Source organism: Orcinus orca, chromosome 15 (assembly GCF_937001465.1).
Source record: "Orcinus orca chromosome 15, mOrcOrc1.1, whole genome shotgun sequence".
Lineage (NCBI taxonomy): Eukaryota > Metazoa > Chordata > Mammalia > Artiodactyla > Delphinidae > Orcinus > Orcinus orca.
The window spans coordinates 43,020,735-43,164,913 of record NC_064573.1 but is presented as its reverse complement, the minus strand read 5'-3'; the positions used below and the strand labels follow the sequence as shown (position 1 = coordinate 43,164,913).

The 144,179-nt window shown below is 41.8% G+C and overlaps 2 protein-coding genes and 1 pseudogene across 6 annotated transcripts; 2 read left to right on the top strand and 1 right to left on the bottom strand.

Annotated features, from left to right (window-relative positions):
• Window positions 1-23,753: 23,753 nt before the first annotated feature.
• On the top strand, window positions 23,754-30,439 carry TTR (transthyretin). The gene is given in 6 exon segments (XM_004273720.3): window positions 23,754-24,260; window positions 25,271-25,401; window positions 28,943-29,010; window positions 29,013-29,077; window positions 30,331-30,342; window positions 30,344-30,439. Coding segments are annotated over 6 exon segments (441 nt in total). The 5' UTR covers window positions 23,754-24,191.
• Window positions 30,440-38,022: 7,583 nt separating this feature from the next.
• B4GALT6 (beta-1,4-galactosyltransferase 6) lies at window positions 38,023-104,721 on the bottom strand. Of its 5 annotated transcripts, none has more exons than XM_049698149.1 (9): window positions 103,554-104,718; window positions 85,521-85,637; window positions 77,897-78,010; window positions 59,869-59,993; window positions 52,754-52,870; window positions 45,830-46,017; window positions 42,527-42,649; window positions 42,135-42,236; window positions 38,023-41,558 (listed from the first exon to the last, which is right to left on the bottom strand). In XM_049698149.1, exons 1-9 carry the CDS (start codon window positions 103,666-103,668, stop codon window positions 41,411-41,413), a joined length of 1,149 nt encoding a protein of 382 aa, XP_049554106.1. In that variant the 5' UTR covers window positions 103,669-104,718; the 3' UTR covers window positions 38,023-41,410. The 5 variants fall into 5 exon arrangements, with proteins under 5 accessions (XP_049554106.1, XP_049554108.1, XP_049554107.1 ...); XM_049698151.1 differs by lacking the exon at window positions 103,554-104,718 and adding an exon at window positions 95,384-95,574; XM_049698150.1 differs by lacking the exon at window positions 85,521-85,637 and having other exon boundaries at window positions 103,554-104,721.
• Window positions 104,722-128,297: 23,576 nt separating this feature from the next.
• LOC101283597 (gamma-secretase subunit APH-1B-like) lies at window positions 128,298-135,558 on the top strand (annotated as a pseudogene).
• The last annotated feature ends 8,621 nt before the right edge of the window (window positions 135,559-144,179 follow it).

Sequence of the window (144,179 nt, the reverse complement as noted above, 5' to 3'; positions counted from 1 at the left end):
CTTAGTCTTTTATTAATTTGACAGGCATCATGAATTCACATGGACCTGTCTCTTCTCCAGGTTCAATTTTTCAATCATTCATTAGAAAGACATTTACCGGGCCTGGCACTAGACTAAATCCTGGACATACAAAGATCCTTACAACACGGTCCTCACTGGCGAGGAGCTTATGGTCTCCTGCGGTGACGCAGATACTTAATGAAATAATGGCAGCAGACTCTGCTGTGTGAACTTCGGGAGTGTTCTGTTTTTGAAACTTTGCATTTTAATGAGCGACCATTCAAAACCACCTTAACTTTTCCATGTCAAAGTTTCAGCTCTATTTTTTTTTTTTTTTTTTTTTGCGGTACGCGGGCCTCTCACTGTTGTGGCCTCTCCCGTTGCGGAGCACAGGCTCCGGACGCACAGGCTCAGAGGCCATGGCTCACGGGCCCAGCCACTCCGCGGCACGTGGGATCTTCCCGGACCGGGGCGCGAACCCGTGTCCCCTGCATTGGCAGTTGGACTCTCAACCACTGCGCCACCAGGGAAGTTCCCCAGCTCTATTTTTATCATTAAAATCCAATTATTTCTTAATTTCCACTGGGAGAGGGAGGGGTGGGGCCGCCATAGCAGATGGGCACGCCCTCTAGGGGCAAAATGAGATAAAATGAACGTCAAACTGTGTCCAGTTCCGTCGTACGTGTATGGAGTGGCAGTAAATTAATCTTTCTCCTGGATTTAAGGTACCATAAATTATAAGATGGACCTTTTGCTTTAATAAGAGAACAAAGAGGCCAGAAATGGGAGTGAGTACGACAACATATACACCCTCTGGATTCTAGAAACCCAGGGAGAGTGCAAGGAGATACAGTGGTGCATTTTTACTGTTTTCCTTTCTGGCTGTTGCCGGTTAATGATGCGTCATGAATGTAGCTAATGATGGATTGCAGAGCACCAAGTACCTGCTGACTATTTCACAAGTCATCCTGCGGAAGGGACGTCATGGGCCCCATTTAACACTTGGGGAAAGAGAGGCTCAAAGAAAGAATCTACCTCGACCTTAGACCCAGGATTTAAACTCAGGACGTTAACTTACAAAGTCCACGATTCTTCCACTCTCCTGAGCTTCTTTCTGCTCTTCCCCCAAATCCTGGGGCTTCCTGCCTGCTCTCCTTGAAGCCTCTCCCCAGCATGAGCACGAGGTAAGTTTCCTGTGGGCTCCGTTTCAGGGTCATTTCACTCCATCCCCACTCCTGGGGAATGTCCTCGAGTAGGTCAGCTCCAGGAACCTACCTCAGAAACATGTATCTCAAGTCCCCGCTTTCCCAGGCATGTCTCCATCCCCACTGCATCTACTCTTCAACATTCTGGAGACTGGAAACCTCTTCCCTGCTAGTGGATTCTCCCTAAACTTCTAGACACTCCCAAAATGGTTCTGATAGTGCCCTGATTCCCGCAGAGCCTAGGCGTGGAATTCAGGAAACCCACAATGTCAGGGGCCTTGGAATCCAGCAGAAGATTCCAGCACATTGGCCCGAAGGACCATATGGAATTAGCCACATCTCAAGGGAGAGCAGTACAGGGCCTCCAGGGACAGCCTGGCTATACCACCGTGGAGATCAACATGCCGGGAGAGGGCCGTCCCACCAGGAGTATGGGTGTTTTCCCTCGTGCCCAGGGACAGGGCACCCAGGAGAAAGAGGAGGGAGAGAGATGCAAAACAGTTTAAGTTAACCCAGAAAATGAGTGTTTTAAACTATAAGAGACAGGATTTCCTTAATTTGGCAAGTTTAAGTAGCATCCCACATCCTCTTATCCTGGGGAGAGATGGGGGCACCAAACATGCCTTAGAGAAAAATAAATGAAGGCCAGCTTTGTGCACGTTTGAGTAGCATGTGTCTCATCCAGGCTGTGTTACGAGAGGAGAGTTGCCATGGGTGCTGTGGGATAAGATTTAGTCTAGGGAGTGGACCTGACCCTACTGTGGGAGGAGCTCGGAAAGCAAGAAACTGGAAGGAAAAGTGAGACAATCAGAGAAAACGCCCTGTCCAGGCCTCGTGAAGCACTGGCTGGGTGGGCTGACCAGAGCTGGCCAAGTGGTGGTCGGTCAGTGAGGAGAACAGCAGTAGGGTTGCTTGTGTGGTGAAGAGGGGCACTGCAGATCCCCAGCCACATGGCTGGTGCTAGATTGTCGTTCAGCTGGGCCAACAATCAGGAAGAAGAGCTGCACCCCGGAGGGGTGTAGCAAGGACAGGCTGAAGCCACTGGACACCACCCATCCGTCTGCCACCATATCAGCCTGCAAAGAGCCTCAGGGCAAACCAGGCACGACTCCCCGGCTGCCTCTCAAATCTCATGCAGGTGTCTCTGTTGGCCAACTCTCACTCAGACCATAGAGGGAAGGGGACGCTGGAACACATAGGGGATTCTGTTCCTCAAGCAAAAATGTGGCCATTGAACAATCCAGTACACTGCGTATACATTTCCATCCTGCTACGGAATAGCTTGAAGCTTACTAGACACATGCGCACAGAGCAGTGTCAAATGAAATCGGTGGAATTCAGAGAAAGCCAGGACAAAAGCTGACACGGAGGGCGGATCTGATACTAAAAATCATGTCGTAGATGGAATATCTGTCACGTGGTAGCTGGCGTGTGACAGATTCTCTGACGAGCAATATAGTTCATGACCCACACATGTTCCATTCCTGATACCAACACTTCCGCAAAAACCTTCACTCTTCCTTAGCAGAGAGTTCTCGACCTGGTCCTGCTGTCTCCAATTACTCCACAAACAGCAGCAGGATATGGGAAACAAGAGGATAGGAAACACCGGCTTCCTGTTTGGCTCACATTTAGGCTTCTCAAGAATAATTGGGGTGCATCTATAACTCCTCTCTCAACCAGGATGGAGCACAATCAAATGGGTTGGCTGAGATGTGAACTAGCCATGTGGCTGAACTTTATATCTTCTGAAAGAGACCTAAAAGACCCCAGGGCGTGAAAACGCTGCAGCCGGCACTGTCTGCAGAATTACAATGGCCACTCCTTGGACCGGCTTCTTTCCTGGCTGATAAAAGCCGAAAATGCCAGACACCAGCTTTACTGCCCTGCCTTGTGGCCAGGTCCTGAGCTTGCGGCTCCATCCTGGCCAACAGGCTCAGAGGGAAAGTCATGGGAAGGCTTTTCCTCCCAATCAGCAGAAATGCCCTTCTTCTGCTCAGGTTTCTGTTGTCTGAAGACACGATGGGGACAGCCAGTGGGTGGGTGACAGCCCTCAGGGAAAGCCAAGCAAGTGGCAGAGAAGCTGGGCCCAGAGCAGTGTTGAGACAACCTGCATTCACCTACGTCTGACCCCTTGCAGGTGAGCAGAGAAGCATGTGTGCTCCGGCCACCCTTGCTCAGGTGTCCCATTCCACACAGACTCACCCCCAAGCTTGATACCATCTGAACATTCCCAGTTTTGCAAGGAATCCACTGCCCTTCGCAGACTGAACTAGGACATCCGAGCAAGCCTACGAGGGGCCACACACAAAGGCCCCAGTGGCCTGCTCTGGGCCTCCAGGCTTTCCTCTCATTCTCCTGGTCAGATTCTGCTGACTCCTGGCTTTGCTGCTTTCTCTTGCCAAAGATTTGCTGGCCAGCTAGTCTTTTACATCGGTCATAGGCCTTAGGGGTGTTAACACATGTTGACCTTTGTTCTCCTTCTGAATACTTCCAGCTCTTGCCCAGAGCATCCTTGCACCCCAGGTAACCTCATGCCCCGGGCCTGATACTTCCAGGCTGGGCCACCCCACACCCACTGAACCTGTCTCACTCCTCCATCCACAGGCAGCAAAAGGGTAAATGGAGACCATGGGATTTGGCCCAGAGGATTGTGTGTGGGAAAGCCTTGTGGGATTTTTCTAGATTTACAATATACTTTCCCCTATGTGATTCCTTAGAGTTGAATGTATGTCCACCAGAAAAGAAGGAACTTTGAAGATCAGGTATAGTACCAAGAAGAAATCACTGCCCCGAGAAGAATAATATGAAATTCATTAGAGTCTTAGACATTCTTCTGTATCAACTCTAATCAAGTATTTGTTTGCATGGCGGTCTTCTGCAGTAATTATTGCAGCAATACTGATACCTATCAATGGATACTGCATTCAATAAATAATTCTTATCCTACTTTGTGCTAGAGGCTGTCGTTATCGATATAGAGAATGTAATCAAATTTTCATGGTAGGCACAGGTGAGAATTTCACTGCCACCTATTGCAAAGCTAAACACTAATTTCAGCCATTATTTATAAATTATAAGTAAGGCATCCAATTGGCCTTGAGTTTGTGCATACATGTACTTCACAATACAAAGTAAACAGGATCTTGAGGCAAGAATTTTGTTAATCACCCTTCTTGGTTGAGGACCTCAGTCTTGGCTTCAGCTCTGACATTAAATACATTTGGACACTCACTATTCTGACGTCCTTATCTATGCAGAGAACAGGCCCAGGCCTCAAGCACTTTCCCGTCACCTGTATTGAACCTGTTCCTGATATAGGGTGGCAGCTTGGGCAGGTAGGTTTGCCAAGGGTTATATGCGGCCTCTCGGCCCCAGGAATCAGTATCAGGCCATTCTGAGTGCTGCCCCTTCACCTGGGCCCACTTTCCACTGGCCACAACCCCACCCCGTCCCTCTACTCCACCTCTAATTGGGGTCCTTTATGTATTTATTTCCAAGTGTTAAGCTGTACCTGGACACCCAGGCTTATAAATGTGGACACATATATGAGTGCACTTTCACATGTGGTTTATTAGAAAATATGCATGTCCCCAGGGCTCTTTTATCAGTAACACTAAAAAGAGTCTGCCTCGGTGCTGTTTACAACAGCCAAGACACGGAAGAAACCTAAATGTCCATCGACAGAGGAATGGATAAAGAAGATGTGATACATATATACAATGGAATATTACTCAGCCATAAAAAGAATGAGATAATGCCATTTGCAGCAACAGGGATGGACCTAGAGATTATCCTACTAAGTGAAGTAAGTCAGACAGAGAAAGACAAATATCATATTATATCACTTATATGTGGAATCTTTAAAAAAAATGATACAAATGAACTTATTTATGAAACAGAAACAGTCTCACAGATCTCAAGATCAAACTTACGGTTACCAAAGAAGAAACGTGGGGGGAAGTGATAAATTAGGAGATTGAGATTAACACGTACACACTACTATAAATAAAATAGATTACTAATAAGGACCTACTGTAGAGCACAGGGAACGTTACTCAATATTCTGTAATAACCTATATGGGAAAAGAATCTGAAAAAGAATGGATATATATATATGTATAACTGATTCACTCTGCTGTACACCTGAAACTAACACAACATTGTAAGTCAACTGAATGCCAATAAAAATTAAAAAAAGAAAAATAAGACATCTTTGATATGAAAAAACAGGGTCTACCTCATTTTATTTTTCCCTCCTCTCACCTCAATCCCTTCCTTATTTCCAACGTTAGCAACTAAAGAAAGGGGTATTTTAATTCCATCACCCAAAAAATTCATTCCCAAATGACTGCAGGAACATATTTTTATTTTCATTTAAAGTTTTGACTAAGGTTACCAAAAAGAATGGAAAGTAATAATAAAATGAAAAGCCTAATGGCTTGAAACAAAACATAGTGCCATCACTAGCATGGCTATCCAGAGGATTTTCTACAGGGCTGTTTTTTATGGAAACAAATAAAGGTGAGAGGGAAAGAAATGGGTGTGTAAAAATAGAAGCAAACAGAACATGAGAATTTTGCGAGTCTCAGTCCACAAGTAAAAGGAAGGGACGGGGCTGAGTCAGCAGGGTGATTGGGAAACGTGTGACAGTCTCCACAGCCCCTTTGCCTAAATAGTAACAGAACACCATTAAAATTCGGGTACTTCCCCCTTGGTCTACGTGTGGTCTAATGGTTCTCACATCTGCTCTCCTAAACCTGAGTTATACTCCGGAGAGCATTAGCTGTTGAGAAACTGTTCTTTCCTGAGTCAACTTTAGAAGAAGGAACAATAGGGTTGTTAAGTCCCGAAGAATCATGCCTGTGACCAAGCTTAGACCCCAGTTTAGTCATGAATTGACTGCAACATTCCAGAACCCTCTATGTGAACCTCGTATTGGTTAAGACTCCATGGTTGCTGATTGCTTCTGAGAGTGATAAGTTCCCCTAAGTCTAATCAAATCTGGGGGCCCCGGGGACATTGTGTGAACTTAGGGTGTGAGAGGTTCCCAGGCTTCAGAGTTCTGTTAGTTATATGATATGGATTGTTCCTCTTTAAATAAGAAAACACGTGCTTGGGGAACCGAGGAATCCCTGTGTGTTATTAGATGAAGTAAACCAGATTAAAATAAATAAATGTAATTGGAGAAGTTGAGATTATTCTTAAAGCTCAGCCAATCATTCTAGCTGCCAATCAGAAACCATTTCTACCACACAAAATCCTGCACACGGATGTGTATAGCAGCTTTATGCATAATTGCCCAAATGCGGAAGCAACCAAGATGTCCTCCAGTAGGTGAATGGCTAAACCAACTGTGGTACATCCAGACAAAGGAACGTCATTCAGCCATAAAGCGAAATGAACTATCAAGTCATGAAAAGACATGGAGGAAATTTAAACACATATTACTAAGTGAAAGAAGCCAATCTGAAAAGCTGTGTATCGTATGGTTCCCGCTATATGGCATTCAGGAGAAGGCAAAACTATGGAGACAGTTAAAAGATCAGGGGTTACTCAGGCCTGGGGGGAAGAGGGATGAATAGGCAGAGCACAGAGGATTTTTAGGGCAGTGAAACTATTCTGTGTGACACTGCAGTGGTGGATACATGTCGCTGCATTTGTCAAAACCATAGAATGGACAACACAAAGAGTGACTCCTAACGTAAACAATTAGTTCATAATAATGTATCAGATTGTACCCATCAGTTGTAACAAATGTGCCCTGCTAATGCAAGATGTTATTAATAGGGGAAATTGTGGGGTGGGGAGTTTGAGGGGCATGTGTGGGATTCTCTGTACTCTGTACTCATTCCCTGTACTCATTTTTTTGTAAACCTAAAACTGCTCTAAAAATACTCTATTTTTAAAAAAAACATTCCTAGGTGTTTCCCTATAGATAATGCTCTTGTGGATTTAGTTAAAAGCCTTTCTTGATCTCAGAGAACACATCGTAACCTTGAGGTACACTGTCCCATTCAGGGTGTTGGAAAGAATCCTTGCGCAGGAAAAAGGTGGAGCCTATTTCAGTATCAGCTCTAGTTTCCTCACTGAAGATTTGTATGGCCTTGAGTGATCTGGTATAGGTCAACTGCCCACATTTTTCTCCATTTCTCATCTATAAAATGTAGATTTAAAAAAGTAACTCTCTCACAAGGCTGTCATAAGGATTTGCTGCACATTGCCAAGCTCACCACAAGCCCTCCATAGATGCCTGCTGGATGTTACTCTATGCACCCTGCCACAAGCATCTCATTGAACCTCCATTGTTTAATCTGTAAAGTGGGAATTTGTACTGGGGACTACAAAGGTGCCTTCCAGGCCAGGAAGTCTAGGTTTCTACAATTAAGGTCTGGCTGAAGGAAGACAATACAGTGAAACTAGGTGTAACTAGAAGCTGTTCAAGAGGAAAAAAGGAAAACAACAGACATGCACTGAGAGCAGGTTCTTGGTTAAGCCAGTGCTTTCCATACCTAGTTTCCCTCGATCCTCCCCAAGCCCCCTCAATCCCCTCCACTCACCCAGAGGGTGGTAAAGGCAGGATTTGAACACAGGTCTGTCTGACCCACAACCCATGTTCTTTCCTGACTCCGTGCTACCCTTATGTAAATACTTCCCCACCTCATCTTCTACTTGGGACAGAAGGAGACATCAAAATGCTGGGAACAACTTAACAATACAGTGTGATTGCCTAAGGAGATTTTCTCTGCAAGAACAAAGCATAATGACTCCTGCTAACAAATGAGAGAAATCCCAGAGGGAAGTAGAGATATGAATACCTAAGAAGGTTCACAGCCACAATGTCACCCCAGCAAGACAGCACTGAATGAGAGTCTGTCCTGTCTTTTTTGAGAAGAGGTGTATGTTCTGAGTGCCTCTCAGCCCTGCTTTCCTGCTGATCCAGCGGCTCCAGCCCTAGAGCTAAGAGGAAACAGCGATGAGAAGACCAATTTTCCTGAGTCCTAATGGCGAGACATGTCTCCCTTGTGTAGACATCATTTCCCTCGTAGTTACTGGCTTTCACTGGCCCAATTTGGCTCCCGCAGCCTGTGTAAGCCCTGAAATTGCAACCCTTATACATTCAAGTCCAGATTATCCTTCTTAAAGGGAATCAACCATTGTTGAAATCCCCAGGTAATCCCCCAACCTCATTTGCACCATTTTTTTATACTGCTTTCCCAGAAAGCCCAAGTTCTAAATTGAAAGAACAAGCAAAGAGAGGTTGATGGCTTTGAATGTCAACTCTAAGCCAAGAAGCCAACCAAACGTGGTACCAGGGCCCCAAGGAGTTCCCATATTCCCCAAGAGCTCCCAACTCTCAAGCCCATTCCTCTTCAGAAAGTCACAGACCTGTGCTTACAGCCCCAGAAGAAGGAAGGAGGCCAAGCTGGAGGAAGCAGGTGCAGTGCAGCCCCCTCCCATGAGTCCAGGTCAGCACACAGGCTGGCTGCCTCCGAAGTTTGGATCTTAATCTCTGATTTAAAAGCATCCAGTGCAATAACTGTAGGGCAAAACCAGGAAATAACTAATAAGAAAGAACCAGAGTGGTTTCCAGAGCAATTATGCCTGAGGGTCCTAAACACTGAGCAGACAGCCTGGGGACTTTGGGCCAGGATGGTCCCCCATGTCCCTCTCCCCAGGATCCCACCTTAATCTGGTCCCCAGCTAAAGCCGGAAGCACATGGTGGCTGACTCAATATACCCTTGTGTGGGAGAGTTACCTGCCCTGACTGTCTGCTAGAGGTAGTAGCCAGCCACAAAACAGAGACACTGAGCTAGCAGGATGGACAAGAGGTGGGTGTGAGAGAGGAGGGGGAAAGTGAGGAGGGAGAGGAAGGAAAGCCGGGATAGTGAAGATGGGGTCTAGATCGGCAAAGATTCATGGAAACGTCAGGATCGAAAGCCTGTCTTTCTTCTGTCCTCCCCCCGCAAAAAAATACTCCCCTCCACAGTCTTCGTCACAGCCAAAACCCCACAATGGCACCTGTCTTTCCCCCAAGCTTATGGGCAATTTCAGTCAGCATTGCCAGCCAAGCCCTTGATTACATGATTTCAAGCGTATAAATCTCTTTCCTCTCTCTCCTAGCAAGAGGTTTCAGTTGCTTGAGGACAAGATTATGCTTGAAACGTCCCTTGCAGCTAAGAGCTAGTACTGCAGGTAAAGACCCTCTCCGCAAGACGTGTGTTGACTCACTAATTGCACTGGCTCCCGCCAGCACCTGTCCTAGATGAAGGCTTTGGCAGAAGGATGCTCGAGAGTTCCCCCTGCAGGACCATCTGCAGATTCAGGGGCCTCATAGGTAATGACAATAGATAGGGCCTGCCAGCCCAACCATTAAAGGGGATTGACGTTGCTATTTCATCCAGAAATAGATGGCTATTTTTCAAACACACACACACACACACACACACACTTGATTTATAAAATACAAAGTCATTTCAAGGCACTGCTGACCTCTTATTAACTTTATGTCATAGGGTTTTTTTCCTAAATAGGTAGATATTAGAAGTTCAGGTCCAAGACATTTTTTTTACCTTAGAAAAAGAACTTCTACATCATATTAGAAGGGGTTGGAACACCTGAGCCACACACCAAACGCTGAAGCCTCCCCCAGTTCAGTCAGGCAACACGCTGCTCACCGGAGCCCAGGGTCCCGAGGCCCCATTTATGATCTCAACCTGCTGCAGTTAGTGCCTCTGAATGAATATTTTTTGAACCTGCCAAAGAAGCACTTCTGAATGCACAGAAGCCCAAAGCTCAGGGCAAAATTTAAGTATTACTGATGCAGTTATCACCCTTGACCTGTTTGCAGGGAGCTGCAATCATACACAATCTAGAAACGTGATTGAAACACTTCTATTTTAGCTGACAATCAACAACAAGGTCCAGCTCCAACCCATCCCCCTCCCCAGGGCAGATAATTTAGAGCCCCATCCTGGAATTCCCTGGCGGTCCAGCGGTTAGGACTCCGTGTTTCCACTGCAGAGGGCACAGGTTCAATCCCTGACTGGGGAACTAAGATGCCACATGCCGCTCGGCCAAAAAATTAAAAGTTTAAAAATTAAAAAAAAATAGGGCTTCCCTGGTGGCACAGTGGTTGAGAGTCCACCTGCAGATGCAGGGGACACGGGTTCATGCCCCGGTCCGGGAAGATCCCACATGCTGCGGAGAGGCTGGGCCCGTGAGCCATGGCCGCTGAGCCTGTGCATCCGGAGCCTGTGCTCTGCAGCGGGAGAGGCCACAACAGTGAGAGGCCCACGTACCAAAATAAATAAATAAATAAAGATTAAAATAAATAAATAAAAAAAATAAAAAAGAACAGAGCCCCATTCTTGCATGGCCAGGAGGAGGGGACCACGAAGCCTCCTCATATTTCCCAGCAACCACAGAGGCAGCAGAGCTCCTCCCATTCCTTTGACCTAATTTACGACCTTGACTTTTACAAACTATCTGGCATGATATCCATGTCACATAGTGAAGCCCACTGAAATAAATGGACATCACTCGAATGTCATGATTATTACTCACATTTCTACATGATTCATAATCCAAGAGGCAACTACTAAGTTAATAAATATCCAAATTCTGACAGGACTTCCATATTTTATGATGTCAACGTTTGCATTTGGGCAAAAAGGCAACAGGTCTTCAGTTGAGGTATGAAATAGTGATTCGTAGCCTAAAAGAGGGGAACTGGAAACGGACAGCCATGGACTTGCAACAAACAGAGCCAAAGTTTAAATTGCTTAAACAAAATCAAGGCAGGCCAGCCAACCCCAGACCCCATCCACCTCTACCGACTAGACCAGCATTTCTGAATTACTATGTGTCAGTCACCATGCTGTGCTTCGTACCCATTATTGCATTCAACCCTCCCTAACAGGCAGATTATGCTATTCTTATCACTGTTTAGCAGATAAAGACATTAAGCCTCAAGGGTAAGAAAACCCGGGTAAATTACCTCGTAGGCAGCAAAGTCGGACTCAAACCAAGATTTTCGGACTCCAAAGTTCATGCATTGTCTACTATGCTACGTTGCCTCTCAAATAAAATAGTATTTCTTTGCCGAGCAGCCCTCACAGCCAGGGTGGGTGTGGGCAGGTTTGGAGATGGCCCCAGTATAAGAAAGTGGGGAGATGCTTAGAAGGCTTTAAAAAAGCGGTGGCACAAAAATTCAAACCGTCTCCTTCACACATGCCCCAGCCAGGTTTTTAAATCCGTATGCCCTCAACTGGCCCTGATAACAAAGAGATTTCAAAAACCAAATATGAGCAGACGTGTCCCACTTACTCAAATTTGTGACCTTCTTAAAAAATGGACAGAGTCCTCAGTTTGGGGTTCTAAGTACAGGTGCCATGTCTATAGCCCTTGAGGTCTCTAGGTGGAGGCCAAGTCAGAGAAGGACTCTGGCGATGGATGGGCATGGAGCCAGGCGGGCGCTTACCTGTCTCGGGAGCTGCCTTGAGCCGCACAAGGCCCCCAAGAATGGGGATAAGAGATTGGGAACGCTGTGAGCTGCCTGCCACCGTGCAACTAGGAGCACTGCTCTATTCAAATCACCCAGCAGCAGCCCTTGTCTTCATGATGACTTTGGAGCTGTTCTCAGAACTAAGCAGTGGGGAGAAGGCTAAGTGGGGTTAAACATGACTCAGATAAAGCTATGGATAAATTTATTTTGTCTTTTATGAGAACATTTGTCCCAACTGAAGAATTACAGTGTTGGCATGAATATGCATTAAAAGAATAGAAGCTGAGTGTGTTCCAAGGGAGTTGCATTGACTATACAGGCAGCTGATGACATGGTTTCTTTCTCTAGAAGAATCAGCTCATTTTCAGAGTGACCTTGTAGTTTAAACTCTTGAAATGGAGAACACGATGAGCAACCTCCTCCGCTGAATTCATAAGTAAATAACACACAGCAGCACTGAACCACTATCTGGGTAACCCTTTTGCCTGTCGAAATCTGGGTTGGTCACTGTTCATGCATCAGCCCTCCCAAGCTACTAATATCTGCAAATAGTTCTTTCTTTACAGGTTAAAGACTCCCTAATTCAATAGTAGCCACATGTCATAGATCATTTGCTTAGCCACTCTCAACAGAGAACTTGGGTATGGAGGCAAGGAAGCTCTTATTTGCTTCATAGACACCTGGTCAAATGGATTTGTTCCTGAGCAAGGTTAGGGGAAGGTAGCCATGTACCTGGTCACTAGCCAGCCTAGCCCTTTTAACGTGTCTAGCCAGCCCTGAACTCTGGTTAACTGAACCCATTGAGGATTTGTATTGTCTTTGTAGGTGTTCACAGAGCCCAAGAATACTATGACACAAATTTGTGACCAACTGGCCCCAAAATTTGACTCTTATTAAAAATAAAACTAAGGGGCTTCCCTGGTGGTGCAGTGGTTGAGAATCTGCCTGCTAATGCAGGGGACACGGGTTCGAGCCCTGATCTGGGAGGATCCCACATGCCGCGGAGCAGCTAGGCCCGTGAGCCACAGCTACTGAGCCTGTGCGTCTGGAGCCTGTGCTCCGCAACAAGAGTGGCCATGATAGTGAAGAGGCCCGCGCACCGCAATGAAGCGTGACCCCCGCTTGCCACAACTAGAGAAAGCCCTTGCACAGAAACGAAGACCCAACACAGCCAAAAATAAATATAAAAATAAATAAAAGATTATTATTTTAAAAATAAATAAATAAATAAAATAAAACTAAGGATCCAGGAGATTAAGTAACTTGGCTAAGGTTCAGCTAGGAGGTGGTGGAGCTGTTAAAGAAACCAGACTCTGGACTCCATGGCCCAACCTCACTCCTGTGCATGAGTTGATCCAAGACAATGGTTTTCAGACTTTCGGGCACATCAGAATCCCCTGGAGGTGTTGTTAAAACACAGATTGTTGGGCCCCACCCCCAGAGTTTCAGATTCAGTATTTCTGGGGTGGAACTCTAGAATTTACACTTCCTACTAAGTTCTTAGGGAATGTTGATACTGTTGGTCTGGAGCCAACACTTTAAGAACCACTGATCTAAGATGTGTGATAAAGAAGGAGAAATTGCTCCTTGGACCCCAAAGACACAACAGATTCATTCAAAAACTCAGAATAAAGCGTTTGCTCCAGTTTCCAGATCTGTTCTGGGCTAAGTAAGTTAGGTGAAATTGTCTTCTAGAATGCACATTTTGGAAGCAATGAAATGTCAGGGCAAAAGCCTTCTGCCCATCCTGCTGAACCATAGCAAAGGAGTTTGGGATTTGAGTCTGGAATCAATGAATGAAGAAATGAATCCTCAGACAAATGCAGAAGACAGATAGAGGCCCATGGAAAATAATCAGGATGAAGACGGCAGGTGAGCACAGGTGAGTGGGCAGGAAAACAAAGGTACTGGTCAGGGGCTAAAACGAGGAGCACTGAAGCTCAGACTCGGTCTGGCTCCATCTGGCATGTGCAGTCAAGAACATGGAACAATGTTGGTGCAGCCCCTGTGGAAAACAGTATGGAGGTTTCTCCAAAAACTGAAAAGAGAACTACCATATGACCCAGCAATTCCACTCCTGGGTATCTATCTGAAAAAAAAACAAAAACATTAATTCAGAAAGATACATGCACCCCAATGTTCATAGCAGCATTATTTACAATCACCAAGATAATAGAAGTAACCTAAGTGTCCATCAACAGATGAAGAAGATGTGATACATACATACAATGGAATATTACTCAGCCTTAAAAAGGAACGAAATTTTGCCATTTGCAGCAACATGGATGGACTTGGAAGGTATTATGCTAAGTGAAATAAGTCAGACAGAGAAAGACAAATACTGTATGATACCATTTGTATGTGGAATCTAAAAAATACAACAAACTAGCGAACATAACAAAAAAGAAGCAGACTCACAGATACAGAGAACAAACTAGTGGTTACCAGTGGGGAGAGGGAAGGGGAGAGGGGCAATACAGGGGAATGGGATTAAGAGGTACAAACTATGAGGTATAAAATAGGCTACAAGGATATATTGTACAACATGGGGAATATAGCCAATATTTTACAATAACTATAAATGGAGTCTAACCTTTAAAAATTGTGAATTCACCTGTAACATATTATACAGCTGTAACATATAATATTGTACAGCAAGTATACTTCAATTTAAAACATGTTTTTAAAAAAGAACATAGGAAAATGACAGTTAGATTGTTGATCTGCCATCAGAAATGCCAAAAGTTGGGTGTGAAGGGCAATGCAAGTTTTGGTTCACTGAGAGAGAAAGCAAAACCTACCTGCAACTGGAGGTGACTCTTCTTTCATTTACTGAATTATTTGGTCAGCATTTTTGGGGTGTTTCCTGTGTACCAGGCCCTACCATAACTAAAGACTAGGACACACAAAATAATCAGAAGGCATTGCCTCTGTTCTCAAGGCACTAACGCTCCAGGAAAGAGAAGTTGTGAATACACAGCTCTGACAAATGGCATACATGTTTGAGGGAGTAACAGGAAGAAGAGAGGTAACTTCTGCCTCGGAAAAATCTAGGCTTCAGGCTTCTCTTGTTCTTATCATCAACTAAATGTTACTTTACCCCAGAGTTCTATCCTCAGACTTCTTACTGTTAAAGTCTATCGGTGACTTCCAAATGCTGGATCCACCCCTCAGGCTCGTGACCCTGAAACTCCATCTCCAACCTGATTTCTCCCACGCTCCATCTCCCAGGGTATCATTTCCAACTGTTATCAGGGCTTGGATGCCTGGATATCAACCCTTCAACCTCAACATGTCCAAAGCTAGATTCACTTTCTTTCATATTTCTAACTGAATAAGCCAGTGAGTTTATCTTCTAAACAGCCTCCCAAGCTAAAGTACTTGAGTAGACCTTGGCTCTTTCCTCTCACCCATTTTCCGTTCGTGATGTCAGCAGAATCTCTTATTTCTACCTCCATCACTATTGCTCACCTGGCCTTTTCTCTCCATTACCATTATCTTCATCATCACTTCCCTGGGTTACTGAGACCACCTCCTCTCTGAAACCTCTGCCTCAAGTCTCACCTCTCCCTAGCGGGTTGCCTTTCACACACTAAGAAGACTCTGGGCAGCTCTGTTTGCTCCTTCGGGCAGTTAACAGGATGAGAAAGGGGTGAGGGCCCAGGGGTAGAATGTCACAGGATCTGTCCAAGGTCCAGCTAGTGTTTGAAGGACCATTGCTGTCAACAGAGATGGAGTAGAACCGAGTCTTGGCCATCTCTGTATGTCAGGCAAAGGACACTCGACTTTATTTAGCTGGCCATGGGGAGTGAGAGAAAGCTTTTGAAGAGAGATGTGATGTAATCAGAGGTATGCATTAAGAAGATTAATTTGGCAGTAGCTTATAGAAAAGATTATATGGAAAATAGATTAGCAGGAAGGAGACTAATGAAGACATACTTGCAAAAGACTATGTGATGAGCAATGAAGGTTTGAATTCAGTTGGCAGCTGTGGAAACAGAAAGCAAGAAATGGAGGAAATATTTTGGACATAGAAGTGCTATTACTTTTTGAAGTTTGGTGCCAAAGAGGGGGAGAATTCAAAAGTAACTCCTGAGGTTTTAGCCCTAACCAACCGAGCAGAGTAATGTCACTTGGAGAAAGAGTGATGGGGGAGGGGAGAAGGAGGGAGGTGATAGGCGATATGGGGCTCACATTTAGTCATGTTGTTGGAGGCCTTATTGGGATGCCCAGAGAGGCAGGAGATCAGGGGACAGATGAGTCAGGCCAGAAAATGGAGTTGGATGTTCTTACTTAGAGGATATAGAGCAGCTGTGGAGGAAAGGATCAAGATGAAAGGCTGCTAGGATACCTCTGGGTTTAGAGAAGACAAGAACCTTTGGAGTAAAAACTATCTTGTAAGAGGGAAGTAGCAGGGAAACCAGACTGTCATCACTGCCGCGCGTGATAAGAAGGGAGAAGTGACTACTCTTTAGTGGTGATGGGAACGGAAGAATGGGAGGGAGGTGTCACATTGGGTGACGTGAGTTTTCAGGCATAAAGGAAGGAAAGAGGTGGGGAGAAGAGTAGGTAATGGATAATCTTAGAAGAAGACAAATTGATAAGATCAAGATCAAAGTGGGAACATTAGTCTAGAAAGGTGAAAGATGGGGGGGTGATTTAGAAAAAATCATGAACTCTCTCCTGAATGGGGGGATGAAAGCAGGAGGGTCATGGAATAGCTCATAGTAGAAATGAAGGTTAAAAGTTTAACACTAAATTAAAAATACCTAGAAATGGAAACAAGGAATCAGTAAGATTTAGATATGGATATAAGAATAATAGAGCTGAAATGAGGGTTACACAAGAATTAAATGAATTTTTTGAGGACATGATCGAGATAATTCTGTCACTTTTCCCTGAAGCAAGCTTAGCACATTGCCACCTTCCATAGGTGTCCTCCAATCAGATGGTGAGGGGACACTCGAATGGAGAAATGGCAGAAGATTAAGGAGAAGAGGTATCTAGGGTGCCTGGTGAGAGAGACACTGAAGACTGACCATGGGACACAGGCTGGGAGGGAAGGAAACACATCCCCAGTGGGAGTGATGAGGGCTCCAGGGTTTCTTGGTAGATGGGAAATTTGGTACCACTAAAGAAAGCTCAAGGGAAATGCAGTCACTGGAGAGACCAGATTTCAGTTAAGATGAAGAGGTAGATAGAGCACTTGGGACACCAGCTAAGGGGAGTTTGGGCACAGGAGGATTGAAGTTTTCTGGAACTCAGTGGAAGGAACGGGCAGGGGTGTGATCTAAGTGGCAGTGAGCACGAGTGAACAGAAAAGCTGAAAAGGAAGAGAAGAGAGAGGAGTTTGCACCTGTGGGGATGCAGGAGAGCAAGACGATTTGTAGGTTAACCCCTTTTGCTTGTGTAGTAGGTCTCGAGGTCAAGTCAACTGGAAAAATCAATCATACTTCTGCATCTTTAAGTGATGAAGCAGATCGACCTAAGAATTCCCCCATTGTTACATTCTCACGGCCCAGTGGTCCAGGATGGCCTCTTCCAGGACACTAAGGACCTTGTTTTGGGAAAACATGGCTGCTGCTAGGACATCTGACCTGTGTTAAACTTGTATTTCTCCCTGGCCTCTGCCTTTAAACATTCAAATGACTGCTCTTTCCATAAATGAGAACTTCGGTTTACTTGGCTGTTGTTTTAGTTCACTGCCTTCTGTCTTTCTGTTGAGGAGCACCTGTCTAATCTTCTCAGGTTCTAAATACTGGAGAATCATCTACCACTACATCTTCAACACCCTGTCCCTCTGGTCTCTGCCTGCTTAGCACTGTCTGTTGTATCCGTCCCTTCCTTCTAGGTGACACCACACCAGCCCGACTACTATTGTTGACATTGTAAGAGGGGCTTTTGCTAAGATCGGTGTCTCCTGGTGGACCCCAGCTGGCCATCTCCCTAGGGGGCATTTCCTGGGTGAATTTGCCAATTCACATGGGCTGACCAATGTCCAAAGTCAACTGTGCAGGCTCAGAACCACCGTTTCATCTGAAATCTCAGAGATGGACTCTCGCGACCAAGCTCACAAAGACTGAAATATAAATAAGAATTCAGTGTAGTGACATCCCATAAAAAACTTATCAGCCCCACAGGCCAGAATGACGGATAATTTCTGTACTTCTGTGGGAAGTCTTTGTGACACTCTTCCCTACACCAGGGAAAATCCTGTTTGTAAAACTATAAATCTTCATGCTAAACAACAAATATTACAACTTCCTTTTTTTTTTTTTTTTTTGTGGTACGCGGGCCTCTCACTTTGCGGAGCACAGGCTCCGGATGCGCAGGCTCAGCAGCCATGGCTCAAGGGCCCAGCCGCTCTGCGGCATGTGGGATCTTCCCAGACCGGGGCACGAACCCGTGTCCCCTGCCTCGGCAGGCAGACTCTCAACCACTGTGTCACCAGAGAAGCCCACAACTTCCCTTTTACTTCCTTCAACTGCTAACGAATCTCAGGGATAATTTCCATTTTCTCACTTTGTATATGCTAGTAGATTCCATTAGATTACAGCCATGCCATGCTGGCCTGGGGTCCATTCCATCTCTTTCCTCAGAGTTCTTAACCTCATTGTATGTAAAATTAAATACAGTACAAAGGAACTCAATAACACTGAAATGACACTTTAAAATATTTTTCAAATTGTGATATAATATGTGTGCATCTTTATTAATTACAAAATCTAGCACTGGGTCTAATAACTACCATAACTTCAAAGTAGTGATGAGCATAAAGAATATTTTAAAAGATATCCACCCAGTAGATGTATATGAAAATATATGTGATTTCTATTGGTGACAAAGTCACAGGTACTGCTAATAACTACTTTTGGTTTGTTGTCTACATTTATAATTTAAGGAAATGCTGAATTTCAGTCAGGGATTTGTATAAATAAAGATGTAATTTTTTCCCATCCAATATCACAGGTTTTCCGAATTTTACCCACAGACACCAACAGTTTGTGGACCCCAGGTTAAGAATCCCTATTAAGATGACTTGGCATGTCTCTGGTTTTCTACATTACATGCTGGTTTTATAATGTGTTTCTCACATCACAGTTTCTAAGTTCTTTAGGCATTCATTCCAGTCTATATATACTACCTACAGTTCTCAGATACATTCTCCATCTTTTTAAGAACATTGTTTCTTACATGTAAAAAGTATGAGATGATCATCAAAAACTGGAAACAACTGAAGTATCCACCAAATGCTGAATGGATAAACATATTGTGGTATATCCATTCAAATGAGTACTACTCATAAATTAACAGGAAAATTAATGAAACATGCAGCAACATGGATGAAGAAAAAGAATTATATTAACACAAAGAAGGCTACAAAAGGCTAATCAAAAGGCTACATACTGTATGATTCCACTTATATGGTTGCCTGCATGGGCAATGAAAGAATGGGAAACAAAGGAAAAGGCTTTTTCCATATTTATTCAGCCATCCCCGGAGGAAAGACACACTAGATAAGACAGAAACAAGCATTCCGAGCACAAGAAAACTGTAGTCTGTTGTGAAGTAAGGAAATTTTCTAGGCTCTCCCGTAGGCTGGATGAAATAGTCTCAAAAAATTAGTCAAGTCCCTTTGCTCTAATTCCTTGCTTACTCAGCAACCATCTGACTATTAATTAAATTGGTATTATGGTTTTAAAATGAAGCTTTTACGATTATCTTACTATTAATGGAATCCTCAGGGCTTAGTCACCTCAAGGGGAGCTGACGAAATTGAATTCTTCAGCCTGCAAAGATCCAGGGCCCCAAAACACTGTCTTCCCCCCTTACCCATCCCCCTCCTTCATGAGACCCAGTCCAAACTCCTGGTCAACCAACTCTCCACTCTGGCTAATCAGCTTACTCACAAGAATATTAGTGGGCATTTCAGGGTCAACAGAGATCACTGGCTAGCAGTTGACATGCACCCTCAGAAAATAAATGAAGAAGAAAGAATTTATCTATGATATTTTAAAAAATTAATAGATAAACTTGTCCCTTAGAAGGGAGACGGCAGAAGAACCTTAAACAGAGAGCAGTCCTGAGCTGTTCATTAACTACCACATATTTCTGTAGTAAAAGGAGGAATAGCATCATCAAATTAGTCTCTTTTTTACCTCAGCTAAACATCTAGGCTTCAGCCCCATGCTCAGAATGTGAAGAAAAACAGTACATGGCTAAGAAAAGACATACATTTATAGCAGAAATGTTTCACTACTGCACCTTTGTTTTCTGGCGCTTGATCCTACTGCTGTTGATATCCGCCCTACAGAACACTGTTTCTACAGCAACCACTTAAGGCTCCAGGAATGTGGTGACCCTTGACCTTAATTCATCCCTCTTGGTGGACCTCATGTAACCATCTTTCTAAAAGAGCTTTCACAAACTCAGATAAACACGGAAAGGCAGGCCCTCTTATCTTTGGGAGTTTATGTTTATCCTTATAACCCTCTTTCATCACAAATTGCTTGTCAGGTAAGAAACATTGGACTTTTCTTGTATTTGTCACTGCCATTTGTTCCATACCAGCATTCCTTTGACCAAGAATGCATTCCCACTCTCTTCATTTCTTCCTTCCTCCTCAGCTTTGCTCTTCTCTCACCTAAAACACCATAAGCTTCTTCTCCTGAGGCTCTCTTACTTTTACTTCACATTTATCTACATTTGCTCTTTAGGTCTCTGGCAGAATTTTCTCTTCTTTTTATATTAAAAATCGTCTCTATCTCTGTAAGTTGTTGATGATCCCACAATCAGATTCGGGATGCTCCCTGTACTCTCACTTTCCCTCTACCTCCTTATCTTGTTCAAGTTCAAATTCTGCTAATGATTTCCAGGTCAATGATAGTTCAGAAGACAAGCAAGTCAAAGTGGCCAAGGGCATGAGGCTTGGAGGGTGTGCTACTGCAGTGAATAACGGAATCTACTATTAGGGGGTGTAAATGGATGGAGTGGGGGTGTAACTAACATGAGGAGATAGATCAGGCATAAATATAAGTTCCTGTATTTAGGTGAAAATTCATAAATGGTAACCGCAGGAGGATATCACCTCACACCTGTTAGAATGGCTATCATAAAGAAGAAAAGAGATAATAAATGCTTGCAAGGATGTAAAGAAAAGGGAATCTTTGTGCACTGTCGCACTGCGGATGGAATGTAAATTGGTACAGCAACTATGGAAACAGTATGGAGTTTCCTCAAAAAATGTAAAATAGACCTAGCATACAATCCAGCAATCCCACTTCTGGCTATATATCCAAAGGACATGAGAAATGGATCTCGAAGAGATACCTGCACTCCCGTGTTCAGCATTATTCACAACAGCCTAGATATGGAAACAGCCTCAGTCTCTGTCTAGGGTGAATGGATAAAGAATCTGTGGTATGTATGTACACAATGGACTATTATTCAGCCATGAGAAAGAAGGGAATCCTGCCATTTACAACAACATGGATGGACCTCGAGGGCATGATGTTAAGTGAGATAAGCCAGACAAAGACAAATATTGTATGACCTCACTCATATGTAGAATCTAAAAAAGTTAAACTCATAGAAACAGAGAATAAAAAGTGGTTGCCAGGGGCTGAGGGGTGGAAGAAATAGGAGAGTTTGGTAAAAGAGTACAAACTCACAGCTATAAGATAGATAAGGTCTGAAGACCTAACGTAAAACATGGTGACTATAGTTGATAACACTGTCTTATATAATTGAAGTCTGCTAAGAGAGTAGAACTTAAATGTTCTCACTAAAAAAAAAAAAAGATAAATATGTGAAGTGATGGGTGTGTTCATTAACTAGATGGTGGGAATCCTTTCACAATGTATACATATATCAAATCACCACTATGTACACTTTAAATATCTTAAAATTTCGTTTGTCAATTATACCTCAATAAAGTTGAAAATAAGATTCATAAATGAAAAAAGCAGAGATGATGGATAATATATGGTGATTTTTGATCATTGCGACCAAGAGGTCATGACGGGTAGTGTTATGTTGCGGGGAATGTGGTCGCAGCTATTACAGTTACACATGCGTTCAGGATGCATCATTTGCAGTAGAGCATCTTCCAAAGAAGGTTACTGTCTCAAAGTCCCGTGTACTGGCCTGATTCTACCTGGAGCACGTATCCAGTTCACAGCATCACATTTGAAAAGAAGCACTGACCACCGATGGGAGTGTATCAGAGGAGGAAGTTCTGGGTGATAAGGATTCTGGGAAACGTGTCTGAAAAGGAATCATTCAAAGAAGTTGGAATGTCTATTTGGCAAATAGAAAATAAGCTGTCACTCATCACTCAAATGGCTGTCAGGAGACCAGCAATTTCAAACTCAAATTTCCAGGAGGCCAGGCAGGAACATAGATGAGAGAAATGAGACATGTATAAGGAGAGAAAAGAGCTCAAGCGTGAGAGTGCCACTAGAGATGCTACCTAGCCTCAGAGTCGAAGGAGAGGCCTGGTTGTTGTGATGTCTGAGAATGACAGCCTGAAGATTATCGTCACATGTGAGAAGAGGCCTAATGCTACATTCTTTTCTGCTTTCTCAAGAGAAGCCAGAAATCCACATTTTCATGCAATATGTCTCAATTTTTAATTTTAACAACTATTTCAAAAAAACTTTAAAGACAGATTCCTCAGGCCAAACATAACATGTCTATGGGCTGGTGGCAGCCCAGGATTGCCAGGTCATGATGTCTATGGGACACATTTCTTGGTTTTAACAGAAAGTAGCGCAAAGATGCATAGATGGAAGATTGACTTGGGACATGAGAGCACGTTCGAATGTTTAGAATTCACAGTCAGAAAACAGACTCTCCACCCAAGCTCTGAGCATTGGGAAATAGTCCAGAGAATAGTAGATGACAATATATGAAAGATATAAAAGAAAGGATTTTCTCCTTAGCAGAGATGTTGAACTAAATTATAATTATACTTTATACCAGAATAGTGGCTTACAGGTTATCAAGCGCTTTTGTATTATCTAATGTAAAAAGTTATTAGAATAGTTCTTTGAAGTAGAAAAGTACGTATTTCTGTTTTACAAATGCATGAGCTGGGTATCTGAGATATTACATAATTCACAGAAGGTCACCCTGCAAACCGGGCAAGAGAATTAGGACTCAGGTCATCGAACTTCAAATTCAAAACTCTTTCCAGTGCTACTTCAGAGTCAGACTCTAAGGCTATGAGATACCATTCCTAGCTATGCTCTGAACTGGATTTGCTCCTTTGTTGTTTTTCTGTGGTCAGTTTCCTCCCCTGCACATTTCCGTATTCCTGGAATATCTTCCTGTCCCTTACACTACTCCCTGAAAGCCCTTATCCTTCACCACCTCTTGTCCAGTTTCTTCCAAGCTGTCACCTAAAGGAATGCTCCCCCAACTCTCTGTGCTCCAAACTGGACTCACCCTTGACATGTGATTGTCCAAAATTTTTGTCTATCTTCTTTGCATCTTCTACATATACGTCTTTATCAGGACAAAACCTGTCTTAACCCATAACAAAGCCACATGCACTTTTGTGCACACACATACACACAAGAGCTGGTACTTGATCAATGAATCATCAAATGATTATAATTGCTGGACTTGTAAACTGGTCAGGAGAAAGAGAACCTTTTGTCAACCATGGCTTCTAATTCTCACAGCCATTTCTACTTCCTTCCAGAAACTTTGATTCTGACAAAAGCCAGCTGGGTAGCCTTGTTTCTGCACATTCAGTGCAGGAGAGGCCATAAAACCAGATATCTGGCTCTTTGTATTTCAGGCTCGTGGATGCCATTTTGAAAAGTGTCATTATTCCTTGGGTCGAGAACCTGGTCTCAGAAGAACACAAAAATCATGGAGAAATTGCTAAGTTAAGCTTCCAAATGACTTAGTTTGGCTGAAACATAGGTTTTTCAAATGTAAGCACTGCCAAAGGTTTCTCCTCGTTGACTCATGGATATAGCTCGAGTGCAACGATGCTTTCTGGTGCACTGTATTTAAGCCTGTGTAGCCAAATGTCATTCCATGTGAGATAAGTTATTACAGTTTGCATCTATCACTTAAAATGAATGATGAAATGTATAGAAAATGGAAAACATGCATAGAAATAATAGGTAGGGAGGAATAAAATCTCCAAGAATGTTGCTGCATCCAGCCACGCATGGAGAAGGGTATTTTTGTTTGTTTTGATTGTTTTGTTTTGGTCATCTAGCTGGTCAAATGACCTGTTAAGAATATTTCATAGAGCTAATGTTCTGATGCTCTAATCTGTCTAGGCAAGTTTCATATTTGTGTGGGTTACTTATTCTCCCTTTGTTGACTAAGTCAGTAGTCAGAATCAGCAGGTTTGGAGTCAGGTTGGCAGGGCTCAGGAGGCTGGCTGGGGAGAAGTGAGTATAAAAGCCCGAAGCTGGGAGCAGCCCTTCTCAGAGACCCACCAGTCCTCGGCAGAATGGCTTCTTCCCGTCTGTTCCTCCCTTGCCTCGCTGGACTGGTATTTGTGTCTGAGGCTAGCCCTGTGGTGAGTGTTCGACTCTTTGAAATCCTTTCATGTGTCTCCTGTGGACGAAGCAGAAGGGACTCCTTCCTGCTTTGCCAACCAGCTTTTGTTAGTAGGGCCAGGGCACCAGCATCTATTTTTAAACATCATTGATTCAAACTTCAAAAACAATGAAATTCTGCAGAGCTCACTGAACTGGGGCTTGGATCCTGGGCGCTCTCCTTTATGGCTTTGCAGTGGTGCCTCAATTTCCTCAGATAAATGGTAGAAATAAAGATCCGATATTCCAGAAGCTGTTACTATTGAGTTTTCAGAAGCTTGACATTTGGTAAAGTTGATTTCCCTTTAGCTAATCAAAAAGTGTGTAGTGATTAACCTCTGAAAGGCTTGGCAGACAACGTTCTAGTCAGATATCTAACTCTTAAATCCTGAGAATTCCCTGGTGGCCCAGTGGTTAGGCCCCGGCCCTTTCACTGCTGCGGGCCCCGGGTTGACCCCTGGTTGGGGAACTAAGATCCCGCAAGCTATGCAGTACAGCCAAAAAGAAAAAGAAAAAAAATTCTTAAATCCCCTAGGAGAATTAACTAAAACTATAAAAAGGGTCATGAAATCATCTGACATTATTTTACAGCAACTAGTAAGAGGGAATCACTACAGCAACAACTGAGTAAAATGCTCTCAGGAAAAACTATTTAGTCCCATGGCACAGTACATCTTTGCAGTAATTCCACTCAAATGACGAGGCTTACTGAAGCAACTGTTCTCAGAGGGCCTATTTGCTCCCTTCAAGTTCATTATACACGCCCCCGCTGGAGCACAGCATGTCCAGAGGCAGAAACCATTCCTTCTTCGGAGACAATCACGTCTTTGCTACACTGAGTGAGGGAAGCTCATTAACCATCAACACTTCCGTAGCTGGAAATGGGATTCGCGTGTCCTTTCTGCCTCGCTCCAAATCGAAGGTCACAAAGGACGCATCCTGTCACTCTGACCAACTTTGTTGACTTGTCACTTGTTTTCTCTCTGCCCAGGCCTCTGGTGAATCCAAGTGTCCTCTGATGGTCAAAGTCCTAGATGTGGTCCAGGGCATTCCTGCTGTGAACGTGGGCGTGCAAGTGTTCAAAAAGGCTGCTGACGAGACCTGGGAGCCGTTTGCCTCGGGGTGAGCTGCCCGGGGAACCCAGATGGAGGACTTGGTTATACCTTCCCGTTCCCCCGCCACTTGTTAGAGAGAGGGGCTCACATTGTTACCAGAAGGGGGGCCCCTTCCAGGGCCCAAGAGTGGGCTCTCATCTAACACTCGGAAATGAATTGTCCGAGGAGACTTTATTGGGAAGGGGCGCCCGGGTGGAGAGCAGCAGGGTAAGGGAACCCAGGAGGACTGCTCTGCCACGTGGTTCGCAGTCTCAGGGCTTATGGTGATGGGATTAGTTTCCGGCTGTCTCTGGCCAATCATCTTGCTTGTGCCCATATTGGTCTGACTCAGGATCCTTCCTGGTGGCAGGCACATCTCTCTGCCAAGATGGATTCTAGCTCGAGGGTTTCTGGGAGGTCGGCAGGACCTATGGGCTGGCTTCTCCTCCCTCCTTTTGGCCCCTCTCGGGTTCTTCCGATTAGTTTTCTGAGGCAGTGCCGTGTTCCTTATCGGGACCTCCTGTTGTGAGACAACTCATGCAAGCAGTTATTGTCGTACCTGGCCAAGGCGGGCGGTTTCGGTCAAAGGGTCCCTAACAACATCATTCACTAAAGGTCCACCAAGTAAACTGAAAATGTGGGCAGAGGGAAGGTGGATTCTGAGAAGGATGCCCTCTTGCCTTGTTCAGCTGCAAGTGACCAGGATCCTGAACAGCATTCCGGGCAGCTTCCTACTCCCCCCTACACTTCACCACATTTTGGGGTCATGAACCACATGAAAAGGGTGATGAAAACTATGAACTCCATGCCCAGAAAAATACACATATACACACATACAAAAACGTGTATATAATTTCAGGAATTCCAGATGCCTTGATGCCCTTGCATAACACTCCTTGTCTTGGAATGTTAGGAAAGATGTAGAATTTGTGTTGATTTATTAATGAAAGGAATGGAATCGAGGGGCTGCATGGAGGAGGTGACTGTCTGTAGTGTATCTGGATCATCCAGAGTCCAGAGCTGTTGTCTAGCAAACCCTGGTGGAGCATCTACTCTGTGAGGCTGGGGCTATCGAGCTCCATAGGAAAAGACACAGAAGAGAAAGACACGTGACAGCAAGCACAGCCACAGATCAGCGTCACCATGCCCCACCGCTGGGAGCCCAAATGACTTCTCACCTTCACCAGATGCTCTATAACTTTCACAGAGTTCTTCCACCTCCACTAGCAAGAGTTTCAAAGAACATGCACATTAGTAAATTCTAAACCAACCAACTAAAAGAATGAACAACGAAGAAACACTCAGTACCAAGCGATACTGCTAAGTGTTTCTGTCCCCTGAGAAGAGAGTTTCTGTGGGTTTTCAATGAATCCCAAGAATCACATGATGATTCTTGAAATAGAATTTTTTCTTTTTTTTTTTTTTACACATGATGATTCTTCATCCATCATTGGGAAGGTCATTTTCTTTAGTGTGGTTTCCACTGAGTTTTTATTTGTTAGTTCACTTATGTTTCTATAAGATGCCAAGAACACTGTGGAAATGCCAAGTTAAGAGAATATTCTAAGCATGAGACAGAACGGATGCCAAAAACATTCAGATGAAAATAAAGAAAGAAAGAAAGAAAAGAAAAAAAACAACATTCAGATGTTTGTGGGAATTTTTTTTCTGATGATAAGACAAAAAAGGGAAATCCAATATTTTCTTCCTGGCAAGGAAGAAAGGTGGGAGGCTAATGAACAGTCAATAAAGACAACTTCCATTTTTACCTGTCTTAGTTTTTGCTATCTAATGGAGAGTGATTTCTAACACCAGCCATTGAGCAGGTACTTACATGGAAACAGAAATTGCCTAGTTTAAAAACAAAAAGGAGTTACCTAGTATTTGTTGACGGCAAAGAGTTACCAAGGAGCTTAATCATATAAACAATGAAAAAGTCAGATATGGGTTTCTCCTTGTATTTTGGGGTTCCCATCATGTGTACAAATGATACCGCCTCTGGAAGATACCCTCACACAACAGGGGAGAGAAGTGAGGCCCCCAGGTTCCCCAAGGGAACCGCAGTCAGAGAAGCTTATGGCCACTTCCAGGGGTAGTTACGAACCTTCGCCCAAACACCAACCCTGAATCGTAATGACTTTTTTTTTTTTTTAATGTTAACTGTCTGGCAATTAGTCTGCTAAAACCTAAATTGGAACATGTAGACACAGAAGTACGTTGAAAAGATTTTTAGCTTTCGGGAAAGGAAACCCATTGCAATAAAACGTCAAACAGTCTTTTCAACTGACAGCAAGAACTCCTCTCAGTTTTCTACGTATGAACAAAATCCCGTCACATCAAATTATCCAACAAGTTAATAAAAACAGATTTTCCTGAAACTGCACATCATTTAAGTCCTCCAAATTAGCGGCAGTCAGCTCAATCTGCCCTTGGTGGTTCCCCGGGGGCTATGGACCCGTCGGTCAGGCTGGCTCTGCTGCAGGCTACCTGGGTGCCAGGTGGCCCCAGGGAGGTCACAGCTTCAGTAACTGCCTTCCTGAGTGGCCTGGGCTGTCCCTCCTCCCCCACCATGATGGTTAGAGCTTCTTTGACCTTCCCACGCCTCACCCACAAGCCCCAAGTTAGCCCAGTTCAAACGCTTCCCTGAGTTTCTAGATGTTCCTCTATCTCCTGCCATTGGCCTGGAACCAGGGTTTTCATCTACAATTTCCCCCTCAAAACACTGAGGGGACAAGGCCCCTTGCTGGGGAAGCCGTTTACTTCCCTCCTTACTTTGTACTGTATGGGGAAGTGGCCAAAAATGTGTTTTTTGTTTATTAGTAATGGGTCCTGTTGGATTGAATGACTTAAGAATGTGTCTATTGCAATTAAAAGAGGTATCGTGTTTATATTAATGCTTTAAAGTTTGGTTACTCTGGGAGCATCAGTTTACAGGAGTTTAAATAGATGATAATGAATGCAATGAAGGATCCCACGTTAAAAGTGTACCTCTCTAGAAAACGTCAGTGTGGTTTTTTTTTCTTTTCTTTTTTTTTATTGGAGTAAAATTGGTTTACAATGTTGTGTTAGTTTCTGCTGTACAACGAAGTGAATCAGCTATACGTATACATATATCGCCTCCCTCTTGGACCTCCCTCCCACCCCCCATCCCAGCCACCTAGGTCACCACAGAGCACTGAGCTGAGCTCCCTGTGCTATACAGCAGGTTCCCACCAGCTATCTATTTTACACATGGTAGCGTATTTATGACACAAGGTAGTGTATTTATGTGTAATGACTTTTTTGAAGTGAAACCTCATAAGAGAAAAAATCTACAATGAGCTTTTTGAAATATTCCTGACAAATTTCCTGTCAGTTAATTTTACAGTTACTAGAATTTTCCCTGTCCTGACCTAGTTGAGAAAAAAAAAAAAAAAAAAATATATATATATATACACATATATATATAATCACATACACAAACTGCACTTGTGTGTGTGCATGTGTGTGTGTGTGTGTGTGTGGTGTCACCTCAAAATGGCATTTATTCCCTCAATGCCTAACTTAACGTGGACTTTTGCACCTTCTAGGAAAACCAGTGAATTTGGGGAGCTCCATGGGCTCACAACAGATGAAAAACTTGTAGAAGGAATATACAAGTAGAATTAGACACCAAATCCTACTGGAAGTCACTTGGCTTTTCCCCTTTCCATGAATAGGCAGAGGTGAGTGGATGGATGCTTGTGTTGTTTTTTATTTTTTGTTTGTTTTCAATCCCAGAAAATGCACCGTTTGCACTTTGCACCCCTTGGAAAAGTCGGAAGGAACGTACTGTACTAGCACAGCTTCCCTTTCCCATTTCTACAATCAAAAATCCACAAAACTCTGAAAAGCAAACTTTTTCTCTCTTTGATGATAACTCATTTAGTAACATGACCTGAACTTACAAGATGCTCTTTAGAGATTTCATTCCTTCCACTGAATCCTATTGTCTGCTGAAGAAATATTAATATGTTGGATTATTAGGCAACCCTCCAGACCCCACTTAGGGTGTCACACAGCAAAAAATAAGTGCATCATTTTACTTCTCTAAAATCTGACAATTTTTTCATTCCAAAACACATCTGGCTTCCAGAGGTTTGGATAAGTGATTTCGGACAATGCATACAGAGACAGTAAATTCATAATAATAATAGCAACACAATAGATAACAGTTCTCAAGCATATACTACCACTGTTTTCTATATTTAACCTATGTAATCTTTGTAAACAACCCCTTGGAGCCATTCCTATTATTATCCTTATTTTACAGGTGAAGAAAGTAAGGCACAGGGAAGTTAAATAACTTGCCAAGGTCACGGGGCCAGTAAGGGGAAGAGCAGTAATATTTACCACCAGGGCCCAGGCTGGGTTTAGCCTCAAGGTGTGCCTCAGCTTTCTTCCTGTGAGAAGTCACGCTAGAAAAAATAATGATAATAAAAATAAAGCCACATTTGTAACCCTTGTTTCACACTCTACTCCTCTGCCTATGAGGTAGTGGGAACCTCAAAGTTATCCATGGGCCCAATCTCCTTGTCTGTAATAATTCCTTAAGTCGTGTTAAACAGATGGCTGCCATGGAAATAGAATCCAGACATGTCGGTCAGCGTTAAAGATCAACTAATTACATGAGCAATTAGGAGCTCTGTGATTTCCCTCGGCCAGGTTAGGGCCACCCTGATTTTTAGTGTGAATCTCCCAAAAAAAGAGAGAGACCTGATTATACAGGCGGGAGCAAAGAATCTGGTGGAAAGGGCTGCGCAAGGCTCCAGCGGCTTAGCTGGCCAGCATATTTGGAGTTTTGCCTTTTGCTCACACTGCTCCAGAAAACAAAATAAGAAAGTAAAACTAATGTCTTTGGACTTGGAGTGGTCCCTCTGTCTGTGACTCACATTTGGAGGCTCTGCTGAAAAGCAATCCGGTCTGTGTTCCCTCCTAGGTGGTGTTCACAAGCCAACGAGTCTGGCCACCGCCACTATACCATCATGGCCCTGCTCAGCCCCTGCACCTACTCCACCACGGCCCTCATCAGCAGCCCCAAGGAGTGAGGGGCACCTGCTTTGGCGGACCTGCAGGAGGAGGGACAGGACTTCGTGTAACCAACAGCATTCCATTTTTATTAAAGCAGGGCTCTCACTTTATAGGCTATGTTAGAAACTCGGGCAGAGACAGTAAAACATTCCTATTAAAGCACTTCCCATCTCACCATTTGATCTTGCTTTTTTTTATTCCCCTGTTGTCCTCTCGAATAAACAAAAGGAACCAAATTTGACAGAAATGCAAAGGAACTCAAAGAACATCTCCGGCTGAACTCTGGGGGAAATCCAAATTTCCAATGTTTTCCAAGCTAAGCACATATTCGACCTCGTCCGCAGCTATTAAAAACACACATTCTGAAAATGAGAGAGCTTTCTTTTCCTCTCACCTTTGGTGAATAGCAAGAGGCAAATTCTAAGGGTCCTCTTCTTTATTATGTGCATTTCCTTTAAGTGCTTCGCTGATTTCAAGAGTAGCCCAGCTCCACCGGGACAGACTTACAGTGACTCAAGCCCTCTAATCTGGTTCAGAATGACCAGAGCCCACAGGCAGCTGACTGGGGGATGTGATCAGAGAACCCTCGCACCCCCAACTCACTTGGACTAACCCGAAATTCATGTACTGAGAGATTGCTGTACGCCAAGCATTCCTTTAGATGCTTTGAACCTAAATAAGATCCAGTGCCTGCGTATAAAGCGCTCACATTCTTTTAAGAAGATAACTATGTCAACGTGATTTGACAAGGGCTATGGCCCAAGGCACCATACCTTGGCAGGAGGGTGGGAAAGAGGGAGTAGCAAACAGCCTGGAGAAGTCAGAAAGGGACTCAGAGTAAGTTGCGCTTGTTTGAAATTTGACTCTTAGCCATTTATCGGGTAGAAAAGGAGGAGGTATTCTAAGTAAGGAGAGCAGAGATTGCAAGAGCAGGCCAAGGGAAAGAGCTTGATAAATTGAGAGAACAGATGGGGGATTAGAATATTGGATCGTAGTGGGTATTGAGGTGCACTAGGTTGTGCTACCGTAAAAAACAACCCCAAATCTCTGTGCCTGAACACAAAGTTTATTTCTCATGAGTGCGAAGTCCAATGCAGAAGTTCATGTTCTGGTGACCCTCCACATGGAGGTGGCTTTCCTCCACATGGTGACTCAGGGCCCCAGTTTTATTTATTTTGTGGCTTCAAGGGACACCTAGTCAGCAGGCTGGAGGAAGAAATTATGGTATTAGCTACCTCTGCACTGAAGTGTCACACATGATTCTCCCTGACATTTCACAGGCCAGAACTAGTTACATGGTCCCATTCAGATGCACTGAGCAATATGGTCCCCAGCTGAGAGTCATTTCCCAGAACAACTCTACAGTCTGGAAAAAAGCACTAATTTGTTTTGGTCAACAACCATCTCTGTCACAGTAGGGCTGGGAGTGGCGGGAAATGAGGCTGGAGTGGAGGCTGATGGCCCTGATGTCACCTTGATTTGGGGCTTCTACCCTCCAGAACTGAGAGAGAGAACCATGTGTCTCTGCCTTCCTATGGCTGCCTTCTTACTGGATTATAATCTCTTTTATTTTTTAAATATACATTTTATTGTGGTAAAAAAACACATAAAATTTATCATCTTAACCATTTTTAAGTGTTCAGTTTGTAGTGCTAAGTATTTTCACATTATTGTGAAACAGATCTCCAGAACTTTTTCATCTTGCAAATCTGAAACTCTATACCCATTAAACAACAACTCCCCTTTGCCCCCTCCACATGGCCCCTGGGGACTACCATTCTGTCTTCTGTGTCTATGAGTTTGACTACTTTAGATCCTCATATAAGTAGAATCAAACAGTATTTGTCTTTTTGTGACAACTGTGATCTCATTTTAACCAATTACATCTCCCATGACCCCATTTCAAAATAAAATCACATTCTGAGGTACTGGAGGTTAGGACTTAAACATATATTTTGAGGGGGACACAATTTAACTCATAACACTTGTCTTTCATGACACTGACACTTTTGAACAGTACTGATATCTGTTATTTTGGAGAACCACCCTCAGTCTGGACTCACCCAGCATTTTTTCAGGATTGGACTGAAATTACTGTTTTTGGTAAGAATACCACAGAAGTGATATCAGTGTTCATCTGAGTGTGTTATAGTTAGGAGTTGATGTTGTCAATATGTCATATTCTATGTCCCGTTTTTGATCAACAGAAAGTCTCACGTATTGTGCTGGTGTGGGTGGGAAGGAAATATCTCATAGCAGCAAGAAAGAGGAGACAGAGAGGAAGAACCCTGGAACCTGGAAACACAGCCATGACGTTGTTGTTGTAGCTTTATAGGCCGGTGATGAAAACAAGATTCAACACATGGAGAGAAGACAGCGTGTCAGTACTCTCCAGCCCAAATCCACCAGGAACATGTGTGTAGCTGAACCAGTCGGACTTACTACTCATCCCGGCAAGAGAGAACACACAACACTCTCACTAAGACAGTATTAGACCCTACCACAGGGTTTGGGCTTTGCTTGGGTGGCTTGGGGGAGAGTCTAAGAAAGTGGGACGGGCTTCCCTGGTGGCGCAGTGGTTGAGAGTCCACCTGCGGATGCAGGGGACACGGGTTCGTGCCCCGGTCCGGGAAGATCCCACATGCCGCGGAGCGGCTGGGGCCGTGAGCCATGGCCGCTGAGCCTGCACGTCCAGAGCCTGCGCGTCCGGAGCCTGTGCTCCGCAACGGGAGAGGCCACAACAGTGGCGCAAAAAAAAAAAAAAAAAAACAAGAAAGTGGGACTCCACTCTCTAGACTGGACGCCATCAGAAAGTGGGGACAATTTTATGACTGAGATCTCAACAGTTCATCTGTAGGGAAGGCAGACCAGAGCAGACACAAAGCTGTGACTGGTAAAGCAGAAATAGTTACTCCTTTTAGTGAAAAGGGAGGTTTGGGATTTTGTGGGTTTCAGCGATTTCTTTTTTTTCTTGCTTTGTCATGGTCTTAGACCGACACTGTTTGATGTTCTGTGAGACTGTTGTATCCAACAGAGCAACGATGGCCCAAACTAGCTTGTAATAAACTTGAGGCCAGTTCCCGAATGCCAGCAGCTGCTTTCCCACCCTCTTCCTCAATGTCTATAGAGCTGTTGAGAACAAAAAATCAGAAAATAGTGGTGATAGCTTTGCTGTGAATGGGGAGAGAATTAGAGGAGTCAATGAAGTTTTAGGCATCAATCGGTCCTGGCCAGCAGACTGAACGGACCACCCAGTCCCTGAGCTCGGGAATGCGGGCAGAGGGCAGATTTGTAGTCAGCGATGGGTGAGTTCAATTTTAGCCACAGTGAGCTTGAAGTCATCAAGCCAGTTTTCAATCTCATACCTTGGAAGTCAGCATTGTGTGTACACATACAGGCAGAGAACAGAACTCACTAATATTAAAATGCCTCCTGAAACATTTGGATAGCACCTGCCAAACAAGGAAATTTAGGGTGTTTATGCCTTAACCTGTATTTTGTTCACAAAGGTGACACTTCTAAGAACTTTTATTTCTCACCCAAACCCTCAGTCTTATGACCATTCCTTCCTTTTACTTCTCATTTCAGAGAACACAACACTCCCGTCCCTGCTTCAGCCCCACGACTTTTTCCTGCCTTTCAAAATGGAAATAAGCTCAGAATCAATTCCATTTTCCTAGCTTCCCATTCTCTGTGGGTTAGGACTGCCCCAGTTAATTTAAAGCCAAGGCAGATGGTAATTCATCTTTGGCAATCAGTGCAAATGCTGAAGGTCTGTTCCGGAATCACTGTCAGCCAGCAAGGAGAGAGGGGTTACCTGCAGCTGCTGAAACAAACACTGAGATGTGGAGCTTCCCCAGGGGCTCAGCAGTCACCCACCCGCTGCCACTAATGTCACTCCCCGGGACGCTGAAGGTTGGGAAACTGCGTATACGGCAGGAATGCAACGGTGGGCTTGGGAGAGAACACTGGGGCTGGAACAAGCCCTGGCAGCTGCCCAAATGAGGACTCACGCTGAGCTGAGTGGACACAGCCTTCCTCAGGAGAGTGATTTGGAAAATACCCTGGAATATATTTCCAAGTATGTGGAGGACAGTCCCTAGCACATAGTCAGTGCTCAGTGAATATTTGCCAAAGGGATGAATGGAAAGGGTGGATCCGGGTAGGCAAATAGTTCTCATCTGAGCCCTTAAAGTCCCTGGGGTTCTACCAGGGTGTTTTCCCTCTCATATAGACGTGTGAGAAATGGCACCATGGACTGGACCAGTTTGCTGGGAAACACTAAGACTACCAGCTCCCGGAAGTTACCTCGTTCAAATATTCAGTTTCAGGATCTGCATGCCTGGACTGATTTCAAGAACTCAGTCACCGAGAATGTCTACCATAAAATCAGTCGATTTAAAATGGCCCATTGGGAGCTTGGCTAGCTCAGTTGGTATAGCGTGAGACTCTTAAAAGTTGCCACTGCCTAGGCCCAGGGCCAAAAGAAAAAAGGGTTCCTTTACTCAAAACTACAACTAAAGCCTACTGAGTGGATTTTGCCTCATTGTCTTGAAAGGCAGAGACGCTCTGCTATTCCAGGCCTCCCTACAGAGTAGCAGTATGGGATGGGGGTCCTGCCTGGGGCCAACACTGCAGGCGGGTCGGAGCCCTGCATGGAAGTTGGGGCCTTGACAGGAGTCAAGACCCTTCCGGTCTGGACTTCCTCTGTGCAGATGCAAATACCAGAAGCCTACCAGAAGATTCCGAAAGGTGAGGTAAGGCAGACCAACTGCCCAAGGACACAGAGACTCGAGGAACAACCCAGCCATGAGTCCCGGGAGTTCTTTTCTTGCCTCTTTGATATCCCAGCCTGGGTGCTAGAGAGGTCAGCAACCAGAAATGTCCATAACTGACCCAAAGAGAAAAAGCCCCTCAAGAAATGCCTGCTCTCCACATCCTGAGAACCTAGAAGGGTGCAGACCAGCAGGCACCGTTCAACCATACTGTCTATTCTCCAGAAGGGCACCCTAAGAATAGCCAGGGCCTTTCCCACTCAGGAGCAGTGGTGGCCAAACCCTATAGCCCCACCCACTCCCCACCCCCATCTCCTCCGTGGTGTTGAGACTGTGGGTGGAACTCTGGGAACTCCCCTCGTTTATGTGGCCTGAGACTTTTGCCCCTTTTTCTGTTGGGTTTCCAAGTAGGTTATAAGATAGAGGAAAAGAGGTGAGGTTGGCTTCCATGAGAAGCCCTTGGCGAGCATCTCCCTTACTTGGCTGTAGCCTCCTTGGGGGAAGGAATCGGGTCTTAAGTCACTCTCATGCCACCAGAACAGCCCAGTGCCTGAGACACAGCAGGTGCTTAATAAATGCCCTAAAATATTGGGGTTGGAGAGACTAGAGACCAGCCTGCCAGAAGCTGCTAGACAGGCTGAAAGACTGCATAATTATCCTATACAAAATGACATTTATACAAGGTCAAGGGATAATGGAATAATGTGGGGCAAATCTGGTTACCCATAGTGACCCTGTTCTGCCTGAACGAAAGCACTCATGGGATTTCACTCAGACTCCAGGGAAACTAACAGCCACCATGATGTTTCCTGATTCTAACAATGGTGGTGGTAGAAGAAGAAAGGAGAAGAGCAGGTGAAGGAATGGAAGAAGGGGAGGAAGGACTGTGTAAAAGAAGTTGAATCCTTGGAAATTAACTAAATATGCTTTAAAATATTCCACCTCAGATGGAAATGATGTCCCAGAGGTAAATTAACACCTTCTCCTTGATAAATCAAGCAGGTGTTTTCGGATCTGCTCTCAAACTCTTTCATCACAGTATCTGTGCCTTGTGACAACATTTATTTTGTGGTATCATTCTTAAAATATGACACAAGACAATTGGCATGAAAGAAAAACTTGTCACTCTAAAGCTGAAAACTGACTTAATATAAGCCAAGCTTCTGCTCAAGAGTCCAGCACTGTGCTAAGTGCTCTATTAGAATTAGCTGCTTTAATCATCTGAACAATCCTCAGGTAGTTCCTATCGTCCTCCATTGAGAGACCAAGAAATTGAGGACCACAGTTTAAAATTTTGCTGTAATTTCACAGCCAATAATAGGGAATCTGTGAATTCAAACTCAGATCAGTCTGACTCCAGAATCTTTGCTTATAACTACCACCTTCCACACAGTTCTACTGAGAATTAACTGCAAATACTCAAGGTCTGTTGCAGAAAAGCACTGATCTCAACCACCCTTCTGAAGTGTAGTGTTTCCAGCTAAGAAATATTCTGCACGTGGAGAAAATCTGCTCCTTCAAGATGCTCTGTTGGTTCTTTAATATTGCATGAGTGAAATATAAAACTGAGTTTGCAGAGGGCACAAAGGAGCACCTCGTTTGATAGGATGTGGGTTTTCAGGTGTTTCCACTCTCAGTTTTACACACAGAGGACAGTAAACTCCTTGAGGGTAGGTAATGTCTGATGCTTCTTGGAGATCCTCCAGAGCACAGACTTCAACTAATGGAGTTGGGAAGATTAAATTAGCAATGGAATTCAGGCCCACCAAAATATGTTGTAGGAATGTGCTGAGAAAAATACACGTTTTATTTTTCAACCCATATATTTTTCTTTTAATTGTAGTATAATTTTGAGTGATATAGCACTATCTTTTCTGAAGTCACTTAAATCAATAGCAGTAGAGTACTCCTTAATAAACGCCTTTTCTAAGTAAAACAATTTTGGTCCAGGATATCTCCACAGCCTTAAATCCATACAAGGAAAAACTTTTTTTTTCTTTTGCATCTTTATGAAATGATGGGTGTTTAATCATATCATTATGCTGTACACCTTAAACTCAGACAGTGCTGTATGTCAATTATATCTCAATAAAACTGAAAGAAAAAAATAAAGACAACAAAAAAATTATAAAACCATTAAATTAAGTTGGCATGATTCATCAGAAGATACATTAATACCATAGGTAGGAACCTGGGGCAGACTAAGAGAACTCCATTTTATGGCTTTGCATGACTACATGATTATGACTTAATGATTGGCTTTATTTGTGATATATAGTGGACAATATTCTGGTAGCTCATACTACGCATACAGATTAATAATACTGAGAATTCATCACACAAATAATTAAAGTTGATAAAAGTCATAATCTCACCATCTAGTCCCAAACGCAAATCTAGTCTTGAGGTATTTTTGAGATTTGACTGTTTGCCTTAAAGATATTCAGACTCCTAATACCTGAAAAACAAGAAGGGAATTGCCCACAACACACCAGCTTAGTTTACTGAAGTTGTGCAGGGAGAAGAAAGTTATGCTAAAAATGACTTCTTAAATATTCATTTTGATACAGTAGATTACTAACTGCATTGATGAAAATATTTAAGTGTCACGGTGTCTCCTCTGAGGTCCAAGCTATGAGGTGATCTCTAAATGTATTTAACAGACACTGTTGCAAAGGCATATGTGATCACCTTATACTCATGGTGTAATCCTAGTGCAACCAAGGTATTCACCAGCAATTCACCTGGAATTCAGGAACACACACACAACAAAACCCCAGATAATCCAAAAAAAGTTCCCGAGAGAAAATAATTACATCATCACACCAGGTCTTTAGAACATTATATTTCATAAAAGACAATGATAAAAAAGTACAAACATTTCCATGAGAAGCAAAAAAAAAAAAAGAAAAAAAATGAGAGTACAAGAAATTACTAGCATTTATTTCAGTGCATTTATATAGAAGCCTTTCAGATTTTAATAAATAAAATAATCTTAAGTACACTTCCTTTTTCTGATAAACACTATGACCATTTTAGTTCTCTCACTGGCATATTTGCAAATAAAAGATAATAAATCTAGAGTACAAGTATTTGTCTGAAAAGTACACAACGAAATACAACAGAGATAAGCAAAGGCCAAATAAAATGACACAAAGTCTGCTTTCACGTGTACAGAGCTTCCAAAAGAAGAAGAATATTGTATTGGATATTTTCCCATTTTGTTTTAAAATGGATATCAACATCTTGGCTGGGAAAGGAGAATAAGCAAGCTTTAATACATACTTTTGTATTTACATAATATTGCAAATAAGGTTTTCTTACTGCACACCTTTTCACAAAATACAAACAGAAATTTATAATTAGACTTAAAAAAATATTCATTAAACCCCAGTTTTGGCAAAGACTTAAATGACCATCTCCACTGTGAATGAGATATAATGTTACAGCAAATGTGTACACTTTTTCCTTTTCTTTTCTACAAACAGGCCCATTAATCATTACTACTTTCTCTAGTTGAAAGGCACTATATAAGTTTCCCAGTAGGGCCATAAGGAGCTCATAACTATGTCCACATATATAAGTTTCTTGACTTTGAGACTAAGAAATACAACACATAAGTTATCAGAGGATGTTTTCATAATTTTAGAAAGGTTTCAACTTGGTTGATTTGATTTGTTTAGAAATGAAATATTTTTTCTGTAGACATACCTAGCATTGCAACTGATAGAGTAGGTAATCAATACATGTTCACTAATAAATCAACCAAACTATAAAGATAGTTTGCATTTGCAATCTATTTGTTAATTTTTATGGAATACAGTTATTTTTATACAATGAAGATAACTGGGCAAAGCTATGTCACTTATATGCAAACATATAAGTTACTATTTACAGGCAACAATCAATTTGAGGTCTGCACTTAAAAAGAAAATAAAAACAAACAAAAGACAAAAAGCAAACTACTGAGATGGCTTTCAAAGGATGACACACCGTATTCAAAACGGAAAATAGCGGAACATTCATGGCCCACTCCTAAAACAAAAATTACTACTAGACTTAATCCAAGAAAATAAGACAAATACTAGTAGAACGGAGTTCTCTTGAAACTATAAAAATGTGTATCAAAACGAGAAGATACCAAAATGTGGGCAGCTCCATATTAAAGAGAAAAATGTTTTCCTAATAAGACTCAGAAACAGCCCTAATTTCCCCCATGACTAAAATATTTAAGTATTATTGGGTTAATTATGCTCCTATGCCCCTACTATCTTGTTAGTGATCAACAAATGTTAACTTTCCCAACCTACTTTCTTTCATTTCATCAAATTAAAAAATTACATTGGCTATGAGAGACAGAAAGTGAAGAGATACACAATTTCAGAACAAATACCTTGCTTTGCAGAAGGTTTGATTTTTCATTATTCTGAGTTACCAGCAAAGAAATGAAAAACAAATATTTTGGAAATATTTCTAAGAAATAAATGCAGAAAAATTCTGCTTGGTATCATAACCGAGAGCTAGCAGTTTTCTCAAAGTGTAAGAATTTCAGTTATTTTATGATTTGGTTTGTGGTCATTTGTGTTACTAATATTTGCCATAGAAAATGACAACTTCAAAATTAAATTTACAACCTGAGAGATAAATAACCATATTTCTGTGTTAGATGAATAATGCATTTCTATTGTTCCTCATGTTGTTGAAGATTCACTTTATAGATATTTAATTTTTTGTTTTAAATTTGTGAAAATATCTTAAGATATTTTAAAGAATCTTTGGTTAACCATAGTTGATAATTTTCAAAGTAAAGATACTGTTTGGTTTCGCTATGAAAATGCCATCCAAATTTAAGAGTAAGTAATATACGTGATGTCAGGCAGAGAAACCTGTTTTTAGAGAAGTGTCTTATTAACACCAATGCATTTAAATAACTGATAATGTATTTTAATATAATTCTATTAATTTATGCTTTTGTGAGGAAATTAACACCAGAGATGTGATATCTTAAAAGTGAAAAAAATACATGTAGTTTGAATGAAACTGGCCAACATTAAAAAGGATCCCTTCCAAACTTGAAATCCTATGAGTCTAATAATCAAACTTAAAATTTGTTTTTATCTACTAAGCATTTATCTTCATAAAAATAGAACATTTAATTTCTTACCTAATAGTATAATTCATTTGTATATTTTAAGTACTACTGGGTTTTCCATAACTCAATCTTTTACAAAACTGTTTTGCTTTTTTTAAATGAAGATTTTTTTTTTTGGCTCTTCTGAACTAGAAATAATAAAAGCGCTGCTCACTATGAATTCAAAAAAATACAGTGTACAACCACACGCAACCTTGGGAACATTTTTTGAGGCACAAAATCCCTGACACTTACACCAGAGGTACATGAGAGACGTTTAACATAAAGAGGTCCTTTATATCATGTCACATCATAACTTTTAAGATTTTCTTGGTAATACTCATGCAATATACACAAACAATATGGTTGTGATTTAGCAAACTCCGATGAGATTGCAAGCAAGGGGAAAAAAAGAGGTAATCCTCCGTAGGAAGAAAAGCTAAGTCCCTTCTTCTTACCCTTTAAAACCCTAAGGAAGCTGTGACTTCATCCACACAAAAAGCTGACGGTATAAAGCTCAAAACTAGTATAACAGTGTACTATATTAGTTGGCTGTCAATTATTGACAGTTCCTTCATTTCACACAAGGTTAACCTTTGTTTAGTGACATAAATTTACATTGTTTTATTCCATGCAAATAAAAAAATGTTTATAAAAGTCCCATAAAGGCATAACCCATTACATGCAAAACTGCCAACACATCTTGTTTCTCAACAATTTGAACACATTAATTTATATCACATATGTACAAAATATGTTTAAATGGAAATAAAGCATTCTCTTGAATTAAACTATAGATTTTAGTATAAAAATTTTCTCTTTGTAGGGAGCTCTCTTGACTGCCAGACTTAAGCAACAGCATCTGGTCTCTGCAGTGCTCGCCATGGGGTGTGTCTCAGGATAGAGGATGGGTGGGTGGAAGAAGGGTGACTGTATACAATCCCACAAGTAAACACTGAGAACACAGGCTCTTCTCACCACCCAGGGCATTGTGACACATCCATTCACTGACCTCCATTAAGAGTGCACTCCAAGTTCCCGATCCAGCATTGTGGTCTATCTTGCCATGAGAGCTACTTCTTTTAATAGTCTTCAATTGGAGCTAACTCTGGCATGAGGTTTACAGATATATTTGTATACAACCTATCAACCAGTATTTTTGGCGTATATACTAAATTGTTCAACCCATCGATGTACTGGCGCTCTTTTGAGTATCTTAGTAATTTATACCTATAGTATTAGAGAAAAAAATTAAAAGTAACAGAAACATGTTTGAAAAGAAAAATTGATGAGGAATACGCTCAAGGTCATTCTTATCGTTAAAGCACTTAAAGCTCTTTACAATTTTTGGTTCTTACGCATAATTAAAAATCTTTCTAGACCATTATTCTAAATTAACATTTTTACTAGTCTTAAAATGCCACCTGAAAATAAGTTATTTTGCACTCTTACATATTAGATATCCTTAAGAAATAAAATGCATTACGCTTTATGTTAAGGAAACATTTTTACATAAATAATTAACTGGGCTCTTTAATATTACATGAATACATATATGTGTGTGTGTGTATGTAGGTATATGTATATGTATATCTCTTCAAAACAAGCACAAAATGCTCTACTTTTATAAACAAAAATGATATCGACAGAAAATCCCCTTCAGAAGTTTTTTGTGGGGAGTGCAATGCATTTATTTTGTTTTTGTTTTTTTGTTTTGTTTTGTTTTGTTTGCAATGCATTTTTAAAAAATCTTTCATAATTAAATAATTTTGAAACCTTGATATCTAAAGATGATATTAAACTTACCGTCCTAAGAACTGGACTTCACCTCGATGGTGATGAGGAATAGACTTGTATTTTCCCAGGTCCCCCTCTGGTCTTGTTACATTATATCCAGCATAATGAACCCTACAACACAACATACAGAAATGAAAATACATTAAGAAATAAAATCTAACATAAAAATAGATTACGTGAGTTCAATTTAAAATGCAAAAGAATGCTCTAATGTACACGCTGTCAGTAATTTCAAAAGGGTACTACTCTCAATAAAAAAGGGAGAAACACAACGCAGGATTTAGGAACCTCAAAAATTTTCCACCCCAAAGAATTCTTTCCTGGAATAGAAAAGTATAGTTTACTTAAAGAAAGGAAATTTATAGAAATTCCATTATTAAGCAATTTGTACCTCAACATACCTATTCCAAAGGTCATCGTCTTCTCCTCCCCATCCCCAGAAGGCATTAGGAAAACCATTGATCTTTCTGAACTGTTCCACTGTCAGTCCACTTACACCGCCAAAAAACTCTTTATAAGGAAGACTAAAAAAGAAAGCAGAATATAGCATTCTAAAAATGAAATCAAAACTGTTTGCCATATGAAATCGAGTTTTCAGTCTTTTACATGCTTTGCAAAATATACCCCTACTTCCATATAAACAATTATGTTGATTAAATCATATTCTGGGAAAAGTAAAGTACATCAAGAAACAAAACATCTTTACACTCTAGTGAAACAAGTACATCTAACTGTGTTATGCAAAACACTTGTGGTACCTGAAATTTAATATTGAGTATTGTTACTTTATAAGACTCAAAACCTAGTGTTCAAAAATGGTCTACTTTCACACCAAAAGTAGACTTGATCAATAGCTGCTAAGGCAATGTTAGATGTTACTAAGCTAATTTCCTAAATTAATTGATATTAATTTATTAAATACATTATTTATCATATAGACTAGGATAAATATAAATTAGTAAAAACAAGTCTAGCATTTAATTTTGAAAAAACTAGCTGCGTATTCCTGTAATGATCTTCTCTATTTGGACTACACTCCCAAAATATTCATGGATATTTACAAATATATTTATTTTTAATGCACTAATAGTTAGAAGAATGACAATTTTTTGAGATGTAACTGACCCTGTATTAGTTTCAGGTGTACAACATAATGATTTGATATATGTATATATTGCAAAACGATTACCACAATATGTCTGGTTAACATCCATCACCATGCATAGCTACTTTTTCCTCATGATGAGAGCTTTCAAGAGCTATTCTCTTAGCAACTCTCAAGTATACAGTACAGTATTTGTTACCTAGAGTCACCTCGTTATACATTACATCCCAGGACTTGTCTTATAACTAGAATTTTGTACCTGTTGATCCCCTTCATCCACCCCCAACCCCTGCCTCTGGCAACCAAAATCTGTTCTCTTTATCTACAAGTTCGGGTTTTTTTTTTTCGATTCTGCATATAAGTGAGATCATACAGTACTTGCCTTTCTCTGAGAAATGACTATATTTTTAAATCTGGATTTTATTTTCCTTACCTTTCTCTAACTCATCCTCCATGGAATTTGTCAAAGTTGTTTGTTTAGAAACAGACAGGTTTTCTGATGTTGAGGCAGCATCCCTAGACTTGCAGTCCTGAATAAATTCCTGTGGCCCTAAATGTGCTACTGGGGAGCCACGTGCCAGAGCCCCTGAATGGACGAGGCCAATGTGGAGGAACAGCAGAGAAAACACGACCACACGCAGCCTCTGAAAATCACGCTGAGGGAAGTCTGGCCAGGACTAAAGCAAAGCTGCCTCAGAGGAAGAGAGGGGGCAGATTTCACTTTTTTGTTGGAAGGACTCTGGATTCACTCTCTGCAGGGAGGAAGTGCTGTGTGCCAGCGGGGACCTTGTGTGGCCACAGAAGATGAGAGAGGCAGCTCCCACAGAGAACTCCAGGCTGCGGGACAAAGCAATCCTGGTCCCACACTGGGCCAAAGGCACCCCAAGACAGTAACAGCAATGCTGACCCCAAAGTCTACCACGGTGTCCCAGGGTACCTCACGAGGCTTGCACTGGGGAAGTTAGATTCTAGTTATGATACCAGTTGGGGTCCAATAGGGCCAATAAGCGCTCATGGCAGCACTGTGTTTCCCACATCAGTTGCATTATGCTTGCCCAGGCTAGGGGTTTGGGAGAAACCTGAAATCAGTAGATAGGTAAAGATGGATAAGTGCGTGTGTGTGTTCACTGACATGTATAAATTGCCAAGCACGTTAATTCCATTTAGTGTTCTGCTTAAAAGCAGAAACAATCAACTGCACTATACCCAGAATAGAAAAAGATTAGATAAAATGAAGGCGTAATAGATAAAGAACAGAAAACGGAAGCTTGACAAACACAAATCTAGTAGTGTTTACCTGACACTGTCCAAAGGGAGAGAGACACTGCTCTGGGGACCTGAGCGTTCTGGTCAGCAGCCTTCACGGCGTGGGCACCACTGTGGGCAGGGACACCTCATCACACTTCAGCCCATGCACTGTCCGGCCCGTTCCCTGCTCTGCTGCCATTCTCTCTAATTTCTATTCCAACTTCCAAGATACCCTATGCACCCTGGGATTAGTCTAGGTAGATATGAGTATTTTACTGATTAGAAATTAATATTTTCAAATAAAAAATTAATTTAGAATCCCTAGTTTATATGACATTTATGATATCTTTTAGTAAAAATCAATTATGCTAAATTTAATTTGACTCTAGTGGGCTGACTAAAATTGAGTTTCTAGAAGTGCTAAGAATCAGATCCTGAACCTGGATGACCTTCCCAAGGTAACGCCAGACTTGGCTTTCAGATACTATGGTAATAAGGAAAAGGTTTTCTAATGATAACAACCAGTCTAAAAAAAGACAAAAAACAAAAAAAAGGCACTCTTCCTGTTTCAGTGCTAATTCACCTGGTCTCATCACGGAGACTTTTTGCTTCTCTAACTCGACAGGTGAGGCAGCAGGCAAAACAGTGATGAAGGCAACACCTCCCCTGCTCCAGGCTATTTTCTCTCCTCTCCACTTCCATGAGTCAATGAAAACTGTGATCTCTTTCCCAAATTAGACCTTTAATGTCAATTTAAGTCACTGTCACAGCTCCGATGACAGTATCATTTCAAGGCATCTCCAGTCAGAGAACGAAAAAATGTTTCTTCTTATTAAAGGCAGGTCAAGAATCCATAGCTTAGGAAGAAGAAAATATACTGCAGAAGAGCGGGCCTTCACTGCACAGGAACAACCCTGGGAGAGGGAAGAGAGGGGAGCCAACCTGTGCTGTGCTCCTACCTGGGGCAGCCCAGCGCCTGGGATCTCGCAGAACCCGTGGACGGGCTCTAGTGCTCCCTGAACAAGGAAACCAATGTTCAGAGATCCAAGTCCTAAGATGCAAATCCAAGCCCTCTAACTGCTAAGCGTGAAAATCAGAAGTTAGGTCCACATTTCCTTGACCGTAGAAACCAGGCTCTATTTCCCACCACCCCACGCTGAAACCTGTGTGTGAGGAAGCGACTGGATGGACCACAAGCGACCCTACACCCCGGCTCCCTGCGAGGAAGGGCTGGAGTTAAAGATACCCTCTAGGCTCTTGAGCCCTCTCAGATCCAGGCACATAACGCTGCTACCATTTCAATGATATGATTTTGCAGGTGTGCTGCAAAAGAAGAGTGTACATTACTTACATATACATGTATTTATCCAGCTTGGCTGCAAAGTGACGTGGCATTTCTCCACATCCGTAATAGTTTCGGTCATTTTCAGGTAGATGATCCACATCGTGGAAGATTACACAGTCCCAGACACCGTCTTTCATGGCCTCTTTGAAGCCCACATTGAAGAGCATTGCACGGTTAAAAGGCTGTGTGCCAGTCTTCACAAAGAGAAAAACAGAAATGTACTCAGGCTTCGCCATGACTTTTTTCTATACCTTTATAACTTGTTGAATCATGGTCAAATACTAATAATAAATGCACACAAACCAAACGGATAAAATAATAAACATGTTTCAGGATTTTCAAATATACTATTTAAATTATTACATAATTTTATACTTTGGTAACACACAAGAAAACACTGTTATTTTAAGGGCCACTGGTAGATCATCAACTCTATATAATGATATAATTCATGTTTCTGTTTTACTTCAAATGTATCAGGATATAGATTATTTATGACCAGGAAAAAAAATAAAGCCACTGAAAATAATATAGCTTGTATTTTTTAGCAAAGCTTTCCATATGGTGTCCAGACTAAAAGAAGCAGGAAACAAAGTGACTCAAGAAGCAGTAACCCTTCTCTTACATAACAAGGCCAGGGAGGGCTAACTTTGCATTACTAATGCTTGTAATAGAGACAAAGGCATTCTCAGAGACAAAAACAATTGGAACTTATTACACAAAACCCAATTTCCTTTATTATAACCATTTTCCTTTATTACTAGGGAAAATAAAGTGTCCAGACAACAGTTTCTATTCTTATTATGCTTGTTTATGATAAAGACCAAGAGCATCTGAAGGGACAAAAAAAAGTGGGAACTTATTACACAGAACCCAACTTCCTATATAATGACCACTTCCCTTTACTTATGAGGAAAATTATATTAAGGTGCATTGGCAATAAAAGGTTTCATGCTACAGCTAAAGAAAATTAAAGAGCAATTTACCTATGCCTTGGCAATATTTCTCAAAATCATTTCCAAAACATAAAACAAAAAATGATTATGAAAGAAGTGAATGAGATGCACAATGCAGTCATCACCAGAGTGAGCCCTCAAAAGTGAAAAATAACTAATTTTTAGTCCTGGGTCCTGCACTAACTTGAGGTAATAGAAATCACTTTACTTTTTACAGCTTTTCCTCACCAATGAAATGGAGAGAATAAAAAGGAAAGGCAGTTAAATTATAATATTATTACTGGTACATCACCAGTTTGAACAAATGACTTTCCTTTAAGATTTAAAAAACTGTTTTCATTAAATGTGGACATAATACTTAATGGCTTATAATAAAAATAAGAAGTTTTATGTCGAACCCACCTTCATCTTCCAAAAGCAATACATTTACACACCTCTAGTAGTTTATTCTGGTACTTATCTCCTCATTTCAAGGTAATGAAAGTTTTGATATTCCCTTGCCTCATTAACTTTTTAGACACTACTGATTTCTTACCATGGTCATTGAGGATTTATACCCCCCCATTCACTGCCCCTCCATCCATTCTCCCAACAGAGTTATGTCATAATTTTTTGTTAAGTCAACGGTATTTGCATTATTATGACTGTATATATATGACTGTTGAGTAAATTATGATTCTGTGTTCTTTCTCAAACTGAGATTCATAACTGTCTTCTGTTTTCTTACTTTTCTATATAACTAGTATTACTTTGTACAAAAGCCCCAGCAGGCATGCCCTGTATTTTTTAATAACTGATGCAATCATTGAAACACATCAAACCATTTATCGATTCCTCCTCCACCCGCCCCCCAAGCCCAACTCCAGCTGCCACGGCCCTCGCGTCTTGCTCCAGTCTTGACTGGTCTGACCATGTGCAACTATCATCCTGGGCCTCCTCTTTCATTCCCTACATCATCGGTGTCCTTTACTTGGCTCTCTTAATTTGCTGAGGAACATCCTTCAGCAGCTTCCTATCTCAGGATCCACGGGAGGAAAAAAAATATATATATATATATATATCTCTCTCTACATATATACACACACGGATATTATACATATACATATATATACATTTTAGCCAATGAATGACTGAAAATGCCATCAATCTACCCTCACACTTGATTGATATTCTGACTGGGTAAAAAATTCTACGTAAGAATTACTTTCTCCGGGGCTTCCCTGATGGCGCAGTGGTTGGGAGTCCACCTGCCAATGCAGGTTCGTGCCCCAGTCCGGGAAGATCCCACATGCCGCGGAGCGGCTGGGCCCGTGAGCCATGGCCGCTGGGCCTGCGTGTCCAGAGCCTGTGCTCCGCAACGAGAGAGGCCACAACAGTGAAAGGCCCGCGTACCGGGAAAAAAAAAGAAGAATTACTTTCCCCTATAATTTTAACGGCATGTGGTTCCACAATCTTCTAGGTATCAGCACTGCTGAGAAGGTTCATGTGATTCTGATACATAATCACTGGTAATTTTTCCTACAGAACCTTTTTGATACCTTCCCTTTTTAATTTGCATTCTAAAGTTTCAAAATAATATGCTTTAAAGCTCTATATTTTATTCATGTGTACATGTGGACCCCTTTAATCTGAAGACTCATGTCTTTGCTTCTGGAAAATATTCTTATATTATTTCTTTGGTCATTTTACTCCACCCCAACCCCGTTTTCTTCCTGCTATATTTTTTCAGAACTCTGATTAGCAAGTGTATTTGTTATCTACTGATGTGTAACAAATCACAGCAAAACTAGTGGCTAATAAAACCACAGTCATTTATTATGCTCAAAGCACCTGTGATAGGAAATTCTGACAGCACAGCAAATATCCCTGATCACTGCTCCATGATGTCTGGGCGTCAGCTGGCAGATCCACTTCCAAGAGGACTCAGTCACACAGCCAGCAAGGTGACGCTGGCAAGTCAGTTCTTCTCCACAGGGTTGCTTGAGTGTCCTCATGACATGGCAGCTGGCTTCCCCAAGAGCAAGTGATCCAACAGACCAAAGCAGAAGCGGCAATGTCTTTTATGACCTAGCTTCAAAAATCACACACTGTCACTCTGCAGTGTGGTTGTCCACACAAGTCAGCCCTTATTCATTGTGGCAGGAGACCATACAAAGAGGCAAGGATCCTTGGGGACCACCTTGGAGGTGGTTACCCCTGTGAGGCATTGATACTTCTTAATTTCTCCTGCTTTGGTTCTAGTTTAAGAGTTATCTTCTTAAGTTTATCTTCCAGCCATTCTATTGAAAGTTTTGTTTTACTTATCACATTTCCTTTTATGATAACTTTCTTATTCTGATTGCCCTTTATGGTGTTTCATTTCACAGATGCATTATCTTTCCTTCACTCTCTGTGGATAGTGATTATGAGTTTTTATTACTGTTCATTTTTTTAAAAAATGTTCTCTGTTCCCTCCACTGTCTATATTTTCTATAATCCCTTTTGTTGGATTGGTTTTGTCTCCTTTTGTGGGAACCCTTCGCCGCCCATTCACGGTTGAGAGCAAGGCACTAAAAAGCTGAGGGGAACCTCCACATACGTATGTGAGGTTGTGGCACAGTACTCTTGGCTGCACACACACCACACATGCACACGCATGTGCACAAGCAAATCCCTAAGCCAAAGTGAAACAGAAACAGAAGCCCCAACCCTCCTCGCCAGCGCTCTATGTGCCATAGCTCAGAAAACGGCAACACCCTCCTTCAAGACAAAAACCCTGCATCCTGGTTGACCATTCTCCGTTGCTCACAACGTACGTCCACTTCAACAGCAAATAATCTGACTTCTAAACCCAATGTAGCCCAAACCCAGCCACTGCTCACCTCCCTCCAACACCACCGTAGCCCGAGACAGCATCTTCTGCTGCCTGGCCCGCAGCAGAAGCTCCCGCTCAGTCTACTCTCCGCACCGTCATCTTCTCCAAAGACCATTAGATCACGCCATTCCTCTACTCAGAAGCCTCCAGCACCTTCTCACCTTCCGCGGGACAATCCAAGTCCTCCCCCAGGTTCTTTTTTTTTTTTTTTTTTTTGCGGTACACGGGCCTCTCACTGTTGTGGCACAGGGTCCAGACGTGCAGGCTCAGCGGCCATGGCTCACGGGCCCAGCCGCTCCACGGCACGTGGGATCTCCGGACCGGGACACGAGCCTGTGTCCCCTGCATCGGCAGGCAGGACTCTCAACCACTGCGCCACCAGGGAAGCCCCTCCCCCAGGTTCTTCATTACCTGGGTCTATCCCACCTATGATTTCCTGCCTCACGTCTTTCTTCACTTGTCTCTCCAGCAACACTGACCACTTTGCACAAACACACCATGCGCTCTCCTGCCCTGCCTGGAACACACATCCCCGAACGTCAGCATGGGCTGCTCCTTTGTTCAGGGCTGCTCCCACCTCACCTCCTCCGAGAGCCTTCCGTAAAGACTCTGAAGGAAAGAGCACATCTCCCTGCCCCTACTGCTCTCTCTGCCCCGACTCTTAGCTCCGGGCACCACCTGACATACCACATGATTATTTACTGCCCTCCTTCCCTCACAAGAACAAGAGGCCTCACCTGGCTTGTCCCCTGCTGTCTCCCCTTTGTTGAATGAATGAAAGCGGGCTTCATGGAGGTGATAAAGTGAGGAACTGGCCTCTTCCTCTGGAGACTTCCCAACATTAGACCAGGCATCATCTCCCTGGGACTAAGCTACTTCTCTAGTGAAGAGGCCACTCATGCCCTGCCTCAGTTGAAGGGGTTGGGGGGATTCACACCAAACGACTGGCTTCAAACAGTCAGACAAGGAAAAGGACAGAGGGCGCTTGGGGTCCACAGGCAACCCGACTCAAGCCTCTGCTCTGAGGTGCCAGAGTTCGGCTGCATCAGCACCGGCAGGACCCGCGCTGGTTTCTCCAAGGAGAAACTTTTCATTTTCTACAACATACAACAGAGTAATCACCTGGCAGCAAAAGCCAACTTAAGAAACTAGGGATCTGACTGTTCTGCAATCAAACTTTTAAACAATCCCTTAGTTTAGTCTAGTGCTTCAGTTCGTCTTTCAAGGGCTAAGATGTGCAGGGGGGCTTTGTCCAGCAGACTAACTCAATCCTTGTCACCATCCCCCTTGATAGCACGTGGGTCTGAGCCCCCTGTGCTGGGCTAAGGGAGGGCGTGTCTGTGCTCCACCTGCCTCTTGACTCTCAGAAGTGGGCTGAAATCGCTCAACTACTTCCATCTCTTTGTCTTTATAGTTTAATAACTCATTAAAAGTTTTTTCTTTCACTCATTTTAGGAGTCTGGAAAGGAAAAGAGGGAAATATGTTGTACCCCCTTCTATATTTAACTGGGAGTTCTGAGCTGCTCGTCAAAGGCTTAGCCCTTCTGGCACCAGTCCAGCAGGAAAATGACTCTTCTATTTCATATGTGGTAAAGATGTTACTAGCTCAAAACCACAACACACTATCAAACATACAGGCCTGAATTAATATTGATCAAAGCTAAGATTCAGACTTAAGACATTTATAAAATATGGACCTTAGCTGCTCTGCAGACTTCTTCATCACATACACAAAATAATTCAATGGTGTGGACTTGCAGAAGAAAATGCCTCTAAAAACAGAGGCAGGGCTTCCCTGGTGGCGCAGTGGTTGAGAGTCCACCTGCCAATGCAGGGGACACGGGTTCGTGCCCCGGTCCAGGAGGATCCCACATGCCGCGGAGCGGCTGGGCCCGTGACCCATGGCCGCTGAGCCTGCACGTCCAGAGCCTGTGCTCCGCAACGGGAAAGGCCACAACAGTGAGAGGCCCGCATACCGCAAAAAAAAAACCCCAAAAAACAAAAAACACAGAGGCAGATATCTCATCCCCCAACACATTATGAAGACTGAAGTTTCAAAAAAGGAAACTAGCAGTTGGTAAAACGGATCTAGAAGTTTATAACTATGGCTATCATGAAAGTAGCTAAAATTTTTAATTTACTATCAGGTTAACAAAAGTTAATTTTCATAATATAGGTGATTGCATTAAAAAGCACATATGCTCTATATACATCATTATATGAACAGGAAACAGACCTTAAAAGGGTGATTTACCCACAGAGAACCATAAGTTACATTAAATACCCAGTACTTCCAGGGGGAAAAATAGAGGCAAAAAAGCTAAGAGCAAGAAAATAAAATTAAAAAAAAAAAGGAAAAGGTAGAATCAGCCACAAAGGACATGGGAAAACACACTAACTGTAACAATCTTAGGAAGAGAATCTGAATATTTTCTAATATTTCAAAAACAAAAAAAAAATCCCAGCATCTAATATAAGCTAGGTCACTTTCTGTCTACTGACAAAGAAATACATTTTTAGTCAGATTTAGTAAAAAGAATGACCGATCAGGATAAAATGAGGTCATCAATGTCAAAACCAAAAGTATCCAAATTACAATGTATTCTAAACATGAACAAAATGCACTTTAGAAATACTATATAGCAATCAGTGACAAAATTCAGCAAAGACCCTAGTGTTTGGGAAGTGGGGTTGGGGAGAGACCAAGGAAGAAATCCAAGATGACACCTTAAGTACAAAAGCAGGTGATGACAGAAGTAGAAAAACATAGTACAGAAAATATCTACAAAGGGTTTAAATAAGTCTGAAAGAAACTGTACATACGGAATACTGATATTAAAGTATTTACAGAGAAAAAATTAGCTGATAATATGAATAATTATATGTATATTTCAGTTTAATAGGTAAGACATTAGATGATTTTAAATGATAGGAATACATCAACTGATAAAAGGATTAACAAAATGTGATATACACAATTAACAGGCTCAATCCAAAATGGAATTTTACCCAAATATAAAACCAAGGATTAACCTTAAACTACACACTTTTAATCACACAGTATCTAAGAGTTTACTATGTTCTAGTATACCCAGTTACCATTTTGAAAAATATTCTCACCTGTTCAATGACATAAAAGGCAAATTCCAGCCGCTGTTTTTGGAGCATTGGAATCAGATGCAAGAAAAATATTGGAAGATGTTCATGGCGATTACGGAAAGGAATGAGAACTGCCACCTTTAAAACAAAAGAATCACATATGTAAATAAATACAGCAGCAAGCCCTAGAGGTAAAAGAAAAACTGACCCTTGAGATTCTCTTACTCATGAATTTTCTCACCAGAGATCCAACAATGGGCAAAAACAGACAAGGCCCTTGCCTTTGTGCCATTTAAGCTCTTGTGAACCTGGAGAGGTATAAATGGGCTCTGAAGGCCGTTCTAGGGATTGTGGTCCTTATCCTATGAAAACCATGAACGTCGTGGAAAGATTTTAAACGAGTGATAAAATCAGCTTTGGTGATGGCAAACACTACTATGAAGAGCAGTGTAAAGCAGATTGGAGAAAACCAAAAGTGGGCTCAGGGAGCTGGTTAGAGATTAATGCAAAGTCAAGACAAGAGGTAATGGTAGCTTGAACAGAGGCCGGGTAGAGGACAAGAAGAGAAGTGCATGAATTTTTGAAAACACTGAAGAGGTAAATGAACAGGATTTGTTCCTGGAATGGATATAAGGAGTGAGGGAGAGGGATGTGTCCAGACTGATTTCTAGGTTTTAAAGTAGATCATAAATAATAAGTTTATGGGTTTTAAATTGAATTTAAAAGAGATTCCACCTGAATATCTAGTATCGAACATGGCTCACCTGGTCTAGAGATATTTTTGAAAAATATAACAGATATATCATGGAATATAAATGAAGTTTGATAATTATATTAATATAATATTTTTCATCTAATCAAAATGCACAATTAAATTTTTGATACACTGCATGTTTATTTCAGTGGTAGGATAATATTCAGTTTAAAAATGATAATAAAATTATGTTACAATGGTAAGCTCAACAAAAAAGATAAGGTAAACAAGCACGAGCATCAGAGAAATTCACCCCTTAAATAAACCAAAGAAACGTGTATCTTATGTAATCAAAAAAAAACACGTTTACAGGAATTAAAATGGTTTCTCAGTAGACCAATCCTTCTTCTAATAAGAAAAAAAATGATCAAGACTCTCAAAATCAAGACTAAAAATCACTGTTTACAAAGTGTGCTACTATAATATGGGAATAAATGAATAATGATCAATCATCACTTACTCAAGTCCTCTTTCCTGGATCCAAACTTCATCATATACAAGTCAAGTGACCCTACAATTCAGATTTTGCCCTTGAAAAAGCTAAAATGTTTTCTAACCATTGCTTTTCTTAGCAATTTCTGAGCTAAGCTAGCCTTATTATAATTGTGAATTTTCTAAAAACTGAAATTAAACCAAATAAGTTTTCTACAGATTATAAATTCTAAAATCAGAAGACCTAAATAGGCATTTCTCTAAAGAAGACATACAGATGGCCAACAGGCACATAAAAAGATGCTCAACATCACTAATTATTAGAGAAATGCAAAATCAAAACTACAGTGAGGTATCACCTCACACCAGTCAGAAGAGCCATGATCAAAAAGTTTACAAATAACAAATGCTTGAGAGGGTATGGAGAAAAGGGACCCCTCCTACACGGTTGGTGGGAATGGAAATTGGTGCAGCCACTATGGAGAACAGTATGGAGGTTCCTTAAAACACTAAAAATGAGCTACCACATGATCCTGCAATTCCATTCCTGGGTATATATCTGGAAAAGATGAAAACTCTAATTCAAAAAGATACATGCACCCCAATGTTCATAGCAGCACTATTTACAATAACCAAGACATGGAAGCAACCTAAGTGTCCGTCAACAGATGAATGGATAAAGAAGATGTGGCATATATACACAATTGAATATTAGCCATAGAAAAGAATGAAATATTTGCCATTTGCAGCAACATGGATGGACCTAGAGATTATCATACTAAGTGAAGTAAATCATACAGACAAAAACAGATATTATATGATATTACTTATATGTGGAATCTAAAAAATGATATAAATGAATCTATATACAAAATAGAAACAGGCTCACAGATGTAGAAAAGAAACTTATGGTTACCAAAGGGGAAACGGGAGGAGAGGGAGAAATTAGGAGTATGGGATTAACAGATTCACACTACTATATATAAAATAGACAAGCAACAAGGATTTACTGTATAGTGCAGGGCACTATATTCAGTATCTTTTAATAACCTATAATGGAAAAGAATCTGAAAAGAAATATATATATATATATGCACTTTGCTGTACACCTGAATGAATCACTTTGCTGTATACCTGAAACTAACATAATGCTGTAAATCAACTATAGTCCAATTAAAAAATGCCCAAAAAATTATAAATTCCAAAATCATTAGATTTTCAAAGAACATAAGAATCAAAATATGTCTAATAATAATGTCTATGTGTCATTCTATATTTTGGATTTTTAAATACAGCCTAATAAACTGGTTAAACAGAAAATTATGTAACAACATTAAACATGGGACTTATTAAAATTTCAACTATACCAAATAAATTTTACTGATGAATGAATAAATGTAAATAATTGACAATGCATAGCTTTAGGATCTGATCCTACTTGTAAAATCAGGACATGACATTAGATGTAGTCAATAGAAAATAGTAACATTTACCTGTGTATTTTACATTACCAGGATCATACATGAGAGAAAATTTTAAATTATTAAAATAGTTTTATTTTAAAAGAGAACAACACATGGTTTCATAAAATTGAAGACATCTAAACTAAAAACTCCACCACTAATTTTCCCTTAATGATGATGAGATAGTGGAAAAGAGAAAGAGACAATGGCTGTTCTGAGGCTGATACTTTCATGTCTACATTGATTCACGTTTGGTAAGTGGTAGGAACCAAAGGGGCTCTGGTGCCTCTGCCAGCCCCGCTCTGGGTCCCATTCTTCTTTGGTTTGCTCCATAACGTGGCTCTTGGCATATGAGCCTGAGGACCACGAGGCTACAGAACAATACGGAACCCACATCTAAGAGTCCCTCCTGGGCTTCCCTGGTGGCGCGGTGGTTGGGGGTCCGCCCGCCGATGCAGGGGACACGGGTTCATGCCCCTGTCCAGGAAGATCCCACATGCCGCGGAGCGGCTGGGCCTGTGAGCCATGGCCGCTGAGCCTGCGCGTCCGGAGCCTGTGCTCCGCAATGGGAGAGGCCACAACAGTGAGAGGCCCACGTACTGCAAAAAAAAAAAAAAAAAAAAAAAAGAGTCCCTCCTGTACCCCACACAATGGCCACAGTTGGTGCTGAGCACTCCCTTCTGACTGAGGAGACTTGCTGACAGGCCTCAGTATCCATTGTTGGCATCTCCACAGAATTCCCAAATCTATACAACTCCCAAAGCAGTTCAGGAACCCCTAAGTTTACTCTTAGGATAGGAAACTGCTGTGAAAGTGAAAGGAGAAACAGGAGTTAGATGGCAAGTACAAATCCCTACCACTGACCTTATCTGAAATATATCAGTGTGATAACTTCTAGCAAAATTAGGGTGGAGCTTACTCTTCTTGGTTTTGAATTTGGCCACAAGTTGGCTGCCTATGATGTAAATGGGCTATAAAAGCAGTTAAGATGCATTATAGATATTTAAGGAAAGACGCTATTAAAAAGCTGCAGAGTCCATATTAAAGACAGCCCATATTAAATACAATGAGGCTGAGTAATCAGTTGAACATCTAAGAATAAACAAAGGTTGTCATGGCCCCAATACAGTAATTTCTTCAATAAAACATTTAAAATATTGAGTTGATTTTTCCTTAATATTATATGGAAACTGAGAGTATTATAAGAGAAAGAAAATGACCAGTGTCATGGCAAGTTCAAAGAAGCTAAACTGTCGTTTTTACAACAAATGCATGTCCACATATTAATGAGACAGTTATCAAAGGTTTTGAATATGCCTAAAGTAAATTTTTTACTAAAACAAAGCTAAATAGCATCTAAAAATTCATTTGGCACGTCCCTTCCTTTGGCTGTGGAATTTCACTGTCAACAGTTTACAATTTATTGTCTAGGAAGAGAAGATCTCGGTATTCTGTGGTAATTTATCTCAAGGTTTAATAGCCTTTGTTTCAGGACATTCTTTCTTACATGTGCCCTAATCTGCTGTTGGAGCCACTCTCCTGTTGAAGCATCTCCACTGGAGATAGAACTAAACATCTGGTCATTACCTTCGGAAAAACAAGAGTCATCTTCATGAATCTCTCCTCGCCACCTCTTGGTCAAGCAAAATTATCCACACGCACTTTGCTCCCACTTTAAAACCACTAATCTTACGGAATGTATGCACCTATTTTTCATCCTTGCTCATCTTCTCCTACACTCACCATGAAGAGATTAGCAAGAAAAATGCTGACTACATAAATTTTCCCCACCAAGATTTTGCCTTAGTTTCAAACTTCAAGCACACTACCGCTACGATGTCCCCAAATGACATGGCTGCTGACTTGCCTACCTTTCAGGGTGCACTAGCTGTCTGCCACTGACTAAGACAGAACAGAGTAGAAGCTGCCAAGCCTTCATTCTCCTGCAGTGTTTCAGGTCCCTCCTCCCCTCCCCCTCACTTCCAGTGCCTACAGGAGCTTCTTAAACAGGAGGCACGCGATAAAAATTGCAGGTTCACGTCCCTTTCCACCAACAGAATCAGGATGTCTGAGGACTGAGTTCAAGAATCTTCTTTTTTACCAAACACCCCAGGTAGCTCTGAAACACGTGGCTAAGACCCATTTTTGAGGAACCTTGGACTAGAAACACAACTCCAGGCCTCCGAGCAGATAACCCCATCAAGCAGTTGCCTGATTCTTTAAAGGCTTAGGTTTTAGACCAAAGTGGTTCAGGCCTCCACCTGAACCCTGAATGGAACACAGGCAACATCACAGGTAAACACTTCACTTTAATGACCTGAAAAGCATCACTTTGCTCCTCTGCCAACCTCCCTTTTAGAAATAATCTTGCCTCTACAAGGCACCCGACCTGTGCTCAATCTTCCACTGCGACCTGCGATGTTCAAAATACCTAGGAATTGGTGAAATCACTAATTTTAGAAGATTAATTCCACTTGATTGGTCTTTGATGAACTTAGTTGGTATTTTTTTAAAAAGAAAAAGATCCTCAAATATTAACAATCAAGTTGATAGCAGATGTTTCACATAAATCTAGTTACTTCTTGTTTCCTTCTCTCTCAACTCAGTTTGATTAAGTATAGCAGGTATAGGTCACCTCTGAACGATCTCCAATTCCCTCTCATACCTTGAGCTGCGTAGCTCAGAACTAGAGACTATATTCTGAGAAGGGTTTGTGCATAACTGAAATAAGAGCAACGGTAGCATATAGTTCCCAAATAAAATAAGCCAATTTTTAGATCCCTGAATTAGCTGGCTCCTGAAACTTCACTTTCAAAACTGTTACCTACTGATTCACTGGAGTTTACAGTCTACTAAAATCTGTAAGTAGAAACTACTTATGTGTGATATACCTCTCCTCTAGAAAATGAGGTGAAAACAAATGCTAAAATTTAAAATCCAACATCTGATGTAGACCACTGAAGAAAGGACAAGAAGACTTAATTTTCCTGATCCCAACTTATCCTACTGCTATACCACACAGTGCACACGTGAGAGGTATACATCACGTGTATTAATATACCTCTGAGAACCAACCTCCATTCTACCCCACAGCCTTTGTGATTGAGTATGCTTTTTCTTCTGTTAGCATTCAACGTACATACTCATCACCTAAGTAAGAAAAAGAATTTATTTTGCCCAGGACATTTTTTAAAGTAACATTATGTAAATTGGGCCATATTTTATATACAAATGTGAAGAAACTCAATCATGAAATAGGAAAAAATTCATTTATTATCCGAATCTGATCTGGGAAATAGTATAAAACAACTGTAATATAGAATGTGTTGCCAAAATCTGTACTGGAATCCATTTCAGCAGCTTTACAACTTGTTTGAGGGAAAAAAACCCAAACATTTAGTTAATAATTTGTAACAAGACATGTATCTGTCTCATAAACTCAACTCAACAAAACTGGGTTTGGCACTTCCCCTTTATACAAGAGAGGGTAAGCTCTACGTTAGGGATGCAGACGTAAATAATACACATCCCCAACACCCCCAAACACAAAGAGTTCAAGGCCATTTAAGTCAGAGGGCTTTTATCATAAGCTTAACAGCATACAATTCTCCTTCCCAGGAGTGACTTCTTTTGGTACCAAAAGACAAAACATTTTAGCAAAATACTGATATTTAAAACAGGAACTGGAAACTGTTTCCAATTCAGGCTAAAGCACAATCCTTCAGGATGTAGTATCTGATTTAATCATATGTAGTTTTCACTTGAATTACATAAATGCTGTTTCCTATTCAAACATAACATTACATGAACACGCGCTTATTAACCAATTTCACAGTACTGAGAACAACTCTGATTTAAACCATGGTTTTCAATTTTTTTTAAGCAGCAGGGGCAGGCCCACTTCCTTATAGTTTTTCAAACAAAACATTAAAAGTAGGATTCTGATATATCAAAAAGATTAAAAGCCTGTGCTCTGTCTTCTGAAACAGAGGCAAAGAAGAGCCCGAAGTTCTTTTTGTGTCCTGCAGTGACCGCCGAGCAGCGTCTTTAGAATGCTGGGACTCAGGAACCCCAATGCTGGGCCCAACTGGAAACCACTGTTTCCAGGCCTTGGTGGGGCTATGCCTGTAGGTGTCAGTAACCACTAGGGACAGCAGCAGGAAGCAAAGAAATCACAGCCTCTCTTCCAAACAGAACAGGAAAAATCATCTGTTTTCCAAGCCAATCTCAAGCAAGGTACTTATCACCAGGATTTCCAAGAGACTGAACACAGGAGCATGTATCTGTATACGCACAGGTGCCATTCAGCTTCACAGGTAACACGATTAACTCACATTTGGACTGTGAATACTTACACATTAAACACAAACATTTTGATGTCTTAAATTTATCAAGACAAAGGGATTTGACTGTATATTCTGAATCAAACACACTTTTCCTCAAATGCATAGTAACAGTCACACTACTTATGAAAAAATGGACCTCACCTTCCACCTGGGTTTACAGTCTTTAGGCCTCCAGTGACCTCCTGGCTCAATATCTAAATCCTTGGAGAAGAGGTGATGAATTTCATCAAAACTGACTTCACTTACATTGACATTGAGGAATCCCCCTAAAAGGTCAAAAATGTGAAGAATTGTTTTAATACGAAGTCAGACAAACAACAATCAGTAGGGTGATGGCATAATGTAGTTGCTGAGACGGTACCATTTATTCCTGTTATCACCATATAATTGTTAATATCACCTTTCAGTTTTAGTTTGGATGATAAATTATATGGTCATCCTACTATCTTTGGTAAATCAGCCAAAGAAAATCAAAGCACTTAAACTTTTTGCTTTTGAGTAATATGGTGAATATTATAATATTCTTTGGGAAATGTTTGCATGTCATTACAATGTAGCTTATCATTCCAATTTATTCAAGTATTTAAAAACTATTTTTTAATTTCAACGTAATCAACACAGGAGACAATGAACACACAGTACGTAAGAGTTAATTAAGCAGTTAAGTTTGACGGGGAGCTCAATCTTAGCTTCTATGTACTGGGGAAATTATCTAACTTCTCTGTGCCTTAGTTTCCTTATCTGTAAAAAGAGATGGTAATACCTGCCTCCCGCTGTGGTTGTATCCATTAGATGAAACAATGCCGGGCACAAAGGTACACATTCAGTAAATTTAGCTACTATTACTGTCATCTACTTTACTGACATTTCTTCAGAGAGAGAATTCACAAACACAATTCAACAAATTTATTTTGAGCACCTACCATGCATCCCCTTGACATGCAAAACGGAAAAACTATAAACTTCTAAGATGCTCCTGGTCTACTAAGCACTCACTCTCCAAATTAACAAATATATGATATTCCTAGAAATGTTTTTACTAACAGTTTTTCTAACATATACCATGGAAACAGGAATGACTCTTGGATGGAAAACCATTTCCATTACCTCAATCAAAACCAACTAAGGGGGCTTCCCTGATGGCACAGTGGTTGAGAGTCCGCCTGCCGATGCAGGGGACACGGGTTTGTGCCCCGGTCCGGGAAGATCCCACATGCCGCGGAGCAGCTGGGTCTGTGAGCCATGGCCGCTGAGCCTGCATGTCCGGAGCCTGTGCTCCGCAACGGGAGAGGCCACAACAGTGAGAGGCCCGCGTACCGCAAAAACAAAAACAAACAAAAAAACCAACTAAGAATTAAGAGAACTAAGGACTAACAAAACTAAGTTCTTTCACCTCCTTGTCTCACGAAATACAAACCAACAACTATTGAGGTTTCCCATTTCAAGTCTTCTGAGCTCAGTGGCCATGATTCCACACATACAGTCAGCCCTCCATATCCACAAGGTTGGTTGAAATCTGTGGATGCAGAGCCCACACATGGAGGGCTGACTGAAAGGGATTTGAGCATCCTCAGAGTTTGGTACCCTGGGGGTCCTTGAACCAATCCCCCTTGGATACTGAGGGATGACTGTAAAGCACTCAGTTCCTCTTCGACGGAGCCTCTTTCCTTTCCTCTCTTCCTGCTATTCTATATTCTATAAGGTTTCACAGCCACTCGTCTTCCCATCCCCACTCTTCATCCTAAGTAGGAAGGAACATCCGTCAGTGGCTTCCACGAAGCACTTAGGCATACTCGAGAGAAGTATTTCAAAATGTAAATGCCTAGCTTCCACAGAGTAAGCGAGGAAAAAATCTGCGATCTTCTAATGTCTGCCTGTTCTCCTGACAATGTTTGCTGTCTTTTATAACCAAATACCCATCCTTTAGTGTGACAAGATATGCAAAGTAGCTAATCTTAGAAAGGTCAGATTTACCTAAAGAGTAACCTAGGAACTTACACAGAAAGGATAGATCAAATGTAAGATCCATCGGTCAATGTGAGTACAGACGACCATGACTCAGCTGACAAAACAGACTCTGGCACTGTAATAAGACAAAATTCACACAAAGAAATCTGATGCATTTAACGGTATGCATAATTCCTAAAATGATAGTAATTAGGCTAAATAATAAGCCGTTCATATAAGGAACTGAAGTTGGTATTCCTTATGCACTTTTAAACCAATTTTTTTGCCTTTTTCCAGCTTTATAGCTTCAACAGCTGTAACCAACATTATTGTCAGCAGTTTTCTCCAGTATCATTTGCGTTTAATTTTCATCTTGAACACACATGTGCCAGCAAATTAAGAGACAGGCCTTATATCTTTCTCCTCAGTAGACAGGGCCTCTGGTGTCCATCACTTACAATCCCTGATGCCCAAGGCACCCGAAGTTCACCTCCCTCTCCATCGGCCCCCCCATTCACATTCCTCAGAGACCCTTAGCAGCTTTTCTATGTGCTTATTGCTCTTTGATCTGAAATCTTAATATCTTACTGGCTGAAGGCCATAGATGACCCAGTGGCATGAGGCTGTCATGCCAGGAGTAATAGCAACATCGCTATTGGGGGTGGGTATGAAGGGATGGGGGACAGGCTCCAGGACAGGCAGTGCCACCGCTAAAAACAGCAAGTGTGTGATCAGAAAGAGAGAGAAAGGAAAATAAACACTAATTAGTGGAGGTGGGGTGGGGGGGCAGCAGGGTGTGATGAGAAAAACAACTTTTGTTTCTCTGAAAAAACAACCACTTATTTCTGAGTTGCTGCCTGTGCGTTTCACAGTGTGATACCCCTGCTCACACCCAGGGTCTGGATATTTAGATAAGAACTTGAGTTTAGGGACTTCCCTGGTGGCGCAGTGGTTGGGAGTCCGCCTGCCAATGCAGGGGATGCAGGTTCGAGCCCTGGTCCAGGAAGATCCCACATGCTGCAGAGCAACTAAGCCTGTGCGCCACAAGTACTGAGCCTGCGCTCTAGAGCCTGTGAGCCATAACTACTGAGCCTGCGCTCTAGAGCCCGCAAGCCACAGCTACTGAAGCCTGCGCACCTAGAGCCCGTGCTCCGCAGCAGGAGAGGCTGCCGCAGTGAGAGGCTCAGGCACCTCAGTGAGGAGCAGCCCCTGCTCACCACAACTAGAGAAAGCCCGCACGCAGCAACAAAGACCCAATGCAGCCAAAAATAAATAAATAAATAAATTTATTAAAAAGGAAAGAACTTGAGTTTAGGATTCCCACCATTTAAGTGCCTGCTCTGCTTCTCCTGGGGAACCTTTTAAAATAAACACTCAGAGTTAAGCCCGCAAAAAATTAGTGACCTCTACCCCGGCAACCTTTTAAGTCCTAGGTGCTTGCCGTCCTGCTCTCCATCTCCTGCTGGCTGGTGACCTGGGATAGAGGACGGCACTCCCCCGCCTCACTGTGCCCTGGCCCCCTCTGGGATCCGTGACTAAATCCTGAGACTCTACTTCCTTTGTGTGGGTGTACTGAAACTGCACCTTGCATCAGAATGACCCCCTGGGCTCCACTTCCCCAAAGTGGGAGCTCGGATGCCCAGGGAGCTACCTGCCAACCAGTAAGGGTGGCTGGTGCCCCCTCACACGGCAGGTCATAATCCTCATGTTCTTAATTCAGTACAGCAGCTCCAGCTGCTGAATACGGTTGAAGAAGAGGACGGGGTCGTGGGCGCAGTCTGTACACCCATCCAATGCCTTGGAGCTGCGGGTGGCTCTCTTCCCCCTCCAGACCGCTCAGTCTCCCTGGGAGGATCCACTGCTGGCCGGCAGTCAGGGCCGCTGCGCTGCACTGTTGTGTGTTGTGCCGCCAGGCTCTGCTGAGAATCCCCACCCTAAACTGTTGGTGCTGTAAAAGGTCAGACTCCGCTGCAGAGACGAGCCAGCAGGCCCCAGTCTGAAGCAGCTCTGTCTCCCATTATCCTCCAAAGGAGACCCCACTCGGGGTCAGGTGTGGAGGTGATTGGCGACCATCACACATGCCAAGTCTGGGCACTGGGCCAAGGCGAGCTAACCTGGACTGTCAGGTTCTGCCTCTTTCCCCCATGCAGGGACAGGGCTGGGGGACAGGCTATGATGTACTGGGAGCCAAGGAGAGCTCCCCAGGGCCCTGGAGCCGGAGGGGCAGGCCGGCTGCTGGGCCCACTGTGTCGTGTCAGGAGCGGGTGCTGAGCCTGGGGAGCCGGCCTAACCCCTGAGGAGGCAGCGCTATCAGGGCCATCGTGGCACCCGGGAGGCAAAACGCTGCAAGGCAAGCGCATCACATGCTGCTAAAAGTGGGGCCCCAAGCGCTTGGTACCGGCTCCTCCCACGTCCCCAGAGGATGTTAAAAAACTACTAGAAGCCTGTGAGACCCCCATGGCTTGGGCGTTATGGAGCACAGTGGCATATCTACATGCCAAGTCGTGAAGGTTACTACGTTCTTGGGGCCTGGAGCTTGCCCCAATACATCTGCTAATGTTGCACAGGTGGAGGTGGAGGTGGACCCTGACCCTCAGCAGTTGACTGGGACCCCCTAGAATGGGAGGTGGCAGCAGAGGAGTTAGGGAAGAGGCGACCTCTGTCCCAGGCATTCCCTGTTACAATCCATCATACCAAACATCCAACGATGGCCAGTGTGAATGAGGAACAGAGACACCTAACTATACCATGATAGAAATGCAAGGGTTTTTAGAAAAATTCGTTCAAAAGAAGAGGGAGAAGGGCACTGATTGGCTCTTAGGGGTCTTTGGAACTGGTTCCGAGCTTTGTTTACAGAGAAAGAGACCCCTCCAAGCCTCTGAGCCCACAGAGACAGAAGGAAGAAGCTCGGCCTCCCTCGCAAGATGAGCAACAAGCTCTCCATACTGGCAGCTGCAGAGATCAGGGTCCCTGATGACTTAATCTCGGGACAGCTGAACGCAAATTAGAAGCCTTTGTTCAGGTGCTGCCGGGTCTTCAGGAGACTGTGGTCCCATCCCAAGGGATGATGCTGTCACCTCTCAGAATGTTCCCACCCCAGCAGCAGAACCCAGGATCCCACACCCTGATCTGTGAGAGTGACAGCCACCAAGGCCCCTGTCCTAGGGACCCTGCAGTTCCCCGAGCTTGTCCCTCCTCTTGGGGACAATCACCTGTTCACTTCTCTAATTATCCACTGGGATGCTCTCATTGACACTGGAGCCCAAATTACATTGCTTCCCCGAACCCCTCCAAACAGAAATGAAGGGCACCCTGTAAATTACAAGGCATAGCAAGTAGGATAGCAGAAGTCACTACTGGAACAACCTTTCTTAAAAATCTTTTAGTGGTGGCCCCTTAACCCTACCTTTTCCTGACATGGGTATGGATGCCCTGACCACATACATGGAGGAACAGGACCCACACCTGGTCCCAAGGAGTATAATCCCCCACCATCTTGGGCCTTGCAGCTCTGCCACCCGGGGGGGAACCCTGACTCCTCTGGCTTCCCTGATCCCGCAGCCTGTGCCCACTGTGGGTCCCGGGCCCCGGTGTCGTCACACACGTGGTTCTCCACGCGTTTCTCCTTCCCTCCACCTCCCTGCACCCCGGAGTCCTGTCTGCTCACTCCAGGGCACTTCAGTCTCTCTGAGAACACTCACATCACTGAACAGACACCCCCAATTCAGCTCTCTGCCCCCTCATGTCAAAGCCTGCCACATTCACCCCCAGTACACTGGGAGTAGGTCTGCTACTACCCTCAACAGGACTGAGGCGCCTCAAGGTGACCCTGCACTGAGCATAAAACAACACGTCATTACAGCAAACCCCACCCTGGGAGCCAAGCCGGCCGAGCACTCTGGGCTGTTAGACCAAAGGCCAGCCTTAGCGCAGCAGCAGCAGTGTGACTCTTTAGCACAGACAGCTTGGGTAACCGTTTAGCTCTAGATTACTCACTGGCCCAGGAAGGAGGTGTATGTGCTGTAAGGGGCACCACCTGCTGTGTGTATATTAATAATTCTGGACAAACTCAGACAAATTTACAAAAGATGGCCTGAGATGTGGTACTAGTATTCCACAATCTCACCTAAGTTTTAAATCAAATACCTATCTTAACCTTATCCAAGGGCTTTGATTTATCTTCTTGGCTAGACCCCAACTAATGGGGGGAGAGTGGTTACAGACAGGATTTCAAATTGTCATTTGTCTAGTGATATTGCTGATGGCATTTTTGCTTTGCTCAAATGTTTCGTGTGCTGGGAGATCAAAACCCTGCCAGGGGCTTTTACTATCTCCACCGTCCAGAGAGTGCCTATGATCTTCCCTAAAGATTAATGGTGAGGCATCACGGGATCAACTGTGATGAGAAAAACAACTTTTGTTTTTCTGAGTTGCTGCCTAGGCATTTCACAGTGCGATAACCCTGCTCACATCCAGTGTCTGGACATCTAGATAAGGGCTTGAGTTTAGGATTCCTGCCGTAAGTTCCCACTTTGCTTTTCCAGAGGCACCTTTTAAAACAACCACTTAGGGGCTTCCCTGGTGGCGCAGTGGTTGGGGGTCCGCCTGCCGATGCGGAGGGTGCAGGTTCGTGCCCCGGTCCGGGAGGATCCCATGTGCCGCAGAGTGGCTGGGCCCATGGGCCATGGCTGCTGAGCCTGCGCGTCCGGAGCCTGTGCTCTGCGGTGGGAGGGGCTGCGGCAGTGAGGGGCCCGCGTACCACAAAAAAACAAACAAACAAACAAAAAACAACCGCTTAGAATTAAGGCCAAGAGAACTTTGTGACCTCTGCCCCAACCACCTTATAAGAAACAGGTGCTTGGTACCCTGCTCTCATCTCCTGGGACGGAAGACTGTCCTTCCCACCAGCTCTTTGCACCCTCCTCCGCAGCTCCCAGGATCCTTAAGTAAGAAAGCTTATGACTCTACTTCCTTGGTGTGGGTGTATTGAAACTGCACCTTCCATCAAAACAACCCTGTGGGTTCCACTTCCCCAAAGCGGGAGCTCAGATGCTGAGGGAGCTACCTGCTAACCACGTGTGGCGGGCTCATGCCCCTTTATTCAAACAGGTCATAATCTGCAAATTCTTAATTTAATATACCAGCTCCAGCTAGTCAACACATGGTATTAGAATACTTATTTCCTGTGCATAGAAAGTGAAGGGAAAGGGGCATATTATAGAGAGTGGCCAGGAAGAGGCATGGAGAAAATGAGCTAGTGGTGACACAGTTTCCAAACTACCCTCAGTGGAAAGAACCTCTCGAGAGCCTGTGGTCAGGACCTCAAGTCCTTGAGGTAGTCCTTGAGCTAGTGGTGACACGGTTTCCAAACTACCCTCAGTGGAAAGAACCTCTCGAGAGCCTGTGGTCAGGACCTCAAGTCCTTCCTCCCTACTGCACCCACTTAAGGCTACTCTCATCTCCTTTACCTACCAGGTGTCCCCTCCAGGTTTCACTCAAGAAATTGTTTCACCTTCCCACACTGTTGGTGGGAATGTAAACAACCATTATGGAGGACAGTATGGAGGTTCCTTAAAAAACTAAACATAGAGCTATCATATGATCCAGCAATCCCACTCCTGGGCATGTATCCAGAGAAAAGATACTTAGGCACCCCAATGTTTATTGCAGTACTATTTACAACAGCCAAGACATGGAAACAATCTTATTGCCCATTGATAGAGGAATGGATAAAGAAGATGTGGTATTTATACACAATGGAATACTACTCAGCCATAAAAAAGAATGAAATAATGCCATTTGCAGCAACATGGATGGACCTAGAGATTATCATACTAAGTGAAGCAAGTCAGACAGAGAAAGACAACTATCATATGATAGCACTTATATGTGAAATCTAAACAAAAAAAGAAAAAGATACAAATGAACTTATTTACAAAACAGAAACAGATACACAGTCTTAGAAAACAAACTTATGGTTACCAAAGGGGAAAGGTGGGGGAAAGGATAAATGAGAAGTTTGGGATTAACATTTACACACTACTATATATAAAATAGGAAATCAACAAGGACCCACTGTATAGCACAGGGAACTCTGCTCAATATTCTATAATAACATACATGGGAAAAGAATCTGAAAAATAATGGATATATGTATATTTATAACTGAATCACTTTGCTGTACACCTGAAACTAACACAACATTGTAAATCGACTATACTCCAATATAAAATAAAAATTTAAAAAAGAAGAGAAGAAAAAAAAAAAGGAAGCATTCCAGTGCTCTAAAGCCGGGAGAGAAGGCATCCCGCTTTACTTTCAAAGAAGTAAGCAATCAGCCAGACCCGCCCCCTTTACTTCACCTGCTGAGATTTCAAGGGCAACTGAAGAGGAAGGACCCAGTGAGCTCCAGGGACAGATCCCCACCTCCACTCTGTGCTGCACCTGAGGTTTTCCAGTGGGGACACACGCTCTCTCTCCCCAGTTAGAAATTAAAAGGTCGAAAAACATATCTATTGGCTGAAATCTATTTACCCAGCAGTGCAATCATTCAGCACACAAATATAAACAATGTAAATAATGATTTTGACCCTTTGGAACGTGGGACCAGGGTTAGAAAGGCAAGAGCAGGAAAACTGGACGCCTAAGAGACGAGAGGCTGCCACTTACTGAGAAGGAAAGTGGAAGAAGACAGTCAGTGGTGAGCTGCCTCTCAGGCTGCGCAACAAAGCCTACGTGCCAACCTCTTCTGTGTTGTGTGGGAGGGAATAACTTGGTTGTACCACTGGTTACACGGCACATTCACTCTAATGCCAATTCAGCATGAATTGGCAAGACGTGCAACGATGCCTCCTGCTTTGGGAAGTGGGACCTGAGTGGCCTGGGATCCGTTTGGAACAGCACAGGCCCCAATCAAAAGTTTATGGTTGTGTAGATTACAACATACCACATGACATGGTTTAGGATATTATTTTTTCTATTAAAGTATAATTCTTAAAATAGCAAATATTCAATACATATGAATTACCTGCATTTAAATTTTACTTGAAATGTAAGAAAAAAATGTAAGGCATATCATCTCTAGCCAAAGAGCTGTTTTCTCCATAAATCAACAGGTTTCAGTGACTACTTCACTCAGTTTGGGGCCTACCTGTATTTTTTGGTATCTAAAGCCTAATTCTGCATACTCTGGCTCTTGTCAGTATTTTACCCTACAGGGTTCCCAGTGTGCACTGCCCAAAGACCTGACGACGTTGTCAGAGAAACCCCTGAATTTCCTCTAGAAATATCCCTTCAGGTGAATTCTCTTCTGAAGTCAGAAAACGATTTTTACGATAAGGTGGCACATCCCTTCCCCCACCCTCTGGGCGGATGACCGAGGGCAGCTCAGAGGCTGAAAGGTTCCATGAGTCATCCTGCCCCCAGTCACACACAGCCGCCTTTGAAGCCACCACTAGAAACTGCCCACGTCCAATGCTTTCCTTTGGCTTCTCAACTTCTGCAATTGTATAATGTCTAGCTACACAAACAACTTCTTACTCAATTATTCTTGAAGTGACCAAATCCTAGTATTCTAAACAGAGTGGTTTTTTAGTCACACATCTCCAATATCAAGGGCAATGCCTCGACACAGGATGGGTGAATGAATAAATGGATGGATGGATGAACGAATGGGTGCATGAACAGATGAGCAGGAATGACAGAGCTGGCCATGTCAATCCCGTCTCACCTCCCTCTGCTTCCTCCCTCCCTGCATTTCCAAACCTTGGCTCCATCAGGTGCTAAAATATGCCTTTAAGACATTTGTACAAAAGATGTCCCACAGGGGCTTCCCTGGTGGCGCAGTGGTTGAGAGTCCGTCCACCTGCCGATGCAGGGGACACGGGTTCGTGCCCCAGTCCGGGAGGATCCCGCATGCCGCTGAGCGGCTGGGCCCGTGAGCCACGGCCACTGAGCCTGCGCATCCGGAGCCTGTGCTCCGCAATGGGAGAGGCCACAACAGTGAGAGGCCCGCGTACCACAAAAAAAAAAAAAAAAAAAAAATTAATGATGTGGTTTGTCAAGAAAATATGGTATATCACACACCACTCTGGCCTTTTCCAATGTGTTTTCTCAAACCATTCAGTTGCCAAGAAGCTTCCATACACTGCATCTCAATGTCTTTTCTAGAATAGCACCTCCACTCCTCATCTTAAGTGAAACACTATTCTTCCTTTCAAACTGTGCTCAGTGCTTACTTCCTGAGGTCCACAATCTTGGGGGTGAGGCATATAAGAAGGTACTCTGCAGATTATACCTACACCTCACAAAAATTAATTACTTCCTTCTTTCATAAATTTACCTCCTTTGAAGTTTACGACTTTCAGCCGAACCACCTTCCAATATGCAGCCACATTCACTGAGAGGTGCCCTCCTCTCCCTGGACATCCTGCATGTAACACCCAGCTCCACATTCACACCCTGGGCACCACTGTCACCTAGAATGACTGGCAGTGTCAGAGTTGAAAGCCAGTCAGTTCTGGCTTCAGCTTCTCTCTGCTGTCTCCACATTTTTCCTGTCTCTATGGTCTCCTAATAAAGCAGCTGATTAATTTTGGTGGAGTGGCTAAGAATCACCAGGCCTGCCTGTTGAGAATGGAAGTCCCGGGCCCATTCTCAAAGCCCCTGTGTCAGTAGACATGCGTGGGTCATGTTTGTGGACACCCAGCTTTACCTGAACACATTTCAGGGGCCTGAACTGCCCGCCACTGAGTCCTGCCTCCCAGAGGAAGAAGCTACCTCTCCACTCTCCCAACCTCTCCAGCAAAGAGAAGCAGTCAAGTGACAAGATGCACCCGAAGGTGACTCTGAAACAGAAGTGAACATGAGGACGTGAGCACTCTGCAAAACTGTCTTTCAGTAAAAGTGCTGGCAGAAGCTTCTGGCATTAAGGACCCCAGGAGTGGCACCTCTGGGCACGTCTGATCGGAGCTGTGATCTCTGCCAAGTGGCAACAGGAGATGCTGCCCAGAGTGGTCTGGGCCTTGCTCTGGTGGCTCAGCCTCTGAACTGACCTCTGTGGCCACCCAGGTTTTTTTGTTTTTTTTTTTTTTTGAACATCTTTATTGGGGTATAATTGCTTTACAATGGTGTGTTAGTTTCTGCTTTATAACAAAGTGAATCAGTTATACATATACATATGTTCCCATATCTCTTCCCTCTTGCGTCTCCCTCCCTCCCACACTCCCTATCCCACCCCTCCAGGCTGTCACAAAGCACCGAGCCAATATCCCTGTGCCATGCGGCTGCTTCCCACTAGCTATCTACCTTACTACGTTTGTTAGTGTGTATATGTCCATGACTCTCTCTCGCCCTGTCACAGCTCACCCTTCCCCCTCCCCATAACCTCAAGTCCGTTCTCTAGGAGGTCTGCGTCTTTATTCCTGCCTTACCCCTAGGTTCTTCATGACATTTTTTTTTTCTTAAATTCCATATATATGTCACCCAGGTTTTTTTTAACCAGCATCCCCATGGCTTCTGGTGTAGATCATCTCTGGACCACACGTAGAGAAACCCAGCTCCACGAGTTTCACCCAATCACAGCAATGGACTGAATGTTTGTTCTCCCCACCCCCCAAATTCATATTTTGAAATCCTAACCCCAAATGTGATGGTTTTAGGAGGTGGGCCCTTTGGGGACTGATTACATCATGAGGACGAAGCCCTCATGAATGGCATTAGTGCCATTATAAAACAGACCCCAGAGAGATCCCTCACCCCTTCCACCATGTGAGGATACAGCAAGAAGACAGCCATCTATGAAGCAGGAATCAGGCCCTCACCAAATACCGAATCTGCTGACACCTTAACCTTAGACGTCCATCCACCAGAACTGTGAGAAATAAATATTTGCTGTTTAAGCCATCCAGTCTATGGTATTTTTGCTATAGCAGCCCGAACAGACTAAGACACACCCATATACTCACAAACACTGTTATTTTCCCTCCCTTCCTGACCTGCCACACCTGATCAACAATTTTCCATGCTCAAATTCTGCACCCAAGAAATACCACTGAAGAAAATCACGTAAGCACATGATCCCACCACTGAGGTGACAGTACCTAATTTACTGCCTTAAACATAGTAAGCTTTCAGCAGAAACAAGCGTTATATTCTTTGTACATTTTGACCCCCACGGGGTAGGGAGGGCTCTCTTGGCTAACCGGTTAGTGAGCACCTTTTCCTTTATGATTGCTTGACTCCACTTTGCATGACCTACAACGTTCAAAATATCTACTCCTCCTTTACAAGCTGCTCCATCCTTCTTGGCCGCCCCCTCACACATATCCTTCACACGTATCCCCCTTATCCTTCTTGGCCTCCCCTACTTTATTAGGAACACAGAAGCAACAGGCCTGAACCCCCTTTACTTTCCCCCCCTCATCTCCAAATGAACGTCACTCCCGCCTCAGGGCAGGAGGTGTCCCCCTACTACTTTCCAAGGCCAGTTCTTCAACCCGAGCACATTCTGTGTCCTGTCACTTTCTCCAAGATCCAGGCTCCCTGGATGCTTCCCTTCTCCTCCCTTCACTCCCCATCTGTCCAGAGTCTTCCCCTCCACGCCCGCAGCGCTTAAGGTTCACTTAAGTCCATCTCTTCCTAAAACGTTGTCCCCTTGACCCCACCTCCTCCACAGATTCCTTCCCCCCAGTCTCCTTCCCTTTCCCACCAAACTTCTTTGTTTTATTCATTTATTATTATTATTTGGCCATGCCATGCAGCTTGCAGGGATCTTAGTTCCCCGACCAGGGATGGAACCTGGGCCCCCTGCAGTGGAAGGCGGAGTCCTAACCACTGGACAACCAGGGAAGTCCCAAACGTCCTTGTTTTAAACCAACTAGTTTTTACAGACTTCTGAGTCACTTCTCAGGACAGTGTATCTTGCTTCTCACGCTGCCGCCCCACTGGAATTGTGCCGACTGTGATTCCGTGAGTGTTCTTCGTGCCCAATTCAATGGCCTTTCACAGTCCCTCGTTCTACCTGCTCTGAGGTATGTGACAAGGTGGAGCCCTCTCCTTGCTGTCCTCTGGAACACCGTCCCCTGACTCCCCTGTGTCCCTGGCTGCCTTCCCTTCTTTGCTGACCTCCCGTTGCCCCTCAGACATGGATGTTCTCCAGGGGTCCACTCGTAGGACCTCCCCTCCTCTCATCTCCAGCCCAGATCCCTCTGAAGAAATTCAGACCCCAAAAGAACTCTCCTGAGCTTTAAACAGAACAGGCCCAACACTGAACTCATGCACTTCCCCGTTCTCCAAATGTGAGGTTTATCCCGCATTATATGTTTCAGTTAACGGCCACCGAGACAGAAACCTGGAAAGCAGCCCTGATCCCTCAGCTGGTCACCACGTCTCTTCTCTTCGGCGCCACAGCCCCGGCACGTGCCCGTTGTTCCTCTGGGGCCCTTGCAGGAAGCTCCTCACGGCCCCTCCAGATCCCGGCACTTCCCCATGCTCATCCATTTTCAACTTCTCATCAGGATCATCTTTCCAAGCTACCATCCTAGTCACACCATGTACCTACCTAAAGCAGATGAAGGTTACATTCCCTAAAGCAGTGTTTTCTGGGGTTTCCCTGGTGGCGCAGCGGTTAAGAATCTGCCTGCCAGTGCAGGGGACATGGGTTCGAGCCCTGGTCCAGGAAGATCCCATATGCCGCGGAGCAACTAAGCCCGTGTGCCACAACTACTGAGCCTGCGCTCTAGAGCCCACGAGCCACAACTACTGAGCCCATGTGCCACAACTACTGAAGCTCGCGTACCTAGAGCCCGTGCTCTACAACAAAAGAAGCCACCGCAATGAGAAGCATGAGCACTGCAACGAAGAGTAGCCCCCGCTCGCAACTAGAGAAAGCCCGTGCGCAGCAACGAAGACCCAATGCAGCCCAAAATAAATTAATTTTTTTTTAAAAAGCAGTGTTTTCTGTTTTTACCCTATTTTGTCCCTAGACCCTTGGAAAACCATGTGCCCTTATCTTAGAGAGATACACACCAGGCTGTAAATCAACCCTCTGCACACACTCTCAGGGGCTCCGTTCCCTCTGATGCCCACCTCACAGATGCCGACAGCTTCATGGAACCCAGGCAGCCCTCGGATTGGTGAGTCCTTTACACAGGGCCCTTCACCTCCCTATGCAGCACACATCCCACTACACACCCACCCCAGTCCCAGCGGACCACTCCCCATTCTCAGAACACAGGGCCTCCTGTGCTCGGACACTGCCCCCTCAGCTACCTGCTGAACCATCCTGCAAGACCCACTTCCAATGTTCCCTCTCTCTGAAGTCTCTCTTTCCTTCCAGAAGGAAACTGCTGTCTCCCTTTCATCACATAACAACCCTTCCTCCGAATGTGTAACCCGCTCCAGCCGGCAGGCACATACTCAGCTGTGTTTCTCCCCGCCTGCCCCTGCGAACAACACAGGGGCGGCTGCAGGCGGGTCACGACTGCTCTGTTCCTCTGCAGTGGCCCCCATCACTCTTTTCTACAATAAACGTGGGCATGATGGTTTGTTACATTAAGCATTACCTGAGCTTCTCTGAAGTTTATAAATTCATCTCAAAAAGTCCTTGTAGCTTCTGTTATGCTCCTAAGGCTAGCAACTATAGAAACTATCAGGGTTAAACCACAAAGGCAACTACTCCAAAAATGCTAAGGACAAAATATATAAAAGTCATTACAAATGCACTCTATTTGAATAGGAATTAAAAGATAGGAAATCTACACGTAAGTCCATCTTCATTTTAATGCAAAGTGCACAACTGACATTTTCCATCTCTAACCTCATCCAGAAAATCAAAACATCCATGCTAAGCACTTATTATTTTTCAGCTCTAGATAAAGTGAATTGTTAGCACGGAGAGTGTCACATAAATAAAATAAAACTGAAAGTGGATTCACCCTCTGGAGAACCTATAAATACTAACAATAACAAAGAAGTATTCACTCATATTGTACAAATAACATTTAAAATAGATTTTACACTGTAATTGATTGTGAAATAATGCTGAAATCCATGAAATCAACTTTATGTGAATTCCAACTGGAGAAGTTCAAACTTCATCTTTATGGTAATCCAGTGCCAACAAAAATCAAAAACAAGTTACAGCTAGATAATCAAACAACAACTTTAAGCCTTAACTTCCCTTCTGGTGATTACAGGAATTCAGTATCATACATACTTGAATGGTTTTCATCTAAGTAGATCACCTTCTTACACAGACTCTCCTTGACTATTATTTGGGGAGGTATGGTATTCAATTATTTTGTGTGATATGACAATAAGATTTTTATACATAGGTATTTTATTATGCTGTTCTCTTTCATCAATGGGAAACAATTCTGTTAATTAAAAACAAATTAAGGATGCGTAGCTAAGTAAAAAATGCCTTAACTCCACACATTTCTCCTAGGTTTCTCACTCCCTTGATCATCGTAAAATCTGGCTCCATCATTCAAAGAAATGAGGAAAAGGAAAGGGAACAGCAAATTAACGTCTACCAAGCTTCAAGCACTGTGCTTCTCTTTATCCTCACAACACTGTGAAGTGGGCATATAATCCCAGATTTTACAGATAGGCAAACTGAGGCTCTACTTTGCAGTGGTCACAGGACTAGTGAGGGGGTTCTCCAGGATGGCTCGTGTCAGGCCCCTTCCTAAGGAGTTATCTGTATGAGGGCATATTTTCTACTAAACCATCATCCCATCAGGCTGGCCACAGCTAATTGGACAAGGAATTGGTGCTGGACCCAAAGCCAGCAGAGCCATGAGGAGGCCTTCTGTGAAAAGGTAGCTGGCCAAACGGGTGTGATCCTCTCTTGCAGAAGAATGCAAGACTGATGGGAGCAGAGGGGAGGAGCGGGTCACCAAGACAGTCAGCGAAAGGCAGTGAGAACAGCCGCGACACAATCTTTCAAGCACGTGACAGGAGCATTTATGAGTTACGGGGCCAGGGGAGAGGAGGGCAAGGCCTGGCAGGCAGACGCTCTGAAACAGACTTCAATTAGTACCCAGAAAGCACTAATTAAGAAAATGGCAACTAAACCAAGAACAGAAAGATTTCCTAAAACTATAAATCCTTGAATATGCAAATTATGAAAATGAAATCACTGTAATCAATATTTCAACAGAACATTACACCCAGTGGTCTCAGTACTACACAGACAAAAACATTCATTTTTAGAAAGCCAAGGCTGCAGTGACAAAGTAACGACAAATACATAGCCACAAAAACCATAGCTTCATTCTCTATTACAGGACAGCAAGGAGATAACAATATGAGAATCAGCTGAGAATTTTTTCTTAAATACTCAGGCCCTGCAGCTAATTAATAAAATGAGAAACTTAGGGGTTGGGTCCCAGAATTATGAAAGCTATGGTGCAGCCAGGATCAATTCTAGATCAGTGGGTCTGTGGCCCAAGGATCACCAACATCAGCATGACCTGGGAACCTGTCAGAAATGAAAATTCTCAGACCCCACTCCACATCTACTGACTCGGAAGCTCTGAAGGTGGGCCCCGCAATGTGTGTTTTATAGGGCTGTCCAGTGATTCCGATGTACCCTAGAGCGTGAGAACCATGGCCTTAGATGATAATAAAAGGTGAATCATACTTTTTATTACAGATATCTCTATCAACAACATACTGAAAAAAATCCTACAAACATGACAGGCAAAGACTAACTTCCTCAATAAAGAAAAGTAACATAAAGACATAAAAAACACACCTTAGATACTGAGGACATTAAGACACGTGGATAAATAAGCAATTCAAAATAACGTTTATTTGAATTTTAATTACATAAAAATCAAGATACTAACTTATATGTACAAAGTATGCTTAAAATCAGAGGAGGGAGACACAAACAATAAAAGCTGCAAAATAACAGCCGTGTGGCTTCTGACTGATTATAGAGGTTTTTTTAAACGATAATGTATTATCTTCATAATTTTGAAAAAAATGTTTAAAATACAGTTATCTTGATCCCTACCTCATATTATACACGAAAATTCAAAACAAAATTGTAAAATTATTGGAAGGAAATAAAAGAGTATTCGTACGGCTTTCGGGTAATAAGGAAAGCTTTCTTAAGACCAAAACAAGCAAAAACCTTAAATAATGTGATTGATACACTTAGAAACATAATTTTAAACGTCTATAAAATAAAAGACTCCATAAACAAAATGAAAAGACAAGCCAATTGCAACACATATAGCAGACAATAGGTCACTGCTGGAATATATATAAAGAACTCCCACTGATCAATACAAAAATCTAATTAACCAATAAGGAACCGATAAAACGGTAACTGAGTCACAGGAGAGAAAACTCAAAACTACTCACAAACACAGGAAAAGTCACTCAAACCCACCAGTAATGAAGAAAGTAAGAACTGAAACAAGATACCTTTTTTGATTTGTCATAATAGCAAAAAGTGTTTTATCTATAAGAATAGCAAAATTTTTAAAGTCCATCAATATCAAAGTGGTGCATTCACGCTTTGCCCCTGGGGATATAAACTGGTACCGTGGCTGTGGAGTACAACCACACCAGCCTACCTAGCAATTCCACTTTTAGGCATGAACCCTCAAGCACACATGCACAGGGAAATCTGTATGATGTTGTTCCTTACAGCACTGCTTTGTGGTAGCAAAACAGTAGAAACAACCTAAATTTCCATCAGCAGAGAAAAAGGTAAATGAAATGTGGTACATGTATTCAATTATTCAAAGATACACTATAGGACAGTGAAGGGAAATAAACTGATCTCTATGTATCAGCACGGACAGTTCTCAAAAAATAATTAAGAAAGCAAGTTACAGAAGGAAATGTAATTTTAAAATCATTTATATAATTTCTTAAAACCTTTGAAACGTTCTAATTTCCTATCTATGTAAAAGATAGTGTTAAAATCATTTTAAGGATAATTTTAAGAACACACATCAAACTCACAACAGAGGTGAGATTACTTCTGGGTAAGGCATAAGCTTTTTCTTTAGCTTTTCAATCCTCCTCCCCCTCCCAAAAAATTGCTTTGCACCCCTCTCAAAAGAAAGTCAAATAACATGCTACGTGATATGAATACGAGCACCCCCAATAATGGCCTGAGGGTGGTGTGCTCAAACCATGCGATTTCATTTTATTATAATACAAGCAAATAGTTAAGTCAAAAGTAGATGAAACTTACGCATGTAAGGCAGCTTTTCCGGGCAGGGGAGGTATGGCGAATATGTGAAGTTTCCCGGAAGATACGTTGTTGCTTGAACAAGATAATCACTTGAATTATTGCCTTCAGGATAATCTTAGAGAGAGAGAGAGAAAAGTTACAACCCAAAAATTGTCTTTTGCTTTGCTCCTAGTATGAAATGTGTCACCGTCACTGTGTAAAGACTACAATCTGCAATCTGCAGCAGTACGTAAAAGCAATTATCTATAAAGAACTAGAGAAAAGCAAAATACAGCTGCCGTGACTACTCTCCCATTCACCCTTCACCACTGCCAGACGGGACCTCTCAGCACGATTTCCCCGGGGGAAGCTGGGACAAGTCTGGGGAGCAACAAGGCCCGATCCATGCGTACACACAGAGCAGGCCCATTTGCAACTGTAAGAGAACAGGTGTTTCCACCCTTCCCCCAGCTGAGCCACTTCGAAAGAGGGAGTGACAAAGTGAGAGAGTGGCATGGACATATATACACTACCAAACGTAAAATAGATAGCTAGTGGGAAGCAGCCGCAGAGCACAGGGAGATCAGCTCGGTGCTTTGTGACCACCTAGAGGGGTGGGATAGGGAGGATGGGAGGGAGGGAGACGCAAGAGGGAAGAGATATGGGAACATATGTATATGTATAACTGATTCACTTTGTTATAAAGCAGAAACTAACACACCATTGTAAAGCAATTATACTCCAATTACTCCAATAAAGGTGTTAAAAAAAAAAAGAGGGAGTGAAAGTACACCAGGGGATCCTCTTCAGTATCAAACAGCCCAGGGTGTTCTGGACAGCCACACAGCCACAGCACACTGCTTCCACATCCACAGAGCAGAGGGTGGGAGTAATGTTTTCTCATCGCCTCACACTTGAGAAACTGCGATTTACCCACTCAACTGACTTTTGTAATACAGCCCATTTAAAGTCCTTAAATTAGTCATTCCCAACCCGTGGGCTGCAGTTTCTAGAGAGCCCTGGAGCTGTTATTACATTAGGTCCCTTATCTTTAGAGTCAGCAAATTATGGAACACCGAGGGTACGGTTTAGAGCACCAAAGTCAAGTGCTGAGTTCAAATCCTGCCCCAACACGCACTAGCTTTGTGGTACAAAGCAAGAGACAGAGTTTCTCATCTGCACCTACCTCATGCTGTCGTTTTCAGATTTCAGAAAGATAAGTGTACAAAGTGCTCAGAACAATCCCTAGCCCATATGCATATTCAGGAACTTCAGCTAGGAGTGACTGCTTTAGAAATGAGCCCCTGACTCAACCTGGAACAGTCAGAGCCTTGGGAATTTTAAACTTGGAACCAAGGAGCTCCCATTTCAGTCCCTTTCTGGAACAAAGTTCTGAGATGCAAATCTGGGAACCATGACCTGCCAGCTTCCTGCTATGTAAGAGGAAGTTGGTCTGAGAGAATGAGACCAACATGTGGTGAGTAAGAGATGAGAAATGGAAACCGCTGATTAAACTACCATCTGTCTTCTGGATCACAAACCCTGTACCCACAGGAAATGAAGTTCTAGCAGACACTTTAGGAAAATGTGAAGACTTTCAGTCTTCAGTAATCTGCTCTGATAACAGAGGTATTCCTATCAGAACTGGCCTGCATGCAGAGTGAGAAAGGGGGAGAACGGGCATATGACTTAGAAGAGAGGCCTGTCAGCCAGAGACCAGCAAGCAAAAGGCTGAAGGTCAAAATCACAGCCTTACTGGACTGTAAAAGCTAAACGCTCTCACCGCAGAATCCTGGAAATTGAATATGAAGCATGTGAGAAGAGTCAAAGAAAACCAAACACCTCCCGTCCATGGCTTGGCCTAACATAAATATTCACTCATCATCAGAATACAGTAGATGACAGGAATTCCCTAGCAGTCCAGTGGTTAGGTCTCCACACTTTCACTGCCAAGGGCCTGGGTTCAGTCCCTGGTCGGGGAACTAAGATCCTGTGAGCCACGTGGTGTGACAAATAAATAAATAAATAATAAAGTAAACTGAAGAAATTCTTTAAAAAAAATATATACCGTAGATGGGGATGCAGCCTGGGAGCCAGGATGGCACTTTGGAGCAAAGAGACACACCCCACCTTCAGGCCCACCTTCTGGAAGGGGCCTTGCAGAGCGGAACCCCTTATGAATAAGTGGAAACACCTTACGAACTTGGAAAGGCATCAGTAAGGAGGCTTTAAGGTAAGTGTGTTACCAGAAAACCCCAACATGATAAATAGGGACCAATGATGGTACAATGGCTAAGGCCTATTCCACCAGGAAGTCAGAAAGCCCCAGTAACAGAATCCTCCCCAATGCCTTTCTCCAGAGGAGCCCTGGAAAGCATTTGATAAGGAAAATCCTCTAAGACAAAGGAGGGGGAGGGATTCAGTGGACATTAGCTGTTTTGTACGCCAAGACACACAGGGACGGACTAACACCACGGAAACCCCTCTAGGAGCCCATACTCTGTATCTCACCCATAGATATCTGAAAGATTTAAAGATACTAAACATAAAATAAGTGTAAGGAAGTCCAATAAAGTTCTGCTTCTTTTTTTTTAAATCCCTTTAAAAATATATATCTAGATATATATCAAATTTCAAGTTATAGTAAAAAAAACTAAAAGTTCTGCTTTTATGGGGACTCCCACTATGTTAGCCAAACATCTACTCTACACAATGCATTTGTAGGAGCTGAAAACAGAAGATAGATAAGCTTGTCCCTGGGAGTGCACTGCCTTTATGTGTTCCAAAGGCAGTGTGTGTGCTCATTTTCATATAATGCTGAAGAAGATAAACATTAACACTCACGCATTCCTAATTTCTTAATGTCACGTAGTTAAATTTAAATAAGGGTATTTTCTTACTGTAAAAAATTTATTAATTCTTGTCATTAAAGCTTGGGCCCCTTTTCTTAGCCACACATAATTTATAGACTCTATTAATCCACACCTAACTCACAGAGATTTTAAGCTCTCCAGACATCACTGCAACACAAACTGTTAACAGCAGCTCCCTTTGGGGAGTCTCATGGCAACAGGAGGGCTGGAGGACTGTTTCACTTTTTATTCTCATGCCAAAATGATTGAATTTTTTTTTACAAAAGAACTCATGGATCACTTTCATCAGTTTTCAAAGAACTAATGTTAAAAAAAAAAAAAAAACTTAAAGACATGCAGTATCAGTATATTCATGTCCTTTAAATATGAAGTTTTGGAGCTAAACATGTTATTCTTGGCTACATCATTACAAATGATCATAAGGATCTCAACTTATTGCCAGACTAATAAAAGCATCTGTATCCCTTAAGTACTGTGTCCAGTGGTAGTTACGTCATCCCAAAGTATTTTGTATATAAGGCTATCCACCCCCTTGCCATTAGTCTATAAACTTCTTTTAACTGAAATCAAATTGCCTTTGATTTCTAGCATCTAATAAAGGACCTACAACATAGTAGAAACTTACTGCAAATAAACACTTCACAACTGATAATATAGCCAACAATGATTTAAACTTTTGGAGACTCTGATGTAATAAACCCACAAAATCGTTATTCCTACAAAAGTGGTGAGGCCCATGGAGTATAACCCACTGCTTTCATTTCAGGAGGGTTTTTTTGGGGGTTTTTTTGTTTTTTTTTTTTCCAGTACACGGGCCTCTCACTGTTGTGGCCTCTCCCGTTGCAGAGCACAGGCTCCAGACGCGCAGGCTCAGCGGCCATGGCTCACGGGCCCAGCCGTTCCGTGGCATGTGGGATCTTCCCGGACCGGGGCACGAACCGTGTCCCCTGCATCAGCAGGCGGACTCTCAACCACTGCACCACCAGGGAAGCCCCCAAATCAGGAGTTTTAAAAGGTGATGCATGACAATGCACTGAAGGCTGATCCACCACAACTGCTGTAAAATGTAGACATTATTTCATCTAATGAATGGATGAAACCACAGTGAGACCTGGCCCCTGCCTTCTTCCTTCCAGAGCCACACCAAACGAAAAGGAAACACAGAATGAAAACTGCTGGACAAGTCCCCTCTTCAGCTCTCACTGGACCTTAGGAGAACAGGACCAAAGAAGACCTCTCCAGGGCTTTGGTTTCCCTGCAAAAGGCAGCTTAAAGCAGGTAACAGAAACTCAATGAGCATTCCAGTCTATTTACTGCTAGCCTGTCATGTCAGTCTGGCGATGTCTGTGGGCCTCTGACCATGCATCCACCAAATGAGGAAGTGTGCTGGGTTATTTCTAACAAACCTACCAGCTCTAACACTGCGTGACCCTTGTCATCTGTTTTGATAACTGCTCACTGAATACATTTTGTTTTCTTAATTTGACTGACTCCGTGGGCTACAAGGCAAGGCACCATTTGATTATAAAAGAACATGGTTTCTTTACAAAAATTTTACATACATCTCTTTACACTTGGTGCTTCAGAACGTTCAGGCACAGGGTTAAAAACTCCTTTTTGGAATCAAATGTACTTAGAAATATCACAATTTGCCACTAAGTGTTAAATATTATGTTTTTTGCAAACTATTTTCATTGGCATATAACACTGTGTTAGTTTAAGGTGTACAACATAATGATTTGATACATGTATATATTGTGAAATGATTACCACAAGGCTAATTAACATCCATCACGTCACACTGTTACAGTTTTTTTTCTTGTGATGAGAATTTTTAAGATCTAATCTAAGTGATAATTTTCTTTTTTATTGGCCATGCCGAGGGGCATCTGGGATCCTAGTTCCCCGACAAGGGATCGAACCCATCTGCACTGGAAGTACAGAGTCTCAACCACTGGACCGCCAGGGAAGTCTAAGTGATAAATTTTAAATGAGTCAATACATGTTCATCAACTCTCCCCTGGAGCTCAATTAGCTCTTTGTAAACCTTAGTGTCCATTATCTCCTTTTTGGCAGATTTCATCTGTACAAGTCTGTGCAGAAATAAATCACTGCATTATAAGTAGCTATTTACATTTCCATCTCTCTCAGAAACCTAGAGATCTTCATGTAGAGGGAGGATTTTTTTTTTCTTTTGGTAGGAATCCTTTATTTTTGAATAGTACTATTTGCCTTTTACAATGAATGCTAAATGCCAGATCTTCATTTTATTCTAATAGTTCTATGAAACAGCGTAGATGAAAAAGCTGGGCATAAAGAGCTTGCTGAATCTTTTAAATATACGATAGCTAGTTGGTATAAGAACAAGTGCTAGATCCAGAGTCTTCTGATCCCTAAACCAGAGAACATCAGAAGTCTGAAAGACAAGCTCTAGTCCTGGTTGACCAGTTACTAGCTGTGCAGCTGTGGGTCAATCACTTCGTCTGGGGCCTCAGTTTTCCCAGCTGTATAATAATGGGGTTGAAGTAGGTGATCTCTAATGGTCCTTCTAGCTCGAAAGCTCCAAGATTATTTTCCCTAAAAAAGGTAATGTGACAACGTGGAAGAAAGACTATGCTGTTTAAAGGCACAGTTTCAGGAGGATGTTTTTCTTCATCTTGTATCTCTAATATCTAGCTAAGGATACCTACACTAACTACTCAAGATAAATGAACACGGCAGAACCTCACAGTTGCCTATTCAAACTCCATTTTCCCTTTCTTCCTTGGTAACAGAACCCCAATTTCATTCAGGGCAGCAGGGAGCCCAGCTCAAAGACTATCATTCCCAGGCGTCCTTACAACTAAGTTCTGGCTAGTGAGACGTAAGCGGAACTACTACATGGGACTTCCGGGAAGGGTCCTTACAAAGGGGGCACTCTATTTCTTCTTCTTCCCTCCCTTCCATCTCTCCTTCTAATGACCCAAGGGCAAACATAGAGACTGGAGACCCACAGCCATCTTAGCCTGTGAAGCTACATGACAGAGCAGAAGTGGGAAAGTGTGTGAAGACTTTCTCCACAACAGAAACAGTCCTCCATCCAGACTTCTTTTGTACAAGCCTCATGGGTTTAAACCACTGCAGGCAGGTTTCTCTTACAACCAAACCTAATTCCTAACTGATACAATAACTGACGGTCTCCTGAGAAGAGTTGCACCATCAGTAAAGGAACCATGTGAAAATTTTCCAAACGTTCATAAAAAGCACACTTTCATCAAAGGATGCACTGGTTGTTCGGTCTTCACTGCAACTACGACTTGGTGAGGGGAAGAGAGGATTTCCTTTTTTTCAGCTGTGGGATGCTGCAGTGGGGTTGAGGGCAGGGTTGTCTTGCCCAAGTAACCAGTTCTCCTAATCAAAAATGCAACATTCACGCATATAACTTATTCATACTCCAGGAAAATAACCTGATTGGGCACAGATTCTATTAGCACTCACTTATACAAATACAGTAACTTAAAGATGCTTAATACTTCAGGTGAATGAACTTTTAGCGAATACCTTCACATCAACTTATTCAACCAGGACAAGTCTTAGCGAAGCTTTTAAAATGTTTAAACTTCTCCTAAAATTGACCTACTGTTCAGAAGACCAATTAATGCAGAAGACCAGTTCATGAGACTTTTACCGTACTATTAAAATATCAGCTCAGATGAGACAGTCTTTCTAAAGGAAATTTCTTTAAAGTTAAAAGGAAGAAGAAATAAGAATGTTTGATTGGCGGCATCATAATACAAATCAGGCAAATGACTAGGACAGGTTTTGCAGAAGCATGTGTGACATTAAATTAAGAATCAATGTCACAGTCTTGAATTTTTAGAAGGGTCTAAAAGTATTACCCATCTTAACGCCCATTTTAAGAAAATATACCTATGGTTGGGAGATAGGGACTTCCTATTAGGGTGTGAGGATATGTGTGTGTGATTTACAGTGGCACAATGAATGAAGAACTGTTGACATAAGTCTTTCACTTTAACTGTTTAAAATGAGAATACAGTGGATGCAACAACTGATAATCAGCCACTGAACCCTTTAAAATAACAGCCAATTCTACTTCAGGAAGACAATGTGGAAACACTGCCAGAGAAGAGCACAAGCATCCTCCCACAGCAGTTGAACCTATTTACATCATTAAATCACTAGTTTGGCCTATTACACAGGTTTTAACCTCATGTGATTCTGATGGAGATTCTTCTTCCAGATTATATTTTAAAAAGACAAGAGCAGCTACTGATTTCCAATTTTATATGATTTCTCCCATTAGCCCCTAAAAAGGCCATACAATTATTAAGACTCTTCTATAACTAAAAACAAGTACTTTCTAGACATAGCTGGGAAAGCATCTTAGGAATTAGAATGGGCATAAAGAAGATGGCAGTATGGCTAAGATGAATAAATTACTCTCTTTGTGGGTAATTTCTTTTCAACACAGTAGGCAAACTGAAAAAGTACAAGCTGTTTTTCATATTTTATGTTTGCAAGAATTAACTTAAGTATCTTTATACAAAGCCCTCATCACCTTGGTGATCATACCCTTATATATATCCTAGAATACATGACAGTCCCGACTCAAGCAGTGAAAGACCCTCCCAGTGCACTTAGTAGGAGACCTTCATCTTTAACAGGAAGGTACTTGGAGGCAGAACCAGAGCTGAAGAGATTTGGTTTACTGATTTATGACTCTAAGGGTAAGAAGTGGAAGCAAAGCAAAATTAAACAGGAAGCAGTCTTACCTGTACCATTGAGTGTAGTGTTTTTATTTGTGTACAGCCTGATCATATGTCCTATTGTTTTTACATTCTCTCTCAACATTATTCCTCGAGCTTGTACCATAAAGAGATATGTGTTGGCTATAAAGGAAAAAAAAAAGAGAATGTCATGACTCAATAAGCTTTTTAAAAATTTTTAAAAATAATATTCAGAATTGAGGAACTGCCCAATAGACCCAAACTGACTCAATTAGTACATCCAAAGGGAAAAGAGAAATATAAAATGACTATTTCCCATTATCAAAAACTTACAAAAACAAACTCTTTTAAAAAAACAGCAAAATGAAAAAATTAAAGTAGTAACATCCATCCATCAAACAGAATGAGACTAAATGAACAAACTGAAATATCGTAATTCCTTTATCCATAGATGATTTTCTACTATAAAATATACTTAGAAATTTCGAAGAGGCATTTTTTAATAAGTATTCAACCATATACTCCTAAAATTCACTTTCTCTAATTCTATATTAATTCCCTCAAACCAAAGACTCCACAAAGGTGAGGATTCCATCTTGAATCATAAATAGATCATAAATCAATCTCTCTAGTATGGGTATGGATCTTGCAAATTCTCAAGCCGTTGGAGGGGCAGAGTGTAGAATGATCTAGAATCAGTATCACTTTTTGTAATTTTTCTTAAATACTTGAACTTTTACACCCCCTTTAAATCACAAATCTACCTACCAGGACTGTAAAAGCAGACAAAATCAAAATCAATGTGGCATTTTCAAGCTGTTAATCTAATTCTCCAGAGTAAGTGCTTCAAAAATAATTTCTAATCTCCTCCTTTGGGAGAAACTGGTAATTTGACAAAGATTACAAAAATCCCTGACTTTTGAGATGGCAAGCCTCCTCAGACAGGCACAGAAGTCAAGTCAAAAGGCCTTTTCTTTTTTGGTCCTGATTCTGCTACCATGGGCAGCTCACTGGATCTCAGTTTCCTCAACTAAAACTGGCCGTACTACACTAGGTTTCTCTAAAGCCCCTTCTACTCTAACTTCTCCAAGCATGAAGCTAAAAATCATAAACTCCATTCAGACAAGAGGAGGAAGCTCACTTTCATGGCAAAACCAAGAAACTGCAAGGCTCGGTTAATGGCTCTTTCAATTTTAAGGTAAGCTGTCTCCCAACACAGTAATGACACTCTCGAAAAATGAATGCTGAATGAAAAAATCAAAAATGCCGACTCATTTTCTGGGCCCAGTTCTGCTTCTTCGACATGATACAGAGAAATGAGCAAAACGTTTGCTACCTCCTTTCCCATTTTTTTGAAATTTGAACTTGCTCAAAGTACAAATGAACAGAAAATAGATAACGAGAGTAGAGAAGCAGAGTGTATTAACACTCTTTCTCTCACCTTCAAGCTATAAAAGAGAGAGAAACAGAAATCCAGGTTCCACATAAGCTTTACCTCAATCATTTTTAGTAGACTGTCCACATCCTCTCTAGAAAGCAGTCCTATAATTAGATTTAACTTGTTTAGACTTGAATTTATTATACCAGGGTTACAAGCCCCACAAGTTTTTATTACAGTTTTGCTTTCTAATGGACTTTAAAAGACAAACGAGACAAAGTGAAGAATGAAAACAAAGAGAACAGCCAACCACAAATGTGGGAAAATGTTCAAGAAAAGCCGAAGTAACATTAGCAGCTCTACCTAAACCAAGATCTCAAGTTCAACTGAAATGATGCAGGAAAAAAAAATGAATGCCAACTGATTTACAATCTCTCGGATCATTTAATCCTAAAGTTATACACGAAATCTGTTATCAGTGGTGTAAATATCCTAAATATTTGTTATGCACCAAACTGGAAAAAAAAAAAAAAAAAAAAAAAAGACCTGTCATGGAGAAGCAGGACTGAGCCAAGGGTTATTAAGCGAAGACCAGTACTGATTCCCAGCCTTGGAAGAAACAGTACTGGCCTAAGCAAGGATATGCTAGGTGAGAACACATGTACCTCACTGTCTGTCCTGGAAACAGAACTTTTAAAAACTATGTAGCTTTTACTTTTAATTAACACACCTACTCTTACAAAGAAAATGGTTTGAATCTTGAAACCAAGTCAAATTTAAGAAACAAGGAAAACATCCAGTACAGAAAAGGATAATCAAAGTCAAATTTTCCTAAAAACTTTCAAAATATCAGGTAACAAAACCGTTAAGAAAATGTATCACTGATGGCACCTGTGACAAAGGTGAATCATTTACCAAAAGACTGCATTTACCATTCATTAGATGGATGGAGAAGAAATAAAGTGAGACACCAAGCTCTCCAAATGGAAATCTATTAGTTTATTTTAAATCATTCACAGCTAACTGAGTTACATTCCTTAGGTTAATAGTCCTCACAGGTTTAATCCCTAAAGATCAAAACCCATTAAGGAATGAAGCTGTGTTTAAACAGAGGCATTGTTAACAGGAGCAAGGCCATGTGTCAGAGTTTCAAGGCCCAAGAAACCAGCACTGAATGGTCCAGACTGTCTGATTACCAAACATCATGAAAGTCCAGTAATCCACACTCAAGTAACTATACTTGCCTGCTAATTATCATTACTATAAAACATAATATCTTATTGGCAAGCCTGGAAATCCTGGTCTAAAATTTCTATTCCAACTTACAAGAGACTACATTTCAGAAAACAAAGAGGGAAATCTTTCCCATCCTTGCCCTTTGGTCTCAAGACAACTCAGAAACACACTAAAAACTACCACTGGTTAATTAAAATGATGCCATGTTCTCTAATTTAGTTCATTTGCTATTTGCCTCTGCATTGTGAGACATAAATTTAACTTCTTTACCTAGTCTGTTTTCCAGGGGGGGACAACTACAACTTAAAGGAAAAAAACTTTCAAAAATCAACAGTTTACAACAGCTTCTAGGCATCCTACCCTGGGTTTGTGTGGAAAGATTTATGAACATGCCTCATTCTCAACTTAATAAAACTAAGGAGTACATTTGCCATAGAGCTGTGTCTCTCTACCTCTTTCCACACGCAGCTTTGTTCACTGAAAGCACGCTGTGTATTCAAGCCAAGGAGACTGTGCCGTCTGCAGTGATCTGGAAAGGCTTCCTAAGCACTGAAGGACTCAAATACAACATCCCTCTGATCCCGACATCCATGTTTCTAATCGTCACAATCTCCAGGTCCTTTAACAAAACCAGAAGTCAACTACAGAGCTGACTGTGAGGGAGACTGTGTTGGTTAGGCATTCTCACACGCAGCTATAAACGCAGTGCTGGAGCTAAGAAAGACAAGGTACAAATACAATTTGCGGAGACACTCACACAAAAGTAAAAGTAGGAACCATGGTGGTGAATTACCACAGGAAAAATTATCTAGAAAGGAGATAAGAAGGTGAAGTTCAGACCACAAATAGGAGACACAAAGATAAAAGACCCCGAGATGAATTAATCTGAGCTTGAACATGGTGAAGAAGTCACTGGACAAAAGAAAAGGGAACGGTCAACCATGTCAAATGTCACCACACAGGCTAACAAGAAAGACTAAAACACAATAGCTTAGAAAATAAAAAAAACTAATACCTAGTGCATACTCTACTGGGCATCCTTAGAAGTTCCTTACATAAACTAATCTATGTAACCCTTACAAGCAATCCTATAAGCTAGGTACTAATATTCCCATTTTACAGATAAGGAAATTGAAGCATGGAGTTAAGGGACTTGCTCAAGGTCACACAGTTATTGGCAAGTAGTGGAGCTAGAATTCACCCCCTGCAGTCAGCTCCAGCAACCCAGCTCTTCACCACCAACCCAGTTAGCCTTGAAAAAAGCTATTAGATCACGGTCAACCTTCAAGAGAGCAGTTTCACCCAAATAATGGAAACAAAAGGAAACTAGTAAGGAGTTGAGTGGATAAAGTGGAAGCAGTCCAGTTTTAGAACAGGTAAGTGAGAGCAAGGTCAAGGGAAGTTTTCTTGTAACAGGAGGGACCTGAGCATGCCTGTGGCCTGAGTGGAAGGAGGAAAGATGAATTTTAAAGCGAAGGCACTAAGAGAAGTAAGAGGAAGGAGGGAGAAGCACATTTCCGTCGATAGGACAGTATAAGCAGAGGCTGTGAGGTGCACAGCTGCAAAGGATATACAGGGATAAGCGATCCAACTTGAATAGTGTTGGCAGCAATGGAAAATAAGTTATAGAGGTCCAAATGGACGAATGGGGTGAAAAAACAAAGAAGAGGGGACTAGAGCTCATTGTGAAGATGAGAAGTAACATTAATGAACGTGAGAAAGTGCCAGACGTGGAAGGTTAGAAAGACTGGGGTCGGGAGAGAGAGCACACCACAGACATGGGGACACCCAGGCATGGTCAAGCAAGGAAAGATGGAAGACGAGAAGCAGACTACCTGATGGTCACCACAGGACGCCAGCAGGGGCAAAGCGGAGCAGAAACGCTCTGAATTGAGCATAACCGCGGAAAGCATCCCAGGGGGGCAGAATGTTGGAAAGCACAGATTTCTGAAGGGAAGGGAAAGGAATTAACATTGAGTAACTACATTCATCAGGCACTGAGCTAAATGCCATATATAAATATACTTAAACACACATATAATTACATTTCACTTAATTCTTATGTAACAGGTTGAATGGAGGCCCCCAAAGATGTGTGCACATCCTAATTCCCAGAACCTGTCAACGTTATCTTATTTGGAAAGGGAGTCTTTGCAGAGGTAATTAAGTTAAGGATCTCGAGATGAGGAGATCACCCTGGATTATCTGGGTTAGCCCTAAATCCAACGGCAAGTGCACATACAACAGAAAGGCAGAGGGAGGTTTTTACACACACACACATACACACACACACACACACACACGAGAAAGCAATGTGAGGATGGAGGCAGAGATTGGAGTGACCTGGCCACCAGCCTAGGAAGCCAAGGAATGCCAACAGGCACCCAAAGCTGGAGACAAGGAAGGATTCTCCCCTAGAGCCTCCAGAGGGTGCACAGCCCTGCCAACTCCTTGATTTCAAATTTCTGGCCAACTGGAATAGAGTGTGGTAACGTGTACGGCAGCCCTAGGAAACGAATACACCACCCCAGGATACAGGTACAGCTTTCCCCATTATGAGATCAGAAAACAAACTCAGAAGTTACACAGCTGGAATTTTTAAAAATCAAGATTCAAGCACTGGTCTGAATGACCCTGAGGGGCAGCTATTTGGAAGAAGCAATGGCTTCTTCTAGAGGAGAGAGAGGGGCTAAGAAAAAGAAAAACCTTCAACGTAAAAAGTTATGAGGGAAGTGACAACAGGAGGGATAAACAGATTTCAACTAATGCGAGGAGGAAGTCAGAAGGGGCACTTCAAAGTCACAGGAGAGAAAACGGTTTCCCATATAATCCACAGAACACATAAGGAAATAAACAATATGGATAAAGGCAAAACACTGCATGTAGACATCCCTTGACAGTAACCACAGATATCTGAATCAGGTATTCTCTGAATTTCTAAGAACTCACAATAATCTATTTCACATGCTTGTAAGTTTTCTTCTTTCCACATCTAGCCCCTTGTGCAACAAGTTTCCAGACATTACTCATGCAAGTTCGTAAAAGCTAAATATATCATCTCTAATAATAATACTGTAAACCCCAGGATGAGGCCACATGACATGCGAAATATAGTTCATACTTTGCCTAGGGCCAAAGTATTGCTTGAGTTAAAAACAAAAAGTAACAGACTTCTAGGCTGTGCCAGGCTGTAAAACAAATGATTCCCTTTATGTCAAAGCACTATTTAAACAGATCTCACTATTTAAACACTATCTTACCATGGTGATAATAATTCAAAGTCAGGTATGGGCTCAAGAAAATCTGCAGAGCAAATAATTACTAGCCTATAATATCCTCCTCCCTATCTTTCCAGTAAGTCACAGGCTGACTAATAAACAGAATGAAATAATTCTGTGGTCAGAATCTCATTTTATCAAGCAATAATGAATACAGTGATCACATACAGTACAGATCTATTTCAGATCTCAGCCAACAGCTCAAGCTTTGCTGATGTAGACACCAAAAATTAACAAAAAATTCTTTCCAACAGGTACTTTTACCACTTCCACTCTGCATTTCAACAGTTTTAAGTTATTTGAGGGTATTACTTGTGTTTGAATACTGATCAAAGTTAAATGTTTTTGAATAAAATTTGACTTTTCCAACAGTCTTATTAAAGACGTTCAGGGTAGAGACGTGTTTATTCAATAAATATTTGTTGAATAACTACCAACTGCCAAGCAGTACCAGAAACTAAGAAGCCGTGGGGGTTCCTCTGTAAAAACCAAAATCCTGAAAAAGAATAAACTGCCTAAAACATCGGAATTACTTCTACAACAACCAGACCATCAGTTCAGCCTAGTTTAAACTCAGCTGAAAATTCAAAAACTAGACTCTGAACACATGATCTAACACACGATAGCTCTCAGCACTGTCATTTGTTAATTCACTGTTATTCACTTAAACACATAGCCTCTTTAAAGCATGACTGAAGCCTGAAGAGTTGAGCTATAAACCACATTAGAGAAAAGTAGAATCAGGAGGAAATGAGGGAATCAGGGAAGGAAAAATGCAGACAATTACATTTTTAATCTAATCAGTAAGGAAACTTACCTAATGAAATTACCGACTAAAAGATGAAACCATAAATAAACACATCCAGGAAACATTATAAATCTGCTGAAAATGAATGATTTCAGAAGACATTTAAAGTGAATGCGAAATGAACCTCTACCCGCTTAAGAATGCTATCTTGAGAAAAAATAAAAGGGAGACCTATTTGAACTATGTTTTACAACCATCCCCAATTTCCCTGTGTTTTCACAATTAAAATATCTTTCATAATTTCAACTTACTTAATCATGAAAGTAAGTATAACAGGCAGGAGAAAGGGGACACAGCATGGGAAATGAATTTCAAAGATTTCCAAAGCTAGAGCATATTTTCAAATCTAAAAACAAGGCATCTTCTCATTCTCTACCACTGGTCTCTTTTCAAAGATTTATTTTTATTTATTTATTTTATTTTATTTTTTGGCTGCGCCGGGTCTTAGCTGCAGCACGCGGGATCTTTTAGTCATTGCATGCAGACTTCTTAGTTGTGGCATTCAGGATCTAGCTCCCCGACCGGGGATCGAACACAGGCCCCCTGCGTTGGGAGTGCAGAGTCTTACCCACTGGACTGCCAGGGAAGTCCCTACCACTGGTCTCTTGATTCAAATGAAAATAAAGTCCAAGTTCTCTTCCTCCAAGTCAAACTGGAAATTGCACTATAATTAGAAGTCACAATATCTGAGCGATTAACTTAATTACCAGCAAGGCAATATATATAAATGATTTCAGTAAAGAATTATTAACACTAGCAAGCTCCAAATATTTAAAAATAAAGAAAGAGATAATATTTCAATTAAGATATCATGGTATAGTAACAAACCTCATAGAGCTGCTTAGCTATGAAAATATTATAAAGACTTTTATAAGTCTTTTGTTTTGAAATTACTTCCATTGGCTAACATGTAATGCCACATGCTTTACTAACTTTTACTGACCTTGTTAAGTGAATTACAGTATATCTTTCTAATAATTAAAAATACTAAATAACAAATTTAGGATCAACCTATAACTCAATCACATAGTCAGTGCAGACTCATAAAGAAACACATGATCCTGGTTGTCTTAAACAACCTGTCTGTCCATTCTGCCCATTTCCATTCTGGAGGAAAAAAATTCTTCACCGTGATAGTCATTTCTGTCTCCAGTAAAACATGATGCTATAAACAAATTAATCCGTTTTTTAACAGGTAAGATCAGTTCTATGAAAGATCAAATGATATGAGATAACCAGTCTAAAAAGTAAAACTATTTAGCACTAAATTATTTCCCAACCATTTGGGGTATTTGTCAGAAATAAGTTCCCAGGGGCTTCCCTGGTGGTGCAGTGGTTGAGAATTCGCCTGCCAATGCAGGGGACACGGCTTCGAGCCCTGGTCCAGGAAGATCCCACATGCTGTGGAGCAACTAAGCCCGTGCACCACAACTACTGAGCCTGTGCTCTAGAGCCTGCGAGCCACAACTACTGAGCCCATGTGCCACAACTACTGAAGCCCACGTGCCTAGAGCCCGTGCTCCACAACAAGAGAAGCCACTGCAACGAGAAGCCTGTGCACCGCAAGGGAGAGTAGCCCCTGCTCACTGCAACTAGAGAAAGCCCGCGTGCAGCAACGAAGACCCAATGCAGCCAAAAATAAAATAAATAAGATAAATTTAAAAAGAAAAGAAATAAGTTCCCAGGGTCCAGAATTACCTGAAGTATTAATTAAAAATCAACCAGGATCACAATCAGAATATCTGGTGATAAGACCTGGGTTGCCTTAGGTTAAGGCTTAAGCACCTTCATGTTTGAAAATTGAAAAACCATTCTCTAAACATCATTAACATTTGTTAACAAGCAAAAAAGTAGAAGCTTTCATAATTAGTTTAACTTATACCAAATACATCCTCTTTTATACAGCTTTCTAATTTACGAACGATTCATTCAGACAACGAAGAATCTATGTTTCATCCCTAACGAACATACAACACAAAGACCTCGTAGAGCCAAAGACTTTTACTAACTCGAGAAAATTAATCATGAAAACAAAGATACGAACAGGAAGTCATACTTACTACGCCTCTGGAGAAAAAAAGTTAATTACAAATTTGAGATTTATGTTTTCCTAAACATTTTGCCGTGCCACATAGCCAAAAATAAAACTGACAAACATCCTTTAAGCTATCTTTCCTATTTTAACTGAGGAGGGTTTTTGCTGTGGTTTAAACTGAACTCTGTCAAGTTCTGCCATGACGGAAAACAAGTATGCCCATGAAACAGAACAAATTAAGTCGGCCCAGTATAGGATATACGTGCTAGAGAGAAATAAAATTGGGGTGCTACCTGAAACTCTCCAGTGGGCCCAAGACATGAGTAAAAATACCTAGTAATAACTAGAGTAAACCATTTTCCATGGCATTGTAGGTATCCTCAGAAAACCTTTTAACCTTCAATGGACCCAATCTTCAACTCGAATCACAATATTACTCATATATTATTCTCTTTGTTATCATCCTGACAACAGGCAGAAGTGGAAAGAAAAGACTTTATAAATATTCAATCACCGGAGCCTCTGGGAATCAAAAAAAGAAAAAGAGATTCAGATGGAAAAGGAGAAAAAAGAGAAGACAAGGGAGAAAGAGCTGGGGGCAGGCTGCTCTGATTAAACTGGTAAAAAAAAAAAAGTGCAGTCCAAGCAGTGGTGACAAGAGCTAGCATGGTCTAAGGCGGCCAGGAAAATGGACCGGAAGGAGAAAACTGTAAACACACAAAGCCGGAGGGGCTCTCTATTCTCCAGAACTCCCAAATAGGACCTAGGAAATCCAAGTTCTAGAAAAATCTCTCCACAACGTACCTCCTTCTCACCACCTCCACATTTTCACTCAGGTTAAGACAAACATGAGGGGCAGGCTGGAAAGGGAAAAGGAGTCACAAAGGCAGGTGGGTAGAAGTGGGCACAGGTGGAAGAGGGAGAGGGCTGCAGAGATGAACACAGTGCCGAGGAAACGAGGGCAAGGGGCTGAGAAGCCTGTCCGGTCCCCCAAGCAAAGCACCTTCTCCAGCCTTAACCTGTGGTCATCTACTCTCAGCTGGAGAACAGGTTACGAAAGGAACGCTTAGCAGGCCGCTTATTTTGTTGTTTACAGCTCAGTTAGAATGGTCTGGTTTGGCTACTTTACAAAGAGCGGAAAACCTGCCCCGTAATTACGCTCACTGCTCTCACTCTATCCAGAAGAGTCTCCTCTCTTCTCCGTGGGGTATTCCTTAAAGCTGAAGAAGACACAGGTCATATGTCCCCCAAATCTTCAATGTTCCAGGGCAACTCAGGCACAGAAATCCCAAGGGGCACAGTTCAGCTTTTCCAAAAATCATCCACTTCAGTTCTTCCAACAACAATGCGTGAGACTCTGGGCAAGTGGTGATCTTTAGGGGCCTTTCCTTCTCTTCCTTTACAACAAGGCCATACCTCTGGAATCTTGCTCCTGGGGCTTCTCTGCACACAGCTCTGGCTCCAGAGCCAAGGCCTCTGTGTCCAAAGTTCCCATGGCCCGGGGCCCTCAGACAGAGGGGCTCCGGTGGGGAGAGGCTTAGCCACAGCTGCAACCACCAGAGCCTAACGCCATGCGCACAAGCGTATGTGTCCTGAGAAGCTTCGCAGTACATCCTGTGATAAACAGGCTGGTCACAAGATGGGTAAGGAAATTACTCACCCTCTATACATGTAACACTGCCCCGAGAGGAAAATGCATTCTGTTCCCAACAAAATTCCAAATAGTATTTGGAATACCTACCAATACAGAGACGACAAACCTAGATTAGGCGTTTCTCTTTTTAAGGTATCCACAGACACGGCTATTTTTACCTTTAATAAACATTAAAAAGTAGTAATGATAAACACTGCCGCAGAATAAATGCGTCACTACCTCATTCTGCCACGTTGTTTAATAGACGTCAAATTTAATAGACGTCAAATTACCTTATAAAATGGTAACAAGGAGAATGGTATTTAGCATTGTCAGATTTCAATCAATCAATATCCCCTTCAAAAATACCTAATTTCCCACAAGGTCATAGGATTTAGATTCACTCATGCTGAAACAATATAGCTGAGTTAACAGATACGCTCAAGAATGGCAACCAGAGAATAAAATAATAAAAATAAAAGAATGGCAACCTGACGGCGGTAAGCAGCCTCTGAGAAGGCTCCCCTGCCCCTTGAGTGTGCACTGGACCTAGAGACTCTTTTCTGACAAAGAAAATATGGCGAAAGCAATGGGGCTGGGAGCTGCCCAATGGAGAGGTGCCAGGGCAAGGAACTGAGTGAGGCCTCCAGACGATAACCTGAGAAGAAGCAAAGTCCTCAGTCCAACAACCCTCAGGGAACAGAATCCTGCCCAGATGAATATGGGTGAACTTGGAAGCGGATCCTCCCCCAGTGGAGCCTCCAACCACAGCCCTGAGCTACACTCTGTAGCCGAGTAAGATACCTTGAACCAGAGGCATCCAGCCAAACCGTGTCCAGGTTCCTGGCCACTGAAACGATGAGATAAAACATGTTTGTTGGTTTAAGACCCTCAATTTGGAGGTAATTTGTTAGAAAGTAATAGATAACTAACACACTGACCAATCCTGGCATTTTCTCCACTGTTCCTCATCCCCTGACAGCCCCTCCATATTCTTCCAAGGCGTCTAACATCCAACACTAGAATGGTATTGATGAGTGGGCAGGGAAGAGAACGAACTGGAGCTGCCACACCAAAAGCAGTGATTTAATCGGAAACAGTCACTCAACAACCCTTCACTAAGCCTCTAGTATGTGCCAAGGTAGAAACCGAATCTCTTAACCTAGTCTAGGAAACAGTTTATACTAACATTTGTTCACGTAAACAGAGCCGCTCACTCTAAGAGCTCAGTCACCCACCTTATTAGGTATGCATGTCCTCAACCTCCCTCTCCATATGCATCTAATTTTTGCTATCATGAACGCCTTTATCTCCTCTCCCATCTCCAAAATGAATCTACCCATATACTTGATCCCACTCCCCCTACCTGGTCTCCCTGATTCCAGAATTGCTGACTTTAATCCATCCACACCAGTACAGCCTAAGTACTTCTAAAATGCAAACCTGATCATGTCACTCTCCTACTTAAAATTTAAGCTCAGTGGTCTGACATTGTCCTCAGGCTGAAGTCCAAGTTCTCAAACCCAGCTTACAAGGTCCTCTATGGCTGGACCCGTATTTCTCTCTCTGGCTTCGGCCCACACTCCTCTCTGATTTCTATTCTTTAGCCCCCTACCCTTTTTCTTTTTTAAAAAAACTTTCCATTTCTCTCTCATCTCTTAGCCTTCAAATATCCCATTCCTACCTGAAGCACTTCTCCCCAGGCCCACCCTTTAATCACCTAACTTAAGCTTCTGGCCTCAGCTTAACCGCCCCTTCTCCCTGACGCCTAGTCTAGTGCCCCCATCCACCCATCCGGTGCCCCATAGCAAACTGCACTCCACACTCTCTTCCAGAATAGTTGCTCTGCAACTATGCGAATTTCCCACTGGCTACGAGCTCTATGAAGGCAGCGACCGTGTGGATTCTGCCCAGTGCAGAACCACAGACAAACATGTATGAATAAGTAAATGAATTAAGTCTTCCTAGATCATACGTTGTAATTTGTTCCCTTCCTCAAATCTTCAAACCGTGCCCTCACTCCCCAAGCATCCACATAAGCTCAGGTCTTCCCATCTTATAAGGCTCCTTTGATCCACTTTCATCTGACCTCTGATTTACAATCCAACCCAAGGCAGTCCAATCCAAGGCTAGGCAATCTGGCTGGTGCCCTATGACACCACAAAAACAGCTCTTGTAGTGGCTGTCACAGAGCTCCTACTTACCAAATCCATGATTCTCCTTCCAGACTTTACCCCACTAAACTATATATCCCACTGCAATGCTTGTTTTGCTGATCATCATTTTTATTTATTTACTTATTTTTGCGAAGGTCTCTCTTCACTTTCATGATCTCTCTCTCTTCCTTCATTTTCCTATTCCTATTTCTCCACGTGCCCTAGGCTGATGGATTTCATCTGTCGTCACCTTGCCTTCAGCCTCCACCAGCTGTCCTTGGGTAGCCATCTAAACTTTCCACAGTGTCAATCACACTGCTTCCCACTTAGGGCTGGGGAGTGAAAAAGGTAAAAGAGCCTCATGGGAAACCCTTCAAACTGCACTTGGGCTTCCTTCATATTCCAATTTAACCCCTATCATTCCACATTTAAGAGTAACTAACTTAGTGAGTCACTTCTGCTTGCACAAGTTAGTTTTATTAACTCAGGTGTGTCAGGGGAAAAATAGATATGTATCATTCACCTATATGCCGAAGACACCCAAATCTCTCTCCAGTTAGACATTTCTCCTGGGCTCTAAGCCCTTATGTCCATCTGCCTACCTACTGACAAGTTCTTCCTGGCTATCCTATAAGCGTCCCAACTCTATATCTCTAAAACCAAAATCGCCCCCTCAAGGCACTTGCCTTTCTATAGTCCCTACGACCCACAGCCTGGTTGTCTAAGCCAGAATACAAGCATTGTCTTCAAGCTTCTCCCTTTCCTTCAATCCCACTATTCACATCCTCTCCACTCTGCCCTGACCCAACTACAACCTTGATCAGGTTCGAATCTTCTATCACCTGAGCTACTGAAAAAACTTCCCACCTGGTCTCCCAGCCACTGGCTCTGCCCTCTGTAACCCACACTCCATGCAGAAGAACTGCTCTACAACAAAGGATTCCAGCATCCCCCTTTTCAGAACTTCTGATGTTTCCTGCTACTCACAAGACAAAAATATTAGCATGGGAAGCCTGACCAGTAAGAGAGGCCCAGAAAAAAGAAATACCCAACACGGTGGCCCAAACCAAAAGAACCCCCCAAAAGAGCCATGGTGACCAGAGAACTTGGTGAGGAAAGAAACCAGAAGGACCTTTGAAACACAAAGCAAATTGTAACAGCTCAGAAGTGCACAACCAGACTCACCTCGCCAGGAGGCTAAAGGGCTGCCATAAGAAAGCTACAGGCAACTAACAAGCTACTCTCTGAGCAAACTGAGAGAAACCCAGCCAGAACGTCGGGGGGACTCTGAGCAAGGACCTACTAAGCCACCCACTCCCACAACACACCCCCACGCCCTGCCCACCCATCCCCAGCTCCACCTGACCCAGCAGGGCACCAACCTCCTTGAGACCCAAAAAAGCAAAGCACATGGCCAGGTGATTCCTCAACGGGGCCACAGGAATTCACACCAAAGTGGCCCAACCGGACTCCACCTCTACGCAAAGAATAAGACAGCCTGAAAGCAAGTCTGACAAAGGTCAGGACCGTCAAATGGACAGTGAAATCTCCCACCCCCAGGGGAGCTGTGCAATCTCCCCCACAATACTGCCCCGCTGATTAAAGGCTCATCAACTTCTTTCTTAACCACAGACAGCTTTAATAAAGCTGTGTGAACCAAGGCCAGTTTCTCTCGGCCAGGAAGTTCAGGGACCCCAAGTGCCAGAACACGAGGCTGGGCAGGGGAGACCCGAGACTCTTCCCAATCTGGCCCATCTACCAACCCACGCCCTGGATGGTAGCCAGATGGAAATACTCCTATTTTCTGGAACCTACCTTTGCTCATGCTGTTCCCTCTGACTAGAGTCCCTTTGCTCAGTCCAGATAAATCCTATCCATCACCTCCTCTGGAAATCCTTAACCAGACCTCACTCCCCACGGCATGCTTTCTGAGGACCTGATGCAGCCCTTTCACGGCGCTCATCCCACTGTATGAGGGAAGGAACTCTGTCTTGGTCATCTTTTTTCCTCAAACAATGTCTAGCCTGTCTGAGGTGCTCTATTCGTGTTTGCTGAACGAATCTATAAGTCAGTTCACCTACTCCTTTGATACAATAGCAGGTAAATGACTATGTTGTGTTATACTGAAAACAGTTTCACACTAAATGGAACTCCATTTTCAATTCAGCCAAGGCAAGACCTTAGGGGAACACTGCACTCACCTTTTTGCAATCATGCACAAAAGTAGAAAGAGAATGAGAAAAAATTCAGGGCACCAGCCTCTACTGGGTGGGCTAGAGCCATGTGTCCATGGATTTCCAGGGTGGAGGGTGGTCTGCAGACCAATTTCCCTTAGTACTAAAGTTCCTAATATAAAGAAAGTTCCTGTGTTTCTTGCATGAATTAGAAATTTCAAGGAAAGTGTTTCAAATTATTCTTAAAATAATGAGCTTTGAGTTTGCTGGAATTCATTGCAGATTAAAATCCAAAGAGTCAAAAAGTTGTTGAGCCACATGAGAAAACATTGGAAACTAAACATATTCTGCTACCTACAACTGTGTGGTACTATCTTCTCAGAAGGAAGAGAGGGAGAGGAGAACACTGAGGAAGGAGACTAATAAGAGTAACTAAAATGACAGGACTGACTGCCTGGGGGAAGACACACGACAAAAATAGGTCTCTGGGCAAAAAACGTAGGAAAATACAATTGATGTCTACTAAACAGGTTGATGTGGATAGGATCAACATGGATTTTTTAACATAAGAGATTTGAAACATTTATTTAAGATCAATTAAAAAATGCTCTCTTACATAACATGTATTTTAGTCACAAGAAAATTCTGCCCCAAGATGTAATTCAGGCTAAAATATGAATTATTTCAAAAAGATTCTATGTATATCTAATGTAAACTAGTTATAAGAACCTAATTAGTTTGGGGTATGTCTCATTAATAAGAAATCTGTGATGCAGAGGTAGAAAATAAAACTTATGGTTACCAAGCGGGAAGCAGGGAGAGGGATAAACTGGGAGACTGGGATGGACACATACACACTACTATATATAAAACAAATAACAAGAGCCTACTGTACAGCACAGGGAACTCTACTCAATACTCTGTAATGACCTATATGGGAAAAGAATCTAAAAAAGAGTGGATAAATGTATATGTATAACTGAGAAGTAAAACAACATTGTAAATCGACTATACTCCAATAAAAATTAATTTAAAAAAGAAAAGAGAAAAAAGAAATCTGTGATGAAACGAGAAGTATGCATAAGGCATTTCTGCAGCATACCAAAGTACTGTGGTTGTCTTGAAAATCAAATTGTGCAATAGATCATTGCATTGTGAGCTGAACTAGCCACATTTTTTTCACGGAACACCATTTTTACTTAAAGGTACAACTGAAAAACTATGCTCATTTAGACTTCTGTATTTGACCTACATTTCCCCCAAAAAGAGCAAAATGAGCCTGACGCCTCAAGAAAAACTGACAGTATGTGTTACCAATGACAAAATTCAAGCTTTCAAGCAAAAATCTGAGTTTTGGAAAACTGCTTCTCAATAATTAAAAGTAAGGAGGGTTTTTTGCTGCTAAATAATGCTAGTTTAAGAAACAGATTCAGTTTAACAAACTGTTAACACTTCACAAGTTTTGGTTTTCATTCTTCTTACTGGCTTCAATCAATTTTTTTAAGTTATAAATTAGAAGACCCAAAAGAACAGAGTAGTTTAAATCATGTCAACCTAATTGCCTAGAAGGCAACCGCCAAAATTTTTATGCCATGTCAGTGATTGTTCTATGGCAAACATTAAGTATAGAAATAAGAAAGATATATTACTACTTCACATCAATTGAATTTTAAGAATCTACAGATAATATATTAATGCAATAACAAAAAATGGCTATCAAGTGAAAGCTGGAATTCTGATTTCCTTTGGTTAGCTTTTGGAGTAATTTTAATATGTTACTCAAAATACCAAGAAAGTAAGAAAATTGTTATCTAAGTGCAAAAAAAACTTCTCCAGAATCTCTCAAAGTTAAAATATCTCATAAAATAACATCCCCCAAAGATGTCCAACCTTTAAAGAGCTACATAAGAAAGTAAAAATTGCTGTAGAATGAGAAGTTAATTGATAAGACTTCCAAAATGGCAGAGAATTTTAAGAAAAAGCTTGCTGAATATTTTGGCTAACTACTCTCAAAGCCACTGAGCTATCACTGTCATTTCTACTACAGGCTTCAAGATGTATCCAATTTAGCCTAAAGAAAAAAACTGCATTAAAAGAAAATAATATGTTGAAATATTCATATTTTTTTCAAACTTTAACCCCAAACTTCTATTTCGGGATATCAAGGTTTCGACAATTTATGCCTTCTCAAGCATCATTCTGAGCTTATACGTTTTACTTGAACCTGAAAATTTAATCAAGTCACATAATTTTTAGGAAACACAACAGTCTTGATGAGGTTTGGTGAGGTCTGTTTCTTCCCTCCCCCCTGCAATCCACTGAAATAATCTACTACCATGTGAGACAATGCCCTGATAATAATTCCATCTTAAAATTCTGCAGGTGTTTTCACTCTGTAAGAGGCCATACATACATTTTTAGCTCACTCAGGGGAGAAATGGTACTGGTTCAAAAAACTACTAATGTCTAAAAAACAATGATAGGAGATGCACAATGTTACTAACTCATTTAACATTAAATACATAATAACCCGGAAGAACTCAGAAAAGTTCTGGAAATACAGTGTTTTAATATCCATATGAAGTTCAGATTTTTCGGTCATGAGAATGCCACACTGGCACCTTTTCAACCAGAGGGGCTGAGAAACCAGGATGTTTACTAAAGAGGCTAATTCAAGCAGATTACACAAAAGTGTATTTTGGACTAGAAACCAAAAGAAAAAATGGTAAATAGGTTCAAATTGTAAACTATCTTGCATAATTGTTAATTTAATCATCTTATCTCAGAATTCATCCTAACAGGTAGCAGAGGCTACCTACCCTTGCAAAGCAGACCCAAGCACACTGAACAATTGGAGCATTGTTTTTACTAGACAACTCATCGCCTAAAAATTCCTGAAGTGTGGCACAAATGTTCACTGACCCCATTCTAAAAAAGCGACCTAGAACACTACAACAGTACATTCTTGAACTCAATCACATTCCCTACTGTGGGTTCCTCCATCGTATTTTTACAACTAGTTAATATAGCTGAGAGTGTCTGAATAAAATTACGATTACTAAGTTTAAACTTAAAAACTTAATATTAAATGGATAAAGCTGTCACGAATACTCAAGAAAGCGACCAGGGCATCTCGGGCCATCACACCTTATTTTGCTCTGTCCACGTAACGCAGTCTTTAAGTTGTTTAAACGTGCATTGACAAAACTCACATGCCAAAGCCATGCCCCGAAGCAGTTTATGTGACAGGTCTGAAATCGCATTTCAAATAAAATGCTTTCTGCCGGGCCCCTGTTTATACAGCTTCCATCTCCCGTAAGTAACATGCTGCGTTTCCTTCACTGTGACCGTGGGAAGTGAGGGTGTGTCTCGGTGCTTACCGATGCCCGGAGCCACATAGATGAAGTAGAGGCAAGACGAGGAGAGGGAGAAGAAGAAGATGAAGGCGAGGAGGGAGCGATTGGAGACCCGCATCATCCGCCTGAGCACAGACATCTTCCTCTTCCCGGCCGGCAGCTCGGGCTGCGCTCTCAAGGCGGACTTGGGGGCACCGTCCAGGCCCTAAACTTCCATGAATGTGCTAAAAACCACAGGACTGCAGCGGGGTCCGCGCGGGGAGGATCTGGGATAGAGGGGCCAGAGCGGGAAGGAGGAGCGAGGAGGGAGCCGACGGAATGAATGAGAGGCGGGGGAGCCGGGGGAGGGGAAGAGTGGGAGGACGCGCGGGAAGGGGGGAGGGGACGCAGGGCAGGGAGCCCCGGGGACCAAATAACCCGAGGAGGCCGTGAAAGGGCGACGACCCGCGTTCGATACGCCAGGTAGCGGCGGGAGGAGGGGCTTTAAGTGGGGAGAGGTGCGGGCTGCGCGCCGCGGCGCCCCTGCGGAGAGGGCCGGCCGACTGCAGCAAGCCGGGCTCCCCCGCGGCTCCGGCTGCCCGCGCCCGCCGGGGTCCAGGTCGCGAAGCCCCTGCGCTCAGGGTCCGGGCAGCCCGCGCTTGGCAGGCCTGCGCCGCCTCCTCCTCGGGGCCGCGGCGTCTCGTGCCTGCGCGGGGCTAGCGTGGGCGCCGGGGCCGCAGCCGGCGCGCGCAACGCGCCGGGGCCCGCGGGGGCCCTAGGGGCAGAGGAGCTGGGCGCTCGCCAGCGCGCAGCCTCCTCCTCATGCCGCGCCGGGCCCCGGCGTCCCGCGGCGGCCGCGGGAGCCGAGCGCAGGCGAGGGCGACGTCCCGGCCAGCAGCGAGGGCGCTCCGGTTCCGGCTCCTGCCTCCGCCAGCTGTCCGCCCGGCCGCAAGGGCGGCAACCGCAGCAGCATTACCGCCGCCGGCCCGGGGTGAGGCGCCCCCGCCGGCGCCGCCCCCGCACGGCCCGCGGACACCAGGCGAAGAGCCGCGGGGTGAGTCGCGCGGCTGGCAGAGCCTAGGAGTCCGAAGAGGGGGAGGCCAGACGCCGTCGGAGCCGCGTCTGAGTCGCAGAAGAGGCGGGCCTGCGAGGGCGGGGGAGCCGCGGAGGAACACCGGGCACGCGGGCGGGATCGGAGACCCCCGGCGGCCCCACGCGCTAGCTCGGATCTGCAGGCGGCGCTGCGCCGGCCCTGAGGAAACCTGGAGGCTCCCGCCCACCCTTCCCCTCCCCTCGTCCGAAACACCGCGCCTTCTGATTGGCCTGCGCCGCACCGCGCCGAACAACCTGCCCCCTCCTCCCCGCGCCGGGACCGGCGCCCCGGCCGCCTCCTGCGTCACCGCCGTCCCCGCCCGCGCGGGGACCCCGGCGCCTCCAGTGCTGCAGGGGGCTGAGGGACGCGTCTTGAGCCTTGGATACGTTCCACTCTGGGGATCGATAATGAAAGATGCTGTGTCTTTATCTCGAGGAGGAAGCTTCTGTGGTGTAGTGTGCGTTCCTCCCAAAATACGCGCTCCGGGAACAAGGTGTTTTCCAGTACTAGATTAATGGAACCTCCCATCCCGCACTTTCTATAGAAACATACTGTCAGGATGTGATACGGATCTGTGTATATCTCTTATAATAGGACTTGCCTTCCCATCTGAAGGTGAGCACTGAATAGCCCTACTTTAGCTGTATCCGTTCAGACGGGGAGGAATAGACTTCTGTGCAGCCAATAGGCCCTTGAGCGCTGCAGCACCAACCAGCTTCAATGGGCAAATTGCTTTAATGCACCTCCTAGATCGTGGTCTACCCTTTGTTCAAAAGCTACTTTTTCCTACTAGCTGGTCCTTAGCTATATCGCATTTTTCCAACGTGTGTTTGTAGTTGTTTCTTTTGCAGCTAATCATGTAGAAAGTGGCTGGATGCCCCCTACTGCCATTATTTGCTATTTCCAGATGCAGCAGTATTGAACACCACTTGACTGCCAGCAAATATGGTACCTTCTTAGCAAGAGACCCATGCCTTCCATCGTCTCTGAGATAGTACTATGCTTTGTGGAGCCTGTAACACCTGAGTTTATAATTCCACCAAGGGCTTTTATTAACTGAAACTCACGCCAAGCCACTACCCTCTGCAAGCCTCTCTTCTCAGCCTTCAAATGGTGGGTGTGATACCAGCTTTCAAGTCTATGGGATTAAACCGGGTTACTGTGTAAAATGCTAAACATGATGTCTGGCACCTAAGATGTTTCCTTACCTCCCTTTAGACAGTTGACTGGATGGAACCACCAGTTCAACTTCATTTCTTAATATTTTGCTTTTTGGAGTACTTACAAGTTACTGAACTTCTCTGGCTAATTTGATATTTAATGTGAAAGGAAATGACACTGTTTTGTAACATTTTTAGATGCTTGAGGGAAATCTGAAATACAAAATGGAGCAACATATTAAATAAGAGATAAAACTCACTTGTAAAAAAATATGTAGATAAAACTCACTTGTAAAAAAAATACGTATGCAAGAGAAAGAAATCCATGAGTGGTGAGGAAGCAAAGTTGTAGTACTTCCCCCTCTGACCCTGCTGACTTTTATCTCTCTTTATTTGCACCAGTTCAACTGTTGTTTATAGTGCTAATACCACTGTGCTGTCTTGGCAATGGATAATTCTTCTAAGGAAAAATTGGCTTTTTGAAAAGAAAGTTTACTATGAAACTAAGTGGGAAGTATTAACATCTTAGAAATTGATGATTAATCTTATTTTAAGAAATATGAAGTCTGTGTACAGATGTGCTTGGCTAGCATAGATGACTGCCATTGGTATCTCTTAACATGGTACTTGTTAAAAATGATTAGTTCTCCCCTGGAGTTAAGCAAGTACCAGAAAACCAGGTTAGTCGGTGCACCCTTTAGCATTGTTGTTCACCAGCCACAGAAGGAGGTGGCCAGGCCTCTAGAGCCAGGCAGCCTACGGTCGGATCCCAGTTACTCAGGTCAAGTGACCTCAAAAGTTACTTAAAGCTCCCTGTGCCTCCACTTTCTCATCAGCTAAAGAAGATAACCATAGTGCCTGTTAGGGCTGTTGTGAGGATTAAACTGAATGAGTTAATTCTTCTAAAAAGCTTGGGAGAGCCTGGTACCTAGTAAGCACTATTTGAATATTTGTTAATTTTTTTTTTTTAATCTCTCCTTTAGATTACTCTCTGCCAACTAACAAGTTATGCTGGTCTCTTCCTATTTAAAAACCAAATTTCCTACTGATTCAGCCATGAAGTTTCAGTCTCTAATGGTCTGAAGGATGCCTCAGGGTCTCAGTTCATTTGTAAAGCAAAGGTCAATGAAATCCTCAGAGCCAAACCTTTTCAAGCCCAGATTATCACCTGATACTTCCTTAGGAGCCAGGTAAGGCCCACAGCAGAGGAGTGACCTTACAAAAATCTACTAAGTTTCATTTTATAACAAAGAGACCTTAAACATAAAATCATAAGACATACTACTTACAGTAGCAAGACACAGTAAATTTCACGTACATGCTTTGTTCTACGTTTAGTACCACCAACTATTCCTTTTGCTATTTTCTATCCACTAGAGACCCTGTGCTCTTAAATATTTGGGTATCAAACTGAATAAGTTACAACTAATGGTTTTCTATTTATGTTAATCAGAAATATATTATTGAGGAACTTCCCTGGTGGCACAGTGGTTAAGAATCCACCTGCCAATACAGGGGACACATGTTTGAGCCCTGTTCCAGGAAGATCCCACATGCCGCGGAGCATCTAAGCCCGTGCGCCACAACTATTGAAACCCACGCGCCTAGAGCCCGTGCTCTGCAACAAGAGAAGCCACTGCAATGAGAAGCCCCACGCACGGCAATGAAGAGTAGCCCCCGCTCGCCGCAACTAGAGAAAGCCCGCGTGCAGCAACAAAGACCCAATGCAGCAAAAAATTTAAAAAATAGATAGATAAATAATATTTTTAAAAAAGAAATACATTGGGCTTCCCTGGTGGCGCAGTGTTTGAGAGACTGCCTGCCGATGCAAGGGACACGGGTTCGTGCCCCGGTCTGGGAAGATCCCACATGCCGCGGAGCGGCTGGGCCCGTGAGCCATGGCCGCTGAGCCTGCGCGTCCGGAGCCTGTGCTCCGCAGCGGGAGAGGCCCCAACAGTGAGAGGCCCGCATACCGCAAACAAACAAACAAAAAAGAAATACATTACTGAGATTGTAATTACCACAAAAAAGAGAAATGTACTTGTTTAATGAGATGGATGACATTTTACTTGGTCTGGGCTAGGATAAACAATATCCATTAAGTGTTTTGGACTTGCTCGTAACCTTGGTAAAATAAAAATCAGTAAGTTTGTTTTTCTTGTGAATTGGAGAAAAAAGAATGAAAGAGCACGTAGATCTCAGTTTTATGATTGCTTAGGGCTCCGACCTCCATATTATAATCACTGATTAAATATAGTAATTTTATATTTTTAAATACATGGTCTCAGCATCTGAGCTTCAGTTAAAGAAAATTGTTAGGTTGATAGATTGTGCTTAGACAGTTGAATTTTTTTATTTACATAATTGGAACGTAGATTGTATGAGTTAGACATTGGCATGATTCATAAAATGGAATATGTATTCCAAAATATTGTTGTGGTACGGAAACTTCCCTAAATAAAGCCCATTTTCCCACTGATTTCCACTATAGAGTTCTGCTGAGAGAAAAATAATAGTCCCTATCTCTTATTTAAGTTATATTAAAGAAATCTTAAATTTCTTACATTTGAGATCAAACATAATCACCTTAAAGCTAGATTTTAATAATCTTACATATATGAAATAATCCAGAACTTAATAATACTCTATTATAGTTAAATTTGAAAAAGAAAACCACTGTAGTGCCAACAATCCTCAGTTCAGCAGTTGACCCAAATTTCATACTCATCTTAAATTGCCTTAATCCTTTCATCCTGAATCCAAGATCCTTCTTCCACATTATAAGAATGCCCTGTAGCATTTTCAAGTATTCAAACCACTCTTCCTATCGTTTCATAACATCCCTTTGGGGGAGATATGGCAAGTATTATTATATCATTTGGGCATGAGGAAACTAAAGCACAGTGAGGTACAATATCTGGCCTCAGGTCACATGGTGATCAGTAACAGAGCTGAGGAGAGAGCCAAGATGTTATCAGCTTCATTCAGTGCCCTTTCCACAAACAGCACCAGCTCTCATTTTCACACGAATTCCTTTGCCTATCAGGGCAAATATTTGATTTAGTGTATATTTTAAATATTTCCAGAAGTAAATATATGCAATCCATTTTTCAAACTTTCTCTACCAATTTTGTCTCAGACATCTGTATCAGGAACCAAATAAATTGTACTACATGGTACATAAAGTTAGGACCCAACTGTCTTCATTCTTGCTTGTCATCAGTTGTTAAGTCAAAATGAGAAAATGAATAGATTGTGTTTAATGAGAAAATGAATAGATTGTGTTTGCTTCAGCCATTCTTTTGCTCAGCTTAATGCTAGGTATATTCAACAGATTGCTAGTTTCCCCTTCAAGGGAATCTGAGCTGCGTGGCACTAGCCACTGACTTGCCCCCCGGAAAAAGAAGCCTGCCCAATGGCGATGGAATGAGAATCTGTTCGGAAAACTATGAAGTTGGAAGGTAGAGGAAAATACAATAAAAAGGAGAGATAGGAGATTGAAAGAGTAGTTGACTCACATACCAGGCAGTGCCCTGTGCCTTACCTGGAGAGGATGCTATTCAGTCTCTCTCCATGGTAAACATAGAGGCTGCCTCTCGACTTGCTTGAGGCTTCCTCTGTATCCAGCCTGCCTGAAAGCTGAGGGAAATCAAAGTCTCTGCACATATGTAACCCAGATACACAGGCACCTCGGGTGTTGTGCACACCAGCTGGACCAGTCAACCCTAGAGGGAAGGCCCATAAACTTGGCTACTGAACAGACAAAACAAATATCCACATTCCTAGAGCAGCCTTGAATTCTAAACAGCAGTTAGTCCTAGGTAACTCTGAGAGAGATCTTCCTTATTAATACACATATCCATAATAAAAAGAAGGGAAAAAAACTCCTGTTACTTGATGCAGTTAAAAGAATCTGCTTGTTATAGTCAGAATAGCCTACCCTCAGTCGTTGGATTTTTTAAGAAGTCATTTCCTGAACACGATTCTATTTTGATGATATATAGTAGTTTCCCAGAACTTAGTACAAAAGCAGGGCAGTAAATAATTATTGAATGAATTAATTAACACAGTCTTAACTTTTACACTATTATGTATATTCTTTGGGGTTTAGTGTAACGATGAGTACAAGTTAGTTCACCTTATCTCATCCAGAGCATTTTATCAAAAGAGCCATCTCCATAGGTGAATGACTCATAAAAGTAGAGGATAAAATACGTAGGTGAAAGGAGTATCCTATGACAGTGTTCTTCTACCACATTAAGAATCCTATAGCTGTGGCAGACAACAGCATTTTAAGAAATTGAATTATGATATAGAATAGCTTTTAGTGAAGGACACTGGTAGGCCATTTTCTATCCATTTATTTTCATATTTAACATAAGTCTCATAGGATTTTCTCAGTCTGTGACTAAATCACTCTGGGAAAAATACTGGTTTCAGAGCTTAAATGGGTAAATGTTGAAGTGAGAAATAGGTTTCAGGTAAATTTGACAAAGGATTTCAGTGTTTCTGTGTCTGGAAAGGGAATTTTGGAATACTAAGGTCCTGACTTGCTAAAATCCACAAGTTCATAGTAACAAGCTTGATGTAAGTTATTGTAGCAAGATGAGAAAACATAAGAACTTTAGATACCTCAGAGCTAACTAAAAGAAAGAAAGAAACCAAAATATTTTCAGCCTGAAAAGTATGAATAATACCAATTCACCATGACCAGTAAGGAATGCCCCAGAAATGCAAGAACCTGGCAACATTAGGCAAATTATTAGCATAACGTATTAGGTCAAAGAAAAAAAACAAGTGTCTTTTTTTAAGTAGGTAAATGTATAAATATAGGACAATTTATTTACCTGTCTTATTATTTATTAAAGGACATGGCTTTTCAGTTTGACTCAATTATGAATAAAATAAACTTATTATGCATTTCATTTTGGTTATATACCTAGTAGTCAAAATTCTCGGTTTTATATGTGCATGATCAGATTTCAGAGATAATGGCAGACAGTTTCTCAAAATGATTATACCAATTCACAACCTCATCAGCAGCGAGAGTTCAAGCTGCTCACCTCACCAACACTTAGTATAGTCAACCTTATTAATATTAGCATTTCAGGTAGAATATAATGGTGGCTCATTTTGGTTTTAATTTTCACTTTCCTGAGGGCTAGTGGGATTGAGCAATTTTTCATAAATTTATTGGCATACAGTATCTCCTATAGAGGCTGGAAAAGCATTTGGTACAATTAAAAAATTTCTGATGTTGAAACTCTTCATAAAATAGTGTTGAGGATATGTTCTATTTTGTAAAGAGCTATCTCAAGCAAATTGCATCGGTATGATTAATGTAGAATCATACTCATTAGAATCATGAAAAGATATGGATTGGAAGGAATTAGCCAATGCACGTGGAAAATAAAATTAAAGGGTAAAAATAGTGGAAAGAAAGTGATAAAAAAATTATTGTTATTTATAAGTTTATGATTACCATAAAGAACATTAACTGGAAAACACATTAGATCTAATAGGAGAGATTAATAAAGAGCCACTCAAAAATATATATATACACACATAGTTCAGCATGGGGATACATTCCTAGAAATTAGAGCTCTAACTGGACTTAATTATACAGAGTCCTATAGTTCCTATGGAGAAGTATTTTAAGCATTGTACTTAAGCAATTGCCCAATCATCTCAGCTTCTAACAATGTTTAGGATGTCCTTCAAAATGTCAAAAGATTTCTACCAACCTCCTAATCTTCTTTATCATCTGCTTCCTAAAGCATTTCCTTAAAAACATCACAAGTTGCCAGAAAATTTTTATTCTAACCTAGTGCCTGGTCCTTCACCCTATTCCTTTGTAGTAGGTAGAGTGCTATGGTACCATACCTTTGGAAGTCAATTCGTGTCAGAATTATTTACCAGAGCTCAAAATAAATCCCAGGATGGACTTCCCTGGTGGCGCAGTGGTTAAGAATCCACCTGCCAGGGCTTCCCTGGTGGCGCAGTGGTTGAGAGTCCACCTGCCGATGCAGGGACAGGGGTTCGTGCCCTGTTCCGGGAAGATCCCACATGCCGCAGAGCAACTAAGCCCATGAGCCACAACTACTGAGCCCGCATGCCACAACTACTGAAGCCTGCACACCTAGAGCCCGTGCTCTGCAACAAGAGAAGCCACCACAATGAGAAACCTGTGCACCACAATGAAGAGTAGCCCCCACTCGCTGCAACTAGAGAAAGTCCGTGCACAGCAACAAAGACCCAACACAGCCAAAAGTAAATAAATAAATAAATAAATTTATAACATAAATAAATCCCAGGAGAAGCTAGAGCAGAGAAAACAACACACATTATAGAATTACTCATCTCAGGATGGCTAGGACATTACTCATTGTTTATGTTTGGTAGCAGTGTATTCCACTGGTACGTCATGGGTCGAACATATGATGGCGCTCAGAGCATAGAGAAAAACCCTAGTAATAGGGTAATACGATAGAATATTCAATATATAAATCATTGTTATACATATAGCATATGCTTTCTTTTAAAATATAAAGATAGGGAATTCCTTGGCTATCCAGTGGTTAGGACTTGGCACTTTCACTGCCAGGGCCCTGGTTCAATCCCTGGTCAGGGAACTAAGATCTCGCAAGCCGTGTGGTACAGCCAAAAAAATTAATTAATTAATATAAAATAAAATATAAGATATATAGCAAATGGAAGATATAAATTACCTGATTATTGATATTATTGATAAAATTTGATAAAGTTACCTGGCACAAACATTAACCTGTGAGATTATACAATAAACAACCACAACAAAAAGATCACAAGAACAGCAGCAAATATATGTAAATAATACCCATGAATAAACTGAAAAGGAAATGCACAAAACCAATATGAAAGAAAAACAAAACAAAAATATCAGAGACAGGACTTCTGGTTTCCACATAAGGAGCTTAGAAATTGCTACTTTGTCCGAAAGACAAGTAAAACATTGAACAGACTGAAAAAGTCAACAACTCTTATTGGATCCTTAAGAGAGATGAAGACACAGGACAAGCTGCTGTCCCCAAGTTTGGAGAAACAGCCACGGCTTCCCAGAGCAGAAAGTGGTGAACAGAAACCACCAAGGGAATCAGTGCTGGAGTAGGAAAACCTGAACCATAACTGACAAATTGCTGGAGGCTCAGTATGAACAAGTCTGAGAGTTAAAAACTTCAGGGGACCCAGTCATGGAGGACCCCACACTTCTGTGAATTTCATCCCCAGGAGCTCAAACATGTTCTCATAATAAATAACAGAGGAAAATCTCCTCATGATTCCAGGAGAGCATTCTGTTCTTAACAAGGCCTGCCCTCAGGAGAAACTAGTTAACCAGAGCCTAACTGGTTGGGGCATTATCAGAGCCTAACTGACCTGGGGAAAGGAACTATCCAACTCCAGTCAGCTCTAGTCATCTGGTCCCACCTAAGGGGGAGGAAAAAAAATTGAGAAACACTTGTGAAGTTCACAGCCCAGAGGCACAGGCTCACTAAAAGACTGAGAGCTAATCATAGGGCTATAGAACACTTCCCCTTCCCCCACACCTCACCACCACATTCCTACAGACCTACTTATAGCAGTTCCTTTTATGCAGTACATCATGTCCAGCTATCAAGAAAAAATTCATAGGCATATTAAAAGGTAAGAAACACAATTTGAAGAGACAGAGCAAGTGTCAGAGCCAGACATGGCAGGGATGTTGGAATGATCAGACAGAGGATTTAAAACAACTATGATTAATATGCTAAGGGCTCTATTGAATAAAGTAGATGGCATGCAGGAACAGATGGGCAATGTCAGCAGAGAGATGGAAATCCTAAGAAAGAAGCAAAAGGAAATGCTAGAGATAAAAAACACTTTGACAAAAATGAAGAATGCCTTTAATGGGCTTATTAGTAGGATGGCCACAGCTGAGGAAAGAATCTCTAGACTTGAAGATATGTCAATAGAAACCCCCCAAACTGAAAAGCAAATAAAACTAAGACTGAAAAAAAAAAACAGAATATCCAAGGACTGTGGGACAACATACACATAATGAGAATACCAGAAGGGAAAGTAAAAGAGAAAGGAGAAGAAGGAATATTTGAAACAATAATGACTGAGAATATCTCCCAAATTAATGTCAGACACCAAACCACAGATCCAGGAAGCTCAGAGAACACCAAGCAAGATAAATGCCAAAAAAAACTACACCTAGGCATATCACTTTCAAACTACAGAAAATCAAAGATAAAGAAAAAAATCCTGAAAGGAGCCAGAGGAAAAAAATACCTTTCCTATAGAGGAACAAAGTTAAGAATCACATTTGATTTCTGCTCAGAAACCATGCAAGCAAGAAGAGAGCGGAGTGATATATTTAAAATGTTGAGGAAAAAAAAACAAAACACCAACTTAGAATTCTCTACCCTGTGAAATTATCTTTCCAAAGTGAAGAATAAATAGACTTTCTCAGACAAACAAAAATTGAGGGAATTAGTTTCCAGTAGACCCACCTTGCAAGAAATGTTAAAAGGAGTTCTTCAGAAAGAAGAAAAATAATAAAGGTCAGAAACCCATACATACGTAAAGAAAGGAAGAGCACCAAAGAAGGAATAAGTAAAGGTAAAATAAAAACTTTTATTTTTCTTATTCTTAATTGATCTAACACATAAAAATTTGTTCAAAATAATAATAGCAACAATGTATTTGGTTACATTGCTTATATATAAGTGAAATGAATGACAACAATGATACAAGGGACAGGAGGGATAAATTGGATTATTTTATTATTGTAAGGTACTCACACAACCTGTGAAGTGGTATATTGTTATTTGAAAGTGAACTTGGATTAGTTGTAAATGTATATGGTAAATTATAAGGTAACCATTAAAAAATGTTAACACAAATTACTAATATCAGAAATGACATGGACATTAAAAGGATAATAAAAGAATACTATGAATAACTTTATGCCCACAAATTTGATTACCTAGATTAAAGGGATCATTTTCTTGAAAGACACTTGCTACCAAACAAACACAAGAAGAAATAGACAATCTGAATAAGCTTATACCTATTAAATAAATTGAATTAATAATTAATAACCTTCCAAAACAAAAAGCACCAGGCCCAGATATGTTCACTGGTGCATTCCACCAAACTTTCAAGGGAGAAATGACACCAATTTTGTACAATTTCTTCCAAGGGTTAGAAGCAGAGGAAATACTTCTTAACTCGTACAATGAGGCCAGCATTATACTAATACCAAAACCAAAGACATTGCAAAACAAGAAAATTACAGACCAATATCTTTCACATACATAGATGCAAAAATCCTCAACAAAGTATTAGCAAATCAAATCCAACAATGTCTAAAGAGAATTATACACCATGACCAAGAGGGATTTATCCCAGGTATGCAAGGCTGGTTCAATATTTAAAACAAATTAATGTAATCCATCACATCAACAGGCTAAAAAATAAAAATTACTGATGATATCAATAGATACAGAAAAAGCATTTGACAAAATCCAACACCCATTAATGATAAAAAATAAAAAACCTCATAGTAAACTAAGAATAGAGGAAAACTTCCTCAACTTCATAAAGACTATCTACAAAAAAACCTACATCTAGCATCATACTTAGTGGTGAGAAACTCGAAGCTTTCCCACTAAGATGAGGAACAAGGCAAAGGTGTTCCCTCTCACCACACATTTTCAGCATCATACTGGAAGTTCTACCTAGTACAACAAGGCATAAAAAGGAAACAAGGGCTTCCCTGGTGGCGCAGTGGTTGAGAGTCCGCCTGCCGATGCAGGGGACACGGGTTCGTGCCCCGGTCTGGGAAGATCCCACATGCTGCGGAGCGGCTGGGCCCGTGAGCCATGGCTGCTGAGCCTGCGCGTCCAGAGCCTGTGCTCCGCAACAGGAGAGGCCACAACAGTGAGAGGCCCGCGTACCACAAAAAAAAAAAAAAAAGAATCATCAGTCTCTACACATAATATGTGTGTGCTTTACAATATGTATAAAACTCAATAATTTTTTTAATTTAGAGAAGTTATGTTTAAAAAATTATTTTACTGAATCACTTTGCTGTACAGCAGAAGTTAACACAACATTGTAAATCAATGATACTTCAATTAAAAAGTATTGAAAAAAAATTATTCAGCCAAAACTAAAGAAATAAGAAAAATTGAAGAGAAGAAAAATACTTTAATTTGCTCTTCTAAGCCTAAGATAGTCATGTAGACATGAATAGAAATATAGAGGAACAAAATGATATACATAATAATATAGGTTTAACTAAACTATATATATGAAACTCCATACTCTGTAATAAAGAATATGGTTTTGCTTCAAGTGCTTATGGAACATTTATAAAATTGATCATATTTTAGACTCCAGAGATTATCTCTGGTGTCATAAGATGGTGGTGCATCCATCAGCCTTGATCTCTGAGTCACCATGTGGAGCAAAGTCCCCCCCCACACCTATCTGAACCTACCGAACCACACTGACATGAAGTCTGAGCAAGAAATGAACCTTTGTTTTATTAATCAACTGATATTTCAAGAATAATTTATATTACAACATAACATAAACTATTACAACTAATAACTTAGGCTAACAAAACAAGGGAACAAAATAGAAATTTGGAATTAGGCTCAAATGAAAGTGGAAATTCAATACCTATAAAAGTAGCATTTTTCAAGTCATGAAAAATGGACAAGATTAGTCATTAAATGGAGAAGGAACAATGCTAACATCTGGAAGAAACTAGACCCATTAATGTTTTACACTAAAAATTTCCAGAGTTTAAAGTTTTAAATATAAAAAGTGAAATGGTAAAAAAATACTAGAAGAAAAAAAAGTGAATTTTTGATTGTCACAGAATGAGGAAGGTCTTTCTAACTAAGACATTAAAAGAAATGATTGAGAAATGTTGCTAAACAAAATTTCAATTTTGTTCATTGGAATGTTCCGTAAGCAAAGTTAAAAATCAAGGACAATCTGAAAACAAATATTTGAAATGCACAAAAGAAACAAAGGATTAATTCTATTAGTATAAAAAAAGCACTTACATATCAATAAGAGATATAGGGAAAGGAAGTTCTCATGGCAAAAAATAGTTTTAAATAGAAAGTTTTTATCTTTTACTCAAAATTTTAAAAATGTGAATTAAAATGGCAATGAGATACCATATTCCACTTACTGGTTTGGCAAAGAATAAACTGTATTGGCAAGATACTATCAGTGGCAGTATAAACTTGTACAAACCTCTAAAGGGGCAATTGTCAGCATTTTATTAATGTTTTAAATGCATATAGTTTTTGGTACAGCAATTACTAAGTTAAAAAATTATCCTGCAGTCCTACTTGTACATATGTGCAAAGATATAAACACAAGGCTATATGTTTGCAGCAACATTATAAACATAGGGAGACTGGAAACAACCTAACTGCCAACAGTAGGTGATTGGGTAGATAAATCAAATCAGCACAATTGAAAATTACGCTTGCAAAGGCCTAAGATAAGTTTCATATGTGTTGATACAGCCTGACATCTAAAGCTCCAGAAAACTGTGCATTTGGTGCTCCCACTTACATCTTTAGGATTCTAGGAGGCAACACTCAAACTGAGTATCTAAGGAGTTTTCAAAGGAAACTGTTTATAAGTTCTGGGTGGGGTGTGGAGAAACCTCTAGAGATAGTACTACAAGGCACAGTAACCACAAATAGGCCTGAAGAGGTGAAGGAAATGCCCAGTTACCAGAACTGGAAAGAGAGGGTAGTTGGAGAGAGACACCAGGGGGACCTTAGGAAGCCAGGCCAAGGCCCACCTCTCTCTTCTCCCACTTAGATCTTCCAACCTGAAGCCAGAAGTGAGGGAGTCCAAGGATAAATCCATTACGGAGCTCTGATCAGGGAGCAAAAGTAGAGAGTAGATCTGGAAGGGAAAATGGAAGATACACAGTGCTCTATTTTTTGAAAAGTGGAGTTATACACATACTTAAGCACCCAAAAATCTGCCATGAGGGGCCTTTGGAAAAGAGAATCATGTAAGAATAGGGGTCTTTGCAGTATGGGATAAAAGGAAATCATACTTTCTCTGCATTCTTTTTATTTATTTTATTTTTATGTATTTTATTTTTAATTTTTATTTATTCTTTTATTTTTATAAACTTATAAACAAATAAATTTATTCTTTTATTTTTATAAACTTATAAACAAATAAATTTATAAATTTATTTATAAATTTTTATATTTATTTATTGTTGAAATTTTTGTAACTATGTATGTGTATGTGTATATTTTTTTTTTCTTTTCTAATTATTTAAAAACTAGCTGGTGGCAGAATTTAGGCAGAAAACTCTTGTTTAGCAAAGCCTCTTGGTAGGTCATCCTGGCGGAAGAAAAGGGGGTTGGAAAAGAAAAAAGAAAGAAAAATGATTTAAAGCAAAAGAAAAAATTGTTTTCATAACAAACTAAGAATAGTGGAGAGGGCGAGGGAACCCAGGAATGGGTAGAAAGTGGGAAGAAGTGAAGAATTTGAGGAGAGATACAGGGGCCCAGAAAAGGCTGGGTAGCTGAGCCTTGAGGAGAAAAAAGACGAGGACGACGCAGAATTGAAGAACAGGCTCTGTACACGCAGTTCTGTGTTACCCCAATCCTTCAGAAAACCTTGTGCTTATGCTACTGGATAGAGTGGGTGGGAGAGATTAAAGGAGGGGGACCTCTGCTTCCTGCTTCCTGTTAGGCCTGAGAGTAAAGAAGAGTTACAGTTGGACAGACATAAAAAACAAATTTCATCCTAAACCACAAATTGGGACAGAACCTGACTTTGAAAAGCATAAGCCCTGACTTTGAAAAGCATAAGCCCCTAGAAAGTCTTCAGCGGTGTAGGAGGAATGCTGATTTTCACCATATTTGAGGTCAGAGATCGCGCCAGTATTAAGAAAAGAGGGAGTCTAAATAGCTAGAGCTCTGACGACACCTGGGGAAACAGTGTTATATAAATAGAATTAGACAAGAGCCCAATAAATGTATTTGAGGACAGACCTGACTCAGGTATGTTCCGCAAATGTCTAAGAATCCATATGGAGAAATATGTAAAGCTCTGAGCAACTAATTTGCACTGGCTTTTTTGCGTATCAGCAGGGTTAAGAGATTTAAATACTATTCTGAGAGTTGAGAATCAGTGCGTTATGATTCAGGACAACTAACCATCAAATTTTCTGTCATAATAAATCATGTACCCAGGCCTGGGACTTTAATCCTTCTTTGATTTCTCTGTTTTCAACAAAAACAACATTAATGACAACAAAAACTGAATGTGAAAATCTAGTCCTACAAGTTTTGCAGTAAATGGTAAATCAGAACATCAAATACAAATAATAGTCATCATCGATAATAATTTTATAATTAATAATCTGAAGAACGCTGTGGTCTTTAAGATACATGGGAATCATAGAAGTGGGTAAGCATAACTAAGATCTTTTATAAAGGGACATAAGAGAGCTTTTTCATATCAGAAAAGGCCTGTATCCATCCTTAGTACAGTTTTTGACATGCCTTATCCCAAATATACAAAATCTGATAAAGTGAGGTATCTGGATTTGTTTTTCTAAGAGTGATGATGGGTTGTATCTTTAGAAAACATTCTATGTAGGCTTTTACTCTCTTCTCACCACTAATACATATTTGTGAATTAACCAATCGGTTTAGGGATGCAGGCAGTGGTCATTGAAGAGTTTGTTCATGTTAAAGTCAAGCAATCCATATCGACCTCATTTATACAATACATTAAATAATCAACTGGGCTAAGTGACCCAGGGTTTTGGTGAAAAGAACCACATGATTTGTAATTAATTTACAATTTGAAAGAGATATTTAGAGAAATGTACATAGGCATACAAAGTTAAATCTTTATAGATATAACTCTATATTAATATTCTGTTTACCCACCAAAATTTGGCATGGCCTGTCATTTAAAAATCACAGATAGGGACTTCTCTGGTGGTCCAGTGGTTAAAACTCTGGGCTTCTGCTGCAGGGAGCACGGGTTCCATCCCTGGTCAGGGAACTAAGATCCCGCATGCTGTGCTGTGCAGCAAATAAATAAATGAATGAATGAATGAATAAATAAATAAATGACATTGTTTAAGCAATTCTGTTAAAAAAAATCACAGATACAACAATGCAAAATCAGTCAAACAAGACAAAAGCTAAGTAATAAATATGAAACTCTATGGCTATAGCTATTCTCAATTTATTGATGGGAATATAGAATAGAACGGACCTGCTCAGACTCAGATTGCGGGCTTCCCTGGTGGCACAGTGGTTAAGAAGCCGCTTGCCAATGCAGGGGACACGGGTTTGAACCCTGGTCCAGGAAGATCCCACATGCTGCAGAGCAACTAAGCTCACACGCCACAACTACTGAGCCCACACGCTACGACTACTGAAGCCCGCACCTAGAGCCCACGCTCTGCAGCAAAAGAAGCCACTGCAAGAAGAAGCCTGCGCACTGCAACAAAGAGTAGCCCCCACTCGCTGCAACTAGAGAAAGCCCGCGTGCAGCAGCGAAGCCCCAACACAGTCAAAAAAAACCCCCAAAAAAGATTGTTTTACTGCCTTATAAAATAGATGTGATTTAGCATATTTGAATCTGACTTATCTTCTTAACTCTACCAAATTAATGAGGATAATAAAAGTATTTACACAACGGGGTGTGTTAAAAGATATTATCTAAAACTTGTCTATAAGGCAAAGAGTTCAGCACGTGCTTTCAGTATCATACTGGGGCACCGTTTAATCAGCCCACTCACAGATTATTTCGTTATCTACGGTAACATTCCTTTGTTTGACTTTTGCACAGCCCTTTTTGCATGATTTGTACATGAATTAAGATCTTAGACTCCTTGTGAAATGGAAAACTTCGTTTTTTCAATCCCTATTGTAGTATATGGTAAAGCATTAATTTTGTTTTAGTTGGGCTCTGTCTTCAAGGTCCCTTGTAAAATATTTTCTGTTAATTTCTTTACTTGAGTCCTTATGCCTCAGTTTTTGTTGAATAATAAATTATCTGTCATTGTAAACAAACAAACAAACAAAAAGATCTTAGACTCTTTGGATATAAGTGCTAACTTGAAGGTAGGTACAGCGGAACCACAAGTAATTTCTGTTGGGTGGAAAAGATGGCCCCAAAGGTTTTTTTGGTTTTTAAATTGCCCTATTGATCAATCTTATTCTAACATTCCTCTTAAATGCCTATAAATACCCAGTTCTTCAATATACTCCTTGAACAGCTTTATTATCTTGCTGACTCTCTCATTATTGAGTTAATAAATCTTTTAGCATGTGTTCATACTATATTGGAATGATAATCATGTCTTTAGCTTCTTGAAAATTATATTTAGACATTTATGATGGTTAAATGAGACAACATACCTAGAACATAGTAAGTGCTCAATAAATATTAGATATTTTAAGTTTCATACCCTGTAAAAGAAAAATGTAACACTATTCACAGAGGGAATAAATATACATACATATGGTGTGTATAAATGTGTTGTATGTGTATATATACATCCATACTATACATCTATTATATTATTATGTATATATCATATACATAAAACATTTACTATCAGGAACCTTATATAACTTTTAAGAAACCTCCATATTTCCATATTCCTATAATTGACTTTAACGTTTTTTAGAAAATATTAATGTTAATAACCAATAACAATATACTCAAGCCTGTCTTTGGCTTAATATCCCTGAGCTGAAAGTGCTTAAACAGAACAAATCAGAAACAATAGCAGTACCATAAAGATAACTCTGAGAACTGTACTAATTCAGTAAGAGGTGCTCACTGACTGCTCCGTGAGAAATACTAACCATGTAACATGAGTAAATCGCGAGAGTCGCTTATTTATGAACTTCCATCTTGAACAGACATTTATTCATGTGGCCCTGGTATGTGTAGGGGAGATGGATAAGAGGCAGGAGGAAACAGCACAGAGAAACATAAATAGGCACTACTAGTCCATACTTTTTCTCTCTTCATAGGAGTGGCAACACAGAAAAAGCTGGGAAGCTATTTACTTTGCAAATAAAAATATGTAAGTCAACTTTTCCTAAACTTTTTACTCAGGCACCCAAAATGATTAACTATACCTCTATCTATGAGAAATGATCAATTGATTTATTTAAAAAGTTTTTTTAAACATTCAATGGGGCTTCCCTGGTGGCGCAGTGGTTGACAGTCCGCCTGCCGATGCAGGGGATACGGATTCGTGCCCCGGTCCGGGAAGATCCCACATGCCGCGGGGCGGCTGGCGCCGTGAGCCATGGCCGCTGAGCCTGCGGGTCCGGGGCCTGTGCTCCGCAACGGGAAGATACTATAGTGTTAGTACATGGTAAAATACTTCACTAGTGCCTGTGACCCAGTGTGTCTGCCTTGAAAGATGACCATTTTATTGTTTTCTCACTCATAGAAGCTGATCAACTGACCTCATTAAGAGTTTTTGCTTTTACCACAATGAGTAAGATGGGCAGAGAATTTTGTATTCTTCCCTGTTCTAGATGAAAGTGTTAATTTACAGTATAAGTTAAACATGTGCTATCTGTGATTTAGAATATTTGAAAAGAGTAAGCCGGAAAAGAGATGAATAAAACATTTTTCACAGTAGTAAATTATTTAAATGGTATTAATTAACTTAACCCTTTGCAGAAGCCTCCCTGACGTTGTCATTTAAGGACAGGAGCTTCTAGGCAGTTTCTTATTTTGATATTCTCCCCCAATTATCCATGGATCATAATAGACTCATTATAAAAATTGGAAAACAGAAATATATTGAACAAAGAGTAGAAGTCTCTTAACACCACCATAGAACACTGGCTCTATATTTTTTTAGATATTATACTTATATACATACATATTACATAATATACTATATATTGCAAATGTTACACGTATGATATATATTACAAAAATAAATGAAATCATCTTAAATGTATTATTCTTTAACCTGACCTTTTCACTCCCATATTATGGACACTTATCACTGTCAATTCATATAGATCTACATTATCTTTTTTGATGGCTGCATAGTATTCTTCTGTATGACTGTATCATGAAGTAATTTAATGTATTAATTAACAAATTGCAGTTTACATTAGGATCACCTGTGAAGTTTGGCGATTGTCCTGCTGCCAGTGTCCAAACCTATACATATTTAGATTCAGAAGATCTAGTGTTTGGCTCAAACATCCATATTTTTAAGAGTGTTCAGAGGAGATTCTAATACAGACCAAAATTTGAGAACCACTTAGTTAACAACTTTCTTGTTGGTGGACATTTAGCTTCATTTTTTTAATTCATAACATTGTAAGAATATTGACATCTGAAAACAGAAGAAGCAGAAAGTTAGGAAGAATCTTATTTCTCTCTCCCTCCCTTTATTCCCTTCCATCTTTCCTCCGTGTTTCCCCCTACCCCTGGCCTCTGACCTTCCCATTTATTCCATGGAAGGAAAAATAGTAAAAGATTAGGTAGATTTTAGGAGAAAATAAAGAGCTGAAGGAAGCTAGGACAAATAAAGGGGAGTTCAACAGAAGATACTGGAAGATATTGTCAGAAGGAAAGAAAATAATGTCAAAAAAGCAAAGCATTCATTAATTCAACTGATATATTTAATTAGAAAGATGCTAAATAGTGATGTAATATAGGAGAGAGAACATCTTCAGGTTTTGGAATTAAGTGACTGAAAAAACATGAGACCAGGTGGGTTATTCTAGATGCATCCTTATGAAATAGAAATGCCTGTTTCAAATTAGTTTTCATTTCATTAGAGTATCTACCTATGCATTCAATTTTCACAACTGTTACAAATGTAAGCAGTAAAAGTAAATGGGTTCTCTTTCACCCTCTGGCTGTGTGATCTTTGACAAGCCAAGCTCTCTTGCATCAGTTTCTTTGTCTGTAAAATGTGTGAGCTAGATTAGATTAATCTACAAGCACCTTTTGCCTCTAACATTCTTTAATTCCATGAGAGAGGAATTTATTTTGTTTTGCAATTAAACCCATTTCAGAAAAAGAGCCTTTTCTTTATTCCAATTTTAAAACCCATGGGCCTCTGTGTTTCAGAATGCTCATGTGACTATGAGTATTCTGAAACACAGAGGGCCAAAGAGAATTCATCAATTGTGGGAAAGTTTTAATACTTCAATGGAAATCAATCCACAAAGACTAATAAGTAGGGAAATGATGTCTCTAGGATACCAACAATTTAAAACAAGATCTAGGCAAATAGAAAATTCAGGCTTAAACTCAAAGACTACCCAGCAACAACTCAGAGACTTTTCCTCTTTCAGAAATAAGAAATGCATAAATATAAATTATGTTTTTCTGATTGAAACAATTGCCTTGTCAGGGTAAAACCAAGCCACACAGTATAAAATGAAGAAAGACTGCCTAGGCCGAAATAAACATCAAGTAAGTGACAAATATTTTAATATCAGTGAGACATAAGCTGATACAGTAAGTCCCCTACATATGAACCTTCTAGTTGAGAACTTCAAAGATGCAAACGTGCCCCTGTATGTCAGCTGTCGTACTGTACTACTGTACTTTTCAAGTTACTGTACTGTAAGATTAAAAATGTTTTCTTTATTTTTTGTGTTTGTTTTTATGTATTAATTGTGTGAAAAGTATTATAAACCTATTACAGACAGTACTACATAGCTGATTGTGTTAGCTGGGTACCTAGGCTAACTTTGCTGGACTTAACGAACAAATTGGACTTAACGAACGTGCTCTCCGAAAGGTACTCGTTCATATGTAGGGGACTTACTGTATAAATAAGCAATGCAGTGATCACACAGATGGGAGATTCCTGCCTGTTTGCTGGCCTAATGGCTTCCCATGACTCCCCTTGTAGTATGTTGAATGGTGGCCCCCAAAAGATATGTCCACCCAGGACTTGCGATTGTGACCTAATGTGCTAAAAGATCTTTGGAAATGTAATAGGCATAGCCCTAAATCCAATGTGTCCTTTTAACAGAGGAACAGATGATGTGAAGACAGAGGCACAGATTGAATGGCATCTATAAGCTGAGGATTGCCAAGGATTGCCCGTAGCCACCAGAGCCAGGAGAGAGACATGGAATGAAAACTCCCTTAGAGCCACCAGGGAAACCAACCCTGCTGATACCTTGATTTCAAACTTCTGGATTTCTGGCCTCCAGAACTGTGACAGAATTAATTTTTGTTGTTTTAAACCATCCAGGTCTGGTAACGTGTCACAGCAGCCCCAAGTAACAAATACAGTCCTTTAAAAACATAGTTTCCAAAAATACTGATCTGCTCAGAGTTCCCTGAACAAACTGTACATATGCACGTGTGATATAATCTCTGAATCCTTTAGGGATTAGGTGATCTTGGCCTAAACCCCACTTCCATGACCTGGGATGGTCAAAAACCGTCCCCCATGCATACTTTCTCATGTTGCCACACAGGGTTGAGCAGGCTGTGCACTGCAGAAGGGTGTGCAGCCAGGGAGATGAGTGGGAGCTGCAATACATTGGCAATTTGCCCTCAAAGCTGTGCACCTGCTGTGGGGCTGCAAACGCCTCGTTTTTGCACAAAGCCACCACACAGTCCCAAATAGGTGTCTTCATAAAATTTGTACAAGAATGACATAACGTCAGCCGTGGTCTTGGTGGTTCTTTGTGTCTGTCCTCTTGCCCCTGGTCCCATGACCTTGGCTCCTTCCCAAGACTGGTATCCACAAATAATTCCCAAACATCAAGCATCTCTTAAACCTACTAGGATTACTAGATCGGGGGTAGCACAGAGGAAAAACTACATCACATACCACACAATTTCAACATCACGCTCAGTTTTCCCTTCATGGTCCCCTCTCCTTTCCAAAATCCCAAAATCCTTACACACGATTTTGCTAGTAATGTAAGCCATCCCACCAACCTTCTCTGTGCAACATATTATGGAGAATAAAATTTTCTCCAGCTTTTATTCAGTATTTTAAGTCTCTGAGCCTTTGAACATGCTGGTCTCTATGCTTGGAATCACTTTCTCCCATTGTCCACCTGGTAAACTCTCATTCATCTATTCATCTTTCAAACTCCATTTCAAAATGAAAGACATGGGATTATTAGAAAGTAAAGACTATGCAATGCCCCTCTGAATTCACCAGTCACCATCTATCTCCCATATACTAGCCTCTGTTCTCTCCTACCTCTCCCATCTTGATGATAACTCTTTGAGAGCAGAGCCCTGACTGGTTGTTCCCACCGCCCTGCATTCAGCTCATGCTCAAATGTTTGTTTCCTAAGTAATTTTTAATAACCAAATATCCTAAGAGGATTATAGTCACTTAAGTTTAGATTCCTGCCATTTCCCAAACATCAGTAACCTTAAAAGTCTGACAAGTTCTGCTGGCCATCGCTTCTCCTGATGGTGTAGACACTAGTCTAAAACATACAGTCTTTTTCTTATTTACCACTGGATTTCTGCAAAAGTTTGCGGTTGTCATTGTTTTTTGCTCCTCTACTGATACATGTTCTTTCCTTTTGCTTTCCTCTCATAGTACATTTCAGGAAGACCATTTTCACTTCTTCCTTCCTAAATTCCTTTGTTGTGCTCACATTTATATTCATTGTCCCATGTTTAAGGGCTTTTGGTGATGTTGAATTCCACCTGAATTTGATTTCTTTTTCTATTTTTTGGTTCCTTTCAAATTCCAAATTAACAATGCCACTAAGCAAGGAAAAGTGTGTTAATAAGCCAATTTTATCTTGACAGGCTCAAAATGCAGTTATTTTCTTGTGGGATATATTAGATTATGACAATGAGTTTAACCCAGGAAACATATGAAAAGAACATTTTATTTCCTCTGTGTAGGCTGCAGCACTGTATTTTTTCATTTATTAACAAAAAGGTGCATTTTTTTCCAAGCACTGTTTAGTTCTCACCAGTTTCTTCCAAAATTGATGTTATCTAAGTATAAGAATTATAACTCAAATGAAAATGTTACTTTCTAAATTTTAAGCTTATTACTGATCATGGATATTAAGTGCTTTATACACCTCACTGCAGAAAAACCTCATAAGAACACTATGAGGTAGCTACCATTACTGGCTTCATGTTATAGAGGGAGAAACTGAGTTTCTGAGAGGCAAAAGGACTGTCGCAAAGTTGTCCACTTAGAACATGATGAATCCAGTTTGCAGTCCTGCTCTGGTGGAGCTTGAAGCTACTGCTTTCCTGTACGTGGGCCCCTTTTTTAGTCAGTCTGAGAGAGGCAGCTTCTAATTGATATTTGTAAAAGGCACCTCAAAATTAGACGTTTAATTAACTCGTTTTCATAAAAGTGAAACTGAAATGTTGTTTCTCAAACAGGGACCCCCAAGTCAAATTCCTGTGGCAGCCAGGCAGATAAAACAAAAGAGGAAAACAGGTGGGGTGTAAAATAAAACAAAGCAAAACAAAATAACGCTGATAAGCTCAAGTTAATCGGTGCCTTAAAGGACTGTTGGCTTGGTGTTTTCAGATATCCTGATACTTTCCAAAGAAGCCAGAAATTAAGTTTTTCATCGGAAATGTTCTAATTATTAAATGTTGGCAACTAAATCGGGTTAGTTTGTTTTTCTAACTGTGCAAACTGTGTCTACACAGCCCACAAGTTGCCGGCCAAGGAGTGACTCTAGTGTAGACTGATATTGGCCCATAAACCACATGTCCACTATGGTTGCTACTAGCCACCTACAACTATTTTAATTTTAATTAAATAAAATTTAAAATCCAGTTCTTCGGTGACACTAGCAACATTTCCGGTGTTCAGGAGTGACCTGTGGCTTGTGCCTACAGTAATGGACAGTGCAGAACATTCTCCTCATTGCAGAAAGTTCTATTGGACAACACTGAACTAGAGCAAGAAGAAAACCTCAGCTGTTTTGCTGTCCGCTGTCAGGATCTTCCCACTGGTGCTACAGTGCTTAAGTTACTGCTCCCCCAAGGCCATTCCTGCCACTTCCCTTCCACCTGAACAGAGGTCACACAGGCCACCTACGAGGCTGGGCTTCACTGTAACTGAGAACAAGTCAGATCCAGGGCAGGCCTGGGGATTAGGCAATGTGTGTCTTTAGTCTTTCCCACATCCCGGCTCTGGGACTAAAATCAGGCCACCATCCTCCCCTTTCCAGAGAGATTCAGGGCCTCATATTCTTCACTTACTCTCAAAAATTATTTTTAGGTCGTTCAACTACGGTAAAATGTAAATAATGGATACTTACCTGAAGTTTCTCCCCTTCCCTCGGACATTTGCAATGTACACAATTCTAAGAATAAAATGTCACGCCTAGAGGAGGTGGTGAGGCAGGATTTTTTATTCTCATGAGAAAAGACCATGATCTTCTCCTGGGAGCATCTGAGATCCTCCGTAGAGGCAGTCAGCTCATTTCCCTCACTTTCAATCAAGCCCTACGCAGGATGTGGGTCAGCAGTTTCAAAAGCAGCTCGCTCGTGAGAATTACCCATGTAGGATCACCAGCTTTAGCAAGTAAAATACAAGATTCCCAGTTAAATTGAGATCAGATAAACAATGACCAACTTTTTAGTATAAGGATGTCCCATGTGCCATGCATTGTGTGTTTTATCTGGAAATCCCATAGCGCTCTTATAAAAATACTGTTTTTCTGACCCCACTAATTCTAAGTCACTCAGATATAGGAACCATTGATCATAGGCAATTCACTTGACTCTCAGTAGTGTTTCATTTCTTAGCCAAATCTCTGTCATGTTTAGAACTGTCTTTTTAATGGAATCACAGCCTCGTATGGTGAAATATCAAACTACACGACTGTGGCCTTCATTATGCTAATCTGACCTCACAACAACCCTGTAAAATAAGAAAGGCAAAAGTTTCTCCATTTTGTCAATGAGAAAACTGAGGCTCAGAGACTTAAAGAAATTTCCCAGGCACAACTGCTAGTAAATGGCAAACCTAGGACCCAACCTCAAGTCTTCTGGTTCCAATTTCAATGCTCATTCAACTCATCAGTGCTGTGAGTGAAAGGTGGTGGGAATAATACAAGACACAGAGAGAGAGAGGAATTCAGACAGAAGCTTCTGAAAATGTTTCATCAAAAGTATGGCTAACTAACCAGTTACCACTCTTAACTCACAGCTCTCTTAACCACCAGTCAACTAGGAGGCTGAAGGGGCTGACCTGTGGCCCAGAGTTCAAAAAGTCCCAAGTCTCCAGGAATCTAGGGGTCTCAGAGAATTCAGAACTGGGTAAAACAATCAAAATGGTCTAGAAATTGGCTTTGGGACTAGTAATGAGAGTGATGACAGGGAATGCCTGAAAGAATGTTTTATGCTCAGTACTGTTGTTGAACTGAGTAATGAGATACTCAGCCTGTAATTAACCTCAGCCACCTAGTTCATACCCTAAAATTTCCTCACAGTAACATAATGATTAGCTCTGCACCTGATATGACCCTATGGGCTGCACTGCCATAAACAGGGTCAGAGAGGGGTTACCACTGGGGAAGGAGAGGAAGTAAAGAGACACCATGAACCTAGGCTCTTAGGCAACATAGGAGAGATAACTGCCCCATCCCAAATGAATGCCGGGAGGGGATGGTGGAAACTCAGCTGCCTCCAGAGCATCTCCTTGAGCTCTCTGCATTGAGAGAGATTCCTTGGAGGACCGCAAGTCATCACACATCCACAATGACATCCAACATGTACCATCCACATGGTCTCAACAGCACCTTCCTCTCTCACATTTGTGCCCTCGGAACAGCTACCCCTGTGGGAACAGTGGGCTGAACATTCATTCCAAACATGGGGGGGGGGGAGGGGCCTCTGATTGCCCAGGTCCAGTTTGCCGGTCAACCGAAGGTCATGTCCTCTCAATGACCTCCTCCAAAAACAGGGAAAACAACCTAAATCTTATTTTCTCTGTTTTGACTGAGGCTTAAAACATCATGTTCTTGCTTTTAATAAGCCATCAGAGTTGGTGAAAATAGGTCCATGAGCTTATGTGCTAGTTGATTTAACAGTAGTCTTCCATGGAAATCAGAGGGTTAGAGATCAGATAGCTTCAGAAGTTATTTCAGACTCATTTCCAGATCCATATTACGTGAGCAAACGTACACTTACCAAAATAAAACACTTAAACAACAAATATGTGTTCCTACCCCTAAATCAGCATAAACGGGAGATGAAAGAAAATAACGAATGCGTTATCTCTTTTCAGGAATATTTCCCTCTAGGTCCATTCTGATATCGTGCCAAGAATAATAATGATGCTGACGACTGGTCACCAGCTAGTCTCAGGGGTGGCAGTCGAAGCCGCCAAGTAACAGAGCGTGTGCTCAGGCAGGCGAGAGCTCAGACCTACGGGACTGACAGAGGACATAGCCCACCATGGGAGGTAGGCATCAGGAACTGAGGCAGAAGGACAAGGAGGGAGGGCTTCTAAGAAACCTCTGGGCATAGATGCCCCAATATTTGCTGGAGATAAATGCTAGTCTTTAGGTTAGCACAACTCATGCTTACTTATTTTCTCCCAAGCTTTAATACTTACTTCTCTCTTTATAAAAATCACTGCCCAGTGTGATTTTGTCTACTGTCATGATGCCAACTCTACGCTAATGAAGAAGAAAATACGTGTTGGGATTGGCTGTAATAGTCTTCTCGCCAACTGTTATTTCTTCTAGAAGCATGAACCTTGTCTTAGTCAGGGGACCTACTTCAAATGAAATACAAATGCCTTATTGTTTAGAACAAGGATGGCAAACAGATTTTGTGGCACATATGAAGTCCCATCAGGCTCAGCGGGAACGAGTGCCATGATGGATGAGTGCCTCTATCATGGGTGTGGAGGGGAGAGAGCTGGAACACAGAATAAGGTCAAACATGAGGCTAACAAAAGCACTTAATGGTGAAATCCCAAGGCATTCTTTTTATAGTGAGGAATAAGAAAAAGAAGGAAATTATCAACAATAGTGCTCAATATTTTCCAAAATGTTTTGGCCAAACAACAGACCAAGGTAAAGAATTAAATGCTATAAACATTGAAGAGGCAGTGACAAAAATTATTTGCAGTACAGCAGAAACTAACACAACATTGTAAAGCAGCTATACTCTTAAGAAAAAACTCTGATTAAAAAAAAAATGATCTTTATTTGCAGATGGCATACTGCTTCCTCCAAAATCTGGAAGTAGTACTAACAGCAACTAGACTGAATAACAGCTTTTTAAAATTGCCAGAAACTAAACTCAGGACTTCCAGGATAAACATGGCTACCCTAAGCTAGGATTTTTCCCTGTTCACTTTGTGGAAGTCACATAAAAGCAAAAAGGAGAAGGAATAAAATTCCACAAACTCCATTTGCAGCAAAACCAGGAGTCCGATATACTATGCAGACTCAAAAACGTGTAAGCTCTGCCAAAATCAGCAGAGATCAGCCAGAACTCATGCCTGTGTGGGGGAAGAGAGCATGGAGAATGCTATGGGGCGTAGCAAAAACACATTTCTTGAAAATGGGGAGCCCCTCTTAGAGGCAAAACCTATGTCCCTTGTTTGCAACAAGCGGAGGAAACGGGTTGAGAAAGGGGGAGGATGAGGTAAGGGGGCAGCTGAGTCTCCCTGAACCATGTCTCATCCAAAGAAGGAAAGGGGGTAGGGCTGCACAGCAAATGGGGGCACACAGGCCCCCTCTACAGGAGGTGGACTCTCTCTGAGGCTGCAAAGAAGTCCTTCAACTAGCCTGATCTTTCTGCCCAATCTCTACCCCCGAGAAACTTCTCTTCTAGGAAAACTCAAATCATTTACTGATGAGTCATAAAATAAGCCTTTTTTGTTGTTGTTTTGTTTGTTTTGTAATAAATTTTTAAATTTATTTTTGGCTGCGTTGGGTGTTCGGTGCTGTGCGCGGGCTTTCTCTAGCTACAGCAAGCGGAGGCTACTCTTCCTTGCGGTGCAAGGGCTTCTCATTGCGGTGGCTTCTCCCGTTGTGGAGCACGGGCTCTAGGCGTGCGGGCTTCGGTAGTTGTGGCTCATGGGCTCTAGAGCACAGGCTCAGTAGTTGTGGCGCACAGGCTCAGTTGCTCCGCGGCATGTGGCATCCTCCCGGACCAGGGCTCAAACGCGTGTCCCCTGCATTGGCAGGCGATTCTTAACCACTGCACCACCAGGCAAGCCCTAAAATAGCCCATTTTTATTGGGTAAAGGATGGGCACAGCATTGACACAAAGCTAATACAGGAAAAAAATTGTGAAAAACAACAACAAAACTTAATAATAGCTGAGTGCATTTGTCAGAAAACTCTGACTATGAAGCACTTGAAATTTGTGAGCAAACATTTAACATGAATTTTTAAACTTAGAGAAGTGCCTCTATGAAGAAACACTACAAAGCAGAAACTGCAAAAGCTCAGAGATGTAAAATAATTTAATAAATAAATTAATTACCTTAATTTAATAAAAAATGATCTAGAAGAAGCAGAAGACAAAAAATTTACAGAAATGAAGAAAAATTTAAAGGAGAATAAAATAATAATCAAAAAAATTTAAACAAACTAAAATGAAGATAGAGGAAAATATAGGTGAATATTTTTATAATCTTGGGATCAGAAAGGTTTTCCTAAACATGACCCCAAAAAAGTTAAAACAATAAGGAAAATATCAATGAATCTGATTATATTAAAATTAAAATTTCTGTATATGAGAAAAACATAAATTAAATTCTGGGAAACATTTGAAACATACATAACAAGCAAAACTTGATATTCTCTAGCCACACACACATATATTTTACAAGTTAAGAAGAAAAATATAACACCTCAACATAAAAAAGTCAAAGGATATGAACAGACAAGTCAAAAATAAGAAACACAAGTATTACTAAATAAAAAAGAAAAATTCAAAACAGAATGGTAAATGCCATTTTTATAAAGAAAACTATTTAAACATTTGTATGGCTACAAGTGGGGGGAAAAGCCATGCATGGATGAAACTGTCAAAATGTTAAAACTTATGTGGAAAATATTTTATGATGAGTTTTACTACTTCAGGAATCAGAAGTAAGTAAAATATTTCTATATTTTTTAAAAGCACACAATTAAAACATCACAACGACATCAAAATAAGACCAAGGTTTAAATTAGTGTTTCTCAACAGGGCTGCTTTGCTTCCCCAGGGCACATTCAGCAATGTCTGCAGACATTTCTGGTCGTCACAACTGGTAAGAACTGATATTGGCAAACAGTGGATGGATGCCAGAGATGCTGCTTAATATCTTACAACGCACAGGACAGCTCCTCACAGAAAAGAACCATATGACCTAAAATGTTAATAGTGCTGAGACTGAGAAACTCTGACCTAGATGGAAATAAGACAGGACCTATTTGTAAGAAGGAAGTAATGAGAAGATGCTGTGTTGACTTAATGTCTTATGATTAGCCCACATCAGAAATCTCAAGGAATTATTTCAAACTGTTCGGAAGTTGCCTCACGTTCACATCTCCATATATCCCTGTGGGAACCAGCATCGTACTGCACCTAACCCCGTGGCCTCCGCAGAGCTGGAAGGGTGGTGCTTGTAGAATCAGCCTTGCAAAACCACTGAGAGGCAGCCCTAACTTCCAAGTCAGGAGAGCACAGCTATACAGGCAGAATCCTCCTAGATAGAGGTGAATGGCCAAGAAGGTGGGTGTGACCTTCCACTCTGCTCCTCTCCATTCCTGCCTGTGGGAAGGCACTGCTTATGGGGGAAATCAATTCTAACCTCCCTGTGGACCCTCATAATCAGCAGCTTCCCAGAAGATAGAGCTATATGCTGGGCTTTTGATGACCAAAGTACCTTTTTTTGAGTCCCTAGGAAGAGATTACTAAGGTGAGGTTTATTGGAAGAGAAATTGTTTTCTAAATTCTTTAAGCTTCAGTTAGTACATCAAGATTCAGACTTTGCCCACTTTACCATTAAGCCAGGGATAGGGAGAAGCAAGGCTATGCTGTAAGGGGGATCCCTGCCATGCGAAAAGGAAGGTTAAAGACTATACTTTTCATTCCCAGAGAAGGTGGAAAGGGAAAGGAGAAAAGGGGAGCAAAAGATATATGTGTTCTGGCAACTTGCTCCAGACCAAATTCCAGAGGGAACAAAGAAGTAGATGTATCTAGACAAATATGAGGGAAACTTGGAGCTAGTTGCTTCCTTCACCATATAGAACCTGGGAAATCCGAGAGCCTCCAAGAAGAGGTTGTATCACATGTGACAGGAAAAGAACAGGTAGATGAACCTGAAATACCACGCCTGGTTGCCCATGCCTGAGTGGAGGGTGCGGTGCACCCAGACACTAGTGTGTGCCCTAGGAAGTCGCAAATAAATGCTGAGATGACCAGTGGACTTTCTGAGGCCCAGGATAGAGGAATGTCAAGCATTTCAAAACTGATGGGCAAATGGTGGATTTTGGCTGTGGACACCATCACAATACCAAACACCGCCAGGTATTACCAGTCACTAACCCTTCAGAGGACACCAAAACCCAGAGCAGGAACCAGAGAGGGCTCAGAAGGACTGCTCCTCTCCTATGTGGATAAGAAGTCCCTCAATTCCTTGTCACCATGAGAACCCTTAAAGCTCCCCCAACCCAACCCCATAGATGCCATCTTGGAGATGGGGAGAGAAGAAGAAATTTGAAGATGGAGTTGAAAGAGACTATTTGAATTGAAAAGGACTGAAATCAGTGAACTGACATGCGTGTGTCCCCCTGCCCACTTTCCGTTAAGTTCATGATTTAATATTTGAGAAGCCTACATTTGCTTCCATATCTGAGCAGTGGTTTGTAAATGTGTTGCACCTTTTCGGGGTTTCCTCAGAAACTGAATCAGAGTGAGATGTCCCCACTTGTGTCTGGGCTTTGTCGGAAGGAGTAACTCTGACTTTAGCCAGAAGCCAGAGGAGGGAGCTGGTAGCGCTCATCCCCCGTGTCTTTCTTTTGTTTTATACACTCACACTCATGTACACACACACACACACACACACACAATTAAAGCTTTTGTTTTAAAATGGTTAGTTTGAAATGAATAAAACAACTCTAGAAAATGCTTTAATTAAAAAGAAACAAACACAAAATCTTACCAACCAAAAATTCTTGTCCTAAGATGGACCAATACAGAAATATCTGCTGATCTTTGGAGTGTTAGTCTCAGTCCTTATCCAAGAAATGTGCCATTTTGCATATTATAAACTTTTTTTTAAAGCCCGTGTGGGCTTGAATAGTATAAACCCAGGTGAGACAGCACCCTCTATGTGATTAATAGCTTATGTTTCTGGTTTGGGCTTTGGAATCATGAGTGGAGTATTTTCCTTTGTAAATACCCTGTCTGACTCTTTGGGGCCGGGCACCGTGGGCATTCATGGAGACCCTCCCCAGTGCTTCCTAAATTCAGCTTTCATGACACTGGTGATCATACTGCTGCACGTGTTCTGGGGCACTGTGCGTTTGGACGCCTGTGAGAAGAAAAACTGGTACACCCTTCTTGTAGTTCTTCTTCCCCATCTGCTGGTGTCAGCCCTGAACTTCATAAATCCTCGTTATGGATTAAAGCTGGTGTCGGCATACATCATCCTGGTGCTCACGGGCATCTGGACATTCTTCGTTTCTGCCGGAGCCTGAAACTCTGCCTCCTCTGCCAAGACTAGGACTGGGTCCTCTTCAAGCAGCGCTCCAGATAACCTCCAAGGACCAGCGCTTCTGAAACAGGAAGCTGCGCCTTTAGAAGAAGCGCAGCTGTGTCTTCTAAAAGTCCGTTTTCCTGGTGAAATTTAGAATAAACAGTACTGTCTAGATACGATATGGCTTTCATGCAACGGCTTTCTGAAAGGGATACATCAGTGGTGTGCAGCCTGGCTGCAAGTTGGAATCACCTGGGAAAACATAAAGACTAGTGTTGTGGGCTCCACCCTCCAGATTTAATTGGTCTGGGCATTTGGTAATTTTTTAAAGCTTCTTAGATAAAACTCCGATGTGCTCCCAGGTTGAGAACTGTCCACGTCCAAATAGGAACTTTCTGAGAAAACCATAAGTAAATAAGAATGAGATGTTTAGCTATCTCCTAACTCAGTGTTGAGCAAGTAACTATCTGAATGTCAAATAGAAGTCCTAGTTGGCCTTTGTCATTTTAAGTTCTGAAGTCACAAAAGGCTAAAGGGCTATCATCTCTGTGAACTGTTTTCTCGTACTTCACTGGTACTCTGTTTTATGAGAACATGGTAGGTTGTGCTTCTAACTACAATAATAAATTGCACTGACTTACTATGGTAAAAAAAAAAAATTCTTGTCCTGTATTTCTTTTCTTTTTTCCTGTTCTTAACCTTGGTTTCCTTACTTTTTTAACTTTATGATCTCACAGGCTGTGCTTTCATCTTAAAATTTATCTTTCTGGGGCGTCCCTGGTGGCACAGTGGTTGAGAGTCCGCCTGCCGATGCAGGGGACACGGGCTCGTGTCCCGGTCCGGGAAGATCCCACATGCCGCGGAGCGGCTGGGCCCGTGAGCCATGGCTGCTGAGCCTGCGCGTCCAGAGCCTGTGCTCCGCAACGGGAGAGGCCACAACAGTGAGAGTCCCGTGACCAAAAAAAAAAAAAAAATTTATCTTTCTAGTTCTACCTTTTATCTTTTACCTGTTAGGCTTTCCGTTTTTAAATCTAATTTAAATTTTCATTTATTGTCATAATATCTATTAGACTTATTTATTTAAATTCTTAATTTTTATACTCTTCCCCCGAATCTTTTTTTCCATCTTTATATGGCCAAGTTGAAAAAACAGAGGCATGCAGCAGCAGAAAGTGTCAAAGGGCTAAAAGGAGAGAATGGAAATTTTCTTCTCAGCCTCCTACATTATTTTTGGGCCACAAGACAATTTTCTAGAAAGTCTTATCCATTATTCACACTTTATTATAGTATGGAATTTCTACCATGCCACAGGCCTCCTGGTGGCATTAACTTCTCAATAGTTCTCAGTAGATACCAGGTTTCTGGTGCCCTTTCACAGTAGCCTGGTGCTACTTCCCACCCATTTATATACCAGGAGGTTGACCACCCTTTCAGGCAGTTCTCAGGCTTCCCAGGGACCCAGAAGAAAAGAGGCAAACACTGGCTACAGTGAAGGATATATTATATAGGGCTTTTTTTCATTTTGTGCTTCTGTTTCTGTTTCTGTTTTGTATAATAGTGCAACTTGGACCTCTGTTGGATCTTGGGAATCCAGGAGTGTCTAGAAGGGCAGACAGTAAATAAGCTAAGGATCTCCCCTTTGCATTCTCTTACCGACCAAGGATCCCAGAAAGGTCCTACAGGAACATGGTAGAAGCTTAGGTGTTTTGAATTTTCCCCTTCCTAGGGTAGAACAATTGCAACATGTGGGAGTCTCAGGTCTTGACAGTGCCTCAGGGCTCTAGCCTCACTGCTTCTTTTCAAACTGTTAAAAATATATTTGTTGTGGGCTTCCCTGGTGGCGCAGTGGTTGAGGGTCCGCCTGCCGATGCAGGGGACGTGGGTTCGTGCCCCGGTCCGGGAGGATCCCACATGCCGCGGAGCGGCTGGGCCTGTGGGCCATGGCCACCGAGCCTGCGCGTCCGGAGCCTGTGCTCCGCAACGGGAGAGGCGACGGCAGTGAGAGGCCTGCGTACCGCAAAAATATATATATATATATATTTTTATTGTGAGCTAGAGTAAAAATACATTTTACATGGTGATCCAGTACACACACACACAACACACATATTGACACAAATAAATATTTTATCAAGTAATACCCTTACTCCATATGATAAAGTTAAAAAGCAACAAAGCCAATATAAATGTGATTTTATGATTATTTAATTGCAACATTATATTCTACATGTCTCTAACCTACTAACATTATTTCTTTACTCCTGCTTTGCAAAAGGGAGTTTGAAACACTAAAGAAAGGACTTTTCCCAAAGAGTTAGCTTGCTACAAAGTAATATAAACAAACACAACAATAGCTAACATTTATTAAGATTTAGTATGTGCTAGGCACTGCCCTGTGTGTACTTTGGATGATAACTCTGTGTGGCAAAGGTACTATTTTTATTTTCATTGCTACATTTTATGTAAGGGAAAGGGCATTCAGGGATTAAGTGGCCGCTGTAGATCACATAGCCAATTGCACAACAGACCTTAGGTTCGAACCCAGACTTCCTGGGTTCCAGACTCCAAAATTACACACTTATCCACTAAATTACATTTTTCTACTCCTATCCATCTTCAGAGACCTTAAAGTAAAATCCCCCCGCCTTGTCCTACTCAGCTTAAAGGACAGGACCAATAAGGCTATGGTATCCCAAGTACCTAACTTCTTTGGGGTACCCTGGAGATATTTCACCAGTGAGAACAACTCTAGCCCGGGTGATGGGGTGACATTGCCAATCAGGATATATTTACCTTGGCCTCTGAAATCCAGGATGTGGCACAATGAACAAAAATAACATCTAAGAAATAATATGACCCCAAGAGACACACCTCCTTAGCCTGGTAGAATCCCTAGCAACAATTCTCTCCAACTGACCTTCTACATTACAATCCAAGTTATCTTTACATACACAAATTTTAGCCTGTTACTCCTACAATGAAAATATTCATGACTTTCATCATATACTCATAGAGTCTAAATAAATTATTTTGCAATGTATACAAATGTCAAATCGTTATGTTGTACACCCCAAACTAACATAATGTATGTCGATTATACTTCAGTTGAAAGGAAGGAAGGAAGAAAGGAAGGGAGGGAGGGAGGAAGGAAAGAAAGAAAATTATATATGGCCGGGATCTTGCCCCAACTTAATTTGAATCTCACTCTGTAGTTCCCTATTCACAAAACCTGAATTTTAGCCCTTTCGCACCTTGTTTGATTAGATCTTTACTCACCCTTAAAAATCCAGTTCAGCCAGAGCAGAATGTGAAAGCTTCACCTGTGTAGATACTCAAATAGCCAATCATTGGAACAGAAATACAGTTGAAGAGAATAACAGTGATCCAGGAACTAAAAAAAAAAAAAAACAGAGAGAGAGAAATGAGGGAATGTGATCTGGGAGTTGGTGGAGAACACTAGCAATGTAGAGAAGTGGTAGAAAAGCCTGGTGACTTGAGATTCAAGAGTGGGTGCTTTGGGGAGGAGAAGAAATGACCTGGAAGAGACAAACAAGAGCAAGGATGATTCTCAGCACTCTTCTTGAGAAGCCTGCAGAGGAAGCAGTGTCCTCGGGGGAGAGAGAGATTTTCTTCGGAAAGACTTTGTTTACAGGGGGAATTTAAAGTTTTAAGGAGAAATTTTTTAAAATCCAGTTCAATATCATTTTCCCCTCCTTCCCCAGCAAAAGTAAGAACAGCCTCCAAAACATTGTAAGAGATAATTCAAGTGGAGTTATTGCTATTACTAGTGTAATAGTATAAGATGGTTTACAGAGGCAAACAAGAACCTCTTTCAAAATGCTTTGATAACTATCCTCTAATGCTACCTTGGGCATGCCCCTCTCAAACGTTCTAGGTAAGAGAGTAAATCGGTACAGCCTCTGTGGAGAGTAACCAGATACGACGGTTAAATTTTTTGTGTTAACTTGGCTAGGCTATGGTGCCCATTTGTCTGATCAAACACTAGTCTAGATGTTGCTGTGAAGGATTTTATAGACATGATTAACATCTACAATCAGTTGACTTTAAAGGAGTAAAGGGGGTGACCCTCAGTGATGTGGGTGCAGCCCATCCAATCAGTTGAAGACCTTAAGAGCAAAAAAAAAAAAAAAAAAAAAAAATAGAGAGAGAGAAAGAATAAAAGGAGTTCTACTCCAAGATGGTGAAATAGAAATCCATTCTGGAGGGTGACGTCATGAAGATGGCATCATAGGTCATTGCTGACTTCAGCCCCTTCAAAGGAAGACCAGCTAGCAACTATCCATAGACGAGACACCATTGTGAAAATCCCAGAACCTGGGGTGGAGACAGGAGGTGAGGCTTAAGCCTCACCCTGGACCACAGAGATGGAGAAGGACCAAATTTGAAGGGTAAGAGAAGTTTCATTTTGAGCTTGTTGCCCCTCCCTTAGGCCAGCACAGCACTGCACCAAGAGGTCCCCCCCTTGGTCTATGGTTTCCCTAGACGGGAAAAGAGAGCCCAAGGTGGACCTCCAGCTTCCCCAGCATTTCAGACACTTCCCAGGAGGCCCACTTGGGTCTCTCCTCATGGGGACCACAGGGGAAAATCTGTGGTCCTCGACCACTGGGTATCAGATAGAGATGGAGAAGAAGTGCACTTACAACAAGCTCAGATCTACGCAGACTGTGTTCCTGCTTGCAGAAGAGCCTGGGCAGAGACTCTGGCCAGCAGCTCTGCCCATCTATGAAAGTATGTGTGTGTGTGTGTGTGTGTGTGTGTGTGTGTGTTTTGGGGGTGGAGGGGGACAGATACACCTAAGCCACTCAAAACACGTTGGCAGGCAGGAGCAGGGCAGTGGGAAACAATTTGGGGGAGGATAAAGAGAGAGGAAGCAATTGTCTCCTTGGTTCCGGCAGGGAAAAATATGGCAGCTGCCAGAAATGTGACAGATTTGTCACAAGCATGTGAAAACACCTCAAGAATGGTGCTTGCTCACATTATGTGCCCTATGCCTAGTGCAGAGCATGGAACATATTAAATATTCGTTGGCTGGATTCAAAGTGAAGGTATGAATGAATTAACAGTATAAATTAAAAAAAAAAAATCCTTTCTGAGTTCCCAGCCTGCTGGCCTGCTGTACGAAGCTCAGACTCAAGACTACAACATGACCTGTTGCCTGAGTTTCCAGCCTGCTAGCCTAGCTTACAGATACCAGACTCGCCAGCCCCCGTAATTGTGTGAAGCAATTCCCTGTTTTTAAGCTACAGATGTACTCAATGTGTAAATGAAATTATGCATGTCCAAGGCTCAGTAGTACTGCAGAAACAACTAAATGCCCTTCACTGAACTATTAGTTGGAAAATTATGCACACCCATAGCTAGAATTTGCAGCCATAAACAAGAAAACTCTCTATATCCTTGCATTGAATTTTACCCAAGGCAATACTAAGTGAAAACAGCAAGACATGGAATAAGGTGTATGGCTGCTACCATTTGTATAAAAATAAGGGAGAAGATAGGGTGATGCACCCCCCCACTGTCTCTGAAAAGATACATAAGGAATTGGTGATGTTGGGTAGTATTGGTTGTTTCTGGGGAACAAGAACATTCTTTCATAACTTTGAAATTGGGTCAAATATATTATGAAAACAAATCAATTTGAAATGAAATTTAAAAAGCACACCACCTAACATTGTTAAAGAAGGGATGCAGAATACTGGGTAGCTGCACAGAACTGCTCACGGGCTTGTGAGTTCTCTGCCCTCTAGAGGCTGCCTTGAGAAGAACTTGACAAAACAGTTACTGTGGACCTCTCACCAGCCGGCCTCCAGTTAGTCTGGGGGCACAGGCCTGCAATGGCTGCTTACAGGATGGTTTTCCTCTGGCTGCAATGCCTCCGTTTCAGCTGGCAGCAGTGGTGCCTGTAATGGTGGTGTCAATGGCTATTAGAGTGGGAGGAATCAGAACTTGAAAAACCATAGCTCTACTGAAACCTCCTAGAATCACACATGTTGAAACAGAAATGAGGGCAGGTCTTCAGTCACTAATGAAATACTGATACTTCTCTATTATGGTCAAAAATATAAAACTAGAAAATAAAACTGTAGAATGACTTTTCTATTTATGAATGTAGCCTTTTACATAAAAAATGACTTACATAATAAATCGTGAGGTCAGATTTTAAATCCTGGCACACTCAACATGTATAAAAAGAACTTTGTAATCACGTGTTCTCACTGCAGGCTGCAGCTGGAAAATATGGAAAATAAACAGTTTTTTAAAACTATTTAATCTTTTGAAATTTAAATATGTATTATAACAACAATATACTTCTACCATCACAGTCATTGTTAATATTTTTCATATTTGCTTCTAATATCTTCCTAAAAAAACTAAGATGTATTTTCCAATTAGAAAATGATGACATAATCATTATTGACAATGTTAAAATATGAAAACGTTAACGATGTTATTAGGGCTAACCAAAACAATATGAAATTGGCAGAAATAAGTTTATTGTTCTGTAATAAAAATTTTCAAGTCAACGCACATATTTATAACCTGTAAAAGTCTCCTCTAAAAGATCACTAAAGACTGTTTATTTAATCCTGTTTTAATCAGTGTTAAATTCTTTGCAAACTATTACATGATATACTTCAGTAAGAGTTTAAAGGAGGAAGAAGCCACCTATTTTATGTTCATTGTAAGTGTTCTTTTTCTTTTTGCGGTATGCGGGCCTCTCACTGTTGTGGCCTCTCCCGTTGCGGAGCACAGGCTCTGGATGCGCAGGGTCAGCGGCCATGGCTCACGGGCCCAGCCGCTCCGCGGCACGTGGGATCCTCGGGGACCGGGGCACGAACCCGTGTCCCCTGCGTCGGCAGGCAGACTCTCAACCACTGCGCCACCAGGGAAGCCCATTATAAGTGTTCTTAACAGTCATCATTGAACAGTATTAAGTAGCCAGGGAGCAGATAGGTTGGTTTAGGAGCTTTGTAAACCCAGTTAAAGATTTTGATTTTCCAGAATATAAACTCTTGCCAGGATCTCTCCTCTCTCTGACCATTAAATGCTGATGATCCGCAAGGTTCTTTCCTGGACCTGTGTCCTCTATAAGCTCTTAGCACCAGTTCCTTGCATTCTCCTCGTTTACTTGTCACTTGCAGGCCGGTGACACCTGGATCACTATCTCCAACACTGGACTCCCCATTGATCCAGGCTTGCTGGGTCTTTCCATACCTATAGTCCCTGGGTGCATCTAACTCAATGTGTCTAATAGTGAACTCACCATTGTTCCCCCAAAACTGTTCCTTCATCAGCGTTCACTGGCACCTGCTTAGTCAATCAGGAACCAGTGAGCGCCCTTTGCTATTCTCCCTCCTTGCCTTCATGTCAGATTTCTCAAGCCTGTCCAATTTGACAGCCTAAGTGTTCTCAATCTCCTGCCCAAGATCGGGCTCTGAACATCTCTTACCTGCATTGTTTCAATCACTTCCTAATTATCCTTCCTGTATTCATTCTTAGCTTTCTCTGCATTCGTCCACAATGCTGTCGGAAGGATGCGTTCGAAATGCACTTCTGGAGAGAAACTATCAGTTGAGGTCACACAACTTGGTCTATAAAAAAGCATGAAGCCATATAATCCTACTATATCTCCTGGTTTATTAAATTTATACTTTTTTAATGTATGGAGAACTTTATAACATATAAATAAAAGTTTGTAACGTCGTTTTCGACTTACAAATGCCTGACATATAACCATCTCTTACCTAGACATGGGTGTCTCATTCAGGAGTTCACTTCCTCCAATTTCCTGCTGAAAACAGAGCCTCCCCATTATACAACAAGGTTATTGAAGTCCGTGTGAGGGGCACCCCTTCAATGACAACGGTGCCCCCTAGTGTTGGCAACAGAGCATTACTAACTGGATGTCTTCTCCCTATTGTGCTGGAATCACCGGGGATTCTAGCGTCTTCTCTGCTGCCTGCTTTCCCATCGCCTTTACTTCCCATTTCCTTCCACTGCTGAGGACAAGTGCGATCTTCGCCCCTCCTGTTGCTTCTCGGGATGCCTGTGTGATTCCCTACTGCCACTTTGATCATCAGAGCCCTCTTTAATGGCCCAGGACTCCCTCGGATGCCACAAGAACCCTAGAAACCTCACTGCTAACCGCTGCTTCTGAGGCTATAAAGCAGCAGAACCAGAGTGGGCTGTATAGGAACTGGAGAGTGGGGAGATGTGAACTGACCCCACTGAGTGGAACCCAGAATTGACTTCCTCACAGAAATAATGCTATCATCCCGGCTATGTACTACTATTAATACCGTAATTAAGTACAGAGGTGCTAAATAGGCATTCGAGGGTCATTCTAGAAAATTAAACTACTACAGAAGCACTATGGCTGTCGGAAAATGCATTCTTAACTGACTTAGAAAGGAACACTTGGAGTGTAATCAACTGATAGTTGAGCCCAAATAAATGTGCCCCGGTCCGGGAAGATCCCACATGCCGCGGAGCAACTAAGCCCGCACGTCACACTACTGAGCCTGCGCTCTAGAGCCTGCGAGCCACAACTGCTGAAGCCCACGCGCCTAGAGTCCGTGCTCTGCAACAAGAGAAGCCACTGCAATGAGAAGCCCGTGCACGGCAACGAAGAGTAGTCCCAGCAACTAAGACCCAACGCA

Bases quoted from the DNA above. Each gene is read 5' to 3' on its own strand.
- B4GALT6 (XM_049698149.1), bottom strand. From the start codon at position 103,668: ATGTCTGTGCTCAGGCGGATGATGCGGGTCTCCAATCGCTCCCTCCTC. The intron at 78,011-85,520 runs GTAAGACTGCTT...TCTCTCTCTAAG, and splicing joins CACTACACTCAATGGTACAG to ATTATCCTGAAGGCAATAAT. The intron at 41,559-42,134 runs GTAAGTTTAATA...CTAATACTATAG, and splicing joins GAAGTCCAGTTCTTAGGACG to GTATAAATTACTAAGATACT.